Source organism: Vigna umbellata, chromosome 2, assembly GCF_029865625.1.
Source record: "Vigna umbellata cultivar VRB3 chromosome 2, Vumbellata_1.0, whole genome shotgun sequence".
Classification (NCBI taxonomy): Eukaryota; Viridiplantae; Streptophyta; class Magnoliopsida; order Fabales; family Fabaceae; genus Vigna; species Vigna umbellata.
In genome coordinates, this window is record NC_142166.1 from 6529684 (window position 1) to 6673862 (window position 144179).

General features: G+C 32.0%; 12 protein-coding genes and 3 pseudogenes across 18 annotated transcripts; 6 read left to right on the forward strand and 9 right to left on the reverse strand.

Moving 5' to 3' along the window:
• Nucleotides 1–5921: 5921 nt before the first annotated feature.
• On the reverse strand, nucleotides 5922–7870 carry LOC124834258 (protein INAPERTURATE POLLEN1 pseudogene; annotated as a pseudogene). 2 transcript variants are annotated; one of them, XR_015784047.1, is made up of 2 exons: nucleotides 7737–7870; nucleotides 5922–7096 (listed from the first exon to the last, which is right to left on the reverse strand). The product of XR_015784047.1 is annotated as a protein INAPERTURATE POLLEN1 pseudogene, transcript variant X1 (transcript). The 2 variants fall into 2 exon arrangements; XR_015784048.1 differs by having other exon boundaries at nucleotides 5922–7087; nucleotides 7737–7869.
• LOC124834256 (phosphoinositide phosphatase SAC3-like) lies at nucleotides 7269–21597 on the reverse strand. Of its 2 annotated transcripts, XR_015784046.1 has the most exons (17): nucleotides 20870–21597; nucleotides 19479–19683; nucleotides 19245–19398; nucleotides 18468–18690; nucleotides 18060–18136; nucleotides 14418–14605; nucleotides 14199–14296; nucleotides 13888–14018; nucleotides 13652–13780; nucleotides 13043–13418; nucleotides 12041–12162; nucleotides 11410–11511; nucleotides 10359–10550; nucleotides 8973–9149; nucleotides 8569–8680; nucleotides 7737–8119; nucleotides 7269–7476 (listed from the first exon to the last, which is right to left on the reverse strand). XR_015784046.1 is itself a non-coding variant. In XM_047308911.2 (16 exons), exons 1-16 carry the CDS (start codon nucleotides 20966–20968, stop codon nucleotides 8003–8005), a joined length of 2502 nt encoding a protein of 833 aa, XP_047164867.2. In that variant the 5' UTR covers nucleotides 20969–21597; the 3' UTR covers nucleotides 7339–8002. The 2 variants fall into 2 exon arrangements, 1 of the variants encoding a protein (XP_047164867.2); XM_047308911.2 differs by having other exon boundaries at nucleotides 7339–8119.
• Nucleotides 21598–26875: 5278 nt separating this feature from the next.
• LOC124834269 (GDSL lipase-like) lies at nucleotides 26876–28840 on the reverse strand. The gene is made up of 5 exons (XM_047308931.2): nucleotides 28524–28840; nucleotides 28224–28342; nucleotides 27834–28064; nucleotides 27477–27735; nucleotides 26876–27393 (listed from the first exon to the last, which is right to left on the reverse strand). The coding sequence occupies exons 1-5, from the start codon at nucleotides 28810–28812 to the stop codon at nucleotides 27089–27091; spliced, it is 1203 nt and encodes a 400-aa protein (XP_047164887.1). The 5' UTR covers nucleotides 28813–28840; the 3' UTR covers nucleotides 26876–27088.
• A 7509-nt stretch (nucleotides 28841–36349) lies between these two features.
• SMU2 (RED family protein) lies at nucleotides 36350–41264 on the forward strand. The gene is made up of 11 exons (XM_047308920.2): nucleotides 36350–36558; nucleotides 36664–36801; nucleotides 36918–36967; nucleotides 37497–37611; nucleotides 37856–37904; nucleotides 38035–38124; nucleotides 38824–38892; nucleotides 38998–39121; nucleotides 39681–40030; nucleotides 40250–40633; nucleotides 40841–41264. The coding sequence occupies exons 1-11, from the start codon at nucleotides 36509–36511 to the stop codon at nucleotides 41117–41119; spliced, it is 1698 nt and encodes a 565-aa protein (XP_047164876.1). The 5' UTR covers nucleotides 36350–36508; the 3' UTR covers nucleotides 41120–41264.
• An 8417-nt stretch (nucleotides 41265–49681) lies between these two features.
• On the forward strand, nucleotides 49682–51819 carry LOC124834278 (RING/U-box superfamily protein). Of its 2 annotated transcripts, none has more exons than XM_088106027.1 (2): nucleotides 49682–50732; nucleotides 50913–51518. In XM_088106027.1, the coding sequence occupies exons 1-2, from the start codon at nucleotides 49807–49809 to the stop codon at nucleotides 50959–50961; spliced, it is 975 nt and encodes a 324-aa protein (XP_087962153.1). In that variant the 5' UTR covers nucleotides 49682–49806; the 3' UTR covers nucleotides 50962–51518. The 2 variants fall into 2 exon arrangements, with proteins under 2 accessions (XP_087962153.1, XP_047164899.2); XM_047308943.2 differs by lacking the exon at nucleotides 50913–51518 and adding an exon at nucleotides 51525–51819 and having other exon boundaries at nucleotides 49690–50732.
• Nucleotides 51820–56143: 4324 nt separating this feature from the next.
• On the reverse strand, nucleotides 56144–63834 carry LOC124834260 (ARID/BRIGHT DNA-binding domain-containing protein). The gene is made up of 15 exons (XM_047308919.2): nucleotides 62617–63834; nucleotides 62315–62506; nucleotides 62173–62226; nucleotides 61725–61813; nucleotides 61095–61371; nucleotides 60917–60973; nucleotides 60261–60292; nucleotides 59879–60014; nucleotides 59599–59772; nucleotides 58802–59368; nucleotides 58508–58645; nucleotides 58318–58416; nucleotides 57245–57345; nucleotides 57054–57144; nucleotides 56144–56500 (listed from the first exon to the last, which is right to left on the reverse strand). The coding sequence occupies exons 1-15, from the start codon at nucleotides 62773–62775 to the stop codon at nucleotides 56405–56407; spliced, it is 2262 nt and encodes a 753-aa protein (XP_047164875.1). The 5' UTR covers nucleotides 62776–63834; the 3' UTR covers nucleotides 56144–56404.
• Nucleotides 63835–71378: 7544 nt separating this feature from the next.
• Nucleotides 71379–72838, reverse strand: LOC124834268 (E3 ubiquitin-protein ligase ATL4 pseudogene; annotated as a pseudogene).
• Nucleotides 72839–81477: 8639 nt separating this feature from the next.
• Nucleotides 81478–87628, forward strand: ATERDJ2A (DnaJ / Sec63 Brl domains-containing protein). 2 transcript variants are annotated; one of them, XM_047308909.2, is made up of 11 exons: nucleotides 81478–81619; nucleotides 82191–82416; nucleotides 82540–82635; nucleotides 82793–82913; nucleotides 83034–83140; nucleotides 83228–83445; nucleotides 83769–83946; nucleotides 84066–84185; nucleotides 84866–84952; nucleotides 85792–85902; nucleotides 86497–87628. In XM_047308909.2, exons 2-11 carry the CDS (start codon nucleotides 82231–82233, stop codon nucleotides 87328–87330), a joined length of 2058 nt encoding a protein of 685 aa, XP_047164865.1. In that variant the 5' UTR covers nucleotides 81478–81619; nucleotides 82191–82230; the 3' UTR covers nucleotides 87331–87628. The 2 variants fall into 2 exon arrangements, with proteins under 2 accessions (XP_047164865.1, XP_087962029.1); XM_088105903.1 differs by having other exon boundaries at nucleotides 81504–81646.
• A 2643-nt stretch (nucleotides 87629–90271) lies between these two features.
• LOC124834273 (uncharacterized) lies at nucleotides 90272–101316 on the forward strand. Of its 2 annotated transcripts, XR_007028472.2 has the most exons (10): nucleotides 90272–90641; nucleotides 90727–90867; nucleotides 91267–91446; nucleotides 96047–96094; nucleotides 97058–97265; nucleotides 97805–97941; nucleotides 98379–98459; nucleotides 99260–99478; nucleotides 100008–100074; nucleotides 100214–100288. XR_007028472.2 is itself a non-coding variant. In XM_047308937.2 (9 exons), the coding sequence occupies exons 1-9, from the start codon at nucleotides 90370–90372 to the stop codon at nucleotides 100511–100513; spliced, it is 1434 nt and encodes a 477-aa protein (XP_047164893.1). In that variant the 5' UTR covers nucleotides 90273–90369; the 3' UTR covers nucleotides 100514–101316. The 2 variants fall into 2 exon arrangements, 1 of the variants encoding a protein (XP_047164893.1); XM_047308937.2 differs by lacking the exon at nucleotides 99260–99478 and having other exon boundaries at nucleotides 90273–90641; nucleotides 100214–101316.
• Nucleotides 91688–92738, forward strand: LOC148203274 (uncharacterized; annotated as a pseudogene).
• Nucleotides 101317–103141: 1825 nt separating the features above from the next.
• LOC124834254 (putative F-box/kelch-repeat protein At4g22430) lies at nucleotides 103142–104474 on the forward strand. Its single transcript, XM_047308908.2, has one exon. The coding sequence runs from the start codon at nucleotides 103167–103169 to the stop codon at nucleotides 104472–104474; it is 1308 nt and encodes a 435-aa protein (XP_047164864.1). The 5' UTR covers nucleotides 103142–103166.
• Nucleotides 104475–106504: 2030 nt separating this feature from the next.
• On the reverse strand, nucleotides 106505–109952 carry LOC124834270 (Plant invertase/pectin methylesterase inhibitor superfamily). The gene is made up of 3 exons (XM_047308932.2): nucleotides 109629–109952; nucleotides 108555–109148; nucleotides 106505–107412 (listed from the first exon to the last, which is right to left on the reverse strand). The coding sequence occupies exons 1-3, from the start codon at nucleotides 109939–109941 to the stop codon at nucleotides 106724–106726; spliced, it is 1596 nt and encodes a 531-aa protein (XP_047164888.1). The 5' UTR covers nucleotides 109942–109952; the 3' UTR covers nucleotides 106505–106723.
• A 15328-nt stretch (nucleotides 109953–125280) lies between these two features.
• Nucleotides 125281–127978, reverse strand: LOC148203275 (uncharacterized). Its single transcript, XM_088107498.1, has 4 exons — nucleotides 126840–127978; nucleotides 126412–126758; nucleotides 125786–126330; nucleotides 125281–125445 (listed from the first exon to the last, which is right to left on the reverse strand). Exons 1-4 carry the CDS (start codon nucleotides 127976–127978, stop codon nucleotides 125281–125283), a joined length of 2196 nt encoding a protein of 731 aa, XP_087963624.1.
• Nucleotides 127979–131107: 3129 nt separating this feature from the next.
• LOC124848912 (putative pectinesterase/pectinesterase inhibitor 45) lies at nucleotides 131108–133402 on the reverse strand. The gene is made up of 3 exons (XM_047326737.2): nucleotides 132183–133402; nucleotides 131933–132093; nucleotides 131108–131856 (listed from the first exon to the last, which is right to left on the reverse strand). Exons 1-3 carry the CDS (start codon nucleotides 133250–133252, stop codon nucleotides 131165–131167), a joined length of 1923 nt encoding a protein of 640 aa, XP_047182693.1. The 5' UTR covers nucleotides 133253–133402; the 3' UTR covers nucleotides 131108–131164.
• Nucleotides 133403–137637: 4235 nt separating this feature from the next.
• Nucleotides 137638–139783, reverse strand: LOC124848909 (putative pectinesterase/pectinesterase inhibitor 12). The gene is made up of 2 exons (XM_047326734.2): nucleotides 138813–139783; nucleotides 137638–138530 (listed from the first exon to the last, which is right to left on the reverse strand). The coding sequence occupies exons 1-2, from the start codon at nucleotides 139735–139737 to the stop codon at nucleotides 137839–137841; spliced, it is 1617 nt and encodes a 538-aa protein (XP_047182690.1). The 5' UTR covers nucleotides 139738–139783; the 3' UTR covers nucleotides 137638–137838.
• Nucleotides 139784–144179: the final 4396 nt, after the last annotated feature.

Genomic DNA, 144179 nt, shown 5'->3' on the forward strand with positions numbered 1-144179 from the left:
ATAATCTCACATCTCTAAATTAGTGAAGTTTAGAGATAATTTAAATATTCATTCGTTTTTTTCAGGTGTTTTTTAAAAATGAAACTGTACATAGTCCTGTCTTTAAAATGAACAATACTTCGCATAAGAAGTGATTCATCTTAACCATACCACTTGATAGACTTAAAATAAGAATATTTACATCTTTTTCTTAAACTTTTTCATTTGGATTCCCTTTAAACCTGATGAGTTATATTCTTATAATGCCTAATAATTTTATATTATGCACGAGCCTTAGACCAACATTTAAATACTTTATTATTCTTTCATCTCTTATATACTCATGTTATAATCTTAATCCTATATATACGTGTAAAATATTATTACCCAGGTTGATTAAATTTTAAAATTTAAATGGTCATTTTTAAATTCTATGATATCTTTTAGGTCATTTTCATCTCTTATATACTCCTATTAACGTCTCTCTTATAACAATTCTAAACTTTTACTATACCCACTTTATATTTCTAATCCAATTTATATCATGCTTAAACGATATTGTGTCAATAATTAATCATAGTAATAGAGTTATTATATTTTATTATACGAACTAAAATATAAAAATTCAATTATAGGTATATAATATGTAAGTAATATGAGATTCAATAGAGTGTAATATAAGAGTAGTTTAATGTTGTGTTATATAATCTATCATTTTAATAAAATTATGAGATTATTTATTATATATATTGTTTTTTTATTTTCAGATATTTAAACATAATGACTCTCATTTGCTTTTTGACTCGTTAAATCATAATCAATCCTAATAAGCAGCTACATGTGAAATATCCGATCCTTATTTGATATTAAGTCCAAAAATATTAAACAAACAAAAGTTGGTACTTATTGGGAAAAAAAGTATGCTATCGCTTTCTTTCTAATAACATTAGAAAAACTTAGATAGTAATCCTTCTTAAGTGAGTAAATGCTTAAAACGATCATGATTTACTTTTAATTAAAATGTCTACGTAAATCAATTTTAAAAATATGTATTGTTTGGGTTGAATTGGTCTGAGGGTCGATCGTCATTCCTTGCTTTGTTCTCTTTTGATCTTTAATCCTCTCCGAGAATGCAATTTCACTTTGATGAGTTGTTGACTTGCAGAAGACACTCTCACGCTCAAGTCAGATATGTTTCATAAAGAGATGTCACTATTTTATTATGATAGAAAAAGATGATTGTACCTGATATCATTTGTATTATTTATAGAGTTTGTGGTAGTCAAGTCCATTGATTAGTTATTAGTATATTTTTAGGAAATCAAACCCAATAATCAATAATTAATACCGTATATTTGTAAAGCGTAAGGTAAAGGTAATTTGACCTATTAATACCTGATAATTGTTCATGAATGACCATTAACTCTGATCGGTATATTTCATATAAGCCCCCAAACCCAAGCAAGCTCTCTTTATTTGAAAGAGGTGCGAAGGGATTATTATGAGTTTTAAAAGAGGTCGCTCACATTGTATTTAGGGAGTCTATCTTCGATGCTTTAAGTCTTCATTGCTCTCTGTACCGAGCGACAAACTCTAGGAGTTCTCTTTGGATCTAAGAGCTCTCTTTGACACTTTTTCCTGTGCAAGAGATTTTCAGTCCAAAAAATATCCTTTTAAATAAAATAAAGTAAACGCTTCAATATTTTATAATTTATTTTTATAATGAAAAGACATTGGAACCTGACAAAGCTGAACCTGTTGAGTAGTTGACTAATAAGAGTTCTTTTTCGAACTTCCTACGTTGCGCAGGGATTTCTGAAGCCCTTTTTCGGACTTCCCCCGAACGGCTTCAGGCAGGAATTATTTTTCTAACTTGCTGCGCAGGGATTTCTGAAGTCATTTTTACGACTTTCCCCTGAGCGGTCTTGAGGCAGGGGTAATTTTTCTGACTTCCTGCGTTGATTTGAGGCAAGAGTCATTTTTCTAACTTCCTGCGTTGAGCGGGGATTTCTGAAGTCATTTTTCTGACTTCCCCCAAGCGGCTTGAGACAAGAGTCATTTTTCTGACTTCCTGTATTGAGCGGAGATTTTTGAAGTCATTTTTCTGACTTCCCCCGAGCGGTCTTGTGACAGAAGTCATTTTTCTGACTTCCTACCTCGAGCGGGGATTTCTGAGGTCATTTTTCTGACTTTCTCCCGACTTGAGGCAGGAGTCATTTTTCTGACTTCCTACGTTGAGCGGGGATTTCTGAAGTCATTTTTCTGACTTCCCCAAGCGGCCATTATAACCTGACACAGTTGAAGATATTTATAATTTAAAATTAAGAGTTGGTAGAACTTGAACTCTGAACCATGTGCATAATATTTTATAATTTAAAATTAAGAGTCGGTAGTACCTGACAAAGTTGAACGCATTTCTCAACCATCCTGTGCATAATATTTTATAATTTATAATTTAAAATTAAGAGTCGGTAGAACCTGACAAGGTTGAACGCAGCCTCTGAACCATCCTGTGCATAATATTTTATAATTTAAAATTAAGAGTTGGTAGAACCTGACCCGAGGTCTGAACCTTCCTGTGCATGATATTTTTACTCACAACAATATCAGTTAAACAAATATATTATAATTTATAAATTATAATGAAAAGTGGAACCTGTCAAGGATGAAAGTAGGACCGAACTTTATTGAAAGTTCTTAAAACAAAAGACATGCCTTTAGGAATTATTACGAAATTTTTTACTCTGGTTGCAAAACCTGGTGTTGATCCGAAGTAGCGATGTCGAGATCGAGCGCGCGACTGGTTCTTCGTGGCTTCATGGGGACGCCACTCGGCCCCACAGTGGGCGCTAAATTGTTTTGGTTGAATTGGTCTGAGGGTCGGCCGTCCTTCCTTGCTCTGCTCTCTTTTGATCTTCCATCCTCTCCGAGAATACAATTCACTTTAATGAGTTGTTGACCTGCAGAAGTTGACACTCAAGTCACATATGTTTTATAAAGAGAGGTCACTATTTTATTATGATAGAAAAGGATGATTGTACCTATCTCACATCAGTTGTATTATTTATAGAGTTTGTGACAGTCAAGTGGATTGATTAGCTATCAATATATTTTTAGGGAATCAAATCCAATAATCAATATAGATTTTTTTGAGATTCATACAAATGAAAATTTAATTAGAAAGCTATAAACAAAGACATTCAAGCTTTAAGAATGAATTTAAATATTTATTCGATTTTAAATAATAATTAAAGTAGTTTGATTGGTGGAAAAGATGAGATCCAGAGGCTAAAAAGTAATTGAAAAACGAAGACATGTGTGAGCGTGCATTTTAAGCAAAAAATGATAAAAGATAAAAAGAGCACAGTGAACTTAACTTGTGAAGCAAATTGTGTTAAATTGTATAATAGAGAGAATGAGTGATGGTGGTTGAGCGAGCACCAAGTGTTTGATGATTTTCCTAAACAAAATCAGTGAGTTATGTTATGAAGATGATATTGTGGGACAGAGATCTCTAATAATGGCGCTCATTGCTAGTTAGTTTAGCCAAAGCACTTTTCTTGCAATGAAAGCGTCAGCTAAATTAGTGATTCACATGCAAATTCATATGTTGAATTGAGAAATTGTATATGAGGGAGGGTGCAGTACTTAGTGATGGCTACTTTTATGTTTTTGTTTTTAGTAAGGAAAGATGAAACGTAGAATCCAATTCCTGGCGTGAGATTGCGTTTGAGATAAGTTCTTTTGAATATGATAGTTGTTTCTTCTTTTTAGCTGGTTACCATTAACTTCATACTTCACAACATCCACACAATTCTTCATTTCCATCTACGTATTTCTCAATCCCTGCAATTCCTTATATTTACATTATTTTTGGTTTCTTACAAACTTATTCCTAATATCTTTAACAAAAAAGTGTAGCAACACATTAATAATGTAATTTTTTTTAAATTCCAAATTTCTATTATAAATCTTCAGTATATTTTAAAAAAATAATATTTTTTATTAAATTAAATATATCTTTACTTCTTAAACTTAAAAAAAATAAAGTAAAGTTAGAAATTTATCTCAGTTAGTAATTTTAACACATTCTAGTTTGATTGACAGTTTAAAACACTCTTTGACATATAAAAAAATTAATATTATTGGATTTGTGATGTATAATTGAAAGAAAGCTATATCTAATTGAGTATCTTGGGTTTGGCTGAGCACAGCATCAAATTGCTGAGATGCTAAAAAATGGAAGAATTTAAGATGATGATGAGTTCCACTAATTCCACTAATTCTCCCAATCAGGGTTTCAATTTCGATCAGTTCCACGTTGTCGATTAAAGCTTTCCTTTTCATTGTTGGGATAAACCCTAATGACAGAAAGACCCAGAAAGTGTTTTATTTTGTATGTGACATTTGTGCTACAAAATAAAGATTCGACTTCTTTTGCAGGTTTTGACCAATGGGAATCGTGTAATTTGTTCCATCATCTGTGGCCTCCAAAACCCATTAATAAATGTTACAATAATGAGAGTAGAAAGTGAGTTGAAGCAATTTGGTTCGACAAAACTATTTATGTAGTTTGATAAGACCTGAATCGTTGGCAATTGTCGATGAGGAATATTTATTTGACTTTTTCTTCTGAATTTTATCTCCTTTTGGTATGCCAAAAATCATTTGCAATTTGAAAAAGTGAAAAGAGAGTTGAATCATATTTGTTGCAATGATGGGCTCTGATGAGTTTTGGGTTTCTCGTTTCCCAAAAGATAACTATTACCATCTCTTTTTCCCTCCTTTCTCCTTTTCGAATATTTTTCTTATATTAATATTCTTTTACTTAACAATATTATCATTATTCTTTATTTTAACTTTTTTATACATATAAAAATTCACTTTTATTGAAAATATTTTATTTTTTAATAGATTGTCAAATGATAATTATCGATGGGAAATAATATTTTCCCGTTTTATTCGGGTTAATCATGAGTATGTTTTCTTTTGAGTTTGAAGTTTTAAATATTTTAGTATGTCAATACCTACTAATAGTATATATATATATACATAGATGCATATAAAGCATGGCTGAGTTACCTAATATAAAGCAGGATGCAATTTTCTTTATGGATATTTTAGGCAACCCTTCGGGTGGATGAATCTTCTGTAATAAAAAACTTACCTTTTGCAGTTTAAAAAGCCTAATATAAACCATTGCTCACATGTAAAGTTATATAACAAACAAGACTGTTTCATACGTTCTCTTTTTATCAAAAGGAGTGTATAGCCGGAAAACACTGATAAACCAGATCTCATGACAAACTTGCTTTATATTTTGTAGTTTATTTTTGTTTTCTTTTATAAAACTTGATTTTGTTTGTGGTATGAAGTTGGATAAAACATAGTAACTTAATTACACCAACCTTTTGGCTAAAAAGAAAGTACACTTTGAATTTGTTTATTCATTCATTTAAGAAAAATGCTTTCCGTGGAAGTAGATGAAGAAAACATGGGGTGAGGAAGAAATTCCTTTCCATATGATCTTGTGATTTAATACTAAGATATTAATATACTAATTTAGGTCTGTAACGTCGGAATAATACCAAGTAACAGCATTTACTTTACCCAATATAAAAATATTATAATATTTTAGTAATAAGTATACGTATGTATATAATACTAGAGTTTTTTTCGTGTCGACAAACTTTTCTGTAAATTCCTTTTCAAAAAAGAAAATTAAAAAAAAATCTTTTTAAAAGAAGTTTATGAAGAAACATGTTTAAACTTTTTTCTTTTTTGGTTATTCATTCACTTATAAGCGACCTGGCGAATGCTGTGGAGATTTTTGAAATGAGGTATATGATGTTAAAATTTAAGAATTTTAATATATTGATTGACACTCTGAAGAAAAAGGAGAAAAAGTTGATTACTGAAAAAGAATTCACAAGCAATGAATACGGAAACCAATTTTAATGGATTTTAAAATTGATGTGTCCTAAAGGGGATGAGAAAGAAAAAGGGGTGATGGGAAAAAAAGGAAAAAAGTGTCCTTGAGCGTATGAAGGAATGAAATGCAGGAGGAGGAAGTTTAAGCAATTGTAAAGAAGATGAATTATAAGTATTTTATTGAATGAAGCTTAAATGGGGACGATGAAAAAAGAGGGGAAAGAAATAGATAGAGTGGAGTATGGATCAGTGAGAGGAAGTGCGAGAGTGTTTGGCGTGAGGCAAGACCTTGCACTGTTCAACGGCGTTGAGGAGGTCCTGCTCTCTGAAGCCAATGAGGAATTGGGCCAGGCCTTCAAGAAAGAGCGCCGCCTGGTACACAGTGGTCGCGCTCATTATGTCCACAAGAACGCTCCGCCTCACGCGGTTCGCATAAAGAACCACGCTCACCACCTCTTCCATATGCGCCTTAACGTCCGCGCCCACCGCCTCCTTGGCGGCGGCGATATTCTGCTCCTCCCAGCACTGGAACCAGTTCCCCACGACGCACTCCATGAAGGCGCTCTCGGCGCACTTGAGGCGGTCTGAGAGGGTGGTTACGATGTGGCGGAGGCGGCACTCGATCTGGTCCATGCACGCGGTAAGGGAGTCAGAGGAATTGCTCCATGCAAGAGCTACCTGCCATGGACGGTCAGGGAAGGGGAGGGGGAGGTGGCGGCGGGGGTTGTTTTGGTCAGTCTCGGGGCGATATTGTTGGTGAAGAAAGGAGCGGACGAGGTTGGTGAAGAGGAAGGGGTGGAGGTCGGCAAGCCAGAGGAGAGGTTTTTCGAGGGAGTTGCGCCAGTCCTGGGAGAGGAGTTGGGTGGGGTCTGTGGTGGCGGCGGCGTCTAGGGCGTGGTAGTAGGATTGGAAGTGCTGGTGGAGCATCTCCACGTGGCTGGAGAGGATGGTGGGTGACTCACCTGCGATGGAGCGGCGAAGGAGGGGAAGGAGGTTTTTCTTTAGGGTGTTGAACCACTCGAAGTAGTACTCCTTGAACGCACGCGACTGCTTCTGCCGCCCGAACACTTTCAACATCTTCTTTCTTTCTTCCTTCTTTGATCGCTCCAACGGCTACTTTTCCGCGGGACTACCCACCTAAAACTGTATCTTTTCATTTATACTTATGCGTCATACCCTACAAACACTTCAAAATTGAAATTCATGATCTTAAGACAAATTATAAAACATTGCTATATAAACACTCTCCAATATTACAACTACATAATTAAATATATTATATGACTTAACTACACGCATTACTTTTTTTCTCCTTTTCCATTTTTTCTATCAAGGTATAATGTCCACAATCATATCAGTTTAACCTGAAAAAGTGTCTTTATTCAATTTGAAGTTTACTACAATATTTAAATGCAAACACGAAATTGGTTGGAGAACCTGTTCAGAATAATTGATCAAAACTCCGTAAAATTTCATACATTAACAAATTGACAAAAAATGAAATTTAAAATGGAAAAGGGAAAATATGCAACTCCAGGCCAGAGGACACCTCGTTCCAGATCTTCACTGCAGCAGGAGATGGAAACTTAAATCACCGCTAGTATGAGAGCGGAGAGAATTATACATTACAAGAAGCGGAATTATTTAAAAGAATTAATTATTTAGCAATTCTAGAAGTGGAGCTCAGACAAACAAGTTAATATATACAAGAAATGCACCTAATATGATCATCAACTGACGAAAGAAAAATACAATGAGCTCCTGCGAGAAAAAAAGAAAGAAAAACAATTTTACAACATTTTGCTATTTACTCTGTCCTACTATACCTCAAGATTTGATTGAGAGATTGTGAGGACAGAATTAATGCTGCTGCAAATCAATACCAAGAAAGCCGGTAGGATTTCTTCCGAGAGCAGCATCTTACAGAGGAAGCTGCTCGAAAGCCTGTATATATTCTTTTTCCTTACGATGGCTTCTGTATCGCATATGTTTAGCTCACTCAAATCTCTTTCACTAGCCATCTTTTGAGCAAGCCAAGTCAATTAAATAAATTTACATTATATATAAATGCAAGGGATCCTTGTGTGAAAGTTCAATTGCAAAGTGTCTGTCCATTATTCACCCATTGTACAAAAGTATCAGGATATTCCTCTAGAACTTTGGACTGGGCATCACGGTAGGATAACTCTGACCCAGTTCGCTCTCTTCCCTGAGAATATTACAAGGAATTAGCATCTGAAATGTGAAATAAAGACCAAAGCAATTTACAAGTCAAACTCACTTTCAACTATTTCAGGACTAATTACGGACATGGAGCTATTATGATCCTAAATCAGTAATATTGTCCACCAAATATATTTCTACAATCAGATCAGACAGGGAACAACATAAATATTGATACATGTGATGTTCTTGACCTGTAATTATCGAGGAAGACCCTTCCCCAAAACATGAAACATCATGTTTATTGAGCTATCATAAAAAGAACTAAATGAAAATCAGAAGCTTGTGATAATAAACTAAGCATGTATAAGTACCACAAGAAATTTAATTTACTTCAAATTCACACAGTTGTCTGATCCATTATCTTAACGTGTCATGCATGTATCATAGTAGTATGCCCGTGCTCCATAAATACCATGTCAGAAGGGCCGGTACCTTAGTGTTTGAGTCTAAAACGCTGCTGGAGGGAGTATCTCCTCCTATAATAACTCCATTGATAACATTTTCTGAAGAATTCCCAGCAATAGAAGAATTGGCAATTGAAAACCTGCATGTACATCAATAAGCCTTACAAAAATTATTTTATTTTTGGGGATATTATACAACGTAACTTAAGTAAATCTACTTCGGAGATATGTGTGATATGCTTATGTACATCATACACCCTACACACATTCTCAATCCAAAATTGTAATTCTCAAATATATTCAACATTTACCCTTCCCCACTCTATTTTGTTGCTTCCATAACTCTCACTCCCAATAAAAAAATGTTTTAGCAAATACATATCTCTCTAGGTATCTATATAGATGCTTCACTGGAATGCGATGCAGCATTACCTTTCAAATGGCTCTTCTTCACATGAATTTCCTGAAGAAGACAGCCAATCCAGGTCAACAAAGTTGGAACTGCTGAATGAAGCCTCATGTGCAGAATGTGAAATATGTTCACCATCAAGGTACCGCTCTCTTGGTCCGTCTACAAAAAGCTGTCGACGAGGCAATGAGGGAGTGTACCTATAAAAACAAGAATAGCAAACCATTCATAAGATAACTAGATAGACATAATGAAGCAGAAAATAACTGAATGTCATCAACCGAGCAAGAAGCAAGAGGTGTTTATTTTCTATTTTCAGTTCATATGTTTTTATTATAATTACAAGCGTCACTTTTTTTATTCAATATCATTATCTAAGCTTGTAAGAATATAGTATAAACACCAACATTTACACCACTTTGAATCACAAATTTTAAAATCACAAACTAAAACCATTAGAAATGCTTGAGAATGGTAATGACCAAAAAAAAAAAAAAAAAAAAAGAAACCAAAAACACCACCAAGTTGGCAGCTTGTACTAGTACATTTATATGGTTGTTGATACAATTTAGCTTAACATTATGCAGCGTAATCTGGTCCTTTCAACATGAATACAAGAGAAAGAAAGAAAACAAGGAAAAACAGAGGCTGTCTCAAATAGAAGAACAAAATCTACCCTATCACAAAAGCATATCTGTTGACAATCTTGATTTAGGTACTTCTGTTCTCAAGAAAAAAGGTATGCTATGAGAAGACATAAAAAATATTGAAGACTGTTTATATGTTGACTGATTAATTCTGTAGTTGTCATACAACAAAGTGTAACTCATTGGAGGTGACTGGGGCGGAGGTGGGAATTGAAGTAGGATTAGGATTCTTATCAGCCGTAGGGGTCACTAAGCTCTTGATATAATATTGAATTAGACAAAAAAAAAACAGAAAAAAAGATAAGAGATACACAAATAAACTGAGCTGTTATTTCTTGGTGAGAAAGTCGTTACATTATAGGGGACCTGTTCAGTTGACAGCTGTACAAATTATAACTATCTCGTAACTAACTATTCAAGAGCAAGCAATTAAGCAATGTTCTGTTTATAATATATTCACTAGCCACATTATTTTTTTGTTGTTTTGAACAGCCACAAGCCACATTATCAAATCATCTATCTAGTATCAATATTTTCTTATCTTAGTAAGATGGATTAGTAAAGCAAAACTATAATTTTTAAGCATACTTATTCAAAACTAGATTATCCAATTGGGTAAACAGTGAGTTGATACTTGAATCTGGGATTTCACCTTATGGGAGCACCATTTGGGGTAATTTTACTGTGACTTAAATTGTCTCTTCCTACATATGGTAACTGGATTACATGTTAACAGTCACATTAATAATTACAATTACAAACCTTGAAAATGCCATGTCACTCTCAAATGTTGATATTTCAGGCAATGAGTCACAAAAATCATTGTTTCCTTCTTCTGATTGGTTCTGCAAACCTAGCTTTGAGAATTTTTCAATATTTGAATTTGAGGCTGACGTGGGTAAGGAGCTGCCATGAACGATGCTTCCATCCGAGAAACACCTTTTGACAAATGACCTAAAATTCATAATTCAGACCACATAAGCTGCATCTCCAAGAACTTAATGATATATATTCACAAAAAGCCCACAATGATTTTGTAGTGTCAAATTATATGCTATCTCTCATTTAACAAAAAAATAAAGATCATGTCACAGTGCTAATGCCCAGCCAGCAACATTCATCCAAGTTTTGAAACACTTCAACTTAAAAGATTCACCAAACCCTTCATCTACGACATATGGATTTAAAAGCTATTCCCACAAATCACCACAGCTATACTTCAAATCCTCGTAGCAAATTCTAACAGTAACTTGATAACTGTTATATACCTTCATTAGCAGACAGATTTGCATACGTGAAAATGCAAAATAGGTCAGTATTTACCATAAATCTTCAAAAATCATACTTATTGCTGCATTTGAGTTTAACAGTTAAGAGGCTTGTGTACAAAAGATTGACAAATCTCACGCCCAATCTCTTTAATATGCATTGACATGGAAACTCAGATTATGTTTTGGGCCAAATGTGCACAACAAAGATAAGATTAGTCATACACCGAGTTCTAAAAATTGTTCATGTTTTCCCTGTCGAAATTAAAAGACGTAAAAACTTAAATCATACTATATTTTTAAAACATAGTGGCAATAGCAGTTCACCATGTGAGTTGCCAAAAGCACTACTCGCATGTCAACCACACTCATTGTCAAATTTCATCTAAAAACCGATTGGAATTAAAACAAATAGAATGTGTCAAGAATTATACCTAAAGTAGGAAATTTCACAGGGACAAACTCTAAAAACCCAAGGTCTTTAATCAAGGACTAACTTACAAAAGAATGAAAAAAGGGTATTCCCATATATTAAATTCAATTACCTTGCATCATCATCCCCATGTCTCCCTATATCATAATGTTGATCTGGGCCCAAATCCCATAGAGCAGGCTTACCCACTTGTGGCTGAAAATGCCCCAGGAATCTGTGCCAAGAAAAAGAAAGACTAGTTTGCTATTATAAGACAATAATTAATTAACTAATTAATAGCACGAAAAAGACAATCTTTGCAAACAGGAATATATAATAATAGTACAATATTAAAATTATAACTAGTATAGATAATTTAAATCGGAGATAGGATAAGGTCACAATCAAGTGAAAAATATGGGAACTTCGGCAGATCCAGGATAAGATTTGTACAAGATATAAATAAGTGCAGTAATGTACGTAATGCCAGTGCAACTACCTCCACAACTCACTACAGTCAAAGGAAATTCATTTATGAGGGATACACCATGTACAACCCACAGAAAGAGACTTTGCTCAACTCTAACGTTTTTCTTCTCTACGTTTCCCAGTTATGAGAATTTGGTAGGGAGAAATAAATGGAAACTTGGGTATTATAGGCACCCAAGTTCCACATCAAACATGCTAAGTGGAGCAATAAGACAAGCTATGAATCCAACCACGAGACAATAAACAGTTAAGAAATACATGACCATGGCACATACATGTTAATTGCATTTTGCTTCTCAGCATCCATGTAAGCATTGCTGTAATATCGTTGAAGAGTCCTAAAGAACTCCTGGGATTGTGTTGCAGCTTTCCATTGTCCCCTCCTCTCAGAGAATATCTACATTGAAAGTGGAAAAGAAGTTCAAGAAAAAGACCATGCAATGAACAAATCAATTAGATTTTTCAACATGTACTTTAACCATTTAACAATGAAAAAAAAAAATCAAATAAAGCATCCAAGGAAGAAAGAAAACGTTATTGGGCTACTGTGAATTGCAGGGGTACATTAGAGAGTTAGTGAAGATAATACTTGATTGAAAACCAATAGTTCAGGTTATTATAATATACATGTCCAACAAATTATAAAGTTGTTAAAATCTCAATCATTAATTTCCAGTCAACAGCTACACTCTGGACTATGCCCAAGTTAAGGTACATCTTGCACTATATAGGAGCCAAACCCAAAATTCTGAAGATTAACCAAGTTTATAATGGAATTACCATTCTGAAAAATAAAAATTTAACTCCAATAGGGATAATGGGGTTTCCAACTTTTCATATCTTATATGATAGTGGTCATTAGTGGCAGTAACACTTCCAAGTTTGTTTATGTATTCAGAAACTGATGCAAGTACGTAATCCAAGAGATAAGTCTATTCTCAAGTCTCTATAAATGAGAAAAGCAAACAAGACTACTAATAATTGAATAACATCTAACTCAGATAACATAGCAACACATTTAGATAGGCATTATCGGCAGTAAACCACAAAAATAATCATCATTGGGCTGATTGATAGAGATTTCTCCTTTCTTATATCTATTTTTTTCCCTGCTAAAATTGTCTTGAAAAACTAAGATTAACAATGATCTTGTCTATTATAAAGTTTAAACCAATTACAAAGTTAATAAAAGCTTTATTTGAAAGAGTTTAAAGGTCAGTTCCCTAGATAAATTATAACTGCTAACTGAAGCAATTGCAAAGATCATAAGTAATCACCTTGTTGTGTGCAGCAGAACCACCATACTGATGTGCAAGAGTATCACCCATCCGCTCATAAAATCCCATCAAATCATCACTTACAGGATCATCAAGGTCAATTTTCAGGTGGTCAATAATTCCCAGAGCATGAAGCTGGTGGCCAAGAGCAGCCAACCCATATGCATATTGTGCAACATTTGTGCGATCTAAGCAGTCTATACAATTAGTTCGAAGAACCCCCCTTTGGAACATGGGTGGCTTAACAAAATGGTTTCCGTTAGCATGGTTGTCTTCTCCACTAGGTTTCCTCTCTAAATTATTACCAACTTCGTTGTCAACATCAACATGTCTCGTGGGTTGAAAGCTTCCCTTATCAATATTGTCATATGCGAAACTTAACATCAATAATATAAACAAAAGATGTCAGTGGATGAACTTAACGTCAAATATTAGTGCCTTTATTTTGGCACATGCATTAACACCTTAATAACATTTCTTAATGCTATTCACAGAAAACTTTATATCATTGTACGTTGTCGTAATACTTTCCTATAGAAATTTCACAAATACACCCAATGTTTCAAAGAAGCAGTGAATGACAACATTAGAGGAAAATGAAAAACTTACTTAATAGGTGGCCTTTCTATACATTCTTCGAGTCTAGGAGTTGGTGACACTTGGCAATATAAAAAACCTGTTAATGTCAAAGCATATGTAGCCACTTTTCCCAGAAGTAGCAAAACATTTGTTGCTTTGCTGGAAATAGAACAGATAAAAAGAACATAAAAATATATTAGCTTATTCAGAGCACAGTTCTAATTTAATTATTAAAAAGATAAAATTATAGAATAAAAGACACTAACCTCTGAAAATGTTTAAGATCCCAATGAAGAAACCTCAATCTGTTCTCCTCTGATAAATCTTTGTTAATGAAATTGATGGCATTACCAAACTCGGAACGAAGAATCGACTCGCGAGGCTTCCTCTCATGTGACTGTTGGTTTAATAGTAACAAAATCAATTACTTATGAGTCTACCAAATTAAAAAAAGACGGAAGAAATCAACACCATTCTGTAATAAAATACAAGAAAAATGCTTATTGAGGAAACTAGACAATTGATATAAAGGGAAAAATAAAATAAACTCCTTCAAAGAAGAAAAATAGAAAACTACCTTTATCAAATTCAAAATTATTATGGGATTCCCGTATCTTTTGATGAGATTTTCAAAGTGAAGTTTGGTGGCTTGATAATTCTGATCTTTCTTTGACACTGACAAAGACCAAGTGATAACATAAACAAATAGACAGTGCCTCATACATTAGGTGGAGAAGAGAAGATAAGAAAAACATAACTCGGAAAGTGCTAGTATTTAGGAAATGGTAAGGCATACATATGATATCAGGCTTAAGATTCAGACGTGAAGTTTCCTGTGACCAGAACAGGGGGATTGAACCCCGATTCTGCACAACAGAGCATATTTGGACTGGAAGACCTTCAGGAACATCCTCAAATACAATTTGCTCTGTCTCCACATCATTTGCTACTCTACCCTTGTCATTTAATCCTCGTCTCAAATACCTACATAGCAATAACCACATAAATGTAGTTGCAAGTTGCACATATAATTCCGGCAGTTATATAATATTAGAATCCTAACTAGAGTAAAGCTGGTATATTTGGTAAAATTATCTTGCACTGAATTTCTAGTAAGGAGTCTGATGGGAAAACTCAGCACTCAACCCCATTTGTAAAAAATTATAATTTTTTGTGTATTAGTGGAAAAAATTTGTATTTCATAAGATAAACAAGATTATATAATAAAGTAAGTTAATATCATGTAATGATTACATAAGGAAAAGGTTGCTCCAGAATACATTAGGTATCCATGAATATATGCAACATTTTTCCACTTAAATTTATTATCAGAGCAGTACCTTTTCAATTCAGCACTAAAATTAAACAGGCCTGAGTATTTTAGGCACTGAATCCGATAATATCTCCACAACCTTAAAGGCTCTCTGTTTTATTCTTTAAAATGAAATAATCCATTAATGAGTAACTGCAATATAATTTTTAAAATGGAAAGTGGACTACTTAATGTTTTCTTATGAGTATTTGAAATGAACAAACAAGATTGGAAAATCATTCTTTGATGTCCAGAAAATACTGCCAACTGATTGGGCAACAGGTGAAACAAACCATGATAGGGCAACTTCATCAGTCCATACTGTAATTGTGACCCTTTCCTCACATATTTGACAGTTGGTAACATTTGATCATGGACAAATTCAATGTGTAAGTTCTTGTTTTATATAAATCTTATAATATTTGAGAGTGAGCAACACGTTACAATATCATTTCAAAGAAAAGTCAACCATTTACCCCATTGGATAACACCACAACAACAAGCACATCAAGCAATTTAACAAAAATTGGGTCTTGATTCCAGTGCTAGTTAATTTGCCAATTACCCAGCAGTACCAAAGTTCAACCTTCCCTTCCTTGCATTTTTCCATCTTAATTTCATTTTGCTTTTACCCTTGTCCGATCTTCTAGTTTTAAGAGTATTCTATCAAACAGCCAAGGAGGATTGAATATACCAGATTTAGATGGGTTCTAGTTAATATGACCTGAACATAAAATGAAAAACTCTCTATTCTTTCTATATGTTAGAGAATATCACCCAGAAGTAATATATCCTAGCACCATGAAATACAATAGAGCAGGGGTATATCATTACTGAACTGGAACAGAATAATGATATTATAACAGCACTGCTATCACAGACATTGAAAATAGCCTGAATCTAATTTGAAAGAACATGTGGCAAACAGACCGTTAAACTATAGGAAAGAAAGAAACATTGAGCTGAAACAGTATGTTTGAGAAAAAACGGGTGACTTAATTTATATTGAGAAAATAGAATCAATACAATAGACAAGATTGATATTCTTTTTAATAATAAAGATTAAATATGATAATAAGTAAAAATTTCTGATTATAAATGATTTATCCCTTATTTCTATTATTATAATAACACTCCGTTGATGGAATTTTCTAAACCAGTCAGGATTTGGTTCAGAACATGATCAAAATTTAGGTGCATGGCATGAAGAATTGTAACCATGTAGAACTTATCCAACTTCTTATCTCTCCAAATAATAAACTGCTTAGAACATCTGCAATTCCTCGGCAATTGATTGGACTTTGACAATAAAAGAAGCAATGTCAAGATCCATTTGTTTAAGATATACTAGTTTATGAGAAAAGTCAAAGGTGTTGAATATCATTTGCAAAAATAATCTTGGACTTCTTAAAAAAGGAATTACAATTTTTGAATGTTGTAAAAGTTCCCCACATATTGGGTTCCAAATATAGGCACAACAAGGCACAAAGCTGAACCCATGTTCAACTTTCTCTGATGGTATTTTACTATTATCTTAGTGATCATGAAAAGCTTGATCAAAAACCCAAAACTCAACAAATTAGACCCAGATATGTAATTTTTGCCATTAAGTTTTTATGAAGAAATTGTTGTTAACTTAGAAAAGGAGTAGTAGGTCCAAAGGCCATTTTAGATAAGACAATATATAACATAGGGGTGAAAAGGGAAACCCTCAAGGTGTCCAAGAGACACTTGACATCTGTCTTGACAAGGCTTTTACAACCTACCAATAGAACCCGTATGTTATAGCATTGTTTCTCTCTCCCTAGTAGTGATGCATCTCAAATCAAATCTCATGTTTGATGGGGTGGTTCACTCTCACCTAGACCAACCCAATGTCATATCTTGGTGAAGATCTCACATTTGTTTGGGTCTATCATGTCACCCCTTATTAGACCCATATCTATTATCAGGTTCGAGATCTCTAGTACTTAGTGTGAGAAGGTGTGTTAAAAATGCCAAAATGATTAAAAGTATGGTCATACTATAGTATATAATTAAGTGTAAACCTCATCTTACCAAGATGGTTTATGAGATTGAATAGGCTTAAAGCCCCACTTTCTAAAATTGTATTATAACTTCTACAACCAAGAATTGTTGAAATTATTGTGCCACCTATTATTGGATTGTTATCAAACCACCCATAAATATCTATTTCCATACTTAAGATGTGTAGTCCTTAGCATAAGTGTGTTGAATATCCCATATCAACAAGAGATATGACCAAGTCAAATTTGTTGAGGCCTATCGTGCCACTCGCTATGAAACTTCCCTTTATTACCGCATTCGAAATGTCAATATTCGGTGCAAGAAGTTGTGTTAGAGATCTTACATCAACAATAAAAATGGTCAAATTATAATATATAAGTGAGTGCAAATATCACCTTACCTAGATGATTTGTGTTAGGCTAAAAATTCATTTTTCCAAGATATCCTTTGACCTAATGGTCATCATAGCCAAAGCAGCCCCAAGACTTCCTTCCTCAGTTGTTGGTCCATAGCATCTATAAATTTGTACAGTGCATTATGGCACACTAGAGCTTGTTTCTAGCCACTACCTTTGCAGACCTCTACCAAAGAGTTTCTGAACACACCCATCCATCATTGCTTCAGTTCATCAATCCATAGGGTCTGTTTGGTTCTCATCCTCTGAGATCTGTATCGCCAGACCCACAACAGAGTCAATATTCTTCCATTCCAATACGATTCTGGTGATTTAGTATGTTATGATCCCAAAAATACTAAAATCCAAATGAATGTAATTAGGAGAGGACCAAGGACTCGCATCAGATCACAACTTAAGCAACTTTGACTATCATGTTGCCTGCTCTCTTCATTTTTGCATTCCTAGTTATGTTAAGAAGCCTTGCAAAGAGGCTGCTGGCTTGTCAAAACTTAATCATGTAAATTTCTTTTCAAATACTAATGCCATGAAAAATTTTAGACAAGGATTCCATGAACCATTTCTTTATAATTATATTACTATACTAAAATTACAGAGTAGTGGCAACAAGTCAAAATAGGTAGAAAATACAAAAATGACCAGAGCATAAGGAACACAAACTCAATACAATGAAATTTTCATACCTAGTACCAGCATAATGGCGAGATCGTCTTGCAATGAGAGTAAGAATGAACTCCCGTCCAGATATTTCAAGTGTTTCCTAAAGAAGCCACAAAATAGACATTAGAACTTCAAGCATGAGTTGACAGAGCACAGCTACTTGATCTGAATATGAGATAATAGTACATAACCAGATACTTATGAAGGTATCTAGCCCAGAAATGAAAACTTAAGAAGGAATGTCATCTAGATGTGTTGAACACTTATACTAATACTAATAACAAGAAAATAAAGTACATTTTTCTTGCCACTTGAATGAGTCATATCAGAATGGTATTCACTTGAATGAGTCATATCAGAATGGTATTCACTTTAATGAGAAAAGCTTATCATATATTCTTGCAATGGCACTAAGAGCCACTTATAATCACCTGTTTAAAAAAGCCATATACCAGTGCAACTGTCCAAATAGTATTCTGGAGGTGATTCCTAATTCCTCGAGTCAAAAACTCATTCCAGACAAACATGTTCTCATAAAGGACGTGGCCTGTCTCACTATCACACAAATTCCTTTGAAGACTACGCATGATATAGTATGAGTAGCTAAAATAGAAATCCTTCGAAAGGTCAACTGTTAACAGGAGTTTCTTGTATCTAAAAAGTGAACGAAAAAAAAAAGTTAATACAATAGCACAAAACATTAAGAACGAAAATTTTGAGATTGTACCACAATATTTTGTCTAAATCAAAAGATGGTAGCAAATAGCAAGCATTAAGAATAATCACCTACAACTCAATTTTTTATGCAACATTTATATAGGAGCAAAAGGTAATCAAAATTGAGATCTCAATAATCCGAAGAGATGTTTATAATGAATAAAAATCTTTTCACCTTTTGACATTCTTTTTATTTAGACCAAGGAGATGAGATGCAATTTTAACCTCAAGTTTTCCACTAACTTACATATTAATTTTATATATCTTATGAACAGTAGGCAGTTAAAATAATTCAAATTGAAAAATGACACAAAGAATAAATCTGAAGCAACATTCTGTTTCAAATTAATAAAGGAGACACAGACAGATGCTAGCATACAGAAATAGTAAATATAAATGCACATATATGATGAGCATCCCCTTGGGGTAACATCCAGTTTTTTCTTTTTAACTAGAAAAGTAAAATCAACATAACATCCAAAATTAAAGACCTGTTCTCATCGATGTTAGATTGAACAGAAGGATTTTGCAGTGGAATCATCTCACTCTTTGAGACAGCATATACTGTATGACCACAGATGGCACCAATTTGCCTTCTTTTTGTGATGACCACCATGTAGTATGGCCCTAAAAATTTTATGAACCCTGGATGCAGAATAACAAATCAAGATATAAACTGATAACATGTCAAAGGTCAACTGAAAATAAACATCAGATCAACATACCAACAATTCCATAACAAGTTGTAACAAATTTCAGTCCACCTGTGGACCTATTCCCCTCATGTATACGTCTCAACAGATCAGAACATTCACTTTCTGTATATGTGGTGGAATCTTCAAGCACACTCAGCTCGGATGGATCTAGACGGTCAATCTTTAACACTTTCCAATAAGTCCTGCTGTTGTCCCTTCCTATCATGTAAAAGTTCTGTGGCACAAACAGGGAAAAAAACTTTTAAATAAAGAAACATTTGATAAACACAACTCCAAAACTATTCAATCATGAAACTCCGCATTTTCTCAAAATGTGATATCCAAAGTTTAATATACAAATTGGATTACAACAGGCGTGATAATTAAACTATGCAATAGCAAAACACATGATCTAAAGCATAAACAGGCCATAGAATACCCACTGTAAAATGAAATAGGAAGCATCACCCACAAAGAAGCTCACGTGTATACATAAAAATTACAGTCAAATTTATTTTGGAAATGTAAAAAACCATTATAATAAAGCAAGAAATTAAGATTTTGTTTGGATGAGCTTCACAAGAAGTCCATCTAAGAAAAAATGAAATTAACTTCTCCATGAACTGAAATTAATTTATGCACAAGTTAAAATAAAAATTTAGAGAAACTATACTAGAGAACTTCGATAAATTAACTCATGCATGATCTAACATTAGTTTATAGAGAAGTTAGTTTCAATTTTTCTTCTTATTTTTTTCTCTTTGAACAAGAAGATCGTCCAGATAGATCCTGAGCATATTCAATCCATGCAATTAAATACTTATGTCAAGTCTACTTCGCCAAACTAATTCTCATACTGTAAAACAGTGAACCAAGAAAAACTTTACACAAATATATCGTCGTCAACATCATACAAGAAGCCCAACACATTGGATGATAAACTAGTTTCTTGTTTCCTCCACAAACTTTTAACACTATTGTTCCAGAATCAAAACAAATAAGAGTCGCCAATAGGATAATATATCCACCGAATGCTCGAGATCCCCCTAAAACATGCATTTCATCACAGCATACGATGGTGAGCGAGAAAGAAGCGCATTGACCTTACCTCTAATACTATTAACCTTCGTATCATAGCCCATCAACTCAATTATAAGCAAAAGGAAAAACAAAATCCCACGCTTATCTTCTTCTACAATACGTCGATACATAACAAGCCAGCCAATAAGCAACAAAGAAATAAACACCTAGAACTAAAATTTAGCAAAAACAATTTTTTTCAGACGAAACAATCAATTGCGACAAAAAGAAAGGGATCTCAGCAGAATCAGAGTTCAGAGTTCAGAGCTTACTACAACGACAACCGAAAAACGGAAATTGGAAAGAGCAAGTAAAGTGCATAATAGCATACAAATACACACCGATAGCGTCTCATAGAGCCGGAACTTTTGCAAACAAATATTTGCGGGAGGAGGAGGAGGTGAAGAGTGAGAAGAAGGTTCATTCTCCGAAGATGCCATGGCTGCTCCTTCGCCCAATTATTCAGATCCCCCGAGCCTCGGGCTCAGAGGGAAACCATCAAAAACGCATGCAAAGTGTAGCCAATAAAATCACCCAACGTTCTCGCACAGCACGATCAGCACCACCTAACACGAGGAGAAACCACAAAACCACCAATGCTCCAAAACACACAACTCCATGCTCTCAAAAACCCTAGGTTGCTTCAAATACAGCATTCTCCTCCCCCCAAATTCATCGACACTCCCTCCACATTCCACCGCCTCTTCCTCCTGCACCACCGCCACCAACCACCACCTCCCCCGCCATCACCCCCGGCAACCTGCGGTACTCTCCCTCCGACGAGACTCAACCTCAGCACGAAGAATCTCCACCGCACAGATCGAAATTTCACAAAATACGGATTGCGTGTTCTTATAGCTATGAAGCAGAAGTCGAAGAGAATAAAACACGTGCGTGTTCTAAAAACGAAAACTCCAAACGCAGCGTTTAAGGACGCTAGCGCGAGATCGAAGATAAAGAAGAAGATGAAGAAAAAGAAGAAGAGATTTTGGAGGTTGAAGAAGGAAAAGTTTGGCGAGCACGGGAACGAACGGGAAGAGAAGAGAAGAAGAACGACCAACAGCTAATAATTGATTCAATTTTTGTTTATATTTATATATTATTTTATTTATATTATACTGTATTTAATTTTTGCGAAGTTGTGATTTATTGACAGCTCAGTGCTCACAGATCCAAAGAGAGAGAAGAAGCAAAGCCACACATTAAAAGGAATTAAAAATGTCAAATAAATAAGTATGAGAAGTTATTTTCGTTTTAGAATAACTATATATTGGAGTGAATTAGATGGAAGAGATTGTTTGACAATAATTGTAAGTATTATATGCGATTTTCGTATAGTCTGAAATCTGAATTGTTGTTTGTTTCAACGACCGCGGAGTAAATGTGATTGTGAACTAACGTGGCATTTAAACTTTCTTGCCCACTCCAATGGAAGAAAGTCGCATGAATGAATCTTGTGCATTACATAAATAATTTGTAAACAAACATCGACTACTGGGCTATAGTTTATTTGGGCTTTGTTTGGTGCTACTCAAAATGAGAAGTAGAAAAAAAAAACAAGAAAACTCGTTTGAAAAATAATGTTGTATATATTAAATGAATGAAAAAAAAGTAAAAAATAATGTAAAGTTTGTAAATATAAGTGATTCATTGATGAAAATAAATAGACTTAATTATAGATTTGATCTATGTATATTTTTCTATTAGTTCAATTTCATTTTTTTTATTCATTTTCGTTTAATTTAGTCTTTTTATTTTTTAAAATGGTCCAATTTGATTATTTTTATTATATTAATGTTAACGTACTATTTGAAAATAATGTATGTTAATGTTAGTGGTAGAATTTTCAATTTCTTTTAAAAAACAAAAAATTATGGTGTGTTAGATTATGATTATACCTTAGGTAGTGATGTATTACATGCCACTTGTAGTGGCAAACAATAATTATTTATTTTCAATTTAATCTTTATATTTATAGTTTCGATTTAATTTAATTTTTATATTTATAATTTTGATTAAATTTAGTTTTTCTTAAAAAAAAGAAATTTGATAATTTTTAATTTAAAATCAAGTTACTAATTAAAATTAATTATAATTTATATATACTTGTTAAAACATATTTTTTTAAAATTTATACATTAAATCATTTCACCTAGATATTCAATTATATTTTTACATAAAAAAATTCTATTTTAACTTATAATTTCTTTTAAATATTAAAAATGTAAATATAAAGTGACACAGTCACATTAAAATGGATATTTTAATATGAATATATAAGTTGTAATAGAGATTAATTATTAGTTTAGTCTCAAATTAAAAAAAAACTAAATTATTCTATTTTAAAAAATTTAATTAAATTAAATCAAAATTATAAATATGGTGACTAAATTAAATGAAAATTATAAATATGAGACTAAGTTGAAAACCACATCATATAATAATAATCGTGACATATGATGTTCTTATTATCATGTGATGATCCATGATAGCTTTTATTTAGTTTAATAGTCTATTTTGTTCACAGTTTTGTTGTATCAAATTTGTCTCTTTCGTTAAATCTAACTAAACGAAAACGTGTCATTACTTAGTTGTGTGCGTGCTGATGTGTTACTTAACTACAGAAGATAGGGTTTTTTTAATTGGAAAAATTGATTTAGGGCTGATTTGTACGAGTCAAAACTTATAAACTGTGTTCTTCTGATTCTTCAAACTAAGACCAAAATTTCTCTTTTCGAGTTAAAATTATTACCACCATAAACATAGTAGGTGACATTTTTTTGACTTATTCCTATTAAAGACAACTACAAGGAATAGACTTAAAATGTCTCAGGGTACTTTCAAAGGTTCCCACTTTTCTAGTCAATATACTAATTCTCCTCTTAATTTCTTTTATGGATAAATAGTTATAAAATAAAAATGATGTCAAAAACATACTTAATAAGATAAATACACATAATAAATACAAGTAAATAAAAGAAATGAGGTTAAAATTGCCTCACTAAATAAAATAAACAAACAAATAAATATAAATAAAAATGAGGTTTTGAACACCTCACTAAATAAACTGAATAATAAATATAAAAATGATGTGATGAAGACTTTACTAAATAAATTAAATATAAATAATGAACAAATGAAAATGAGGTTGCAAGTAGCACTAGATAAATAATAACAAAAAATAAGTAAAAATAAAGTTATAAATATCTTACAAATAAAATAATAACAATAATTAGATAAGAATAAGGTTATAAATACTTCATTAATAAATTCAAAACAATAACAATACATAAATAAAAATAAGATTATTAACACAGATAATAATAATAAATAAATAAATAAGAGGTTATAAATCTCTCACAAATAAAATAATAACAATAAACAAATAAGAATGAGATTATAAAAACCTATTAATAAAGTAAAAATAATAATAATAAATAAATAAAAATTGAGATTATCTACCTTCACTAATAAAATAATCATAAATAAATAAATAAATAAAAATGAGATTATAAAACATCTCACTAATAAAATAAAAATAACAACAATAAATAATTAAATTCAATAAATATAAAAAAATGAAATATATAAAATAAATGTATATCTTCCATTACCTTAAAATAACTTTACCAAATAAATTCTACTTCTTAAATTGAATACTTTCTCTAAACAACTTCAAAAATCTTGCTCAATAAAGATTTTCTTAGAAAAAAAAATAAAAATTAAGAAGAATAAGTAAGAAAGATTTACATATACAACTATCAAAATTCTTATGTTTTACTTCTCTTACCGTTATATTAAAAATTTATACTTTTATTATAATATTATTTTACCATTACTTTTCCTATATATTCTTATCATTTAATAGTAAAGTCATCATTCTCTATTTAAATATTTTAATATGTAATAGTAAAGTTGATGCACTGCTCGACGTAGTCACTTATTATTTAAATATTTCAATATTAATAGTAAAGTCATCATTCACTATTTTAATATTTTAATATTTATTCATGATATTTCACATTTTATTCCTATTTTAACGTGAAAACTATTCATGTATTTTCATTTTTGTTATTATGATATTTTTTCCTATTTTTATTTTTAAGATTGCTTTGATTTAACATGTTTTTGGTTGCTTAATATATTTTATTACTTGAAGTTTTATTGTCCAATTTAGTTTTATATTGTTTACCTTCTACTTGAACTAACTCTGATGAGTTATCTTTCCACTGATCATAAAGAATTACAAGTATAGTTTTTTTTTTGCCACTTTTAACTTATGTACACAAAACCTATCTAAGTCATCCGGTAATCTCCTTTGAGATTAAACACCAAATACATAATGTCTCCCTATACAGAATTTCTATAGGTTATACAAAAAGTAGTTGTTTCACAAGCTCTCAATAAATATGATAAATCTAATGGCATTCTTTGTACTATAGTTTAAACTTTAGTAGCACTTTAACTTTTTTTTTTTTTACTTTCTTTTAACGCAAAAGAATCTATGTAAAGTTTGTATGCTTATTAATAATCATTCATGAGTTGATTCTACCTAAAAAACTTTCTTTTATAAATATCATAAATTAGATCATTGAAATTTTTATATTGTAACCTATCCTTATGTTAGTATATTTTAAAAACATGTTTTTGCTTTTGGTAGACACATTTTATTGTCACACAAGGTGTTGAAGTAAGGATAAACTTTTTCTTCTAAAACTCCTCGTTTGTTTTGGCAATACCATTTTGAGCATACAGACTCAGATAATTGGTGTGTTATGTCAAAATCATCATTGGGATGAGTCCAAATTTAACGTTTTACAACTCTTAGACGTATTGTTTTAACATATCTTGTATTTGAATATATTGTGTCTAAGTTTAGAGCAATTTACACTTTCTGATTATTCAAATTTAGCACGTCTCGTACCTTCATCAAGGTTTTATGTTGTGTGTATCTTATTGTTGTCTTCATATTGCATCTCATAAGTCTTCATCTCAAAATAAAACGTATTTAGAAATTTGATGATATAGAGTCTTGGATTTAAGGGTTGGGTTTAAACTTGTGTTGCATCTTTCTTTGAATACTTCATCTTGTAATGACATGTGTCTTGCACTTCTGTCCAAGAGGTCAGTAAAAAATTCAAATTGTCAAATCCAATCATAAGTATTAAAATCCATATTATTTTAGGTCCATTTAAATGGATTTATTTCAAATCCAAATCCATATTTTCAAGTCTTAAGTCAAATCCATTTGTTTGGATTGAATATTTTTTTAAATTTTGAAAATCCAAAATCTAAGGAACATTTATGTTATTTCAAGTTACAAAATGCTAGTTGGGCTAGACCTAATTGGTTCGATTTGATCTGGGTCAAAGCCAAACAAATTCAACTCGACTCTAGATTGAATTGACCAATGTCAAACTAAATTAATCTAGATCCGAGTAGAGTCAAGTCAACTCGAACTTAGGTCCAAATGAGTCAGTCCAAGCTTGAATCTAATCTATGTGAATTAGTATGACCTAAGTAGAGGACAGTTTGTTTGGGCCCAGGTCAAGGCGAATCGACCCTTGCCTAGATCAAGTCGAGTCATCTTAGGCTCTAGTCAAACTAAATTAACAAGGGTTCAAAGTCAAGACAAATTAATCTGAAAACAAGTCAAAACAAATCAATCTAGGCCGATATTAAAAAGAATTTGTCTGAGTACAAGTCAAGACGAATCAATCTGTAATATATACAAGTAGATCTCATTTAGTTGAGTTGGATGAGTCCACATTTATTTTAGTAAGGACTGACCACATACAACTGAGTTTGCCTATGCCCAAGTCACCCCTAGTTTGTCTATGCCCAAGTCATTCCTAGTTTGATCATTATGGAGTTAATATGTCATAGTATATTATTATAAAAATATGAATGTTGTGTATTTAACATATATATTAAGATATTAAGACGTGTCTTCTCATATTATAAACCTTGTCTATGTCTTTAAAGTATTGGTGTAACAGAAGTTGTTGTTTGTTGTAACACTGGTTATTGGTTGCAAAATATAGTTAGTGAGGTTGTGATGGAAATTCTTTACCTAATCTTCATATACCGAACTCCTCTATAAATGGAGTCTTAGGAGCTGGTCCATCTCTTTGTGACTATTCTTGTACTGTGAAAGGTAACAGTCTCCTCAATACAGTTCATTGTGTAGAAATTATACTCGGCGTTGCACTTAATGTAAGAGATGTAATAACGAGGGCTAATGTAGTGATAAATAAGCCACACTTTTTAATGATAAAAAATAAGGTCCAAAGTTGGGATCATGATCGACACTTGCGCATATATTGAATTTATATTTATCACACAGATATTCAAAGTTTTATTTTAAATTGAGAATGATAATCAGTATCATTACAGTACCAGTCAAGAAATTAAAACTGATAAAGCACGGTGTTTATGACTTTTCAACGTGCTGCTGTATGATATTCAGTAGAAATTAACGTTCTTATTTCAGTTCTTCAACCATTACCTTTGAGATTGATTTAAATTTCGTTCCACTTGTGAAAAGAAAAAAAAAGAACTCAGATACTGAAAGTGTGTTGCTGGTTTTCTGGGGCATCAACTACATCAGCTATAGTGAGCGTGATCTCGTTGTTGGAGAAGAATTGCTTCAAATTGTATGGCCCTACAGAGGAGGATGGTCCATCCCATAATGCCTTGGCGAATTGCTGATGAATCTTCTGTGTTGGATGAAAAGAATCCCACCATACATGATCACCAGCATGGTCACATAAGCTGAACTCTGTATCTTTCGTAGTGTCCCCACAGGTGAAAATGCCACCGTATGGTCCACTTCCACAGCAAGCATTAACTCCATCTTTAAAACCTTCATAAAAAACAAAAATCCAACTGGTTACCAAGACTTTTTCATACTTGTTTTTGTCCATGAATTGGTTGGAAATTACATACCATAATTTGTGGGGTTATCTATTCTATCTAGAAGCCAGTCAAAGAAATTAGAGTTGCTGTACATGAACCCTTCAAGGACTTCTTTCAGGCTTGTGAGAACATTACTCAAAGCATTATTATGTGCTAGACCAAGAGCAGAAGCTGCCTCAAAGCAACCACCTTTGTCGCTTTCAGGGTTTAGAGATCTAAGAGCTGGCAAGCAACCCAAAGGAGACAAACTCAAAAACCCAAATTTTCTTGCTCCTTTCTCATATAGAATCTGTAAAAAAGAGATCAACTTGTTATGTTCTTCCTCATTAAGAAAGCCGATCAGGGTTTCATTTAGTTTGTTTAATTTAGCAAGCAAATTAGGCTTACTTGGATGGCCTGTGTCAAATTTCCAATGACCATTCCAACATATTGCTCAGGATTGTAGCTTTCTTGCATTTTGCGATCAGCCAGATAACCACCCATGTAATCGTTGCTTCCTATGCTAATGAAATAAATTGCTTCTGAGATCAATTCCTTTGCTTTCTTTTCTCCAAGCTTTTCTGATAACAAGTTCCTCACTTCTTCAAAGTGACGTAATTGTGTTTGAAAATCAATCACCTATTCACATAGCAACTTGTTTAAGAGTTCTTCATAAGTCAGGTTCACAAGTTACATATCACGGATGACAGATATAGGTTGAAAAGGTTCATGTGATGTTATTATCTCAGACAACAGTTGTGTTACATTACTATGTATCATATGGTGCCGGCAATTTACCAGTTTATTATTGGTTTCAGAAAGAACACCTGCCCCACCAGAAGCAAAGTTGACACCGTTGCTGAAATCAGCATTTGGTTGCAAAAATGGAGGAATTAGTGAAAGCTCAGCATATTCAGCTGCATCAGCACGTAATAGAAGTTAATTTAGCACACAACAAGGACAAAGTACTATGATATTTGCTTCAAAAACTACACCAAAATCATTTGTGATCTCTTTTATGGTCACTGAATTATTAACAGTGGAAAATGATAGAGTCTATATAACGGAAGTGATGCACATAAAAAAAAAGGCGCATACCTATAAAATCTACAATGACACGACCATCTGAGAATCGTCCCGTTGGTTCATGAGAAAAAGCGTTGAGTCCATATGGTTTGTAATCTGCTTTGTTCTCTGGAATAGTATCTATGAAGTTGTTGTTGCCAGAATCTACAGTGGAGTCGCCAAATATGAAAAAAGCCTTAGGTGTGGTTGTTGTACTAGTGCTAATTTCGTTATGGGATGTGCTGAAATTGAGTGAAGCTATAAACTGGATTAAGGTTATGCAAACAACAGAGAAACCCATGGGAAAATTTTTCTTTGCCATCTTCAAAACTTTTCAATTACTCACCCTTTCACGTTCCTTTTTGTGCTATTTATAAAGAGCATACTATGCTTTCAACCGCGATGCAACCGATGCAGATTCCACCAAACGTGATTAGTATTAATTTACCATATTCCGATCAAGAATTTAATTTCCAACAGAACACTTTCAGAAAACCTGTGAAAGGATAGGCAGAAAGAGCAGTGGTAAAATTATTGACTTCCACCTAATCAAGTAATTAAAATAGTATTTTTATGGTAATTCTTGACTTTCACCTATGTATAAAATTATTCTTTAATTAGTTCATTAGGTTAATAGGAATAATTTCTAATGTATATCATTAACGGTAAGAGATGCCATATTAAATAACCATTTATCACGTCAAACAAAATAAACATTATTAATACAAAAAATTAACAACCTAATTGGATTAGGTTTAACATAAAAACTTAAAACACAACCAGCATAAAAAATCATAACAATTAAAGATGAGCGAATAAAATAATAGCATATTTTGCAGTGGTAGTCCTAGAATCAATTTTTCAAAATCTAGATCCAATAAAATATATTGAATTTGTAATTCAAATCTAATTTAATTAAATAAATTAATTTTAGATTTTTTAATTTAATTGAAGTTTAATTAAATTTAGATTGAATTGACTTTGTTCATATTAAAAAAAGATCAATTTAATACATTTAACTAATATCAAATAATGGTCAAGTCGACTAAGTTGGACCTGGACTTAAGTTGATTTGTGTAGATTTCGGTGTAATTTATTTTATTTGACTTTGATCTGAATTGCATCACCTCAATATCAAATAGAGTTGACTTAAGTCAACGTATAAAAGAACTAATTTGGGTTTGTGCCGACTTGGATCAACTAGATTGACTTGGATAATGGTTAACTCCGCCCGAACTAGGACAATGCTGACTTGGCTCGATTGGGCATGTTTTGGCTTGACCCTTAGGCCTAAATCGATTTGACTTGATCTTTAGTCAAGACTGACTTGGCTCAACCTTAGGTTGAATCAACTCAACCTTATTAGCCCGAGTAGGCTCGACTCAATTTTTCATCATGATCTAACTTTAATTGATCTTTCATCTTGGGCTGACTCGTTTCGCTCTTTGACTAGAGCGAACACATTTTGACTTTCAGTCCTAACCGACTCAACTTGGTTCTTTTGCTCGACCCGACTAAACTCACATCATAGGAATTCTATCCTTCGACCTAGGCTCATGATGACTCAATTATATCCTTCGACCTAGATCAACTTGACATTTGGCTTAAGTTAACTCGCCTTGACCTTTGACGAAAGGCAAAAACATATAGACATTCAGCTTATATCGACTTATCTCAACCTTCGAGCTGTGAAGCTTCAACCTTGGCTTCCTCTACTTGACCTTTAAGTCCAGGTCGACTCGGCTAAATTCTTCAGCTCAGGCAAACTTAAATTAACCTTTTGACCTATGACTGATTTGGCTCAACCTTTGACTTAGGCCTACTTAGCTCTATCTTGACTCAACTTTTAGCTTAAGTCAACTCTACTTGACTTTCGATTCAGACTAACTTGACTCAAGTTAATATTCAATTATCTTGACTCAATTTAGACGTATCTTAATTTTAAATTTTCAAAATCTGAAAAATATTTCAATATATTTTGAACTAAAAATCCAAAAATATGAATTTAGTTTTAAAATAAATCTACTTAAATAAATTAAAAATAATATATATTTAGATTAATATAAATAAGGTTTCACAATTTGAATGTTTTGCTTACCCTGAATATTTTGGCCTTAATTTTATATGCTCATGTCGGGCTTTATTAACTTTTGTAATTAGAACAAATTCATATAAATTATGCCAGTATCTTAACGTTGAGACAATAGAATTTTGCATGAATACGACAATTCTTCAATGATCTATTATATAAACCCAACGTATATGAGACAACTTACTTTGGACACATCATTGTAATTGCCAACCAAAGTAGCCCTCGGTGATTATTACAATGAATATATATATATATATATATATATATATATATATATATATATAATATTGTTTTGAAAGAGAATAAAATGACATACCCAAGCAAGAACCATACAATATTTAGTAGTACACAAAAAAATATAGTTATCTCAACCAAAACCTTTAAATGTTTGAGTAATATTTTAACTAAACCATTTTGGTCAAGATAAGTAGGGACATTTTAATTTTACTCAAAACTTTGAGATACAACCTTGTTTGACAGATTTTCAAGAAATTAAAAAAAATATTAAGAACCACAAAAGTTAATAATTGATTTTTTATATATATATATTTACTTCCAATAGAAGATTTATTAGCTTTTGAAATAATTTAATGTGGGGTGTATGGGTGAATAAACAAGAAAAATGATTGTATATATAAATTTATAATAGTAAGATAATCATTGACATAGATGTTTGACATAGATGTTTTGCTTTTTATAACAATAAAGTTGAACCATCTCATTTTCTATTGTAAAACTTGTCAGGTAAAATTTATTATACCCCAACATTATTGTAAAATCCTAAACTTAGTAGATTTTAACTATTAACTGTAATCATATAATATGTATTTATAGTTCATATTGAATCACATTAGAAAATTTTTATTTTTACATATATAAATTTTTTTAACAAATTGAGAAGCTATATAATACAATAAAAAAATATATATATATATATACATATATATATATATATATATATATATATATATATACATATATATACACATATATATACACATATATATACATATATATACATATATATATATACACATATATATACATATATATATATACACATATATATACATATATATATATACACATATATATACATATATATATACATATATATATATACATATATATATATACATATATATATACATATATATACATATATATATATACATATATATATACATATATATATATATATACATATATATATACATTTGTTTATAAGAGAAGTCTTAAATATCCTTCTTGTATTTTCCTTTTTTTTGACATATAATATAAGATTGTGATGATTGTGTGGGTGAATAGACAGAAAAAAACACATAAAATAAGCCAGTGATAATTTAAAATTTATAACTTTTTAAATAAAAAGATAATATATTAGGCAAATTTGTAAAATAACTACATACTTTCCAAAAATACAGTCAACATCAGACACCGGGCTCATCTAGCACCAACATATACTAGTAACCACAAACATGTTTGATATTGGCATCTTAAGAGCTATAATACATTTGAGCTTCTCTTGATCTATAGAGTATGACGAGGTAAATTCAGTATCTCTTATGAGTTTGACTACTTTCAATACTCTAGTTACGAACCTTCATCGACTCTCACAATTAATCATTGTTGTCTATGTGACTTCAATCACTAAAAGAATCAATGATCCTATTGTCTGAAAACAATTGTCAAAATTTCAGCTACAACACCCTAGAACTCATTAATTTAAGTGCGCCTGATGTCCAAAAGTGGCGTCGAGTGTCCCTTAATAATTTGGCACTCTTGAGTTAATCCCCATGTACTAAACCCTTAAGTACCATAAACTTTCAGGTTCCTAAATCAAGAAGTGTCATATTACTTAACTTAAGACTCACACAGAGGTATCATCAAACAAAGTCATATCAGAATTTTCATGTATATCACAATTGAATGTAAAATTCACAAATATTCAACACAATATTGACCAAAGCAAATTCAATACCAAATCATTTAAGCATTTTAAAACCTATTGAGTCTAATTTACCAAATTTAACAAATTCTATCATATGCCAAAATCCAAGACACACTTAGCATGCATTCAAAATTTCCCCAAGACACAACTAACCAAGATGTGCACCTCACACTTCAAACCATTCAACAACATATCGATATGATATTAAAACACCAACATTGTCAAAGGGATTTATTTCATAATTTTATAACAAAGATTAAATTCCAACACAAAAAACAACCTAGTTGACACTTGCATAAACACCTAACTTTACGTACAATTTCAACCAACTCATTTTAATTAAGAAATATGTAATTCTAGGCTCAAGACCAAAATTCTCATACACAGGGCAACTATAAAATGAAAATCAATAATTAATTAAAATTAATTTTCCTCACCTTAGCCAAGGATGTTTCCCTTAAACAAAGATTTTCCTAAATCATAAAAATAAATGATCCCCTAGATAAACAATGAAAACAATTATTAAAGTTTTAAGACTATCATTAGGATTAGATAACAACAAAGAGTCATTAAGAGCAACCTTGAGTCACATTCACTCACATGCGACTCAAGACTTAAAAATACCCAAAAAGGGACAAAATAGAACTTACTTTATTTAACTTTTTGATCGCTTGATTTTGTAGAGCTTCTCTCCAGGAGCAATCCTATGGCCTTTATTCTTCAATCAGATAAAAACTAAAAACTAGAGTCAAAAATTAAGAGAGAAAGTAGAAATAACTCAAAGGAGTGGTTTATATAGAGAATGTGATTTTTATAAAAATGAACTTTCCATATTAAAAAACCTTTATATAACTTAAATTTTTAATAATAAAATCTTATAGTGTTAGTTTTCTATAAAAACCCACCACTGTTCTAAAACCATTTTTTAGATTTTCAAATTCTCTCTAGTAACAAAAATTTTTGTCCTCTAAAATTCACTCATCAAGTGGGAGATAAGAGTAATGTTATTCTCACTTTTTCTTATAACAACCATCTAGGTTCATTCAACCTACTATACTCCAACATACTCATTAGACTTAAACTCTGCCTCTGCGTTATTAGGTTTGATGCTCAACAATATAAACTAGCCAAGCCACCTCTCCCAAGCACTAGTCCTAAACATCCACTTCTAAAATTTGAATAGCCCTCTTCGTCTGACCATCAATTTTGTTGATAAGCCGAACTCATCTTTCACGAATAGGTTTTGCCAAAATTTAAAGATAATCTTGGATCTCTATCTAAAGCATTTTAATTAGTACTTCACACCACCTTACACTCTCCTTGATGTAACTTAACCAACTTGGTCACATACAACTTCTACTACATTGACAAGGATGAGAAATCAAAAGATAGTAATGTAAAATCCCAGAAAATGGTATTTCAGAAGTGATGATAGTTTAAAAATAGTGAGACTTAGTTATTTTAATATTAAATGATTTAGTTATAAATAAATTTCATTATTTCAAAACGTATCATTTTTCAAAAATCACCAAAAGCAACTTTGAGTCATATATACTCTTATAAAACTTACATGTAACTCAAAATATCTGAAAAGGAACAAAACAATAATTTACTTTATTTAATTTTATGATCATTGTATTTTTTAGAATTTCTTTTAAAAAACAAATCATCTCTAATATTCAATCATATAAATGAAGTGAAAAACTAATAGAAAAAATAGAAAGAATTAAGAAGAATGATTTCTAGAGAAAAAGATGATTTTTATAAAAATCAACTTTTCGAAATAAAAACTTTTATATAATTATTTTATTATTAAAATATTACCGCTGCTTTAAAGTATTTTTTTCACAATTATAATATTATTTTTCTTAATATAACAAAGTTTACTAAATAATTACGAGTTGCAAATATTACATGTAGTTTAATAAAAGGCTTAATAACTTATTTGGTGAAGTGTTTTTCAGTTTAGTACCCAGTTTTAAAAGTGAATAATTAGGTCTTAAAGTTGTCCAAATTGTATAAATCAAGTCTTTTATGTTAAATTGATAGAAACAGAGTTAACTCTCAGCTGATGTGACGAAGGAATCTCCACATTTTCTTTTCTCTCCTATGTTTTTCTCTCTTTTTTTTATATTTTTATTAAATATTTTTTTTCTCTCCTTCCTCCACAATCTTTACCTCCAGAATCATTAGAAAGGTAGAGAAGAGAAATTAAATGAACGGTGTTAGTTACCGAACGATGTGAGTGACCGAATGGTGTCAATAGGGATGGCAAAAAAATTTGCGCATATCCGCGAATAAAATCCGTAATGGATAGTTGGTACCCGCACATATTTGCTTCCCGCAAAAAATAAAAATTTAATTTATATTTAATTAAGTTAAATTTAATTAAAATTAACATTAATTTATATTTTATAAGGTTAAATATAACTAAAATTAAATTTTAATTTATATTTAATTTAGTATATATTATATTTTATATATTTTTTGTAATTTTATTTAAGTTTTGTTATAATATTTTATAAAAATATTTTTCTTAAAATATTTGCGGGTATCCACGGATATCCTCGGGTTTTAAAATATCCGCGGGTATTTTTTAAGCGGATATCCGTGCAGGTAACGGATCTGGTAGATGGTAAATTTTTTTTTGTCGGGTCGGGTTGAGGGTAGGCACTATCCGTGCCCGACCCGACCCCGTTGCCATCCCTAGGTGTTAGTGACCGAACGGTGTGAGTAATCGAATGGTGTGAGTGATCGAACGGTGTGAGTGACCGGATGGTGTGAGTGATTGAATGATGTAAGCTAATGACCGAACGATGTGAGTAAATATTTGAGAGTTCCAATATTTTATTAGTGTTGTTGAGAATGGTGTAAGCCAATGACCGAACAGTGTGAGTGAATATTTAAGAGTTCCAATGACCGAACGGTGTGAGTGTTGTTGATCGTTCATTCAATTTCTCTTCTCTACCTTTCTAATAATTCTGGAGATAGAGGTTAATATTTCTAGAGATAGAGGTTGTGGAGGAAGGAAAGAGAGAAAAAAAAAGTATTTAATAAAGATATAGAAAAGAGAGAAAAAGTTGGGATATTGCAAGAAAACAAAATAGAGAGAAGAAAATGTACATATTCCTTCGCTGCGTCAGTTGGGAGGTAATCCCATTTCTGCCAATTTAACCGATGAAACTTTATTTATACAATTTTAAGACCCAATGTATGAACTTTTAAAACCCTAAACTCTAAATACTAAACCCTAAATCCTAAACTTTTAAAACCGCAACTAAAAAAATAAGGACTATTAAACCTTAATAAAACATACATGGCTAAATAAATTCCTTTAAATCATCTCTTTTTTTACTGATCCAACTCTGGAGAAGATGTTAATAATAAAACTGTAATTGAACTATCAATTTTTACTCAAATATGTAGTGACAATGCATTTAAAACCATTCATAAAAAAAAGCAGTAGATTGTTTATTTTGATTAATTCAAAAAATATTTTATCTTACCTATTATTCATTATTAGTTATATATTGGTTAACTAATACCAACTAAATAATTTACCATACAACTACTACTAATATTATCATTAAACCTAAAATTTAAACATCTAAAAATCACGCTACTTTACACTATATAATAAATTAAAATATCAATGCACCTTCTTATATACCATTTGAACTTTACTTATCATTTAAAATTTTTACTGGAAAAAATAACAATATATATTGTAATTATTTTATACAATTAAAAATAACTATGAAATGAAAAAAATAAAATAAGAATCATCTTCAACTAAACTAATCTGTGCTTGATTTTCCTCGCCAAGTTCTTCTTTTTACCCTCTTCCTAATCGTCGATTCCCTAAAAAACCCTAACCACAAAACGCCCCCAATTGAAAATCCAATCTTTCATTTCAACGTTACTCTATATCACATTTCAAATTTCTCGAGCAATAGTTTCGATTGCTTCGCCAGCATGACGGCGTCCAACAAGAGAAACTACAAGGAGAAACCAATTCGCCGCAAGTAAGTGATACCCAAATTCGCATTCATGTTTTTCTTTTGATACAAACACTTGTTGATTGGACAAGGGGTTACGTAATGTTTGTGTGTAATGTCGTATTTATGCAGAGAAGAAAAACCGGAAGAACCGGAAGTGCCAAAATACAGAGATCGAGCTAAGGAGCGAAGAGAAGATCAAAATCCTGATTATGAACAAACTGAACTTGGGTTTCATGCAGTTGCTCCACCTGGTACTGTGGATCTTCGGTAAAGTTTCGTTTCGCCTTTTTTCCCAATTAAAGCACTCGAAAGGAAGATAAACAAGCTGTTTTTTGTTTTTGTTTTTTGGGATTGCTCATTAACTATGTTACGGTATTGTGTAGGTCATCTGATGCGCACAAGTTATCTATTGAGAAGAGCAAGTACCTTGGAGGTTTGTATTGTTCTATTATTTGTTTTCTTCGTCGCTCTGGTGAACTTTAAAGGTTTGAAGCCCCTTTCTGTTGTTGTGTAAAGATTGCTGCTTTCTGTAGTAGATTTTCTTTCTTGGAGGGTTTGGTATAAGCGAATTATTTTGACTTGTGCTTACTTTGAAACGTAAGCATAAGATGTATTGAAATTCAGGATTCAGTAACTTTCAATTGTGGAATTTATCCTGAACATAGATGGAAGCGATTATAAATTTCAGTATCTTAGACCTGATGTCTAGTGAACAGGTTTATAGGTCCTTCGAATTTAGAATTCCCTGTGCCACGTGCCTCCATGTTCTTTTCCTTTTTTGATGTATGTTATTTTATTCTTGTCTATGTTATGATTTTCTTGTATTATAAAGGAGTGTTTGTTTGCAAGCCTGATTGTGGAGTCATTGTATTTGTGAATGATCTTTGCTTTAGCTAAAAAAATGTGCTTATATTGGAATGTTTGTGCTAATAAATCTTGTTGCCTTTACTAATATTGGTTAGGCGATGTGGAGCACACACATTTGGTCAAAGGTTTGGATTATGCTTTGCTGAACAAAGTAAGAAGTGAGATAGAGAAGAAACCAGATGCTGGGGATGATACTGATGGGAAATCAAGGTAAGCTAGAATCAGAATTTTCAGTAATCATTCTGGGTTTATTTATATTTAACTTAAGACTATAAGATATCGTCAAGGTAGAGCATATATTCTTTGACAATCCTCACCTGAGCTAGCGTTTGGGGTTGTGGTAGACCTAACCCAATTTAAGTGGATTGTACTTCTATGGATTAAAGCATTTTTATAATTTCTTAATTTTTTTCTAATAAATTATGTTTTTAATATGCGTAGTGTTTTTCTGCAGGTCAACAAAGGAAGATCAACAAGTGTCAATTCGTACAGCAACTGCTAAGGTTCTTATGTAGACCTGTATAGAATAGGAACTGGATAATACTTCTTTAGCAATTTAAGTTCTGATATTCTAGCTGCTAGTTTATGAATTTTTGGACCCATTGGTATTAATGCCTTTAATATTTGTTTCAGTCAGTTTATCAGTGGATCGTCAAGCCTCAAACAATCAGTAAGACAAATGAAATGTTCCTCCCTGGTCGAATGACATTTATTTATAACATGGTGAGAATTTCCATTTTGCTAACAAAATTTCTGGTTTTGAGAACTCATTTAAGTTGTGCTATTGTTTGCTTGTACTCTTATATTATCCTAGAATTGGTGTGGGTGTCTAATAGCATGCCAGTGTGCTTTACTTGCGTCCCAAAAAATGAACATTCGGCAGTCCACTAATCTAATGTCTTGGAATGCCTTTTTCCCGTATGTGTGTGTATATATCTTATATGTTATGTGAGATATGAGAGAAGTGAATATTGGGTGTTGGATTTGTAAGAACAGTCAATACTTGAAATTAAACTGTGAAGATATTTTATTAAAATAGCATAATGTTATGGTTGTATTACAAATTTGATATGTTTTTCCAGTATTGTAGACTAGCCAATTTAAAATCCTCATGACAATAAGTCATGCGATGTTAACCTGTGGCTAGTACTACATGTTGGATTTGTCTTTATTTTGATTTGGATATGCTTTAATAATGCGATTCCTGAACATTATAATACCTGTAGTAAAAACTAAGAAGGGAACTGAGAGTTCTTCAGTCCACCTTAGGGATTAGCTATACTAAAATTTGGGTGATTATTTTGTTTGTAAGTTCTGGGTTAAAACTAATGTCTTTGTTCTGGTTGATCCAATCCTTGTAGATTATTCTTTTAATTCTCTGAAAACAATTTTCTGAAAAATTCTTATTTTTTAATATGGTAGGAGGGTGGATACCATCATGATATTCCAACAACCTTGCATCGTAGTAAAGCTGACTGTCCAGTGCCAGAGGTTTATGATCTTGCCGATTCCCTTTTGACATGTGCTCTTTTGCATCAGACTACTAGTCTATATATATGAACTTTGCTAGTTTAACTTTGCTCTTATGTTGCACAGGAAATGGTTACAGTTAATGTTGATGGATCCGTTCTAGATCGAATTGCTAAAATAATGTCATATCTTCGTCTTGGTTCTTCTGGGAAGATCCTAAAGAAGAAAAAGAAGGAAAAAGATGCAAAAGGTAATACTGCATTGACAGATAATTTGGGAGTCTAGGTTATTATCTTATAGATGCAAGTTGATATTGGTTCATGCAATTTTCTTTACAACAATGGTTTTGTAAGTTGGGGTGCGTTTCTATATTTTTGTTATTTAATGCAAACTATTTGTTGATTTTGTTCACAACCTTGTTTATATATGTGCATAAATATGATTTAGGTTAAAATTAAACTGTAAATTTTTCTGAGGTTTGAGTAGCACAGGTCAGTGGATGGGGGCATTCCTCGTTTGTTCTCCATGCTAAAAAAAAGACTACGCACAAAACCTTTGTTTTGCATGGAGACATCAATAGATAATTTCAAAATATCCATCAAGGCAATAACTGCACAGGAATAATGAAAATGACACTGAGAGAAAGAAAAGAAAAAAAAATCAGAACACCTGAAAATGCCTGACAAATTTTATATGATATAGATGACCAGGAAGATGATGGATGGCAACATTCATTGTATCCTTTCTTGCATGATCTTTTAAAAGTAAAAGTTAACAGGTTCCTGGAACTCTCCTTTTTTTCTGTGCAGGGAAGATTTTGGCCGTTGGTAATGGATATGACAAAGAGGATAAGCCATCAAAGGTTGAAAGTGGAGCAAAACATCAAGCTGAAAAAGAAATAATCCCACCTCCTCCGCCTCCCATAAAGAAAAATCCTCTTCATTCAAGAGAGAAACAAGGCCCAGCTGTTGCTAGGGATGATGACATTTTTCTAGGTGATGGTATTGACTATGATGTACCTGGTAAGGACTTGAGCCAAACTCCTGTCTCCGAGGACATGGAAGAGTCTCCTAGGAACAAAGAAAAACCTTCATATTTCGAAGAACCTACTTATGGTCCTGTCCCACCTTCGATGCTTCCCCAAGGGTGGCAAGAAACTGTAAGTTAGTGCTGTGTATGAGTAGGTTTGAATTGTGGGTATGCTTGGTGAAAATGATTGGAAACAAATTTCTCTGTTTCATCATTACTTAGAATTTTGTATAGACTTTGAACTATTAAGAAAATTTATTTATTGGTGCTTCCTCATTTAGCTTTGTTCCGCTTGAATTATGTTTGATGGTGTATTGAGTTTCTCTTTGATTTCACTTTGTCGTCACAGAATGGATACGATGTAATGCAAACACAAGCCTTGGCTGGCGGTTACCAAGGAGAGTGGCAAGAGTACCAGTATGCTGAACAATTGGCTTACCCAGATCAATATCTTCAACCAAATATGCAGACCTATGATGTGCAAGGAGGTGTAAATCTTCCACAAGATCCACGCTTTATGACACAAGAAGAGAAGGACCGAGGTTTGGGATCAGTGTTTAAGCGAGATGACCAGAGACTTCAACAGCTGAGGGAGAAAGATGCCCGTGAAAAAGATCCCAACTTCATTTCAGAGAGTTACTCTGAATGTTACCCAGGATATCAAGAATATAACCGTGAGATAGTGGACAGTGATGATGAAGACGACTTGTCCAAAATGGATATGGGTGGTAGGGTAAGTAACATCTGGTTCAATTGCATTTCTTTTTACATAGTTTCAAATGGTGTACAACATGCCACAACGACCATTATATACTATTTTTTTTGTGAAAAAAAAAGTTCTTGGGAAAAAATGATAAATTTGCTTGTTTTGGGTTATTGTTGTCCAGTTAGAAATGGGCCAAGTGAAAATTTACAATATTGAAATGTGTGTTCTCAACAGGCAAAGGGTCGCCTTCATAGATGGGACTTTGAAACTGAAGAGGAATGGGCAACTTACAATGAGCAGAAGGAAGCAATGCCAAAAGCTGCATTCCAGTTCGGTGTGAAGATGCAAGATGGCCGGAAGACCCGAAAGCAAAACAAGGACCAGAAGCTCAATAATGATCTGCACAAGATCAATAAGATACTTGCCAGAAAGAAGATGGAAAAGGACACAAATGGAGAGGGGGGCCACCATTATGATGATGAACCGACACCTGGAAAGAAGCTTCGAATATGAGTTCTAGTCACCATATTGTAATGTTAATAGAATGAGATGAGAATTGCGTTTATATCTCAAGATGATGGATTAGTATGATCAATTTTTCTCCTTTAATGGAAATCTTATTCATGTTTTCTATGAAAATAAATAGCAATAAGATCAACCCAATGTGTTAAATGATGTTGAGTCTAATATAAGCAAGTGTTTATTTATGGAAAATGATAGAACCTTGAAATCTTTTTCGGAGGCTTGGAAAATTTAACTCAGTATGGTGAAGTTTGACCACCCTATGATAGAGAGAAAGAGATCAGCGAGGAACATTGGGTAATCTTTGATCATTATCTACCATGTGCGAGCGTGGATCCAGCACTCCATGGTGTCGTAGATGAGTATAGAAAGCATTATTACAGGTAAACAAACCGAGTTCGTTCGCCTTTATCTTGTTCATAAGAGTGTCTCACCTTATTTTGACTCTTTTGAAAACATGTACTTCTGAGTGTTATTACTCTTCCTAAATGATTCACATTAGAGTGTTCTAAGCTTTTGAGTATATCATATCTATATAGCACGATTCAAAGGCAATCATATTGTATTTCTATTAGTTAAATATTTTACCTTTAAAGAAAAGCGGTATATTGGCTGTGTCCTACATTTTCATTGTAGTGTTTGGAATTACTAATTTTGCTCGCAAAGAAGTAATTTTAGAAGGTTAGTTTTGTTACTAAATAAAATAACAAGTTAGTTCTAGAAGTTGGGAAAAAGAGTTATTGAATAGATATTTTAAAAGTGCTTTGAAATATTTTTGCAGTTATTCAATTGAAATTGTATACCGTGTTTCCATAATAACGGATGGCCAACCTGAAAAGCAACGTGGGATGACAGTAGTCTTAAGTATAATATTTAATTAAGATTATTGGTAAGCTTTAATTACGGTAGTCTTAAGTAACATTAAGTATAACATTTAATTAAGATTATTGGTAAGCTTTACTTATTAGATGATGGATCGTGATTACGATCTTGCTAATCATAAGTTTATTTCAATTTTTATAAATAAAAGTCAAAGGTAAAAATTGTTAATTATAAGTCCATTTCAATTCTTATGAATAAAAGTCAAAAGTAAAAAGGTAGGTGATTGCATTTATTATGAATTTAGTATTTTACGGTGATTCTTATCAGTTAAATTACTAACTTGAGTGTCGGACTGTCTTTGACAGATACCCGCCTGTATGATTTAGAGTTCAGACACTAAGAAAGTGAAATGAAGTTAACCAAAAATGTTTCAAGATAACCTAGGATGACATGAAGAAAGTGTGAAGGAGTGTTTTGTAACGATTATCGACTCTACACCCAAAATATTTTGGAGTCCACCGTGGGATTGAGAGATCTAGAGGGAGACCCAATGGTGGCCACGAGAAACATAAACTTGGAGGACCTGACCGAAATGATCAGAGCGCTACAACAACATATGTTGAAAATGCAGCAATGTTACGAAGATTATCAATCCTTTGTCTAAAGGCATGTCATTAAAGAATTTTAACGATCATTTAGCGCAAATGAGACTTGGTTCCATGTTGTGACAATAATTAATTTTACTTTGATAAAACTCTTATTCAGTTTATCTCATTTTGTTGTGCAATTATTTATTTATTTTGAGAAATTTCGTTTGACCTAGAATCAACATATAGTTTATTCATTATAGTTAAGAGTTTTTTTACGAGAGACTTAATATATTGTGATACATGGAAGAATAATACTCATTTTTTTGGAAGACTTGTAACCATGATTCTTGTATTTAGTTACTACTTATATTAATTGATAATGAGTAAATGGACCAAGTGGATTGGCAATTTCCAAAATATGCAAAATAATGAGATACTCACGTTAAATCAATTATTTCTGTAAATATAGTCAATTTAGTCAATCAATTTTTAAAATTGTTGCATAAACTTTGATATTTAATCCCACAAAATTTATAACAATTTTCTATAACAATTACTTTGTGATAGACAAAACTCTATAAATTTTACAATTACTTTATGCTTTGAGTCGTCAAATATATTCCATTTTAAAAATATATTATCATCAAAACTTGTAAGAATAAGTGTTTGAAAAAAAAAACACTAAAGAATTTTCATTAGTGTGACAATAGCTAGAGATTAATCATTATTTCTTTTTTCCTCTTTATGTTTATAAAGCTTACAAATTATATATTTACTTACCTCTTTATTTTCATATTATCAAATTACCTTTCAAAACATTTAATTATTTCATGAATAAGTTTCATATTTATGAATATTCACTTATCCTTTACGTCTCTAATATCTACAGTATTAGATACAAACATAAGTTAATATAATATTTTAAATAAAATTATATGTAAGAAATATAATGATAAATTAATTTAAAAATATAATGTATTACATTTACATTTAAAGAATGAATAAGACAAAGAAAACGTGTCTTACTATTAGTTCAATGATAAGTTCATATTAAGTTAAAAACCTTGTAAAAGGGAGAATGTTCAACCATTAAATCCTACATTTGATATGTCAACGGAAATCATATATTTTTCTAAGAACATCATAACATAAATAAGGATACAATCATTAACAAGCAAAGTTTTTTTTTCTCCTAAGTGCATTATTTATATTATCCTATTAATAGAAGAATATTAATCCCTAATAACCATCAACTAAAGTCTTTCTTCCTAACTTTTAATTTTCTTTATTATGACTATAGATAAACCATTTTTTGTGATCCTGGGTTGAAATAACTATTTTTTCAGTATTTTTTGTTACACATATTTGCAAAACAAGACTCAAGTGCATTACACAAAATGTTCAATGTATTAAAGAAAATTATTATTCTTCAAAACGTGCCTGGTTTCTCACATACAATACAACTCTATTATTATTTTCAGTCTGAACCACACATTAATTATCGACTCAACTTCTATAATTGATCTGTGTTCAGCAATAAAGTCTTTATCCTTTATTGACTTAGAAACATTCATTCACTGTTATTGATTATTACGAAATTGACAAAACATATTATTTAAAAATCATTCTTCTCATCACTAACATTGATCAACATATTAATTTTACAAGACGGTTGTTAGTAAATGTACTTGGGATTATCTACTCTTTAATTTGAAAATGAATGTATTGAACTAATTTGTAATTCCTACTTAAAAGTTAATTTGCCGATTCCAACAACCATATTCATCTATGATTTTTTTGAAACATGACAAGTTCATTATGCTCTGATGGTCTTTTAAGGCAGTAGAGTACTTTTTTTGTTTATATTTGTTTCTTTACGAATAGAAAGAACTTACTTTTTTGTATCGTAGTGCAACATCATTAAATAGATGCATATAAATTTCCTTTATTTAAATTTATTTCAAGAAAATAGTTTTTTGTTTTCCTTTACCCTTTTTTTATAAGTGGATATTGGTTTACATAATGTTTTAAAATTTACGAATCCACTAAATCAGAATAAAAAAGAAAAATCTACATTTAAGATAAAGATAAATATTTATTTTCATAATATATAATGCTAAATTGGGGATTGAAAATTTATGAGTAAGAAAGAAAATTGTTTCCTACCCAATAATTATTAATTAGCCAAATATATTTTGGATTTATCTATCTTTCTTTACCCACTTGTTTTTTTCCTTTTGTGTTGAAATATGATTTGTGCCTAGTCATGTTCCTCTAAATTAAAATATTATATAGCAACCGACCTAACTTTGTCATGGGAAAAAGCAAGTCAAAAGTTGCTCCTTTTTTTCTAAGTCTTTTCTACTTTTTTTTTACATTAATTGTTGTATGCATCAATAAGCCATGATAATGAACAATTTAACATGTTCACACTTCCTTCAATTATTAGAGTGTATTTTTTCCCTGTATTATATAAGTATTTCTTAATTTAAAAAATAAGAGAAAAATACAAATGTATTTTTTGCCCGTATAAAATGTTCAAAGTTCATATTTATTTTTATAAATATTTTTTTATCTATTTCTTAGCTTCTGTAAATTGGAAGTGTCAACTTTGATATTCTTTTTTTTTTAACAATTTTTAAAATAATTAAACTAAACATTAGAGAGACGACAGTGTAGTTACCAAAAGAAAAATATGAACACTGTGAAACAACAATAAAGACACGTGTTTAAATTATCATAAAAGCTTTTATGTTCAATTAATAACAAAATATTTTGTTATATAAAATGTATATTGGAATTCTATACCATCTGTATCTTATTTATCTGAAATTTTAATTATATACTAAGTTAAAATAAAAAATAGTTATCTGCACACACAACACATGTCTTTTCCTTTCAATACTATTTATTTAAATACAAAATGACACTAAATCTAGACTAGATGGTTAAGAAACTTAATCTGTAAACCATACTCATGAACCAGTAAATCAATGAATTAATTAACTTCTATTTTAACTATGTATTAATATGTATTAAATAATAAAAATTTATTAAAAATACAAAAGATAAAATAAAGAGCTAAAAGTTTGTAGGCTGATAAATTATAAAAAAAGAAAAGAAAAAAAGAAGACAAACCATACAAATTAAGTAAACATAATAAATCAACTTACATTACAATATATCATTTATTAAAAGTTTATTTTAAAAGAATTTATTTTATATTTAAAATTATATCTGTAACAATATACAATAAGATTCTGATTTTGATAATTATATTTTAAAATTTCAATATTTAAAACTTCACTATTATTTATGTTACCTTTAAAAATAAAATAAATGGTAAAAGTAGTTTAATTTTCTATTTAAAATGATTTTATACGTCACTCTTTCATAATACGATTACCGTTTTTTTTTCTATTCCATATAAATCTATATTACCTCTTAAAATCTTATATTCATTTAAATCATACATTACATTACATATATTTTTACTCAAATAAATATATAATATCAAAACTAACGTAAATATTAAATTAATTAAAATAAAATAATAATTTTTAGTGTAACATCTCATTTTAATAGTATAAAAATATTAAAATAAAACATTTCATTGAAGATATTTATAAAACAACTTATCCAAGATATAACACATTAGTACGATCATCAAACACATAAGACGAGTAAAAATATAAAACATGTACACCTCAAACTTATAAAAAGTATGGTTCTATACCAAAAATATACTAATATGATCTATTATCGTTCCACAACTCAAACAATTGTCTCATCATTTCTTAAGAAAAACACTAAATTTGTACTTTTATATGTTTACATCAATAAGGTGATTATTGCAAAACAAAGAACACAAACACAAAATAGACCAACAAAAAAGATAGGGTAAGTTAATATACAAAAGGAACATCATATATTAATAAAACATGTTATATTTGTTGCCAAGTTCTCAAATATGTAGGATAAATATAAAATATTCACCTTAAATCAATTATTCCATAAATATGGTTCATTTAGTCAATTAATTTTTAGAATTGTTACATGAATTTTGATCCATAATCACAAAATTTGAAACAATTTATTAAAGCAATTACTCTATGACGAGCAGAGCTCTATAAATTTCAAATGTGTTTTGTGCTTTGGATCATCAAATTTGTTGTCTACTACAATATACCATACCATTAAAGTTTATAAAATGAAGGTTTGAAATTGAAAAACACACCAAATGATTCTTGTGATAGTGACAATGGTCGAAGGTTAATCCTGATTCCTTTTTTCTCATTAGTTTTACAATATCACAACGCAATGCATTCCAACTAATCATACAAATATAAACCATATAATCATATATTCTTTTAAACTCAATTATCGAGATACATATATTGATATCAAATCTAGAGAGGTTTTAACACTTGTGATGGATCCTCCCACAAGGTTAATATTATATTGTCATAAGAACTACACTATTCTTTAGACCAAAACCTTTTACCACTCTGAACCCCTCAATCATTCTTCTCTATATGAGTTGAATGGTTAGTAAAGTATCAAGATAACCTTCAACCTTAGACTCCCACACAAATAGATGGGACTTTTCCATGGAATTCCTTTCACCAAAATAAGTCACACTTTACTTCATCATTATTAACCATCATCTCATACAAAATTCATTCATCTACACAAACTGCAACTTAACAAATTTCAAACATTCATAACATCAATATATAAACATATATATACATATATACATAAACAAACCATTATGAGAACAATTTTAAAGTCACTCATTCATCGCCCAACGCCACTTATTATCGTCTAATGCCACTCAAACAGAAGAGTCCCTAGAAGAATAGCACTAAATGCCAACTAAGTGGCGGCCAACGCCAGCTTAAGCACCTAGCAAGTCAGTGGTTACCTAGCGAGAAGACCCCTAGAGTTTCCCGGATTTAATTTAATTTATGGGGCCTAATGGCACCATGTCAGTGAGCTCTCTGACTTTGGTGTCTCCTAGCAAGAAGAACCCTCGTCCAATGACAATCAACTCAAAGAAGTCATTGTTTTGGTGGCGCCCAATGTCATCTCAGTTCGTAGAAAATCTTTATTTTAGTTTGATTTGTGTAATTTGACAATGCTTGAGTTAATTCAAATTATCAAACATTTCAAAAGTCATAAAATTTGTAGTTCTTAACTCAACCAATACCGCATTACTCAAATCAAATCAAATCCCGTGAAGGCAATTTCTAAGACCAATTCATAACTCTCTTTCACAATCCAATATATAGAAATAACAATTTCACTATTCAATTATATTGTTACATGATTTATCACAATATCACAAATGCAATATAAACTAACAATTAGTGCATACCCAACCAAACAGAAATTCTAACTCAAGATTTCACAACTCTCAACTTAAATCAACAAAATAATCACGAGACAAGCATATCATCAAACTAAGATTATTAATAGATAATATTACTTTTAAAAACATACTCTAAAAATACCAAAACTGAATTGAAATATTACTTTTTGTTTTAAATTTATTATCATACTAATTTTTTGAAGGATCCGTAGTCTTGTATCAGCCTTTTAAAGAAAAAAGGGATAAAATAGTAAAATAAACACATTGTCCCCATTTTCAAATTATTAACCTTTGGATGATTGAAAATAACACCTTAGGTAATTTAATAAAAGTGTTGAAGAGCTAAGCACTATAATGAACACATTTTCTTCATAAACAAAAATTAAAAGTAATTACGACTTGCTTGTATGCTGATTGCTGTTGTTATTCTCCCACGGGTGTTTCATTTCCAATTTTACCTTAATTGTATTTATCTAACCGTGCAACAACAAAATACAATGAAAATATAACCTTTGAAATTTTATGAAATCATTTATATAGTTTATATTTTTAATTTGACAGGCAGCTTATAAATAATCGTATGCCCTGAAGTACTGCAATCCTCAAAGTATTATGTGAAGACTTTGCTGCTTTCTTTTCCTTTATTTTAAATTGTATTGCTCTGAATTATCTAAATTCTTACACTAATATTATATTTATATGCATTTCACTTTAGAAACTATTTTCATATATAAACAGTAAAAATAATATTGATTATTTTATTTATTATATATTTTAGATTGTATTATGAGATTGAATTTTATATCGGTATGTACGTAAATGATAATATATATAAATCTAGTATTGAAAAAAAAATAATACTTTTTATATTTTTTTATTGTCAAAATACATATAAAAAATCTTACTTTATATTAATTGTTATTAAAATATGTATAAAAAATTTCACTTTTATACCAAGAGCTCCAACCAATATAAAAATAAGACTTTTTTTATATATATATTCTGACGTTAGTTTTTAAAAAAATCAAATACTAATTTCATACTGGTTCAAAAATTAAAATTAGTATAAAAATTAATAGAGAAACATATGTCTTTTGCCATAGACATATGACTTTCACTAAATGTATTAATTTTCATAATTATAACCATCATAATAATAAAAAAATTAATAAAAATAATATTGTCATTGTGATGTTTTATTATGATTTAATTTCCTATAATATGTGACTCTTTCATTTTATATACAATAACATTATTTTATAATAACTTTATTATTAAAACTTAATTATTGTTAATTATTATAGTGTTAGCAATAGTTCTATTATTAATATAAAAATATTATTTAAGAATATAATTAAAATTTATTTCTGCAATTTCTTTTAATTTTAATTTTATCTTCCTAATTTTAATTTTTTTAATTATAAATAATAATTTTAATTTATTTTCAATATCATTTATATTTAAATTTATATTATGTTTATTTTCCATAATAAAACAATAATAATCTAATTTTTTTTATTAAATTTTTTTTAATCTATTATATCTCTCGCATCTTTGACAAATTTTAATTTTAAATTAATTTACACTCTATCAAATTCTTTTTTTATATGAACATACCTTAAAAGAATTAAAAAAATAAAATAGTAAGAAAATGTGGATGAAAAAGAAAGAAAAAAAGCCCAATATATGAGAGATTAATTTCACAAACACTTAAAAAAAAAAAGGTTAAGTCACATATTTGAAACATGTTTTGATATGGTTAAGAACCTAATTAGAGAGAGCCATGGATTTATAGAGAGACGTACATCCTAAGCAAGAGAAGGCAGGGAGACTCACAACTACTACTGCAGTGGAACTTCACACTCCTCTCGGCTCACTCAAATCTCCCCAAAATGTTCAATCCTCAAACCTCGCCACCGCCGCTGCCGGTCATGACTCCGCCGGCAACCCCTCTCAACCATGAAACGACGTCGCACAAGAAAAATCGCAGAACCACCGGAGTTCCCGTTCCCCTTCCTCACTCAGTGGAAGTGATTGACGTTGACGATTCCCCTGCCTCCGCCTTTTTCACGCCCATCTCCTTCCTAGGCACGATCAGGTCAAACGCTGTCTCCGTTGAGCAACGTGACTGTTTTTCCAAATCTGTCCACATCATCGACCTTTCCGACACCGAGGACGACGATGATTTACGTATCCTCAATTTCACTCCCGCAAACACTTCCTTTGGCAAAAGGAAAAAGCTCAGGGGAGAATCCTCCAACGCAGCCCCCTTCGACTGCGAAATCTGTGCTGAAACTAAAACATCCAAGGAAGCCTTCTCCATCAACGGCTGCTGCCACGTGTACTGCAACCAGTGCATCGCGCTCTATGTCGAATCGAAGCTCCAGGACAACGTGGTCAACATAGGCTGCCCTGTGCCGCGGTGCAGGGGGTTATTGGAAGCCGAAGATTGCCGTTCGATTCTCGCGCCTGAGGTTTTGGATCGGTGGGGTAAAGCGCTGTGTGAGGCGGTGATTTCTGTGGAAGAGAAGTTCTATTGTCCTTTTCCAGATTGCTCTGTGCTGTTGATTCGCGAGGAGAAGGATGAGGGTATCAAAGAATCGAATTGTCCTAACTGTGGGAGGCTGTTTTGTGCGCTGTGTAGGGTACCCTGGCACGAGGACATGCCCTGTGAGGAGTTTCAGAAACTGAACGCCGAAGAGAGGGGAAGAGAGGATGTGATGCTGAGGAACCTTGCCAAGCAAATGATGTGGAAGAGGTGTCCCGCTTGTGGGTTTTACGTCGCCAAAACCTCTGGCTGTATGTACATGAAATGCAGGTAACATAGCTTCATACAGTTTCACAAATTTATTGTATATATTGTAATGACAATAGATTTCCATTGGGAGTGTTTTTTTCAGTCATGTTTCTCTGTTTGTGCATTGCAAACTGTTATCTTTTTTTATCCTAAAACCATGCTAATCAAGACTTTTGGGTAAATTACAATGAGAATTAGCAGGTATGGCTTGGCTTCAACCACCCTCTGTCTTCTCGTTTGTATTGGGTAAATTTTGAACATCTCACTGAAAAGGACGAAATATGGCATACTCTGTCCATAGTTATTATTGGTAATTGAGAACATCCTCAAAGTGCACATTTTTTCCAGCCTTCCTGATTCATTTGTCTGTTTAATCATGTCAAAATCAGGAAAATGACTCACAATTAGGTTTTTTAAAACATATTTCATAGTTTTAAATTTTTATGTTAATGTTCTGTTAGGTGTCACATTTGGCTTTCATGTGGTTCATATTAAGAACCATGCATGACTATTGATAAGTCTGTTTTGCATTCTTTTTTTACTCTTCAACTTTACCAATAAATTATTGCTTTCTGCAGCCTCTTTACTTTTTATGTCGATTTGGCTTGACATTCTTTACGCGAGCATATCAGCTTGTAAAGGGTTAAGATTAATCATTCACATAATCTTTCTAAAGCATGAGGTTCTTACATATTATTTTAGTCTAATAATCTCTTCTACTTGCTACAGGAGAAGTGAGAGGTGGGAAATTCATTGACTGATGTCAATGTTTCAGAATACATTTATGAATTTTTGTTTAATTTTATGTTTCAGGTGTGGGAGTGCCTTCTGTTACAACTGTGGGATTCCTAACTCATCTAATCTCCATTATTGCTCCTCCTGTAGAAGATAATATTATTACGGCAGCAAGGAAGTTTCAAACGTACCATCTCATGGAAGCTAATCTAAATTCTTCTCTAATACTTCTCACCTACTGACTTCATTATATATAAATTAATATTATTATGTACAGCTTATTATTATATAACTTTTTAAAAATGTTAGAACACAATGTCCATATGTTTTCAGTGTGACTTTATGAATGCATGAGACCTATGAATCTTTGACAGCTCTAAGGTTCATTTCCTTCTATTTATTTATTGTGTCTAATTAGTTTCAATAGGGCAGAGTTTGTTTAGGATGTACATGAAAAAAAAAAATAATGAAAACATTAGTTGTTAAAAGTACCTAACAAGCTGAATATGAAGTAGTTCTTCCTTTGAATTTAAAAAATACCCAACAGAGTGATAGCTTTTGAAATAGTCTGTGTTTGGGAGATGTAATTGGATCTTTCTTCTGAGTCACAAGTATTTTTATAAATTTAATAGAATTATTTTAAAACTTCGATTGGAATTGTAATGTGTTCAAACTTACTTTATATTACCACAGATCTTTATTGGAAACATGTGAAAAGGGGAAGGAATTAATTTTGGATTTAGAACAAACAAATCCCTCCATTAATTTTGTGTAACCTACTAGTTGCATTGCTAAATAATATAACATTATGACTAAAACTAACAGTCTAGCTGTCTAGCTTTTGTTCGAAGCCAAATTTTAGTTTGATTAAAAAAATAATTTTCGACTTAGTTTGAGCAGTATTAAATGAATGTATTATTCTAATTGAATTTATTTAACTGAATGTTAGCTACTGAAGTTGGAATTTATTATTTCTGTTCATTTTTACAGTATAGGGGAGAAAGTATATATCATATACATGTTAAATAAAACATCAAATACATGATAAACTATAACAAGAAAATATTGAAAATAAAATTCTAAAACTATAGGCACATTGATGTATGAGTGAAAAAGTACTTTTCTTGGGGACTGTGAATTTTATTTCTCATCTTGAATCATAGAATTCAAGTAAATTTGTATTGTATATGGAGATGAGTGGGCTTTTACCTGTTACTCATCTAAAGATTGTAGAAAAGTAGAATCATTTGTACTTGTCCTGTCGGTTTTCAGAAAACAATTGGGACCACATTTTGAGAATTATTCGAAGAGGCACTATCTAGGGTGGAAGAACTCTGTGTGTACATTTGTTGTTTTTATGCTTTGGTTCTTTGAGAGGGTTAAGTGTAAGGTTCAATTGGCACTATCAGACAGTTCAAGGATTGTATTTTTGCTTCTTTCATGTTAAAAATATCTTGCAATTAAACGGGATTATTCTTAGTCTTAATAAATGTTGGATCTATTTAGAATTTGAAAATCACTTATAGTATCAATAATATTATATATGAAGAAATATAAATGGATATGAGATTTAAATAATGATATTATCAAGAGTTAACTTTAATACTTGAAAAATTGAAAAATATAAATTCTTACGTGTAGATCTGATAATAAATAAGAAAAGGTAGAAATATAAGTACCACAAATAAGGTTTGATAAATTTTAGGATTGTAAAAAAAAATACAAATTATTAAATAGATCAAAATAATTCAAAAAAAATCCTAACACAGAATTTCACTCATTTCATTTAAGCAAATAATACATGTGAGTAACACATCCACATGTTGGGCCTCATTATGTAAATACACCATTATTATATTAACCATCATCTTTTACAAAGTTTCATGAACCAATTTTGCTCTTGCTTTTGCCACGGATTCTCCTAAGTCTTGTATTGAGTCATGGACGTCTTTTTGATCTTGAGTATGGACTAGAGATCACTCACATTAAAAGTATTACATCATACTTATTCTGTAAATCTAGTTTGTAAGGATTATCATTTATCTTGGTCAATACTTGAAATAGACCATTCCTTCTTGCCATAAGCTTAGACTTTCTTTGTGTTGTAAATCTCTCTTTTCTGAAATGCACTCATACTCAATCACTTGGTTCAAATATAATTTTTTTCTTTCTTTGTTGGCATATTTTGCATACTCTTCTATTTTCTTCTTAATTTGGGCCTTGACTTTCTCATGTAACTTCTTGACATATTTTGCTTTATCCTACCCATACTAATCCTTATATTGAAAAATGTTAGGTAATGGTAACAAATCCAAAGGAGTTAAAGGATTAAAACTATAAACAATTTCAAATTGTGATAATTGAATACCATTATTTACAGTCTTGTTGTAAGCAAATTCAACATGTAATAAACGCATTTTCCAAGTTCTAATATTTTTCTTAATTATAGCTCTAAGAAAAGTAAAAATGATTCTATTCACCACCTAATTTTGTTCATGTGTCTGGGGATGACAAGTTGTTGAAAATGATAATTTAGTTTTAATCTTATCTGACAAAGTTCTTCAGAAGTGACTAAGAAACTTATAATCTATGTCACTCACAATACTTTAGGCAAGTCGTGCAATCTTACCATTTATTTAACAATAAGTCAACAACATGTCATACATCATCTACTTTGTTGCAAGATATAACATAAGTTATCTTAGAAAATCTATCAACCACCACAAAAATTGAATCTTTTCTTCTTTTAAGGCAAACCTAAAAAAAAGTTCATAAAAATATCAATCCAAAGATGTTTGAGATCAGGGAGTATATAAACCATATGACATATGACTTTAGATTTTTCTTTCTTACAAACAATACACTTATCATAAAATGTATGAACATCATGTTTCATATAAAGCTAATAAAAATGTTCGTGCAAGATGTCATATGTCGTTTGCACCCCAAAATGACACATTTATCTCCCGTTTTAACAAGAATTCTCTTAATTGTACCCTTAGGAATGCAAAGTCTCTTGTCCTTAAAATACCTATCATGTTTATAATATCCCTCTGATGCAGTATGAGAATGTGTATGATAGATATGAGAAATCATTATCATGTTCATATAATTCCTTAATGCACTAAAAACCAATAAATTTAGTTTTAGTAGATAGTAAAACATACGTGATAAAGCATCAACAAAAATATTGGACTTACTTCTCTTATTTTTTATGACATAGAGAAATTGTTTGAGGAACTCCACCTACTTGGAAAGAAAACTTTTATTTATTAACCTAAATAAATAAACTTTTATACATATGATGGAAAGAAAACAATTTTATTCAACAAATTTTAAAATAACAATTATTTTTAAAAGGACAGTGAACAATAATTATATTATAAAAGATAAAGTAGAAAAAAAAACAGATACAACAACTATATTATAAGAGATAAAATAGATAAAATAGGCATATGAAGTGTGTAAAAGAAATAATAATCTTCTTTTTATGAATTATATAAAAAAATGTTCTCTATATACCATTATAGATTTATTGATATTAATTAATGAAATTTTATTTGTCTATTAAAGAAAACCGTTTAATTTTAAATAAAAAATATTATTTTATATAATAAGAGGTGTCATGCACAATTATCAAGTTTATACTTTGAAATTTTTTATAAATTTATTTATTAATCTTCAAAATTTGGAATGATCCCACTTTTTATTTCTCAAACTAGAAAGAAAATAGTCCCAAATTTAGAAGTTTGAAAAACTAACTAAATAGTTAATGTATGATATTACACATTTATCCAAAATCACTTGTCAATGTTAATACTTATAGTATTTAAAAAATCTATATCTAACTTCAAAAACAACTTCTGTCAGAGACCAAATAAATTATGTGAACTGAACCTGTTAGTGTCACCATTTTAACATGTCAGCAAGTTGGTAGTATTCACCTCAATTAATATATTGTGTTAGGAAATGCTAAATCATAATTTCTTACAGCTCTTTAAAATGAATCATATTTCTTTTCTTCCTGCATTACAAAAATTTTAATTTAAAAAAATATACATTTTTTTTATAAAAACAAAAGTTTAATATATGACTATTTGATTAATATTTATCTCTGATGATAGGAATTCATTTATATATATATATATATATATATATATATATATATATATATATAGAAGATATGCATTGTAAAGAAATAGAAAGAAATAAAGTAAAAATAAAGACTATTTGATTAAAAAAAAATAAAGAATACATAGTCATGTTTAAGATTATTTATTTTAAAAATAAAGTACAATTATTTTTATTGTTATTACTATTATTTTATCATTACTACGAAGGAGTTATTTATTCTTCATCGACTTTTTTTAGACTCAATTTTTTTAGTATTTACTCATGTTCCCATGTCTTAAATTTTACTTCTTCTTTTTAATGAATCTATTTTATTCATTTTTCTTTTAATCCAGTCTGGTTTAGAATATCATGGTGATACAATCAGAACTAATTTGTTTCCTTTTTTTTCTTTTTTAGAATGAAAAATATAAAATACTTCACTGACTTAGTTTTGATAAAATCAAGAAATTATTGATGAAATATAAAAACAAATAATGACTTCATATGGATAAAGAGATTTATCTTTTATGGAAAAATTTTGTTCCATCAGTATATTGTCTCATCATAGTAAAGAAATGTGCAAATTTAAAAAATAATAATAATAATCATTGCAATGAATTCCTAACTGTTCCCAATATGTATGAAGACACTCATTCTTTCTAAGCATGGGTACCTTTGAGGAAAAAAAAAACTCTAAAGCTTTAACATAACTGAAACCATTTCAGTCCTTAGAACCTACTCTTACCAATTGAGAGACACAAGTCTGAGCATCATGTGCTCTGAGAAATCTATCTAAACACTTGTCATGTACACTTTGTTCTGGGAAAGAGACAACATTTGACCTGTTAATAACCATTTGCAGTTTTTTGAGATTTTTTACTGAACTTTAATGCACTGCAGCGTGGACAAACGTATTCCAGTCCATCGGTTTTTGCATAGTCCTGCCACATTCAATGTATACTGATCAGAAATAATGATAAACTTTGCACATCATCTTCATTCAATTATAATCTGAGACTGTACACAAAATATGCAGACAATGAATCAGATTGGATACCATCTGGTAAATGGAAATTTTTTTTACTTGAACATATTTTTTTATGGATTAAAATTTATTTGAAACTTCAATCATAAGAGTTAGTTTCTTCCAAATCAAACAAACTCAGTCAAAAGCAGTCGTGCAAACATTTGTTGCAACTTGACCTTGTATGGTCGGTGTACATGGTAAAATTTCAACCAAAGATTGAGTAGTGTAGTCTATAAAGAGCAGGTCTCCAAGCTTTAAACAATACAACCTGCTCCATTGCAATTTTTCATCCCACCCAAAAGGAGCAATAAAAACAAATATAAAACAGAAAAGACTCACCTACATCAATATGCTGTTTTAAATTGTTAAGGATCCAAAAAACTAAATGAAAAAAGTATCTTTGAAGGGCTTTTACTAGCCATGCATGTACTTGAACTTTACACACCACAGTAAAAAATTAGTAATACCTTAAATGCTCCTAGTCCCTGCCGCCGATCACAGCCAAAATGAGCCCACTCACCACATACGCCACAGTTCACCCAATCACCTGCTGCACTACTGTTGCTCCAACAAGAAAGGTAAACATAATAGTCAATAAGACAGAACTTGGTCACCTCCACATCCAAGATAGGTACAAAGAGAGAGCAGAGAGGCAAACCTGTGACACATCAAGCAGCACTCTCCATCTACATCGTCATGAGCTAATTCATATTCTAAGAGATAAGTTTCGTAATGTCTTTTGAGTGTATTGCCAACCCCCTGATAGCAAAGGAAATAATTAATGTCTCCAATAATGCATGGAATGTGGATCTAAAATATCATTCCTATGTTTCAAACCAAATAAATCAGTGTAATGCATAAAGTAAGTGTTTGTAGTACAAGGAAACTGTTATATATCCCTTTTATTCATATAGTTCTATAAACTTGACATCAAATTGTCCACAAAGCAATTTTCTTATTTTCTTATACACATTGTAAAACTGAAATAAATGCAATTCAAATTTCACTGTGCTGCAAATGGCAGGAGTCACATACTACGGTTTTTGGAAGTATGGGATTCTGTTGTGGGGTGTATAAGGTTCTGCAGTCTACAATACCTAGTTCTGTGGCATGGATCTCCTGAGTTTCTTATCAATGGCACTCACTAGTGCATGAATACAACAATTGCTGCCCATAAGTTATGGGAGAACATAAATGCAAAAGAAAAAATGAGAATAGAAATTTGAACTCCTAAAACTAGAGAAAGAGAAATCAAGTGAAAAAGGGGGTCTTTGTCATATACAGTAATGACCTAAATATTTTTTTTCTTTTAAAAGGTAGCCGATGCCGCAGTTCTCAAATAAGATAAACTGAATGAAATATATATCATATTAGAAACATTCATCTCAACCAAAACTGCAAGATTCATGATAAGGAAGGGAATGCTAAAGTTCACACCTACGGAATTTATAATACATTTCATCTAAGATAAACAACTGAATGCTTTATATTAACAAAATATACCATATCAGGAACATTCATCTAAAAAATAACTGCAAGATGCCTGATAAGGAAAGGATTTTTTAAAGGTTCATTCCTATAGAAAAATCTAAAATATACTATCACCTAGCAAGAGGGGAATGATCTGCACTTTAGTAAAACTGTAGGCCAAATTTATGAAACTGTTCATAGGCATGCAATGCAAGGAAATGTCATGTTAAAGGAAAGACAAAAGTAAATCAGGATCCTTACAGTCATTCTATTTGTCAAAGTGTGATTCCGCATCTTTGAGAAAACTTGCCCTTTCCAGTTGATACCATTTCCAACATGAAAACCTCCTCTTGAAACCACCTGAAATGCCCAAGTGTCTCAGTTACAGTTTTTGCTTTCTACACTATAATCATGTACTATACATTTAGCTTTACGTATTCAAATCTCCTACCTCCCTGTACAAGTTGAACAGGTCAAGGCGTTTTGCATTCAAAATGGCATCAGGGAACTCGGCAAGTCCACCTGGTGGAATTAGACGATTATGCCCCCGAAGGATCAAAAACTGCATTACATCCCTCAGGAAGTCCTCCTATCAGAAAATGCATCAAGGAGAAACAAGACAGAGAAACTTGGGATTTAGATTTGACATAAAATGCACTGATAATTTGATAATACAACATTTGATGTCAAAGCCAAGAAACCAATGAAAGTAGCAAAGGTCGACAAGAAAAAATGTGTAAACCACCTCTGAGCAAACTCGTATTGGAGCTCTGTCACAACCATGCTTTTTCATAGGTAGTGGGTTCAAAGAAATAATCTGGTTAGCTTGAAATGAGTTCGACACAGATTTCCTGTTTGTAACTGAAGTAGGGCCTGAAACATTATGCTTAATAGGAGCAAGCGGCTGATTTGACTTTCCATGGTCTCCGTCATATCTTGCACCCCCAGACAATCCAGAAAAAGGGAGAATCTTGTGTCTATGAGATTGAGGGATTGGCCTCATAGCAGCAAGATTTAATTTCTGTCTATGACTACCAAGATCTTCAATTCCCCGGCCACTAGGATTGATAGACTTTGAACTAGAGCATGGTTCAGATCTTTTTCGACTGGGCGGTGGAGGCTTCAGCCAACTTGGAATCGCAGAGAAAACTTGCTCGTTACGACAGTTTTCTTTCTCCTGCTTAGTACAAAAAAAAAGGAGACGCTCAGCATCATCTTTATTAAAAGATGCAACTGGCAATCCCTGAATGCTAGCAATTCCCAACATAACAAGGCTGCGGTATGACACATTGGATGCAAGCTGTCTCAGAACCTGTGCACGAATATACAAAACCATCAATCAAAACATAAGGTTTCATTATTCTAAAAGAAAAAAGAAACTATGTCCAAATTTCAGAGTAGCCAAGTCATCATATCTAAACAAACTGAAACAAAAACCTCCATCTAAACCCCTTGATTGTTTATATATAATTTTTAAGGGCCATAAATTATACTTTAGAAAGCTTTAACTGACAGAAGGAATCTTAAGAAACAAAGTTTAACCTGTGAAGCCCATGCAGGAACTCGCATACAAACTTCAAACACACTAGATCCACAGGCTACTGAGGCTGATCTTCGAGGCTCTAAGGAAGGTGATTTACTTTGTTCATGATTAGGAAATGCCTGAACAAGTTGACTCTTCTCAATGAGCTCTTTCTTAATATGATTCTCCAAAAGCTGAGCATACAAAAATAGAGGAGAGAAAAAAGTGATGGATAAGTAAAAAGGTTTTAAAGAGCATATATGAAAAAAAGTCAAACAGTGACAGCAAATTCACTCGTGCCTGATCATTAAAACAAGTGTCTGCACTACCAGAAACCAAAAGTGATATATGAGCAGTACTACATGTGGATATATCACAACGCATAGTCACTACACCACGTGAGAAAGTTCCTGCCTGCAGAGGTGGTGGTGGAGCACTATAAAATATACAACAGTGAAAGAAATTAATAAACTGAATAAGATGCTAATAAAAGACAAAAATTAAAAGCAAAACATTACTTCTAAGCTTAAGATTAGTACTCCTAAAATTAATTGAGTGCGGATGTGTTTGACACTCAAAAAAAATCCCAGACATCCAAAAAAAATCATATTTTCCACCAAACGCTAGAAGATGACGTAGAAAAACATGTATCAACTCTTAGAAGTCAGAACCTTCAAAATACCTAGTCCTGTTGTGAAGTTTGCATCCACGTATCTGAGAAACAAAAAAAATATACATCAGTAATAAAACAATTCAATGAAACACTAATAGTAACTAAAAAATAGTAAATCTCCCATTCTAGTCCCTGAGATGGTAAATCTGTCATTTTAGTGCTTAACATCACATAGTCCTCATTTAAGTTTTTTACTCTGTATAAATTCATTCGTTTTAGTCTTTTTCCATTGTCAATGGCAATTAGACTTGGTAACTTAGTTTTTGATGAGGATTACTTCGGGTTTGTTAATGATGAACCTGACCCGTGTAAGAACTAAATGGTGGTTGCTTTGATCTGAAATTATCTATGCATATCCCTTAAGTATTGTGTGGATTACATAGTCTAAACAAGGTGAAAAATGCCATAAGATTTATCTACTTTCATTGATATGCAGTATGCTTCACATGTCATATAAAACTATATTCAAAACCACATTCATTACAACATTGGTAAAGGGAAACAAGCGGAATTTCACCACAACTAAGCCTATATTAATTACTTAAATTGATTGAAGGGCCAACATGCCATGTCATATCGAATAGTAAGAAAAAATATGATCTAGCACCCAGAAAGCAATAGTAGCTAAACCAAGAAATCCAAGTAAACACACGCAACAAACTTACTTCTGTAAATAGAAGAGCATTGAGTCCATCCTCTAATGATCCCAACAAGCAAGCATCCTTTTTGGAGAGGAGGGAGTAAAAGAAATGGAATCAGTTTATAGCAGCCAAATCACATAAATAGAACTACTTGCAATAACAAACTTAATGAATATGAAATAAATAAGCTATACAGGCCTACCAATGTGCAGGGAACTCCACAAACAAGAAATCTCATGTTCACATCATCATCATATATCTTTACAGCAGATATAGTCTCAGGTGAACTTTCCTCTTCCTCTTCCTTCATGTCTGCTACACTTTGACTGGTATCAATGTTGGGAGGAACCCCAAAAATTTGTGGCCCAAACTTACCGGCACCCTTATGGCTGTTAGAAGGTAAGACATTGTTTTGTATACAGTATAGTCTAAACGATGCCAGAGCAAGCTGGAAAGCATCCCATGTATGGCTGGATGTACTACAAAACATAATATCAACCATCAGAAACACAATGTAAAGGGATACATGCATGTTATAGTGATTAGTCAAGTAATTTCTAACCAATACCAAAGTAAATAATAAAAGTAAAATAAAAAAACTGCATCCAATTGTTGGAACTTGCTACATTCTCAATACATACCAAAAAACAAAAAATCAAAACATTTTCTTGTTACCGTGTCTAATGTCTACTTCATTGGGAGAAGCCAAAATTAGTCAATGAGAAGAGTGATTACAGTCATTAAACCCATTTCTATCCAAGAAAAGACAAAAGCACAACCAGGAATTGTTATATATGTTAAGCATGACACCCAAGATGATAGACGGCCATACCTCTGTGCTACAGAGAAAAAAGAATGACGAAAATGTGAAGCTGCATACTTTGAAAAATCATTTTTCCAATAGATAGTATATGGAACTCCCTGCCAAACAAAAAACCTTTATTCAACATAAAAATCAATATATTGGATTGTCACATCTTTAACGTCCTCATTAACAATAAAGCCAGCTAGTCTAATCCAAAATTACTAGTTTCGCAATTATCAATACAAGGTATTGGATACATTAACAATAAAAGAACTTCAAATAATTAAAAATAATATGATTAATAAGCAAATTTGGGAGTACTGGTTCCATAATATACCCAATCGGCCATTTTCAGTTTTGTAGGGATAACTAGTGAATTATGAAAGTATATATTGCTTTAATCACCACTTCATTAATTACTTTAAACCGGAAAACTTCAGTTTTCATATCTAACCTGATTTAAAATAAATAATACCTTATTACGGAGTGCCTCCGCCAATTTCTCTCCCTTAGGAGTTTCCAAATAAACCTGCAAAATATCTTGGAATATTGAACATCAAACAATACACTATCTGTGTCAAACAATCAGAGAACAAAATCATACACAGAACACTCACGGTATTAGGTAATTTGGAACCAAATAATCCACACAATGCTTCTGGGGAAGACAGGTCAAAATCCTCCCATACAAGGGTCCCAATTTCTCCCCTATCTTCTAGCAGCTGACCTTGCAGGTAAACAAAATCCGGTTGCAGTTGTTCAAGAGCCCGACCGAGTTCATCGGTATTAGGTTTGATCAACAACTTGACCTAAATTCACACACAAGATTAAAATTCAACTTCAGAATATTTTGTTCTCTTCCAACCAACAGAAAACAAAATAAAACAAAAATTTGCATAAATAGAAACTAAGTGGTCACCTCAAGACTGCCAGAAGAAGCAAGCTCTGGAAAGGGATAAGGAGGATGATCCTCAGAAGCAGCACTCTGCTTCTGCTTCTGTTTAATGTCACGTGATTTACCACTAAGAACAGCAAGGAGACTACAATGTCTTGACACACCCTGAGAATGGAACATCATGTGTAACCAAACGCCTCCAAATACATATATAGAAAAAAGACACCACCACCACCACCACTTGTCACAACTAACAAAACACTACTACAACAGCTTCTACTCTCGCCACCCCAATGCCTCCTAACGGTTCTACAAGATAGCAAATCCAACCCAGAAAGAAGATAGGAATGAAGGTTTTAGCTTTGTCCCGTAGGAATTGGGAACAGCAACACAACTCTGAGATTGAAGAAAAGGGAACGACCCAGATCATAAAGAGGCGAGAATCAGCAACCCAATTGGTCAAATTCCGAACTTGGCGAAGAATTCAGGACAAAAATCCACACCCAAAATCGAATCAATGTCAATAAAGTCAAGAAAGAAAGTAAATTGGGAACCCTACAAATAAACCTCCCCAATCGCTCTATCATCCACCAAACCGAAAGCCCATTTATAAATTCAAATATTACTAAAAGTATTTAATTGGGAAAAAATATTAAATCAAAATCAAAGACCTTTTTGTGTCTCGGCACAGTCCCAAACTCTCCACACCACAACACCAATTGGGTCAGTCAAAGTAAACCATTAACTGAACAAATATTACCATTCCAATAACTATACAAACATTAAATTCGCCCCCTTTATGTACGATCCTAATTAGATTAACCTTTTGACGATTCAAATACAATAAATCCAAGGAAAATAGAATAAGGGGTCGCCAAAATGATAAAGTTTGTTATTATCATTATAAAATAAAAGGAACAGGAAATGTCTTTCACACATGATTCGATAACTTTTGAAAACGTAGGACGATAGAGATGACGATGCCAATGGCATAGGATATTATAATTACTCAAACCAACAGGATGCACAACTTGGTTTGTTTTATCTTCTGGTTCAAAGAACTGAATTATGTTATGTGCTTACACACGCGCACACGCTCTTCAAAACAACAACATCCAACCTCTGCTGCTTTCTTAATTCCTTTTCTCTTTCTCTTCCTGCTTCTTTCTCCCTCACTCACTCTCTCTCCTGATTCTCTCTCAGCTTAATCTTTATTCTCGTACTGTTGGTTGGTACTTTGACGCGGACACGACATACCAAAAAGTACAAGGAAATAATCTCGGAGGACAAAATAGACAAAAACGAAAAGTTGTTCAGTTGTTGTAAGCATTACTAATCTAAAAGCTTTTTACTCAATACGATACAAATTGAAAATTGTTGAACAATTTGTTGCAGTTAAAATAGTTGGTTCAACTAACTTGTAATAAACTGGGTACACCTTATGTGGAAAATTCTTCTTCTTACACTTCTATTTGTTGTTTTTTTCACTTTTTTAAATCAATTACTTCTGAGAAAGCTTAAAAATTGCTAAGATTTTTTTTGGTTATTCCTCAGCATCCAACAAATTTCAGTAAACTTCCATGTTTGTTATTAACAAAACAGATAAAAAGGATTTAAGAATAGACAAGGCAGAAGCTCTACCCAAATGTGTGTTTGAATACATAATATTTGGATGTGTTACGGGATGCATTTGAAGGAGTGAAAATGAATAGATTTAAAGAGAAAGTAAAATTATTTTAATTGAGAGAAAGATGACGAGAAATAAAAAAAAAAGTTATTAAATTTTATGAATGATTTGATACATATGATAAATAAAATCTTTTTTATAAAATTAATTATTTAGATATATATTTTAAATTAATTATTAAATATTACATTATATGTATTATTGTAATATTATTTATTATATTATAAATCTGAAATAAATGTTTTATCCAAATCTTAAAATAAAAAAAATATTAAAAGCATCAAAATTTTTATTAATATAATTTAAGTATTTAGTATATTAGAATAAAGAATAAATATTTTATTATATTTTATTCAATTTTAATTAGTTTTATTTATTTGTTTAATTAATTATGATAGTTTTTAAATACAAATTATTATAAAAATTAAGAAAGCAACTTTCCTGCTTTTCTTCGCATATAACAGCGGAAAGATGACTGTTTTTTTTTTCCTTTTTTGCAATTTAATGTATCGTCTTTCGAAAAATCATCGCATTTTTTTGTTTCTTCACCTTTCCTCTCTGATCCGAAAACTTTCTTAATAGTCAATTGGCCTGAACTTAAATATTTAAGTTTAGGTTTAATTGCTTCCTTTGTCCCAGTTTGGTTGAATTGTGTCAAATTCATCCTCATTTTTAAAAAAGTTTCATTGTCGTCCTCACGTGTATAAAAGTGTCAATTGAATCCAAACATAGAAAAAATTTGTGTCAAAGTAGTCATTTTTCCTATATCTCTGTGTCTTCCTTTCATATGTCACTTCTCTGGAGCTATGAAAAGCCTTAAATTGGATAAGGTAAAATGAATATCTGTACTTGATTGTATGAAAGGAAGACACAGATATATAGGAAAAATGACTACTTTGACACAAATTTTTTCTATGTTTGGATTCAATTGACACTTTTACACCACGTGAGGACGACAATGAAACTTTTACACCACGTGAGGATGACAATGAAACTTTTTTAAAAATGAGGATGAATTTGACACAATTCAACCAAACTGGGGACAAAGGAAGCAATTAAACCTTAAGTTTATCCTCTTTGTGTGATGATATATTCTCAAATTATAACCTTTTGAAAATTACTTGTTAAAATGTTAGTAATTGATTTGAATGTAATTATTATTATTATTAGTTTTTTTTGTAATGATCATTGAGACGAATCAATATTAATAAAACATGAGTCTTAACACACACAATTAACGTTATCTTTAATTCAAAATTTTAAGAAGATAAATTTATGGTTTTTCATTTTTACATGATGTATTTTTACATTATGTTTAACTTTTTCATTTTTTTCATTAGTGAGATTTAGAATCATTTGGATTTTCAATAATTTCTCTCTCATGTGTTAGTTTCTTCACATTGGTATTTTTCTCTTTAAGTTAATCAAGAATATTTCTTCTTATATTGTCGTTCGTTTTAATGGATTATGTTTAGTGGAGTTTTCATTAATAAGATTTTTAATGTAATGATTTGTTTGAGTCGATGACCAAAATTAACCATCAATTTTGATATCACTACTAATCTTTTAAAAGGATCATCGATAAGAGTCAACATAAGACACGAGCACAATCCTTAAAAGAATATTAACACCATGTTCAACCAAAAAATCTTAAACAAATAGATTTATAAGTCCAAAATTGCCTCAAGAATAAAACAAATAGAATATTCAGCTTCTAAGAGGAAAGGCCTAAAAAAATTAGTACCAATATCTCTTTATTAAATTATTTATAGAATCCTGTTTAAGAAAAAATACCTCAAAAAATTTTAGTATTAATATACCTCTATTAAATTAATTATAAAATTATTTTTAAGAAAAAAAATGTCAAATGTTTTTAATACTAATATATCTCTGTTAAATTAACTGTAAGTTTATGTTTGAGAATAAAATTTAATTAAATTATTATTCTATTTGATCCTTTAAGTTTCAAGAAAACTTATATTAATGAGAGATTTTAGTAGATTAGATTTCACGGTTTTTTTTTTATTAAGGATTTTTTACTTTAAAAAGTTTTAATGTTTATTTTATCATCTTAATTTAATGCATCTCATTATTCCGTGTATTATTTAAATATGAAAGAATTAATATTGCTTTGAGTTATTTACTATTTTTATTATCTTTTCAACAATTATTCTTATCATTAATAAAGTTCGAAGAGAATTAATTATTTTTTAAGAGATTTTGAAATAATTAAAAATAGATTTGAAAATAAAATTTATAAAAATATTATAGAATATTACTGATGTGACAGATAAAAAAATAATTTAATTAGTATAAATTAAAGATTACTAAAACGTACTTAATAATAAAAGTAACATGATAATTATTAATAATATATATAATTGTAAAAGTTATTATAAGAAAAAAAATTAAATGAAAAAAAATTAAATGAAAAAAAATTGTATTTAAATAAACAGAAATGGAGTTGCCATTAGAATTGGAGTTGTCATTAGAATAGAATAAAGAAGCTTGGAATTGATTAGGCCTACCATTGAAATCGAATAAAAAAGCTTGGAATCGATTACACCTATTTTGGAACCAAATACGACATGTTTGTAACCAAATACGACTTCTTTATGATTTTTCTATATAAGGTGGAACTAATTCCTTCTCCCTTGAAATTGAATACGAGTTGGGTCTTCGTCTTCAATCTCTAGCTCCACTGGTTTAGAATTCAATGTCTTCAACCTCCACCACTTCCATTGCTTCAATGCAGGCCCATGGTTGCATCATCTGTCCTCATACACCAAACAACCTTGGTGTCATTTCCACCATGTTGCATGTCCTTTTTTACCTCATTTGATAGTTGAGGGGTAATATTAGTTTTTCACAAATCTCTTTTCCTCAGCGAACGAAGATTAAACAACCATTACATGTCGCAAATGTTTCCCTTTCCCTTTTCGTAAATTTGTTGAAACGAACAACAATATCCACTCTAATTCGTCTTCACATGTTCTCTTCAACATTGACATCTTTTTTTAAAGCAGCATAAATGTTATACAATACGAATCAACTAAATCAACCTGCATTTTCTTTTTACAACGGACCAACCGACTCACTTTTGATGAATGAAATGTAAAGCATACCAAAACACATAGTATTTGTACGGATGACTTACTAAAAAACAATTATCTATTAAACTTATTTTAGAGAGAGAAAAAAAGCTAGCTTTTAATACCCCATATTCTTTAGACTCTAAGATATGTAAGGCTAAAAAGATAATGAAACAAAAAATACTGAAAGAACTTGTTGACCACTAAAAAATAAAAACCTAACCATTAATCATCACGGTTCAAGTTCAAAATTTAAAATCTCCTTATTTCCCAGCTAAACCCCATTGTTAATGTATTAGTTCAAAGAGAATAGGAACTTAAAAAAAAAACCTTTAAGATTGAGGGCTCGAAATTTCTTTTACTCAATTTTTGGAAGAACTTTTCAAAGACAGAAGGAATGAAAGTTAGACTTGTGAAATTTGAAGAGAGAAGAATGAAGAAATGGAAAAAGAAAGACAGAGTGTCCTTTTCTTTTCTTTTTTTGTTGAAGGAATAATTAAAGATTTCTAGTAGCACCCCCTCAATTGTTTCTAAACTCACACCTTCACTCTCATTGTTTTTAGGGTGTTGCTCCCTCCATCCCCACACATCTCTTCCTCCACCTCCCCTTTACTATTTTGCCCCTTCCTCCACCTTTCCTTTACTATTTTGCCCCTTAGTAAAATTTTATTTTTAAAATTGTTGTTTTTTAATTTTATTCATTTATAACATATTTCACTGATAACCTACGTAGTTTCTTGTATGAGTAAAATATTTTTCTACAAAGCTTGGTGATCGTGAAAAGAATTATCAAACAATCTTCTTCTTGTTCTCGGTGCAGTACGTGGTGCAGTGCGTTTATGGTGTAGTGCCCTTGTCGTGGTTCCTCTCCAGGTACGTAGTCATAATCCTTCCAATAATCCTAAACCCTAAATCCTTCCCATACTTCCAATAATCCTTTTAATATCCAAGCCTATAATCCTTGCATGAGCCGCAAAACGTAGTAAAATAAAAACGAAACGTAAAAGGAACACTGCCTATGGATGGATGACATCCTTCAACGGATGTCAACATCCGTTTAAGGCAAAACGGATGTCGACATCCGTTTAAGGCAAAACGGATGTCGACATCCGTTTTGCCTTCAACGGATGTTGACATCCGTTGAAGGATGTCATCCGTCCAGAGGCAGTGTTCCTTTTACGTTTCGTTTTTATTTTATTTGTTTATTTTATTTACAGTAATTTATATTTAAATTTATAATTTTAAATGTTATATATGGTTAGTTTTTAAACGTAATAATTTTGTTAAAATATGAATTTGTTATAGGTGGAGAAGAAGCTTAACGGAAGAGAGAAAGGTAAACGAAAATGGAAGAGAGAAGAGGTGCAGAGGGAAGTAAATCAGAAGTTTTAAATAAATTAAAATATTAAAATAATAAAAATAAAAAATTTTAACTTTTGAGGATATAATTGTCATTTTAGAAGGATATAATTGGCATTTTAGAAAATTGGGGAGGTGGAGGAAGAGACGTGTGGGGGTGGAGGGAGTAACACCCTTGTTTTTATTATTCTATTTTTCAGCCCATCCACTCGATGCCCATAAATTTGTTTACTATCTATTATCAATTAATAAATTAAAACTTAAAGATAAATTAAATTTAATTATGAAATATAAATTGATATGGCACACTTATACCATATATTAAAACATAGAAGCAAATCCTGATATGAGGAGGTTTGATTACTTTGATAGAAAAAAGAATGTTGTGATCAATATAATTTGTGGTACAGGTATTTAATAATTTTGAAATATTACGAAATATAAATACACTTCCTTATTTTATGAAATATGTATTTTGGTGTTTAAAATAAACTATAAACGCTAATGACGATAATAAAATGATTTTCAAAATTAGTTATTACTTATTAGTCACCTTGACCTTAGAAATTGAAATGGAATGAAAAATGTTCTCGAGTGGTTTGTTCATAGTTGCTCACCTATTCCTTTACACTAAAATAAACTAAAGTTTAAAATATATTGATTCCATGAGATGAAAATGCAATTTTCTTGAAATGAGAAAAAAGAGTTATCGTTTGGTAGCATATAGTACACACATTAAAGAATAAAAAGAAAATCACTTTTGTGATAATTAGATTCTTATAATTAAAAAAAAGTTTAATCATTTTCAAGGTCTTTTTAATTAGGTCTTTATTCGTGTAAAATTGATTTAATTGCACTCTTGTCGTCAATTTCAGTGCGTTTTTAAGTTATTTTAAGTTTTAAAAAACTAAAATTTAATTAAAATAAAACATGTTATGCTAAATTAAATATTATTTAGGAATTTGTTTGCACAGAATCAAGTAATGAAAGTAGGGTTTGAGTGAATTATTTCTTTTCATTCCAAATTGGGGTTCATTCAATCAAATTAGTTGTTCATCAATAATATTAGGGTTTCGTTGGAGGAAGCAGATTTGCGGCGTGATTAAAGGAAACGCGATTTGCTCTGATTTGCTCTGAGTCTCGCACATGCTTACGCCGCCACCCAAATTGCAAACCAGACCTACAACCACAAATCGTCATCTTTGTGTCTTCACCTACAAATCCAGAAAAATCCTCAATCACAAACATCAAACCCAAACTGTCGTCGCTGTGAACCCTAATTGCGTCTCACAAACCAAATTCGTGTCCTCCATCATCTTTAAGCACCCAAATCGCGGTTCAAAACCTACAATCAGAAAACACAGCCCAGTTCACGAGTTCATCTTCTCCGCGAGTCGAACCTATAACACGCAATAGGGAAAACCATCATCAGAACACGAACACCATTGCGTTGCCATGTGCCGTCGCACATGAAAGGGGTGAAACCTATATGCGTTAGCAATTGTGAAGAGAGAAAAGGCACAGGAACAAATTTTTCCCAATTCGAAAGCCCTAATTTTTGGGTGAGAGAGGGATTTTCGCAACCCAGACACCTACTTTGCAGAAGAACAATTTGGAACACTTCAAGCACCCTTTTTAATTAAATATTTTCGCAAATTAGGGGTTTAATGAAATCCCAGTTTTTTTTTCATTTCAAAATTACAAAACCCACTCACTAACACTCTCAATGTGTCACATGATTCAGATTTGCAAAGTCACCATCAATGTATCACATGGTTCAGATTTGTAAAGTCAGGCCACATGACTGTAATCTTAAAGTTGTTTACTGAAATTGAAGACAAGAGTGTAATTAAATCAGTTTTACAAAAATAAGAATCTAATTAAGACAACAAATAATAAAAAAACATATTTAAAATGTATCTCCATGAACATAGAACTCCAAAATAATTAAACCTTAAAGAGAAAAAAGGACAAAACTTTTACAATCTATTATCGTCACAATTGGTTTGTTTTTCAAATAAATTCAAAATTTATTGGTATAATTCATATTTTATTAGATATATGAAGTCTAAATTGTAAATGTGATGGTAAGAGTATTATGTTTTTTCTATTTAAAAATTAACTGCAACCTAATTGTGATAATTTATAAAAGGTTATCCGAAGGAAAACATTGAAGCTAATATAATATGATACAGTAAGTTTTTCCCAATTAAAAATTGATCTGCAAGTTATTTGTGATAACTGATAAAATAGGTTTTACAAAGAAAAACGTTGAAGCTAATATAACGCTATATAAGTTTTAAAAGTAAATGTTCATAATTTGCCTTGATAGATAAAATAATTTATTCATTAATTTTTAAAGTAACCGATTTCAAAGTTATTTAACATGACGTGTGAACGTTATATTAAAATATTGGTATATTAATTTATTTTATTATATTAGAAATTAAAAATAATATTTATTTAGTATAAAATAAAATAAAAAATAAACACAAAAACAAAAATCAAAATTTAAGCCCATCAAATTTTAAAAGCAGAGAATTTGCTAGGATTAGTTTTCTGCAACATAAAGCAGTATGCATAGTATCTCTCACTCAGCGACGCCTCCGGTTTTGCGGTGTAAAGTAAAAACAATAGAAACAACGAAGAAGAAAGGAAAAGAATAATTGCAATTTCAGTGATTTTATACCTTCATGTGCTCCGGGAAATGCTATTCATGCAACGAAGATGAATGCATATATCCTGCAACAGTGAATCAAATTAAACTTTTATAAAATTCTGAATCTGCACTAATTATTCCGTTAATTTACATCTCAAACCGCCGAGAGCCATCGAAACATTTCACCAATTTCATCCCCCAAACGGTTGGCTTCAGCATCGTAATCTCCACCCTCAACGACGTCGCTTCGGCGACTACTCCCAGTGAAGAACCTTCCAGAACTTCGAAACGACATCGTATTCGAAAGACGATCAACGTAATCCTTCAACCAGCCACTACTATTGTTACTTCCTCCACGCCCTACCTCAGCAGCCAAGCTCGGCAGAGAATCTGCCGCAGCCTCCACCGTAGCGCCGTCATGTTTCTCGCCAGAAACGCTTCTCTGGATAGCATAACCGAACGCAACCTCAATCTCAACCTCAGCCGCAGCCTCCTCGTCGATTAAATACTCGAACGCACCAACGGAATAGGACCTCACGCGCGTTTCCTCGTCGGCCGCCGCTCCACGGCGGTCGCTGCTGCTGATGTTCCCTATCTCAAGCCGAAAGCTCTCGCCGCCGGCGACGGACGACGAGCGGAAGACCTTGGCGAGGTCAGACTCCGACGCGCTGACGGCGGATCGGCAGAGCGGACACGTGAGGTTCGATTGGAGCCACGTGTCGATGCATTCAGCGTGGAAAGCGTGGCAGCATAGAGGTAACAAACGGAGAAGGTCGTGTTGCTCGAACTTCGATAAGCACACAGCGCAGTCCTCGCCGCCACCGGATGAGGCGGAGCGTCTCGTCACGGAGGAGAAGGAGAACGCCGGTAGAGAGCCGAGGATGGAAGGCGAAGCGGTGTCCGACGATATCGGATTCCCGGACGAGAATAATGAAGCGGATGAGGGAGAGATACGACGGAGGAAACGGTTACGGTAACGGAGAAGGAAATAAACAGCCAGCGAAACGGTAACGGCGAGGATGACGAGCGTTAGCGCGAGGAGAGTGATGTGTGATGGCGATGATAGGTGGTTGTTTGGTGGAGAAGTAGTGTGTGTGTATCCGACGACGTTAAGAGAAGAAACGGAATTGGAAGAAGCCATTGAGTGTTGCAGTTTGTGAGGAGGGACAATATTGGTGGCATGTGATGTGTTTCTGTTACGTGTTTGGTTTTGTTTGTGTTGTGGAGAGTAACGCAGAGAGAGAGAGAGAGAGAGAAAGAGGAGGTGTTGGTTGTGGTTGTAGTGGTAAAGTTGGTGAAGGGTGATGGCATTGGTGTGTGTGTTGTGGTTTGTGAGCAGGTTGTTTAAGAGGTTTGTGTTGTATTGGAGGCTTGGAGTCTTTGTCCTTTTCCCCAAAGTGGCCACATCCTATATTTGCTCATTTCCTTCTACCATATCATTGTTCCTATTTTCTTACTTTTTCTTCACTTTTTCCCCGCAGTTTGTTGTAACATTTAAAGCTTTTTATATCATTCATTAAAACATTAAATTGTGCTTAGTTAAAAAGCTATACAGTGAAGTGCCTCTAAATGTTCATGTTTTTTTTTCGTGGTTGAAATTAATCTGTTGCATAGAAACAGTAATTGTGCGTGATATTGCAATATTATATATATATATATATATATAGAATAAAACTTAAACTTCCTTGGTACTTCTTCTAATCAAGTTATTATATTCGAGGTTAAATATAAGGTACAATTACGATTAAGACTAATATATGTATTACTATAACAAATAAATATACAATAATATTTCCTGAGTTTTTTTTCAGATTATAATTTTTCACTTTTCTTTTTTAGTGTTATAATGATTTCTTTTTTATGAGATAAGTATAAAGTTTGTGAAATTTAAGAAAACATATATAACATCCTGTTTAATAATATAAAATTATTAAATAAAATATTATAAAATTTATCATACAAAGCAAATAGTCAAAATATATATAGTATTTTACAGTTATCTTGAAACAATAATTATAATAAGAGAATGTATATATATTGAAACCAAACATAACTAAAATCTTTCAAAAGATTATATATAAAGAAGTTAATGTTGTTTAAAGCTTTTTAAAAACTCTTATACACAAAAATCACGAAAACTATACAACACTTTCACCACCTTTTTTTAAGAAGCGCATCATCATTTCCTTTTCCATTTGTTCATACTAAAAGAGACAAACAAACACACAAAATGGTAAGTTAATGTACAAAAAAGTTATCTAACATCAAATAAGTCATATTATAAATACAATTTAAGTATAAATAGACACAATATAAGGATATGCACACAAGTAAGATTATTCTAACCTCAATTATTCATATATATACATTGACATCGGATTCACTAGAGACGTACAATTTTGGTGGCTCTACTTCTCTGTAAAGCCATTGCCAATATGTTTCACCACACAAGGTTAATTTTGCACTTTAAGCCAAACAAAGCCCATAAACCAAGCTTCCTGCTACTTTTCACCACATAACACATTTTACTCTATTTGAATGTGAATAATTATTAGAATGTAAGATAATACATTATTACTTGAAATCATACATCAATGTATACACTAAATGAATTCATTAGTGCATAAACGACCTTTAACGTCACCTCTTAGACGTCGGATTACATAATATCCAACATAAAAAATTGACCGGTGGCATTTTCGTAAATAAGTTGGCCATGTAGACGTCAGTTAGTAGGGGGCCCGACATCTAGAATATTATAGACGTCGGTCCCCCACCTACCCGATGTCTATATTCCTGACAGGTAGGTGAAAAGTCATTTTTTTTCGCCATATAAACGTCTGATCCTGCCATCTCCGACATCTATAATATTATAGACGTCGACCCCCTTGTAACATACGTCTATATGACTGATAGGGTAGGTGACTTTTGGGTATGCATGTGTTATTGACTTTTGCGTATGCATGTTATTGGTTTTTGCGTATGCATGTTTTTGGCTTTTGGGTATGCATGTGTTATTGACTTTTGAATATGCATGTGATAAAGTTTAGTTGTGTTATTATAATTGGCATGTTAGATTATAAGTATCAAGTCATTGAGTGAAACTTAGTTTCCGTTTGAAATTTAACACAAACGATTAATCTTTTAATCGTTTGTATTAAATTTTGAATTGTCCGATTATACAGTTTAGAAAAATTATTTTTCATAATTTGTTATAACATGTACGTTGGAGTTTATGGATAAGATTGATAAAATTTCGGTTCAGTATTTGTGTTGTTCTCTGGATACATATTTGATTGTGGTCATCCTTGACTACTCTCATTTCATGTATTTCAAAGACCAATGCGAAATGTTGCCGAAATCTTATCAAATTTATTATGTAGACTTCTTTGCATGTGTCTTAGCAATTTATGAAAAATATTTTTTCTGAATGGGTAGGGCATAACCTTGTGAGAGTTAAAAAATTGAAACTGATGAAGTATGTTACGAACATAATATGGATCGAAGCTGGATAAATGAACGTTGCATCAGTGAAGAATATGAGAAGGGTGTTTCGGTGTTCTTGCAATATGTTCAACAAAATGCAAAGTCTGTGAACGGGACATATTTTTGTCCTCGTATTCGTTGTCTTAATCAAATACGGCAAAACTTAGGCAATGTGTGTGACCACCTATTCATGTTCGGCATAATGAGAACTTATACCATTTGGACTTGACATGGAGAAGTACTGGACCAACCTACCACGTCACGAGGAACGAATTATGTGGAAGAATGGGTGAGTGATCATTTAAAGGACTGATAACTTTTTCGTAAGTATACCAAATCGTTCAAGTAATACAGTGAATTAAGTTAAGAGTATCGTTCTCCCAAGGGAATTTGAGTCACGTTATTCAACTAAAATTATTTATCAAGATCAATTACTGATGATAACATTTGTGATTTCAATTTGGAAATTAGCATGACATTAACAACGTAAAAAAAATTAAGATTGAAAAATACGATAAAAGATCACTGGAATTGGTCTTTGACTAGCATTACAGTAAAATCCTGGACAACATACATTCTATGTTCAAGCATTTAGATAAGAGTATCTTGGTTTAATTCCTTAAAACAAGTTCTAAAATTATCTATTGAATTATTAATTCCTTAATTAATTCAGCAAATAATTTTGCATTAGATTCAGATGTTGAGAATGACCAAAAGCATAAAAGTTATTCCTAGCGTAGTTACTTTTAGTTTCTTTTCTTACGTTTCTGGTTCTAAAAATACTTCCCAGTACAAAAGAACTTTTAAAGAGAATTATACTTCCGTATAATCAAAAGCAAGTCAAAAAAAGAACAAGAACAAAAACATATATTGCACAGGAAATTTACATTAATGTGTCATCATACAACCAATTCCAATGAACAAAAAATTTAGCCTATCCTAGACATCTCAAACGTACTCTTTACAGCAATTCCTTGCAGAAAGTGAAGTCTTGACGTCTTGAAAGGTCTCTTGATCGTCTTCTGAGTTCTCCGGTATTTTTCTCGCTTTGTTCATGTGTCAGAAGATCGTTTCTGCCTTTCTGTCACATCTTTTTAAGCCACTTAACTTAATTAATTCGCTCAGCGCACAAGTGTGTGTGCTGTGCGAATTTCCTTTAACTGCTGCACTTCAACTGATGTTATTCGCTCAGCGCACAGGTACTGGTGCGCTATGCGAATTTCCTTTTTCTAGCTGTGCGAATTTTGGCTTGCGCTTTGCGAGAATTGGCTAACAGAGTTGGAAGAGCTAATTTGTATGATTCTCTTATAAATGATTCAGAGCAACTGTTGTTCCCAGGATGCTCGAACTTTACACATTTGTCTGCAACATTGAAGTTGTTTAGTTTAAAAGCAAGGAATGAATGGATTGATAAAAGTTTCACAGAGTTGTTGGAGTTGTTGAAGGAGATGCTTCCAGAAAATAATACTCTACCTATTCGTAAATAGTTCAAGTTTTGTATCCAAAGGTAGTAAGTCTCGAGGTCAACTAGTTCAAGTTTTGTATCCAAGGGTAGTAAGTCATTTATAGTTCTAATTCATTTTCTATGTTATTGAATTATCTAAATTCTTGACTATTTAGTTTGTCATTTTAGTGTAACAAGCAGCTAGATTCATGGGAATGTGGCTTCTATGTCATGTCTTGGATAAGACCATCATTCGAGCTGTCATTACAGATGACTGGAATGGGTTAGTGATGCATACCTTCAATACATTACAAATCAAATTCATCTTTGAACATATATGAAACCATAATGAATCTTTCTTCATTTAGCAGCGCTTCAAGTACATCTCCTATACCAGAGGACACAATTAGGCAGATAAGGCAGGAGTAAACAACTTATCTTCTGCAAAGATGGAGCTAGGAACACTTATATTTGTTGTTGAACATTATTAGGTTTATTTTAAGTTTATATTTTGATAATTTTGGTATTGTATTATTTTTTATATTAAGTAGAACTTTCTTTAGTTGAAACGCGTATATATATATATATATATATATATATATATATATATATATATATATATATTATAGTATATACTATTATGGGACAATTTTCTGTTTTTTAGGTGTGATTTTATTGTAAAAATAAATTAATTTAAAAAAAAAATCTAGTAGACGTCTGTTAATGCCATGTCTGACGTTTATAGACGTTTGTCAGTGCACACAGACGTCCAATGAGTTACATGGGACAAAACGTTCCAGGGCAATAGACGTCGGATATCTATACATCCGACGTTTATATAGACGTCGGGTATACCCTTATCCGACGTCTATATAGACGTCGGTTATACCCAGTCCGACGTTTGATTAACGTCACCCACAAAGACGTCGGATCTGGATCTGATGTTAAAAGGCCAAAATAACAGACGTCTAAAGCCCTTTCTGCACTAGTGATGCCATCATAAAATCTTTCCATGATATTCTTAAAATTATGCTAAGCACATATAAATGTCAGCATTGAATCTCTCTGCGAGATTCTTGGAATTACACCAAACACATACATTCTCAGATCCAATAACAAGCCCATAACAATGCTTTCTCATAAAATATATTAACATTAAAGCCATGAACATGAATATTATCATAACCACCAAAGTAGCTAAAGAGAAAAATAGAAAAAATAGTGAAATTGCCTCGGCAGTGGCGTTCAATGCCAAAGCATTCAAAAATTAGTGTTTAGTGGCACCATGTTAGCGCTCAATGTCAGAGCATTCACAAAACTAGCACTTAGCATTCACAAAATTGTGTTGAAATCTTTTTTAATAACATGCAATTACACAATCTTCATGAGAAAATATTAAATTCCTTTTGCTTTCAACTTTTCTCCTCTTTTTTTTTATCAAAATCAAAATACTACCCACCTCACAAAGAAGAACTCCCCTACATAGACCATAAAATTTTTTTAAACAAATAAAGATAAAAGTAAGATTTTATTTAATGAAAAGTATAAAATATGCAAAATAAAAATCACCACTCATTATCATAGTCAAAGTGTTACTCAAATTGTCATTACACCTTTAAAAATACTAGGTTAAGAGATAAACTCTCCCTATATATAATATTTCCCTTTTTGATAAAAACAAATATTTTTAAAATAAATGGTTTCCCTAAATCTAAGATCCCAAAATCTAAGAGACTCCCTATATTTAAGAGTGATTTTAAATATTAAAGAAGATAAGAGTTTGTCTTACATATAATTTTCTTAATTGATAATTTAGTTTGTCTTATGCTAACTCTTTCAATTTCTGCAGTAAAAATATCATGTTTTGTAATGAAAATTATCAAAATAAGTTTGTGAAATAAAATATAAAATAAATTATCTGTAAACAATATGATTATTTACATTAAAAAAATAAATAGCTTAAATTTTTAGTTTTTATTCAATTATTAATGATAAGAACCATCTTTTATATATAGGTGATTTCATTTATAACTATAATAAATTATATGCTCACTTTTGTTGTATAAGTGACAATAATGAAATATATAAATTTTTAGTGTATTATATATGTAGTTTTTGGTGTTTGGGTTTCTCATGGTGTGATGTTGTTCGTGACATTGTAAATTAGGACTTTTATAGCAAGAGAAAGAAAGTGTAATAGAAGAAAATGAAAAGAAGAGGTTTTGTCTTTGGTGTTTGGATCTGATCTGGTGTAATGCACTATCAAATTGTAAATTAAGACTTTTCTTGTAAATTAAGATCATGCAAAAAAAAAAATTCATGCTTAAGTTAGTAATTTGGTTAGAGTTTCTGAAATCAAATTTTAATTAATGTAAAAAGTGAAAATAAATTATTATTAATGTCATATTTATAGTGTTTTGACTCAGTTAATCAAGTATTCAAATATATCGACCACACTTTTCTGGATCCATCATCCAAAAAAGGGTGTTACTCCCTCCACCACCCCAAGTGCTTCTGCACCTCTCCACTATTTTCTTTTATTCCAAAAATACTCTATACACATTCTCACTATTTTCTTTTATTCCAAAAATATCCTACACCTCCCCACTATACAATCTTTCTCTTTCTCTCTCTGCATTAATGGAGCATTCATATGACTTAGATTTAATGTATTTTTAGTGGATTTTATTGTGCCACGTCAATTTTAATATATTTTTTACTACTTTTTTTGTGTAATGTAGGAGTTTATTACACTATTATTTTTTTAATTAATATTTTATTTTGTTGTTGAAAAAATATATACTCTTGTTAGGAAGGAATTGTTTTTTATTCTTATAATTCAACCTTTTTACAACTTTTAAATTCTTTTATCACTTTTATTACAGTGAAATAGTCTTATAAAACTTATTTTTTTAATTAATGTTTTATGGATTAAATATATTTTTTATTTTCAAATTATTATAAAAGATTATGTTCGTTTATAAATTATTATATTTTTACAATTTATGAAAAATAATATAAAATATTTTGTCAACTCATCAATCTTTAGAATAAAAATTTATTGATAAAAAACAACATTAATTAAAAACATCAATTCAATAAATAAATATATATATATATATATATATATATATATATATATATTATTATGTGTGTTTTTTTTTCTCTTTAAATTCTCAAATAGGTTTCAACCTTTAAAAAGAAAACATAATAACTCTATAATATTAAATTGATAAAATTTTGATATAACAAAAGTGTATATAATTATCTTACAAAATGATCTTATGCATCATGAACGTAAACCATACTACTGATAAAGAGTTGACAAGAGCTGCTGCGTTGTAGAGAAGCAGAGAGAGAGAGAAAAAAACTAATGCCATTTTCGTATATTTAACCGAAGAAACTTGATTGAGACAAATTAAGTATGAACCAAATTGACACTTTTTTAAAAGGTTGGACCAACTTGTCACACTGCAACGAAACTAAGAACGAAACTAAGAACAAATAAAACTATTAAACCTTATTTATATTATCAAATTATTTTAAAATAAAATATTCAGTTTCATTACTTTAAACACCTATTTATTTTAATACTCTATTTGTGTAAGTTATTAGAAATGGTGTTTTTTTAAAATATAATTTAAATTAAATTTACATAAATAGAATTTAATTGTGTTTATATTAAAACATATACTCATTAAGTGTAGAATTAGATACTAATGATACAATAAATTTAATAAATAATAAATTTTGTTAAGGAACATTTTAAATAATTATCGTATTATTTAAAAAGTAAATTTAAATCTAATTAAATTTTAGAAAATTGATTTAAGTAGCGAAACTTGCTTTCATTTATATATTTTATTATAACCGATTCATAGTCAATGTAAACTTTTCAAAATAAGAGTTACATATAGAACATAAAAGTGAGAAGTAACTTATAAGAAAACAATTTTTTTTTATTTATATTGCTCATTTTTTTTTTCTTAATGTAAGAGCTCTAGTAAACATATTTTTATGATTTTAAAGTGAAAAATAATGTATAAAAGAAAACCATATTATTTCATAAACAATGCTTTTATTTATATTCTTCATTTTTTTGTAAGAGCTCGTGTAAACAAATTTTTATGATTTTGAGATTAAAAGAAAATTACTTGTGAGAAAGTTATTTCTAGATTATCTTATTTCTCTCATTTAATATTTTTAATTGTAGATTCTACTATAATTTTTGTCCTTAAATGTAATGTATTTATTCGTAATATTTTAACAAATAATAAAAACTGGTCTTCCAAAATGCAGTTGCTGTTTTAGTCATTTAAAAATAATACACATTAGTTAATCCTCGTCTATTCCAAATATAAAATATTATACTGTTATTTTTTATTTTTAGTTATTTATGTATATAAATTCTTATTATTCACACACATATAAGAATTTAATGAAAGCATATATTTCATTTGAACAATAAAATTTGGTTGGCAACGAAGAGATACACAAATAATCTTCTCTTTTTAAATAAATTGTGATCATAAAATATGCAAATTATCTTATTGGATTAAGTAGTAAGTTCAGAACAAATTTAGTTTTTTTATTCAATTTCTATTAAAATTTTTTAAATTTTGTATATTTTTTAATTAAATTTTAAATTTATTATTAATTTTTTCCTTAAATAAGTAGAAAATAACAATACACAATTTAAATTTTAATTCTATACTAAATTTGTCTATTTTTAATTAAACTTTTACTAAACCGTTTAAAATGTTTATATTTTTATTAAACAACATTGTTTTTTTATAACATTATTGACTTAATTTTTAATTTAATATTTAATTAAAAAACAAAGTATATATTTTTATAAAATAATTAGAACTTTAAATATTTATTATTATGTGTGCTTTGATTAAATTTTCTTTTAAAAGAAAAAAATAATTATATTTTTTTCGAAGAGTAATTTTACATATTTTAAGACAGGCTTAAGCATACAATTATATTTATTTAAAAATAAGTGTACCCCTTGGAACATTATCGAGTAAATGAGATTGCAAAGACAGAAAAATAAGATTTTATTTTTTAATTTATTTTTTAATTTATTTTTTACACACTAAAATCAAGAATTCATTAATTTCATATGGACTAAAATAATACTTAAGGCGTAAAATTATGTAATTGTCCTCTGTGTTTGTGTGTTGGCTGGGATCTCATCTCCTTCACTCCTGTGTTCTCAGGTCCCATCTCTTCCAATTTCCCTCCCCCCATCGAAGTTGACCTTTCATTCCACCATTTCGAATCCCAAGACTCAGGTCTCCCTCTTCTCTTTCTGCATGTCTGTGCGTTTTCGATCTCTATCATTTCATATGGATTGCTTTCCTTGTTGTTTCGATTCGATCTCTTAATTTCCTCAATTAAACCTCTCCATATCATAATTTGTCGGTAATTAGGTTTATGAAGATTTTGAAACTGCGCATTTTCACTTTCTGCTATCTGTGACTGCCTGAAACTTATACTTTATTAGTCTTCAACTGAAATTGAAGCTGCTTTGCGTTTTGTGTGTGTGTGTGTGTGTGAGGAAAGGGGAATTAGTTTTTACTTTTCTGTTTCTATTCAAATTTGATGATTAGTGCGTTTTCTTTAGCACATCTAATTCTTTTAGAGTCCTTTATGTAGAATCCGGATTGGGTTTCTCACGAGTGGCATTCATTGATAATCGCGATTTTTTAGAATTCCGTCTGGTTTCCTGTCCACAGTAAACGATGTTGAAACCATTTTGTGTGGGTTCTGATTCTTGAGTTTATGTGCTTGTTATTTCTTTTCCTGATGAAAGACTGTGTCTGAAGATTGGGTTGTGAGTAATGACGAGAAATTTCTTTTCAGGTCTGGTAACTATCGAGGTTATTGGGTGTAGAAGGGAACTATGGCAGCTTCAGAGGAGAATAGTGCACTGTTCCCAATATTCATTTTGACAATAATGGCCATTCCTATAGTGCCATACACAATAACAAAGTTGTGCCGAGCTGCCTCTAAGAAATCAAAGAGCATACACTGTCAGTGCTCTGAATGCTCGCGGTCGGGCAAGTACCATAAATCAATATTCAAGAGGGTCAGATCATGTTTATTTCATTGTCTTAGATGATTGCTTAGTTATTTGTGGTATTTAATCTAACTCTGGTATTATGTCTTGTTTCTCCTTCTTAGTGGTGCTCTTTTCCCTTTGATTTTGCAGATTTCGAATGTGTCAACCTGTAGTAATATGACATTATTACTGCTTTGGGTGATTATGATTATTCTGGTTTATTACATAAAGACCATGAGCCGTGAGGTAAACAATAAATAGGTTAAAATGAATTTAGCTATTCCACTGCATGTGATTTTAGATTAGTATCGAGGGATCTTGTATTTGTGGTGTAACATTTTACTCATTGGTTAAGTGTTCCAATGGTCCACATTTTGAAATTTTCACGGTAAATTTTGTGCAGATCGAAGTTTTCGACCCATTTAGTATTCTAGGGTTAGAGCCTGGAGCGGCAGAGTCTGAAATAAAGAAAAAGTATAGGAGACTTTCAATTCAATACCATCCAGATAAAAATCCGGATCCAGGTTGAAGGTGTTTCAATTGTTTATTTTTGTGTTGTTGCATTCCAAACTCTGATGTTTGCTGGGATGCAGGCTTTCTTCAATTACCCATGTAACTGATATATTTTGATCCTTTTCATTTAGAGGCACACAAGTACTTTGTTGAGTACATTGCCAAGGCTTATCAAGCTCTTACAGATCCAATAGCTCGTGAAAATTATGAAAAATATGGCCATCCTGATGGCCGACAGGTAAAAACACAAGGTTATGGTAAAATGCTAAGACGCTTTTATCTTTTTGTTTTACACTGTTGAAATATACATGATATTTTATTGCAGGGATTTCAAATGGGTATAGCTCTTCCACAATTCCTGCTAAATATTGATGGGGCATCTGGGGGAATACTTCTGCTTTGGATTGTTGGTGTGTGCATTCTCTTGCCACTGGTTATTGCTGTTGTTTATCTCTCCAGATCGTCAAAGTATACTGGCAACTATGTGATGCATCAAACACTTTCCACTTACTATTACCTCATGAAGCCTTCCTTGGCCCCCAGGTTTGTACATTTTTTTTCTGTTAAACTCTGTCGGTCTTCATTTTGATGTATGTTTATCTATTTCTTTATATACTTAAATTAAATTGAAGTTCAATTAGAAATATCACCAGTGTTAGTTTGCAAAAGGATGTTTATGTAAAATAAATAAGATTTTAAAACCCCTTTCCATTTCATACTGAACTTACAAGATTAAATTGTGCTGCAATGTTGATGGAACATTGGGATTTAAAATATTACTTATCTGAGATTTAAAATAAAACAGTTGGCTTATTTTATTTAACCCATTCTAAACTTTAAAGTTTATTATGTGTGACGTTGTACAGCAAAGTCATGGATGTTTTCATCAAAGCTGCCGAATATATGGAAATTCCAGTTCGTAGGACTGATGATGAACCTCTTCAGAAGCTTTTGTTGTTGGTAAGAAGTGAGTTGAATCTTGACCTCAAGAACATCAAGCAGGAACAGGCTAAGTTTTGGAAGCAGCATCCTGCTCTAGTTAAGGTATCTTCTTGTATGGCTAAGCTTATTGAAGCTTTCCATTTTTTTCTCTCCTTCTGGGAGCGCAAGTGTCCTATTCTGGTCTTTCATTATGAGCCAACATCTTTTCCATTTTCTTTCAGACAGAGCTGTTAGTTCAAGCTCAGTTGACCCGTGAATTTGCATCCTTGTCTCCATCTTTACAAAGTGATTTTCGAAGAATTTTAGAAACAGCACCTCGCCTTCTTGAAGAATTAATGAAGGTCTGGCATATTATTTCACCTTACTTATCGAAGTATACTTTACACTGTTAACTTTTAGTAGGGGAATATTCTCTTTCCCTTTTGGTAGAAGCAAAATAAGTTGTATCTAAACATCTTAATCAAACATGTGGAAAATTTTCAGCTTACCTCCCTTATAAGTGAACTGGAAAAAGGTTATATTGTAAAAGGGAACTGATTAGAGCTAATAAATAATTTCATGAGCTGTGTGGTTTTTGTTATTGATGAATAATGTAAAGAATAATGCTACATATGACATCATATTAGCAAAATCAGTCATGAATGTCTTGGCATCACTTTCTTGGAAAATATCTGAAAACCTAATTAAATGAAAAGATACAGACCATATGTTATTTCTCTTAAGCTATTATTTTGTGTTTTTAAAAATAGTTTTGGTAGCTTTTTTTGTTTTCCTTATGCTACTGCAAAGAAGGTATAGAAGTAGAGTAACGGGTTACTGAGATTTACAGTACCAAATCTAGATCATACCTATCATGAAAATGTGCTTATTATATATACTGGTTGGTCGTTGTAATATTTAGTTTTTGCTTGTGATGAATCTCTTGTATGATGTATATGATATCCCTCTTTCTGGATTTTAGTCATGAGTCTGTGATATTTGTATTTCTGTACACTCTTAATGCTCTACTATTTTTTAAAAGATGGCAGTTATACCCCGAAATGCTCAGGGCCATGGTTGGCTGAGGCCTGCAATTGGTGTTGTTGAACTTTCTCAATCTATCATCCAGGTGATGAATCTAATTCGAATTTTCCATATGCAGTTATTTTCTCCAATTGCATCTCCTGATATGTTCAGTTTTGAAAAATCATGTTTAACATTTACAGAATACTCTCACAATACTGAATACTTTGGGATAGTATTCATTTTATTCTTTATCGTCATTTGTTTGTAAGTTGAGTTGTAATTGTTTGTCATGTTTCTATCCCATGCTTGTTTATAAATGACCTTGAAATGATATAACTTCGGCCACCCCTACACTTCTATCATATAAGGAGAAAAGGAAATACTATTTAACTTAGTTAAAGTGACAGAAAACCACTTTCTAGTATTTGTATATAATGTATTTCACATTTTCTTTTTTGCCTCTTTTAGAATATGGGAGAAATATCTCAATATCTTGCACACACGTTAAGAGGACATGTACATATTTTCTATTTGTCACACCTGGCTAATAAGATTTTTTTTTGGTAAATGCATTTAAGATGTGCCTGAGCTTGTTGAGTAAACCAAAAGTCTTTTTAATTTTTTCCTCCAGCATCTTTTGGTTCTTATGTAGATGTTTCTTGGTGTAACGTCATCTCTTCAAGAACAACACAATTCGGTTATGCTACACAAATTTGCACATATAGATATGGTCTCAGTGTAGTTTGAAAGGATGTCTTATTGGTATAATTTTATTTTATATGGAAATTTGCGGCTCATTGTTTTTCATGTTTGTTTTTCTTGTCTTGTAATAGCCAAGCATTTTAACTGAATATATCATCAATTAATATTTGTTTTCGTTGCTTTTATGTAAAACAATATTTATAGGATGTGCTTTTTCATGATTTATGATCTCCTATGCAGGCTGTTCCTCTCAGCGCTAGAAAATCTACTGGTGGATCACCTGAAGGCATTGCACCGTTTCTGCAGTTGCCACACGTTAGTGAGACTATTATTAAGAAGGTGGCCCGCAAGGTATGTCAAGATTATTCCTAATCTTGCCAACCAATTCTAAATGATTTTTTACTCATACTTTCATGGTTTAAAGATATTGAACATTGGCCTGAGTTAAGATATCAACAAACCTTTTTATACACATTTGTCCTGGGGATCTAACTGTAGCTAATTAGCTCCTTGCTTGATCCAATTTAATACAAGTTTTTTCGTGTCAATGCCAAGTGCTCTCTAGATTGACAAATGGATAGTATTCAAATGAATTAAGTTTACAAAAAAAGAACACGTTAGTGAAATGGTGATTAGTCTTTATTGAGAACTTGAGTAAAGAGTAAATCTTGATATTTTATTTTTAGATGTTTTATAAAATTGAAAATGAAACCATTTACTTTAATTTAGTGTAACTACTTCAGCTAGATGACAGGAAACCTTTACATCCAATTTTGAAATGGGGCAATATTATTGGATTGGATCCTTCTTTAGTGGCTGAATTACTAATTTGGATTAATGAGTTATCTTTTTTTTTTTTTTTAAATGCATGGATATCTCTGGTGTGCACAATTAGCCCGAAGTTGTGTATACTGTATAGTGACTTGAGAATTTTCTTGAATGCAGAAGGTGAGAACATTTCAGGAACTTCATGACATGGACTCTCAGGAGCGAGCTGACCTGCTTATTCAAACAGGTGGCTTATCTTCTGCTGAAGTGCAAGACATTGAGACTGTACTGGACATGATGCCTTCCTTGACACTTGAGGTAACTTGTGAGACCGAAGGTGAAGAGGGTATACAAGAGGGTGACATTGTGACAATCCATGCTTGGATAAATGTTAAAAGGGGAAATGGCCTGATTGGTGCTCTTCCACACGCCCCATACTACCCATTTCAGAAAGAAGAAAATTACTGGTTTTTGCTTGCAGATTCTATTTCAAATAATGTATGGTTTTCTCAGAAGGTTAGTTTCATGGATGAAGCTGCTGCTCTAACTGCTGCATCTAAGGCAATTGAAGAATCTATGGAGGGGTCAGGAGCAAATGTGAAGGAGACAAGTAGGGCAGTTGCAGAAGCAGTTGAGAAGGTGAAAGGGGGCTCTAGATTGGTATTGGGCAAGTTTCAGGCCCCTTCAGAGGGTAACTACAGTTTGACTTGCTATTGTTTGTGTGATTCTTGGTTGGGCTGTGACAGAAGGACAAATTTGAAGCTCAAAATTTTGAAACGGACTCGGGCTGGCACCAGGGGTGCTGTTTTGGCCGATGAAGGACCTATCACGGAGGATGGAGTTGAGGAGGATGAGGACAATGAGGATGGAGAGTATGATGATGACTATGAGAGTGAGTACAGCGAAGATGAAGAAGATGATCAAAACACAAAAAATAAGCATCAAGCTGCCAATGGCACCGTTAATAAACATGGTCAAGGTGCAGAAAGTTCAGGCTCTGATGAAGAATGATAAGTCTTTTCCTAACTCGATAGAACCATAATTTTCTTCTTTTTTCCCTCTTGGATGGTAGAACTATATCAACTGTAGAAGTTATAGTCTGCATTGTTCATTTTGTTTATCGGTTGGACTGCGTTGATGCTTGGACTTCTGTCGTATTTTAGTTCAGCTGATATCATCGTGATTAAATTGTCATATCATCTGAAAATTTCGAGTATGGTAAACCAGAGTAAGGATATAATTTTGTTTTTACAAGTGTAAAACTTCTATTAAATGTTTTATCGAGAAATTTTGGTTGACAGTGTCTTAATTACTATTTGGCTGGCAATATGGTTGTTTTGTTATTGCTTTTAGATTGGTAAAACACGATAAGGGGTATTATTAACCAAAAACCAATGATTCTTTTTAAAAAGCTTCTTGGAGGCAGGAGTGTTTGTTTTTAAACTCTCATTTTTTTTTGGTCTTGATAACAAAGTGAAACTTATTCTCAAAGAGCTTACAAAATTGAAAAAAAAAAAGAGATTTTGTTTAAAGCCAGTCTCTTTATTATGCTTATAATAAAAAGAAGTAAAAGGTGAAGGAAAAAACCTATTGACATTACAAAGTAATGCAGAATGTGGGATTATACATTTGATTCTCTTCTAGTAATTTCTTGAGTAAAAATTTGTTATTCTAAAAGATGCTGGTAAGAATGATTTCGATGTTATAAAAGATAATTTTAATTTAAATAAAACTGCATCTAGAATAAGATAGATGGTGTTTTAAATATAATTGTTTCCTGTAAAGGATATACGTGGAGAAAGATGTGAAGGTAGAAGTTAGAGGGTAAGAAATGTTGTGTTTGGTTTGTGGAAGAGCTGTAATTAGTATCAACAATGATAATCGATTCTCTCAACTATAATATAAGTAGGATGGTCGCTAGGTTGGCCTAACATGGATTGGTGAAGGAACAAAGCAGCAAGACTCTCCTACCACTCTCATTAATAAAGTTTCATGGAATTAGTTGAAATCAACAATTTCAACTATGTCTAAAAGTTATACGAACAAAATTAAATTAACACAACCTAACAAAATAAAAATTAAATCACTTACATTCAGGCTGCTGATTTCTTACTTTAATATTTTAATATTAATTAGCCTATTAAGGTCAACTTTTTTGTGATTTGCAATAAAAATCTACCTTTTAATAAATATGAATATTAATAAAAAGTATAATACAATATATATATATATATTATATATATATATATATATATATATATATATATATATAAGTTTTTAAAGTTATATAATAAACTTTAAATACTCTTAATCATTTAAATGAAAATGATGATATTAGAACGAAAATGAAATGAATATATATATTTATTTTTGTTTTGTATTTAATTTAAAAAATTAAATATTATTTATATTTATATTTATATTTATATTTCTATTTCTATTTAGTCAATATAATTTATTTTTATCAAAGTAAAGATAAATTCAAACAATACCTAAAAAAGATAAATTTATTTGTGATAAAAAATCTCAATCCATCGACAAGGAGAGGTATTATTAACTAAGGATGGAATTAAATTCAGCTCCTCTGGCCACTTTGAGTATTTGGATATTTTTGTATCTTAACAGCTAACAACATGTGCGATGACAACAGTGTTTTAGTTTATACAAATACATTTAATAACACATTTAAGTGATGTCGATAACTACTTGGAATTAGGCACTCAATAAAACCATATTAAATACACAACTTCAATTTCTTTCTTAATTATGTTACTGACGTCGTCGGTTTAATATTAAAAATAATATACTTTAGCTATAAACAATTATTATTAACTTTTGTACATTTATATTACTATTCAATTTTAACATCAGCAATTAATTTGATAGTAAATCAGATACTATTTTATCATTAAATTGTATATTATGGATTCATATTTTTCAATTTTTTAAAAACTAAACTGGCAACTTATGTTTTATCTTAAATACATATCCAGACACTTCTTCCAAAGACAAGTAAACACGTATTAAATTCATACTAGTAAACAAGATAGACGATTTAAACACTTTTCTTAACACAAACGATGCTAAATTTGTTGAACATTTTATTTTACTGTCTTATTACTTATTTAATTAGCCTTATTCATGATTTTAATTTTTTTAACTAATACTAAAGTTTAATGAATTTGAATGATCAAAATTATCAATAAATTAAAAATTATTGATAAACTTACTATACGTTTAAACTTGTTGGATGATCGTAATCGTATTTTGTTAATGCAAATTTTATTTTTCATGGTGAAAATTTAATTATACTTTTCTATATAACTTTTAAGTTACTTATTATTAGACTAAACAAATTTATAATACTTAAATTTTTTTTATACCTATAAAGACTTTTAGAAGAGATAAATATGAAAATAAAATTATTTATATGCTAAAATTTTCTTATACATAAGCTAATTTATAAAAACTATCTTACATAATATTTTAAAAATTTCATATTTAACCTGTGTATGAATTGGCTTTATTTTATTTTTATTGAGAACACACACTTAGTCTATTTATGCATTTTATGTCGCATATTATCTCGTTTTCTCTGTCGATGTAAAAACGTTGATATTTATTTAAATATAAATATGTTAAAATGGACTAATATTTATATTTATTAAGGTCAATTCTAAAATTTTCATTCTAAATATAATTTTATAAATAATTATACGTACAATAAAAAATTAAACTGTTGTTCTTACATTTTGAATAATTTATCGAAACAAAATATTGAAAAATAGTAAAAGCTAAATTTTAAATATTTCAAATTCTTAAAAATTTTAAAACTTGGAAATCCATGTAAATTTTGAGCATAAAACCAAGCAGGAATTTGCAACATGGGTAGCTGTGGGAGCCATACACGTGTAATAGATTGCGCCACCCTATAAATTTCATTTACTCTCTCATCCCTGCTCTCCCCTCTTTGATATTAACTCTCATCCATGCTCTCTACTCTTTGAAATTAATTCCCCCCATACTCATTCCCACGCTGCTTCACTTTCAATGTCGCCGTCTTCCGCCGACCACGGCGGAGATCACCCCTGCTCCCGGCAAGAAATCAACGGCTTCTCCAATGACCACACCGAAGTGGCCACTCCTTGCACGGCGTCGTCGACGCTCGGCTACATCGTCGACGCGGTCCCTGCAAACGAGCGGGAGAAGCTCCGGAGAATCCTAGTCGCTTCCGCAAAGGGTTTCTCGATCGGCGCCGGCATCAAGGGTGGCCTCGCTATCTTCGCGATCTTGGCTCGGTTGACGCGGAAAAAGCCGCCAAGGTGAGAAAAACAAAAAAAGAGAAAGTAATAAATAACAGCTTTCTCTCAAGCGCTTTATCGGTAACTGTGCTATTCTTTCGTTCAGGAAGGGGATTGTGGTGACGAACAGCGATGCAATTGTCGAGGCTCTGAAGGAAACATTGAGATACGGTCTTTTCCTTGGAACCTTCGCCGGAACGTTCGTGTCCACCGACGAGGTTATCGGTGCTCTCGCTGGTCACCGTAGGCATGCTCTCTTTCTTTCTCACTTAAATGCGTGTAGCATTCTTTCGATGTAGGTCTGTGTAGAACTGATTCAAAACTTCAAAACTCGGTGATACAAATGTTGCATGTTACTGGTTGGTGATTGTGATTTGAGTCACGTAATTGAATTAAGCTCCGTTTGGATAAAGTTTCAAATAAGCACTGACGTATGGTAGTTAGAATCAATTTATCCTACTTTTGTACTTTGGTAAGTTATATCAGAGAACTGTTATGAAAGTTGAAGTGCATGAGTTGATTTTAATTTATGGAAAAAAAGTTCTATTCGTTTATTTTCCCTCTATTTTAAGCTCTTTAAAGCAGGGTCTTTTGTTTGATTTTCTGGAGTGGAAGTGGTGGTGATTGGGTTTTTGTTGTGGTTCAGGACTGCGAAGTGGAGGGCTCTGGTAGCAGGGGCGGTGGCCGGGTCTTCGATGCTTCTTACAGGGTTAGAAGATCAGCACACGAGTTTGGCGATTTACATTCTCATGCGTGCTGCTGTCTTGGCGTCTCGTTGTGGGATTAAGAGCAAACGGTTTGGAAAAATTTGTAAGCCTCTCACGTGGAAGCTGTTAAGTCTGCAACGGTTATTCTTATTTGTTTCTGTTTAGTTTCTCAACTCCTATTATTTAGGAAGAATAAGTCAATTAGTTCCTTGATTTTAGGGATCACATCTAGGCATGTAAATGTGGTTTATGTCAGTTTTATTTTACTGTAACGACTATATATAGTCGTATAAACTTTGCTAATAAATGAGAGTGAACATTTCCAGTTCTTCTTCTAAATCTTAGAGTCTCTCTGTTTAAGATTTCACATTTGGTATCAGAGCTGTAAGGGGACTGATAATCCAAGGACCGAGAGCACCAAACAAGAGAGGCAGAGTGTTGAATATCTGTGATTACTTCAAAATGACAACTCCTGAACAATTCGTCCAACCTTCTATCCCAAGGTTTGATGGACATTATGATTTTTGGTCCATGACGATGGAAAATTTTCTTCGGAGCAAGGAGCTCTGGAGCTTGGTGGAGGATGGTATTCCAACACCTGTTCTTAGTACAGGACCCAACAGTGAGACCCAGCAGAAAATGCTTCAGGAGGCTAAACTTAAAGATTTGAGAGTGAAAATTTTCTCTTTCAATCTATTGATCGCTCAATTTTGGAGACTATCCTTGACAAAAGCACATCCAAATCCATTTGGACATCTATGCGTCAGAAATATCAAGGCTCTACACGGGTGAAGCGTGCACAACTTCAAGCACTACGAAGAGAATTTGAATTACTCACCATGAAAGATGGGGAGAAAGTAGACAGCTTTTTGGTCGCATTATGACTGTGGTGAGTAAAATGCGATCGAATGGCGAGGTAATGGAGTCCAGCACTGTGGTGAGTAAGATCTTGCGCTCACTCACCCCAAAATTCAGTTATGTAGTCTGTGCAATTGAAGAATCAAATGATACAAGCATTTTGTCTATTGATGAGCTGCATGGGAGTCTCCTTGTACATGAGCAGCGGATGCAAGGATCGCAGGAAGAGGAGCAGGTGTTAAAGGCAACACATGAGGAAGCTTCAAGTAGAAACAATCATGATGATCGCCCTCAAAGAGGAAGAGGCAGGGGTACATTCAGAGGTGGTCGTGGCAGAGGGAGAGGTCGACAATCATTCAATAGAGCCACTGTTGAATGCTTTAAGTGTCACAAATTGGGACACTTTCAATACGAGTGTCCAGATTGGGACAAGAAGGCAAATTATGTAGAAATAGATGATGAAGAGGAAGAGCTCTTATTAATGGCACATGAGGAGGACTCCCAAAATGTAGAAGACAATGGTACTTTGATTCTGGCTGCAGCAACCACATGACAGGCAATAAATTGTGGTTTGTAAATTTGGAGGAAGAGTCCAGCAGAACTGTGAAGCTTGGGAATGATATGCACATGAAAGTAGTAGCTAAGGGGAGTATTCGAATGCAAATTAATGGCATTTCTCAGGTCTTGACTGATGTATACTACATTCCCGAGTTGAAAAACAACTTACTCAGCTTAGGACAATTGCAAGAAAAAGGTCTAACCATTTTGATTTCAGATGGCACATGCAAAGTGTTTCATGCCACAAGAGGATTGATTATGCAAACTAATATGAGTGGAAACAGGATGTTTTATGTGACAGCTTCCTTAGTGTCAAAACAACCAGTATGCTTGCAAACAAAAACAGTCTCAGAAAAAGAAGCTTTCCTGTGGCACTGCAGATTTGGACATCTTAATTATAAGGCATTGAATATGTTGGCCTGCAAAGGGATGGTGGTTGGACTGCCAACGTTGGAGTTTCAAGTAAATTCATGTTCTACATGTTTAATTGGGAAACAGTCCAGAAATTCGTTTCCTAGTCAAAGCACCTGGAGAGCATCTAGACAACTTCAGCTGATTCACTCAGACATTTGTGGTCCTATCCATCCAACTTCACATAGTGGTAAGCGCTATTTTTTGACCTTCATTGATGATTTTACTCGTAAGACTTGGGTGTATTTTTTACATGAAAAATCAGAAGCTTTTGATATGTTTAAAAAGTTTAAAGCTCGTGTTGAGTCGGAGTTAGGTACGCGTATATCTTGTCTCAGGACAGATAGAGGAGGTGAATTCCTGTCCAACACCTTTGACGAGTTTTGTCACTCACAAGGCATACGTCGACAACTGACCACCTCCTACACTCCCCAACAGAATGGTGTCGCTGAACGGAAAAATAGAACAATTATGAACGCTGTGCGAGCTGTATTGTCTGGAAAACAGGTTCCCAAAATGTTTTGGCCGGATGCTGTGAAGTGGTGTGTGCACATTCAGAATCGGAGCCCAACTGCAGCAGTAGAAAATACGACTCCAGAGGAGGCCTGGAGCGGTGTGAAGCCTGTGGTGGAATATTTTAAAATTTTTGGCTGCCTTGCACATGTGCATATACCAAATCAGAAGCGGACTAAATTGGATGACAAAAGCAGACCATGCATTTTCTTGGGAGTCAGTGATGAATCAAAGGCTTGGAAGTTATATGATCCAATTTCCAAATCCATTATTATCAGTAGAGATGTGGTGTTTGCGGAAGAAAAAGGTTGGAACTGGAGTACTTTAGAGACAACGACACAACAACTTGATCTTCACTATGAAGATGCCGATGGTAGGAATGAGGTAGAAGACAACACTGAGACTGGTGCAGAGGTTGAGATTGGTGCAGAGGTTGAGACTGGTGCAGAGGTTGAGATTGGTACAGAGAGTAGTATTTCATCTGCTCCAGGGAGGGGTGTCCGTACAAGGAGACGACCAAGATGGTTAGAAGACTATGAAACTGGTCTTCCCGAAGAAGATTGCTTCAATGCAATGATAGATAGTGATCCAGTTACCTTCACAGAGGCTGTGGTTAGTAAACATTGGAGAGAGGCTATGACAAGTGAAATGGAGGCAATAGAACAGAATCACACATGGGAACTCACTGTATTACCTCACGGAGTTACACCTATTGGAGTTAAATGGGTGTTTAAGACAAAACTGAACGCAAAGGGACAAGTGGAGAAATACAAAGCAAGGCTTGTCGCTAAAGGTTATGCACAGCGACATGGTATTGATTATACTGAAGTGTTTGCACCAGTGGCTCGGCTTGACACAGTTCGAGTAATTTTGGCTACAGCTGCTCAATATAGCTGGGAAGTGTTTCAATTGGATGTGAAGAGTGCTTTCCTACATGGGGAGCTTAAGGAAAATGTCTATGTTCTGCAACCAGAAGGTTTTGTGAAGAAAGGACAAGAGGAAAAAGTTTATCGGCTCAAGAAAGCATTATATGGTCTTAAACAGGCACCCGGGCCTGGTACAATAAGATTGAAGCTTACTTCACCCAGGAACAATTTGAAAAATGCTCTAGTGAACACACATTGTTCACTAAGTCACAAGACAACAAAATCCTAATAGTTAGTCTCTATGTGGATGACTTAATATTCACTGGTAATGATAGATTCATGTGTGAGCAGTTTAAACATTCTATGATGCAGCAATTTGCTATGACTGATTTGGGTAGGATGAGCCATTTTCTTGGCATTGAAGTTCAGCAAAACTCCAATGGCATATTTATCTGCCAAAGGAGATATGCACGGGAGGTACTGTCAAGATTTGGAATGCTGGATAGCAACGCAGTAAAAAATCCAATGGTGCTAGGAACAAAACTGTCAATAGAAACAGAAGGAATGAAAGTTGACGAAACTCTATATAAGCAACTAGTTGGCAGCTTGATGTATTTAACTGTTACAAGGCCTGATTTGATGTATACAGTAAGTTTGATTAGCAGATTTATGACCAGTCCCACCTCAACACATTGGCTTGCTGCAAAAAGAATTTTAAGGTACGTGAAAGGCACAACAAATTTTGGGATTTGGTACAGAAAAGAGAGTGGTGATCCAAAATTACTAGCCTTCACGGACAGTGATTATGCGGGTGATTTAGCTGATCGACGGAGCACATCTGGTTTTATATTTATGATGGGTACAGGAGCGGTGTCTTGGGCTTCAAAAAAACAAACTGTGGTAGCATTGTCTACAACAGAGGCTGAATACATGGCAGCAGCCCTCTGTGCTTGCCAATGTATTTGGCTTAGAAGAATACTCAAGCAGATTGGAATTAAAGATGAATCTGGGATTAAAATTATGTGTGATAACAGTTCTGCTATACAACTATCCAAACATCCGGTATTTCATCGAAAGAGCAAACATATTGATGTGAGATTTCATTTTCTTCGGGATTTAGTTAATAATGGGGAAGTGCAACTCAGTTTTTGTAACTCTCAGGATCAACTTGCAGATATCATGACAAACCACTAAAGCTGGAGCAGTTTGAGAAGTTGAGAAACTTGCTTGGTGTAACTAGTATAGATGCATTGGTTTAAGGGAGGGAATGTTAAGTCTGCAACGGTTATTCTTATTTGTTTCTGTTTAGTTTCTCAACTCCTATTATTTAGGAAGAATAAGTCAATTAGTTCCTTGATTTTAGGGATCACATCTAGGCATGTAAATGTGGTTTATGTCAGTTTTATTTTACTGTAACGACTATATATAGTCGTATAAACTTTGCTAATAAATGAGAGTGAACATTTCCAGTTCTTCTTCTAAATCTTAGAGTCTCTCTGTTTAAGATTTCACAGAAGCACGGTGACATTTTCCTCATGTGTCTCTCCTCCTCGCAGATATTGTATGTGATCATGTTAATTACCCTTTCTCTATCTTTTTTGGTTAGTTAATTTTTGCCGAGGAAATTGTTCTGATATTACTTTTATGAAATGACTATCCCTGTTTATTCTTTTTTTAGCTTAGTGTCACTTTTGAGTACGCTATTTAGTCTTTCAAATTTTATGGCCTAGTTTTGTGATTTCTGTAACATAGTCTGTGTTTGACTTGATGACTTAAACACATTTTAAGGTCGCTGGATTGTGTGGATGGATCCAAGGTGTTTTGTTCATTTCATGGGTAAAGCATGTATGAACTTAAGTCCAAGTGTGATGCATTACTCTTATTATATAAAAATGGTTATATGCACACTCCGCCAAATCCTGATCCTGTCCGAGTAACTAATTTGTATAATGTGAGGGGCTGAATAGTTGACCCAGTGGGCTCTCGCTATATATGGACTTTGATTTTAATGCTAAAAAAGTTTGTGACTAGTAATCAGTTTTGGTAATCAGTTTTGCGACTAGATATCCATGCTTTGTGCTGAGAGAGACTGAAGGTCCGGGGTTACCTTGTATAGTTGTCTTACAATTGGATATATATGTGCACAATGTTTGTTACAGACCATATAATACACGTGCTCCTATAATAGTCTGGTAAATATAATGTTATTCGACAAATAGGAAGGAAATAATGAAAGGAACTGAATAATTCATACTGATGAACCTGTTACCCACCCACCTTAAAATTCCCCTCGATAACCCTTGAGATTTATGTCATGTAGATGATGCATTAATTTTGATATTGTAAGAAAACTTTGGATGCCACTTAAATTGATGTGAATGAAGATGTCTCATTTTATAGCTACAATCCTTGATAGTTTCTTTTCTGAGCTATGCTTCTGGAAATTAGACTCTTTGTATCCCTCTTGCCCTCTCCTTACTTTTGTGTTCTAATAATGAATAATAATGTGAAATTTTGGTTTCAGGTCTGCTTATATATTAAAGCAAGACAGTTTACCAGCTTCATATAAATCCTTTCTCAATAAGCATGGTGGAAAGGATCCAGTTATCTTACAAGGTGTAAAAGATATAGCGAGTGGCAAGCCTTTCACTAATTTGGGTGCAATTGAGAAATACTACAAGAACATGGGTGTCGATGTGAAATTAAAACCAGATATGAAAGTCCCATGCTCGGTATGAAATACTGAATACTGTGATTTTTCCTTTTTTTTTTCTCTATCTATAGTTTTAATTAGCCTGCAGCAAATAAATAAAGAAAACTTAGTTTTTGAGCATTATGTTCATGATGAAATTTGTAGTTGAATTTGATTGCACCTTAACTGTAATTTAAATTTTTTCATTGAAATTGAATAGTAGGAATTCTGGTTCTTATGACAAATGCTAACTCATTTAATTTGTGAATACAAAGTGAACTGGATTTAATAAATGTCTTCCCCTTGCCGAAAATATATAATTTTTATTTTCTCTTCTCTTCTAGGCCCTATAAAAAATGCACATTGAGTTTAATGTGACTAAATATATTGATTTTTTTCTTCTGGGTTGTGTTCAACTTTACCTTTCTGTCACCTGATGCGCTATATTGAGTCATGCATTCTGTAATCTCACTTTGAACCATGTCATCTAGATCTGTTCAAAATTTAATTGTTAGCCAGGATAGAAATTGTGATTTCTTGTCTCTTCTTCTGGCATTTAAAATCAACGATATTTTGCAGATTGTACATGGGAATCAAACATGCACTGGACATATCTTCACTTTTCTCCTTCAAGCTTACCAAAGAGCACTACCTGTTTATCTTCCAGTTTATTTGATACCTGCACTTATTGTTCATAGAAAAGGACTTTTAAAAAGGTGATGATCTAAAAGGAATACATTGCAACCGATTTACTCTTCACCTGATTCTAGGCGTTACTTTTACAAAACATGTTATATCAGGATTAAATTTCTGAGAGCTATAAGTTTTATTGTAGATAGTAGCTTTTTGAAGTGAGTATATTATCAGTAGCATATATGCTATTTTTTTTTTCATGAAAACGGAGTGCTAGCAACACCCTTCATAATTGGTTGAAATATATTGAAAACTACAAAATCAGGATAGAGAGGCATTAAATGAGAAGAAATGTGTGACTTCCAATAAATTTTAGTCAATAATGGTAGTTCAAAAGAGGGTGTTGTCTATATTGCCACAATATAAAGAATATTGTGACTTCCAATAAATTTTATTAAAGATCATACTATGTCACGTAGTTATACAGATTTGCTCTTATTCCCATTATTAAAATGTGCAGGCCTAGCACAATATTAACCAAGGGTCTTCTGGGCACAGCGAGATCAAGCTTGTTTCTGTCTGTGTATTGCGCTTCTGCTTGGTAAGCATCAGAAAGTTTGTTCTAGCACTACTCTATTGTTACTGGTTGTCTTACTACTAAATTTGCTAGTTGAGTTTGACATTTCCAATCATGTTGAAAATGAAATAACATGCTTTCCGTGTGGGATATAAGTAGAACTTTCAGATTGGGTTTGGCCTCGATGGACAGACCTGAAAAGCCCAGAAAATGGGTTAGTCCAGTTTGTGGCCTAAATTAAATCGGACCATAGTTTTGCCAGTCCATAGGCTTATGGTCCAGCCTGTTTTCTAAAATAATAATTATACTTTAAAAAAATGAATATATTATAGTAAGATATTAAAAAATTCTATTAAAACATGTACTTTAGTTACAATTTATATTTATATATCAAATTATTATATCTAAATTAAAATTAATTTCATTAATATTACCTAGATTTTAAAAATACATATTTTATTTTTAATTTGTTTATGTTGAACTATTTTTCTAACTTTTTAAATGGGCCATAATGGTCCGTTGGCCTGACATAACTCCAGTTTGAACCTAAATATCGCAGTCCATTTAGAATATGGGCCGGGCAGGGCAAAGTGTTTTTCCACCTCTAGATATGAGGGTCAAGATGCTCGCATAAAAGTTTTAGTTGAATTGCTCAAGTTTATTTTAAACACAATTACTGATAAATAAAAGGATCTGTATGTAGTTCTGATAAAACAAACAGATTCAGCTGGATAATTGTGAAACAGATACCCGTATCTAATTAAAATGAAAGTTTTTCCATTGATTTTATTGAGAAGATTTTCTATCATTGTTTTATACACCAGCCCCAACACTCACATGGGCTTGCTGTGCACTAGTCCCAGGCAAACACTTCAATGCTGGTGTCACCACCCGTGCTGCTCGGTTGCAGTTGAGAGACGTGGTGGAAGGCTTTGATACTAGATGATAAGAATCTTGAGGAAATCACACTACAAAAGCAAGCTGCGGTTGTAGTAGAAGAGCCCAAAGCTTTATGAACCACATTAGAATCCCATATGTCCAATGTGAGACTCAAATTCCGTACCTTGCAATTGGATCTTAACTCTTTCTGTTTCTTTCTCAACTGGTTCATGATTGATACCATGTTATGAACCATCTAATCACCTATCGATTTGCTGATAGCCCAGCATTAAGTGTATATTTCTAATATGGTTAAAATACTTCTTATAGTAAGATTTCAACAAGCTTCCTTCCTTAAAAAAGCTTTTAGGGTTCGTTTCTAATATGTTATGAAATCCTCTATAATCAAGTGGTCTAAAATGTTCATCCTTGTTGCTATATCTCTAATAAAAAGTTGAATTTCAGCGAAGGTAAATGGGTCTCTGTATCATCTACGAGTCAAACAATCAGGTCTTTGTATTATTCATGATTCTGTAGTACATAGCTCATGCTTTTGCATTAGATGGCGCATGAGATATGCATTTACTAGCCTTATCTTTTTCTTATTCTTCTTTGTTTGGGCTCATTATTTACTTAAACAACATGGATTTCATAAACGTAAAACTGACATGTACAAATGACTCTGTTCTTCAGGATGTGGACATGCTTTCTTTTCAGGATTTTCAAAAGATGTAACATTCCAATGGTGGCCATGGGAACGGTATGTTACTAACTGCATCCATTTTTTTATTATTATTGATTGAAGTTATTTCTAATTGTATTATTTCTTGGAAACGGTATTTAATTTCAATTGCATTAGCAATTTATTTGTCAAAGTTGAAATTTGCATACTCGTGCAGTTTCCAACTGGCCTTGCATTGGCCATTGAGAAGGAAAGCAGGCGAATGGAAATATCATTATACTGCCTTGCCCGGGCGATTGAGAGTTTCTTTACATGTGTAGCTGATGCAGGATATCTGCCACAATCAAGAAGGATCAAGAGGGCTGATGTGGTGGTTTTCAGCTTGTCAACAGCCATCATAATGCATTGTTATGCAGAGGAGAGGGAAGTGTTTAAATCCAAATACTTGAATGTCCTTGATTGGGTATTTGGGGTACCTCCTCCTCCATGTGAAACCCCGAGATGCAAAGGTAGGTAGGTGAAAGTGCTAGTCCAACAGGGTTTTTTATCTTGAAAAATCTCCGACTTGATTTTGCCTTCAAAATTTCACTGGTGGTCTACAACCTTAATTGTGATCCAGTAAATCCACGTTCTAACGCATTATTTACAACACACTGTTTATTATTGGGTATAATTCATGTGTTCCTGAATAATAAATGAAACTCTTTAAATTAGGGAAGACCCATATCATTTATCGGAACTCATGTGATTTTTACTCAATAATAATGTATTGAAAAGAGTGTGTTAGAAAGTATTTTCTTCATACCAAAGTAAGTGACGTTAATTTAGTAATTTTTTCTACCAGTCACGATTTAGGATTTTAATAAACATTTAATATTTTATTCTATTTTCCCCTTATAAATTATTAATATGGAAATAGTCTTTATCACAGAATAAATTATAAATTGTAAGGATAAATTAGGAAATTTGCTCAACTTATTTATTTATTAGTTTTCTTAATATTTTTAGAACACCTTATACGTCACTTATTTTGAGAAGAAGGGAGTATATTGATTATTTGTGTTTAGTTGGTGGGTTCAATTGGATCCTTGTCATTCAGAAGGTACTTGTTGTAGGGAATGCTTTATTTTGGTTATTGACATGCTATTGGCTGGTTAAAGTTTCTCACATTTTGTATTGAGTTGAGAAGTATAAAGGATTATTTATTTGAAGCAGTGGAGGGTGGCAACATAGGTGTGGGCTCAGGTCCTTTCCTTTCTCATGTATATATGGATTTTCTATATCTTTTTCAAGTATAATGGTATACTTTAGATTCAAATATACTTTTGCTTCTTATGATTTGTATTTTTTGGCATTTTGTCAAGTACTTTTATTTTAAAACAGTAAATTCTTTTATAAATTTACAAGTCAGTATATAACTTTTTCCTGTAAACGACGTAAGGTGAATTTGGGATTGGTAGGATTCCAAATTTTCTGCGTTCTCTCTGTATACCACATCATGGCCCCATAATACTTACACTTTCACTTTCAAGATGGATCACCCAACTGTTTAATTATGAGTATGAATACTTCTATGTTGTCACACTTCCTTAACAAATATTGTAAGTATCCAACTCAATTTCTCCCATCATGATGAGATAATCATCATGTAACAAATTATACATGATTTTCTTATTATAAGAACTAAGCTTTTAAATAACTATGTAATTCATTCACTTCTGAGATACAGTCGTTGCCAGTTCTTGAAATCGTAAATAATAGATAGATCCAAGATTGACAAATAAATAAATTTTATTCTTTATCAAACTTGTACTATTTCATTCATCGGGTGGTTGGCGACAACTAGATAAAGGTTTGGTATCGTGAGAGACATTGTTATGAATCTGTCTATATATTCGTATTCTTAAAGATGGTCGTTTCCCCCCTAATTTACACTGTCTAGGGACATAATTCTACAATGACTAACAACGTTATTTGAAAAAAAATGTTGATTTTAGGTGTTCGTTCGGGTTGGCCTATCCCTCATATTTTAATGCTTAGGCACTTCCACTTAGAAGGAAGAATGACAACCATAATCTCGCGAGTTAAAGAATGGTCTTTGACGGTAACTTTGCGTGGGAGGGTAGTTTGCCAAACTTCCATAATGTGGGAATAGTAGTTAGTTGTTTGGATTCTTTTTCTTTTGTCAATGAACATCTGTGTTGTTGCATGACAAACTCAGTTGGTTATTACTGTAAGGTTATCAGAGAAGGGAAAGAATTGTAGATATACATGTAGAGAAGAGAAAGCAAAAGTAATTGATTAATTGGAATTAGGATTCAATGACATGTTTCAAGTATTGAGGACTGCGTTTCGTCGATCGTTTCCAATATTTCCAATATGTCTAGTTGGTTACGTTGCTTCTGGAGGTCGTTTTGTTGTTGTTATGTGAGTTCAGTGTTGTTATTGGACAAGAACTTGGTCTCTAGCCAGTTGTTGAATGATCTCTTCACTCAACTACTAAATGACTACAATTTCATTCTGTACTGTTTCATCCTTCTTTTAAATTAGATTCTTCGTATATATTTTGAAATTGTTCACTGTCTTTGAAAGCTCTATCTCATCATTTGATAAACAAGAGATTTATTCTAACTTAAGAATCATAAATATGAGTGGTTGTGACAAATTCAGCCAAGGTCCATGGTGAGTAAATGTTGTTACGAAAACCAAGAATGAGTTGCTCTTCAAAATTAGTAATCCTACTCCAATTTTAACAATTTAATCCCTTATATAACAATGGTTATTATAAAGGTACATTTTTTATATATATATTTTCACAACAAAGATACCTAGAGTACTTGTCCGTGAAGTGAGAACCTCAAGCAATATATTTTTCTTCACACGTAAATCTCTGATACCAAACACAAGCATCCAAGACAACGTGCATAAATCTACACATAATCTAAAAAAGGTTTTTAAATCCATCGTTTTCCGAGATAATTAGGCAAATCTAATTCTAAAACCACCTTTTCAAAACCACCATTTCTCCTGTAAATTAGCACCATAAACAATTTTGGCTGAAGGGACCGTAACAAAATTAGATAACTTTATTGTCTCAAAATTTCCAAATCTATATCATCAATCAATTTAGCTCTTCTCATCTTCTTCCCTCAAGATCAGCCACGATATCCATGGCTGCTACCAAACCCAATACCACCATCCACAATCTCTTCGACGATTCCCTCACCGAAATCTTCTGCAAACTCCCATGCAAATCCCTTTTCTCATGCAAGAGCGTTTCAAAGCATTGGCTCACACTCATTTCCAATCCCAATTTCCATTCCGTATACCTCACTCACCAACACACCCTCTTCCATAAAATCCAATCCCGAGGAGAAGACCCTGATCAACCCAGTTTCATTCTAAAGCCATACAATGCCCTCGTCATAGCACCAAATTTACCCTCTCTTCAACTTGGCTCTCTCGAAAACCACCTCTCTCTAACCTCCCTAGGCTCAGATTTCGAACCGGCTAACATTGTACCACAACTACGGTCTGTGTTAAAGTTTGTTTTTGCATGTTCCAACGGTTTACTCGTATATGGAAACCCTCGTCCACGTCACAAATGCGTATACCACGTACGTAACCCACTTACAAAGGATTCATTGAAACTCCCTTGTGCTCCAACTCTCTGTGACCACGCTGGGGTTCTCGTTGGTTTCATGTGTGACCCTTATTACTGTCTTGCAAAAGAGAACTCCGGCGTATCTATTGTTCCCACTTCTGAACGCAGGTTCAGGGTGGTTCGCATCCCTGCGTTCAGCGACACGAGGGTTGCGTTTGATGTTGAGGTTTTCTCTTCCGAGACAGGGAAATGGAAGCGGTTTGTGGTGTCGTGTCCACAGGGGTTTGCGTGTGGATTTTTTCTGACTTCATCGAGCGTTGAGCACGAAGGGAAGTTGTACTTCATGGGTGGAGGGAGGGTCCTCGTGTATGACCCTTATGATGATGAGTGTGTGGCTTCTGTGATTGAACTTCCCCGTGGCTTTGGCGAAGCGTACAGAGGGTGCCTTGGGGTTTCTTGTGGAAAGTTGCAGTTATCTGAGTTCCCTATCTCTCCCTCCAGTGCCTTTGAAGCTTACAGTGGGAGGGTTTGGGAGTTGGAATATTGTGGGATGGAAGAAGAAAGAAGATGGAAACTGGTGCATGAGTTTTGTCTCCCTGAGATTATTGGGCCAATGTTTCAAGAGTTGAAAGCCTTGGAGGTTGAATATGTGAGGGGTTGCAGTAGGATTCTGGCTTTTCATCCCTATGTTAAGGACAGTGTGTTTCTGAAGTTTGGTGATAACATCATTTGCTGCAATTTGTTAACTCGTAGGTTTAGAGTTTGCAAATACGGTGGTCTCTCCTTGCTGTTTTATCCGGTGATCCCAGTTCTGCTCCCTTGGTGGCCAACTCCGATTCCTTCATCCCCCTCTTTGGTTGATCCTTCTGTCTAGCTTTTTCTTTGGAGATGACACTGCGTTTGGAACTTGTATATTATGATGTTCTTCTTCATTGAGACGAAAAGTGTAACTTTAGATTCACAAAAATCTTGTGTTTTTATGTAAATAAAGAACTAGAGTTATTACCATGTTTTGCTTTCTTCAAATGTCATTGTTAACTTGTTAAATTCTTCTGAATTAGATTTAATATAATTATATATTGACAGTTTCTTTTCAAAATACCACTGCTAATCACTTCCTTCATTGACAGCGGAAACATATATATATATATATATATCTAAGTTGAGAAATTAGACAATTATGTTTGAAAAATGTTCTTTTAACAACTTTTTTCTGTGAAGAAATCACACTTACATTTAACACAATTAGATTTTTTTATTAAAGGATAAACTTTTTAAATAAAAACATGACATTTAAGGCGATTAAAAAAAATTATTGGTATGGATAATAATAAATAACATAAATAAGTTTTAAAAATTTATTATTTTTATTTTAATATTAATGAAAGGAGTTGTTAAATAATTGCATCTTTAGAAATGACGTACAAATATCTTAGGTTTAATTTTAAGTAGTCTTTTCCATTTCTGTAATGTAATAACCAATCATTAAGGATTATGATATGTTTTGATTTTAAGTAGTCTTTTCTATTTCCGTAATGTAATAATCATTAAGAATTATGATAGGTTAACAATTAAAAGTCAACAATTTTTTTACAATGAACGTGTAAAAAATATATTAATCCATTTTAAATATTTTTTAAAAAACTATTTCAAATACACCAATCAAAAGCTGTCACCTGACAATTGTCAAAATATTGTCATGGCAAAGTTGGTGAAGAAACGTTTTCTAATTATTTAATGTATCCAAACGACCTTTTTTTTTAGTTGTGAAATCCTTAAACTGTGTATGAGTTCTCAAGATGTTAAAATAGGGATTGCCACAACAACTTGGTAGAATGCTTAGTTTTGAGAACATACAAGAACCTAAAAATGGTGAAGTGGTCAAATTCATGTTACCAAGATCCTATAACTCTTGATAGAAGGAAGAAACAAAGACCACAAGTTGGGAACATATAAGGTACAACCACCAATGTCTGCAGTTACATTCGAAAAAAAAATGCAATTGCACAGTTCCCATTCATGATCAAATCAGAATAGAAAACAAGAAATAATTTGGCACTCCAACCTTATGTTAAAAAAATCTTAATTTGGTTTGGTGAGTGTTCTTTTTCAACTCTTCTTTTTCATAATTATTATTTTGAATTGGGCCTCTATTCCTACAATTAGTGTTTGGGCTGCTTTCGATTTGGTTCTTGGGCCATCTGCGATCCAATCTCTGGAAATTCTTATGTGATCAATTAGTGTGCACCAATTGATGTGATATTCTTAAATGTGAAGCGGCAAAAAGAAAAATTATAGAAGAGATGAAGTAATCACCATACGTGACTTATTCAAATTTATAGTAGGTCAGTTGCTTAAATTTGTAACCGTTAATAAAATATATGTTTAGAGTATTTAAAGAAAAAAATTATGCTTCATGACAGTGGGTTCTGACTTGAGAAAAAAAATATCACAATAATTTTTAATTTAAAAATTTCAATTACAAAGTGGTCTTGAGTGTGAATATGTAACTGATAATACATATGATATTCTCTTTAACTTATTTTAGTATAAGAAAAGCTACTGAAAGTGTATACAGTAAAATGATGACCAGAATTATTCTAAGTTTGATTATGAAAAGTCATTATAACAAAAAGAGCAAGAGTTTATAACACTTTGGTCATGTCGTTTTCATTAACATATGCACTTTTTGTATAACTTTATATAAGATTTAACGAAATTGAAAAAGTCAATTAATTATACCCCACCAGAAGGGAAAAATGTTAGCTATAATCGAGTGACAGTCAATTGTAGTAATTGAAAGACAATGAGTTGTAGCTAACAAAAGGGTTCGTGTCGATCTTGCATTAAAATCTATGTTTTTTCTTTTCATAAAATTAATAACTAAATTTACCCACAGGAATATGCTGAGAAAACATAATCATATTTAACAAAAGTATATGAATAAACACAAACACATGTTTTCCTTCTTTGTACATAAGTGGGATCAATATTAATCACATGAAAGATGATTACACATCACCATCATCATCATCATCTTCTTCTTCTTCTTCTTCTTAATGATGCTACTGCTACTATTCATCAACATCATCATCATCTTCTTCTAAATGCTGTTCTGCTGAGTTAATTAAGCCCTGAAATGAAATTAACTCCACTGGAGGGAATCCACGAGTTTCCAGCAATAAAATTAGCAACACTGAATTTGGCAGCATCCTCAGCCTTAAGAACATGAAAACCCTGCCACTGCACCCTCCCTGCGGTTCCGGCACCACCTCCTTCATTGCCATACTCCGCGAAATACAAACTCTTCAACACGGAGCTTCCGTACCCAGGCCACGCCACCCACCCTTTCGCCGCAATCACATCGTCGATTGTACTCTGCATCACCACCGATCTCGAATACTCCTTCCAGGGCCTCCCCAGAAACGAACTGCGCGACTGCGTAAAGTCCGAGGTCGGCAATATGCTGCACTTGTGAACGGAGAACCCGGTGTTCTGGCCGGGGTCAGTTCGGCCGTTGGCCAGAATGGCGTTGTAGCTGGAGCCGCGAGGGCGGCGGAGGAGGAGGTTGCAGCGCTGGAAGACGGCGGCGGCGTTGCCGAAGATGAAGTCGATCGTGCCGTAAATGTCGCATTCTGCGTAGAACTGGCGGAGGGCGAGGGCGTAGAGGGTGTCTTGGTACCCTGATATGCTGCACCGGTAGAGGACGGCATGGTCGGAGGCTATGCTCAGAGCCACCGCTTGTTCGCCTCCTGGGCCAGCGTTGTTCTGGAATCCGATGTCGCGTGCCATAAAGCCATCGCCGGTGATTGCTGCGATTCATAATCATTCATTATTTGAGTCTTCTTTTTAATCTGTGTACTTATACTTAGGTTTGTAATCTTTGGGATAATCTTAAGCATAAATGAAGACAGGGTTAAAGGAATTGTTATTGTTACATCGTATTAATCCAAACATCATTGGAAATCCAAGCAGTAAATTCTAATGCACTTTTTCTCTATTATTAAATGTTCATGACTTAACTGTAGAGCATAAAGTTTACTATTGATGAAGGTTTTGGCATCTTAGTAATGAATGCAGAACAATGAAACGGATGCTTCGTCTATTTCCTAGGCCCCTATGTTCTAACTAATCATTCTATAATCACTCTTACACTTTTTTATGCAGAATTTGAACACTTTATGTAAAGCCAACGTCAACCAGCACTTTAAGATTCTTGTGAAGAATTTGAACAAATAAATTTAATACTTATAATTTTAAGGTGGTTGAACTTTACATGTATAATATATTTGTAGATTTTTTATTTTTACCTTGAGTTTATGAAAGTATTGTGTGTATATAAGTTCTATATGATGTTTTAATCATTTATAGTAAATAAGAGCAAACTTAAACTAAAGCTTTGTATCAAAATTACTTGCCTACGTTACACATTACACAGAGAAACACACTACGAGGTTATCAGTTGTCTAGAGCAATAAGCACTACTAAATCAATCATATATTTGTATCAAATTGTATATTGTTATATCAAATTAGCTGTTAATTAAAGCTAACAACATCTCAGAAGAAGGCAAAATTATTAAAATGATGATATAGATATACTACAATATATATTAGTCATTTATTTGTACCAAAGATTTTTTTTTCTATTGCTAAGTTTCACATGATCTTACAAATTACAAAACTTATTAAAGCAATAATGCAAAAACACTCCTCCATTATTAACACACACTCATTATTTTTCGTAGTCTATAATATTATAGTTTTTCTCTTATATTTCTTTATTATTGTTTAGGTGTCCCCACCAGTTTCTAAATTATTATATGCCCAACACAGCCCAAATTCAATTTTTAAGGAAAGTTTACTGTTATAAATCTAGTAGGAAGTAATTGGTAATGTATCTTGGTATGAAAAAAATGAGAGTTAGAGAGAGGGGATGGATAAAGAGAACTCACTAAACGTGGCTGAGTCGGTTAAGGAAGAACCCTCGGCAACATTGTCATCTCCAACAATAAGAGTAGAGGATTTTCCATCTCCAATTAAGGTGATTCCATCCTTGCTGGTGCGAATCTTCTCTTTGTAAACCCCTTCCTTCACATAAATCACAAACCTGTTCCCTGAAGCTGCCTTAATGGCTTCAGAAACTGTCTTGTAATCTCCTGAACCATCTTGTGCAACTATGGCATTTGCTTTTATGGTGCCTCCTTGAAGCAGCTTACGTCCTTTGGCTGATACCCACTTGGGAAATTCATGTTCCTCTTTGTTAGTTTCATCTTTCTGGCTACCTTTTTTGCTCACATGGTTAACAAGTGCTAATGAGTTGCTTCCCAGTTGAGAAAGATAGTGCATTTTGTCTGACATTCTTTGCATAAGGCCTCCTGGAGAGATTGTGGTGTGTGCATCTGCATAGTCTTTACAAGTTTGTTGGAAAGTTATGGAAGCACTTAGCCATGTTTGAATGTCATTGTTGTTTCTTGTAGGGTATTTCAGTGCTCTCAGGGATTGATCTAACCTTTTCAATGACATGCCGATAAGCTCTTCACAGTAATCTGTGTGTATGATCACAACGAAGAATTAAAAGGCATAACACAATCAATTTCCATTTATCAGTATTCGCATGAATGTGTTTGTTTTGTTCCATTTGGGTTGAGTGTATTGTCAAATAGAATAATTCGTGAATAATGCATGCAATGGAGAATTTTCAGAATCATTTGTGTTCATGAACATTGTCTTAAATGCTCACAATTGTGGTCACAGCTTTTCATATCACCACAACCACATATATATGTGACGGTATATCGATCAGACATTTTTCATACTATAAACAATTACGAAAAACGTTAACCACAATTCTGATTTATGTCCATGATTACCATATCAAACGTGAATGACGACAAAATTAATGAGTTTAATCAAATACAATTTTCTCGTTACCATAGATTTCAAAGATGCACGTACGACATTAAATTGATCTGAAATTCGTAAAAACTGTTTTCTCAGATGAAAATACATAAAAAGATATCAGTTACCTGCGACGACAGAATGGGCTCCATCTTCATCATCAGTCTTGTATTCAGCAAAATATGAACTTGGCAAGTTAGTTTCTAAAATGGTTTTGTTGACAAGAGCCAAAATGTTATGATGAACACTTTGATTAGATGAACCAAATTGCATCAAGGTTTGAGCACATAGATCGGGATATCTAGTAAGACTGCACTGATTCTGAGCATCAGAAGTGGTGATCCACGACAGTGCACTGCCTAATACTGAAAGGGTTACCACAAATTGCTGTGTTCTCACTCTCAGATGAAGAAAAGGACAACAATGGCTAATTTTATCCATAACACTGATTAAGGAATGCCCCTTATTTGATATATTTGAGAGGAAGAAGTTATCTATTTATAGTGAGAGGATGGAAGTGTAGAACTGTAGTAGCTTCTCATAATTTTACATTAAATAAATAAATAAAATTTGACTTTGAATTCTGTAAAAGATAACAAATAACTTATACTATAATGATTTAATTCTTTTTATACTTAATATAGTATAATAATTTAATTGAAATATATTGTAAATGTTTTGTAGACATGCAACAATCATATAATTAAGGATTGTTAAATTTTATGATAATTATATATAGAATGAATTTTAATTAATATAAATGTTTATGTTGATATTGCATTAAAATTAATCTTGTTATACATTTTCATGGTTTTTTTCAATAGGATTTATAATGTTAAAGGGGATGGCATGGTTTTGGTTTGGATGTCTATTAGGGTTGTCAATTATGGTGGACTAATGGACCTAAACAATTAAGGTTGGTCTAATGCAGCCTGTAATTAATTATTTAAGAAGTATTAGAAATAATTTATTTAAAGATGTGAAAATGATGGTTCTTTTTGGAACACGGTTTTAAAAATGTTGATAAAAATCAATAAATAATTATTTCTTTAAAAATATTATTTATCCAATCATTCAAACTAAATTATTAAAAGTGTTACTTTAATTTATATTTCATTCATTTTGTAATTGCAGCTTGAAAAGTATTAAATATTTATTGACTAAAATTAAAAAAATAATTTAAATTAATTTATATAAAAATCAAGCAACCTAATTCAGTCAACAAAATAAAGTGTGAGTTATCTTAAACTATTTTAAAATATTATCAATTTTTATATATAAAAAACATCAAAAACTCACATTAGTACTTAAACTAGGTAAATATAAAACGAGCTTTACTAAAATTTATAATAAAAACATAAACATCCATATATGCAAAATTAATTTTTTACAAATATTTTTTTTTTTAAATTTCTCGATCAATTAATTACATAGATGTTTATTAACAAATTCTACAATAAAGTTTTGTACATATATGGCTACTTCGTTATGAAAATATAAAGCAATAACATCGTATTCACGTCTTATTTATTTATATTTGGAGAATTAGGTATCACTGACAATCAATGAAAGATAAATTTTTAATATTAAAAAGTGTATGGTAATAAATAATAAATAATAAATAGAGAGAAAGTATAACAATAATTTTCTGAACAAAAAATTTACAATAGTAAAGTAATTGTGTGTGTTATACATTTTTCTAATAAATTTTGAAATGTACAAATAAACAAATTGTTCTTGAAATAATTGAAATTAAAAGAAAAGTATATATAACTTATAATTGAATATATAATATAAAATTTATATTTGAATTCTGATTATTAATGAAAGAAAAAGCTCACTATCTCAGTTGATAAACATCCCATACTCATAATACAATGCGAATTGCTTTTTATCTATAAAATAAGCCATTTAAAAGCTTTATAGGCAAGAAAATGACACATCTTTATGTTGTCCATTCCATTGCTTTCTTTCTGCTATTTTTAATAGCTAAGGGACCCTCATTATCCACTTTTCACCAATCTAAATAGATAACTGTATAGCTGTCGGTGTATCTTTCACACTTTCCTCACGCTGCTATACGTACCGCCAGTACTGTATGGAGCAAACAAGGGAAACGATAATACTACAATTTCACTTTTAGGATAATGTTTTTTTTAACATAGCAATTTAATCACAGAGAAAAAGAAGAGGAAAATTGTTACATTCCACAAAAATACACTTCAAAACTATATAATAAAATAATCACATTTAATAATATTATAGCTCAATCTTACATTAATAAAAAAATATGCTTATGGTCGAACGACCTTACAGAAATAACTAAAAACTTAAATTATACAAGATAAGCAATTCTGACCGAACAGTTTACAAAAGTCCACACCAGACGGTCATACAAAAGAACAGGGAAAAGGTGATTGAACGATCACCTTACTATCAAACTATACTAGTGACCGAACGGTTTTATTGTTCGGTCTTAACTTCTACCTCGACTAAGTTTTCTTCTTCCCGCGCTTCTTCCAGCAGCTCGTCTCCTTCTACTCACATCCACATGGATGATCATTGCAACAGAAAGATAATTGAACGTACAAAACAGACAAGACAAAAAGACATAGGGTAAGCTTTTGTAATTCAATTCATGTATAAATATATATTTCACACAATCAACCAAACAAGATAATTCATCACTCGTTCATGCAAAGCCTAATACTAGATTAACTGTCCGGGCTGTATGAATTCTGTGTAGCTACGACGTTCGTGCATCCGGGTGATGTAGTAACTGGGATACCCTCAACAGCTACCACCCGATGTTAGTCTTATCTGTCCAAATTAACCATAAGGACTAGGACCTCCTGCCGTTTTCACACATGACTTACCCTCTCTACGTAAGGACGAGTAATCACAGAACATCAAGATGAACAGCCAGTTTAGCATGCCCACCTTCATACTTTACAATAATAGAATAACATAGCAATTTAATCACAGAGAAAAAGAAGAGGGAAATGCGATCAGGTTTGTGGGGTTTCTATGCTTCAAAATTCATTATATATAGTAACAAATACAAATATTCAATGTTATTATTTCATAAAAAGAAACACCACATTCCAACATAAAATAGTTCTAAAGTAATACATAGATAGATAGAGGAACCGAGTACCATGAAAGACTACCATACCTAGTTTTATGGTGGAAGTAATTCACTGCAATGTTTGGATATTGGCTGTCATTAAATAGTTTCATATGTGTGCTTAGTTTAATAATTTTATATTCTTATAATCCTAAACTTTAATCTCTTTGGATTTGTAGATAGTATTCAATTTTACCCATGCAATTTTCTACGTTCACTTCCCTATCCCTGAATAACTCCTTTTTGAATTTTTTTTAACTTACATCACATCTTGGTTTGAAATTTTCGAAAAAAGAAATAGAAAAAGGAGGGCAGCGAGTATGGATATAATCTCTTGTTGATTTAATAAATAAATAAATAATGTCAGAATTAAATAAGAGTATGAAGATGATAGGGCATACGATTATTTAAAGGATGAAAAAAACTTGTTTGTACTTAAAAATTTTACACCAATTAAAACTTGTGAATGCATAATCAATTCTTGTATTTTGTTTAAAATGACTAAAATATCCGGCATATATTTGGGTAAGAGTTGTTTCTACTGCTATGTATATTTTGAATAACTGTCCAACAAAAAGTGTTTATGATAAAACATCAGAATAAGCTTGGAGTGGAAGGAGACCCTCAATTCGATACCTCACACTTTTTGGATGTATAACATATCTTCATCTATCAACTAAGACAAAAGCTTGATGACAATCCATGACAAAGAAAGTAGTTATTTGCAAAGACATGACATTTAGTGAAGAAAGAATTGATAAAACTATGCAATTTAAAATATTTTGTTAGCTATAAAACTTTATATATTTTTAATAGGTAAAATAAAGAAGTAAAATGTCACGATAAAATAACAATGACATCATTTAATTTAAAGAAAATTAAATAATACAAATTCAATTAAAGGGTATAAAATTTTTAAATATCTAATAAATACAATTTAATAAAATCTCAATTAAAAATAAATAAATTTATAAATGACTTGAAATAATAATTCATAATAATCTAATTATTTCCGACCATTAACTAGGTTTGCGGTTCGTTAATGCAATCCATGTTTTCTTTTTATTGTATGTGGGTCTGTTTTGTCTTGTAGGTTACGAAGTACCTATTATGCAATATTAAAATTGGAGTACCTATTATGCAATATTCTTTTTAATGATAACTGTTTCGTTAACTGCAATTACTTATAATTGTTGAATACTAAAGTGATAAAGGCATCACATCACATCAGTTTTTCTGTACACTTGAAAATTTTGTCAATTTGATTAATTAAAGAAATGTTTTTGCTTACAAACGTGAGAACGAGGCTAACTTTTCTTACGTGGCCAAATAATGTAGATTTTCAAAGACAAAAAACAATCTCATTAAATTTAAGATAATGAAGTTGTGAATTTTTTATACTAAAGGATAATATATTCATATTACATCTAAAATTCAGACAATTTTTATAGTATATTCTTATATTATATATACTAATTTTTATGATTTCAATAAAAAATATATATTAGCAAAAAGTTAAGAAAAAAAATCCATAATTTGACGTGGGTTTTTTCTATTAATAGACATTAATTAACATGGTATAAATGTAACATTAATTGATGTATGTTAAAACACAACAAATATTACCCAAAAGATGTTAAAAGCCTTTTTATGTTAGTGTTTTCCAAAAACCAAACTAACATTTTGATATTAATTATAACATATGGTATAACTCAATTATTACTATTAGTAATCAAAAACCAAAGTTTCATTACTAATCCATGGTCTATCAAATCTCAATGTCAACCAAAAATCAATATAATCCAAGTAAGAAATTAAATTTGGTTTAACTCTTGAAAGTTGTTTGTTTTTCAAGTAACAATAATCCAAAATAGAGAAAAGGATTGAAAAAAAATTCCTGAAAACTCTAAACCATCCACCATCAATTAAACCAATGGAGTACTTATCAAGAATGAGATGAAACAATAAAAAGAATCTCAAGCATTTTAACATATGAAACCGTATCATCTTCATAGATCAACCCAAAGAGAAAAAAAAAATTAGAATAAAGTAGACAGTTACAATAAAACAAATAATGATTGAATTTAATTGATTTATTCAAGACCATCTAATAGTAGAATATATGTTAAATAAAAGGATAAAAATTAATTGTCAGCTTACTGAGATATGTATGCATAGTAAAGTTTAGTATGGATTTACAAGAGAATAGAAAAAGTTTTAGAAAATTAGAAAAAAAATGTTTGTGTGCATGTAGTAATTAAGAAGTGTATACAAAGTTATACAGACATACATGTGCTAGAAAACCATAGTAATGATAAGTAGTGATCACAATAATGTTGATTAATTTGGTTAATTAATAGATTGAAAAAGAGGATCTGAAAGCGAGACCGTATATTCCCACTTAAGAACAAAATCATTGAGTCTCACTATGGTTTAGGTCATGCTCTTGATGTTGGCTAATGCAGAAAGTGATCGAAAAAAAGTGCAAGTGATCATTAAAAGAGGGTTTTAGTGGAATATCCTCCATTACCATACCTCACACTAGGTGTGCTTGTAGGGCCAAAAGGCGTCTCCTCCACAACATTTTATGGATTTAATAAAATAAATACAATATGTAATGCTTCAAAAATTTCTTCTTCTTTTATATATGTGTGTTTTGTTTTTAAAATAGCAGCAATTAATATGAAGAGATGATTTTAAATTATTGGAAGTTTAATGTATATAATGTTGAGAATTCAAGTGTGAGTCCAAATCTCAGAAATGAGAAAGTAAAGCACTATATAAAGGTGAAAGACCCATTAATCCATTATCTTAAGGTTTTGGGTAAAGTGTGATGTCAATCTCTTATATGGTTGGCTCAGATATCATTGATGTTTGTGTTTCTCCGGTGATATGATTGATTCAAATGTCATTGATATTTGTGTCTCCTCGGTGAACCTCCTATTCGATAGACCTAATATATGAGTAGTTAAGTATAGATGTAGGGATGATGTGTTTTGACATAGCTAAACGTAAGTGATGTATCTTACTAATAATTAAGTGGAGGAGGTAGAAAGTTATTGTATGGTTGTAAGTTTTTTACATATAACTTGTATGACAGGATAAGAAGGAAAGGATATAGTGCATTCAAAGTAAGGAACTAGAATATGGATGCAGTGCCAGTGACAGTTGAAAGACAACATAGTGGTGGGAGACAACGACAGAAAGATTCATTTACAACTACTTTAACTTGAGCTGAGAAATAAGAGGCTCTGGTTATCTTTCAATAATCAAGAGATATATGTTTTGAGGAATTCCCTTCGTCTATTACCATTTTATAGATCAAGGATTCTAAAACCATGGTCTAAAAATAGGAATAAGTCATGATTTTTTTTATTGTTGATAATATACTAAATTTTATTTGCCTTTAACCTAATTTGTATAGTAATTATTTTTTTTAAGCAACACACTAAAAAATTAGATAGTTATAAATAATGATTATTTAAATGTGAATAGTTTAGATCATATGTTTTAAAATTATGGATAGTTTAAATCACATATTTAAAAGTGTAGATAGCTTAGATCATGTATTTAAAATTATAAGTAATTTAACTTCAAATATTTCAAATTACCATGTACAATACTAATTAAATGGTTGGGACTATCAATTGTCCCGTGACAGAGGTCATGTGGGTCATCTCACAGTCGTGACGTTTGAGGTTTTACAATTTTAAGCGAAAAGAATTACAACCTCACTATTAACTATAAGTTTTAGCCTAGTAGTAAACCTTTGATCCTAGAACCAGTGTCACAAGTTCAATTCTTCTTTCAAGTTCAATTCTTAGTAAAGCAATTGTTCAAGGAGGAGTGGAGAAAAAAAACTGACACCTATTCAAATTGAAAAAGGTTTGTCTTTGGTTTTAACCGAAAACCTATATACGTTCTCAATCATTTCAAAAAATTTATTCAATTTTTAAAGACTTCATTTCTCTGAAACCCTAGGCATGTTAGACAATGTTGGAAGTTTCACATCGACTAGAGATAATGTCAATTCATAATTTATAAGTGGGTGTAAACCTCATCTTACAAACTGGTTTTGTGAGGTTGAGTTAGGCTTAAATCCACTTTCTAATATGGTATCAGAGTCATGGTTAGAGCATATCCTAACTAAGTACAAACCAGTTTTGTAGTTTTGAGTTAGACTTAAACTCATTTTCTAATAGACAAAGTTAAAAAAAGTGTATTTTTTTACACTAGTGGTCAAATCACGGTTGAAAAACTATGGCCAAACTGATTCTAAACTTAAGACCACAATTCTCTTATTCTAGACAACATTTTTAAGTTGTTGTCTAAACATGGTGTATTTTTTAGTTAGAAATTTTTAGATTCTTTATTAATAAGATTTTGTAGGGGGAGATGTAATGACAATTTTCTCTTATTTTAGTTTGTTCTTAACATTTTTTGCATAGGTCAGGACAACACAATTTTTCATTTAATTAAATTTGTTTTGCTAATAAAAAAAAATGTGGTGAAATCCTTCTATAGCCTCTTATATTTGTTTAATGTTTTACATTAAATTTATAATATTTTATATAGTTTGTATTGCTTTTATCATAAAAACTTGTTTTTTCCTATTCACATTTGATATCAAGGTTTAATGAGATAAAACATACGTATTGTTTGATATGAAGTCACTTTTAAGTATTTTATATTTGTTATTCTTGCCTTACAATAGATTTGTTTGTAAAAAGCTCTTAGAAAGAATATACTTTATCAATATTTTTTTTTCTAAATAAAATAATGCTTAATAAAGGTTTTACAAGAAAATATTAACCTGTTTCTATTGTTAAATATACCATAGATGATTTAGATGATTTATTGATTTTTTATTCTGTCCAACTCGTTATCATCTTTAATCTTAACATCTAATATTTTATATTTTTAATATACTTATAATCTTTTATAGGTTTATCTTGCTTTTATCTAATCTTCATACTTAAAATGAACGTAATTGAATCAATCAAAACTTAAAATCATAAATTACATTGAATGTGTGTGTGAGAGTGCGTAATGAACTTATGAACCTTATGAAAGTTGAAAAGTTCAACTATATATATGATTCTATTTAAGGTGTCACAATAAATAATTATAAATATAGTGTCTTTATTTGTAATAATACTTCCTTTTTATTCTAGTTTATTTCTTAGTTCTTAGATACTTGTTCAATTATTTAGAATTCAAAATCTCTGTTTGATGTTTACTTCTGATTTGCTACACGAATAAATCTGTTTATGGTCCCATTTTCTGCTGCAGCATTTACATTTGAAGTAATAATACGAACACACTTCATTGATCCTCTTAAATCCTTTATTTGTTCGTACAAATTATCAAACAACAACTAAATTTTATTATACTTGTCACGAAAAGGCTTTGATGACTCTTATCTTTTTGTCTGCTTTAGGTTGAAATAGTCACTATCAAATTAATATTTATTACTTTTGATTTCGAAGTCTTACGTTAGAAAAAAATATATTCATGTATATAATTCATAAATATATTATCTCTTTAGAACAAAGTTTTATTTTCAGCTTTCCATCATTCACAGATATGTCGCTGTTTCTTGAAAAAAAACATAGAAATTATTAAAAATATTTATTTTGGATGGAAATAAAAATGTAAAAATCAGAGCTAGTATATAGTCTAGGGACTGGTGTGAAAAATTTTTAAAATCAAAATTTAGAAAAAGAAAAAGAAAAAGAAAACTTGGAAAATATTAGGTTGCCCTTAGCAAGAGTTTTAACCCTTATTTTAGTTCACTGCCTTATGTATTTATGGTTCGTGATCGCCTATAAAGTTTTAACATTCTATTGATAATCAATTTTATCATTGTAAATTAAGAATTAGGAATAACGACGGAACCGAATAAGGCACTTATCTCGTATCCATCTCCAAAGAAAAATTTTCATTTTATATTCATGTTCAAATTTAAAGGATATAAATTTTTTTATCACCCATACTTACTTTCTTCTTATTTTAATATTAATTAATTAATTTTTATAAAATTATAAAAAATAAAAAACATAATATTATTAAATATTTCATATTAAAAAAGTATTATTATTTCTTCCATATCAAATATTTAGGAAAAAATTATAATGTATACATTTCAAGTTTGAATACCAAATAAAATTTCATTACATTTAATAAATTTGTAAACATTAATAAATCAAATTTGGTAAAATTTAAAATAATTTTAAAAAATTACAAAAAGAGAGCATATATTCAAATTTAAAAATATTTTAAATGTTTTTTATTTTCATTCTTTCAATTTTAATGGAATCTCTGTTTTCATATACTAAAAAAATTATAATAAACTACTTCAATAAAATCAGATAAAGAACAAAAATTGAAGTAATAATAATTTAAATTCAACTTAGATATTTCATCTTTTCAATTGATGATAATAAAAGAAATTAATAGACAATGACATTAAATTATATATCATATTATAATAGACAATTTCTTTTTATAGAATTAGACTTTTGATAATGAGTTAGAAAATAAAAAAAGTTATATAAAAAATATCAAAACATCATTTTACATGATAAAAATAAGCAACAAATAAAATTATTAAAAAGAAGTAAAAATAATTAAATTATCTTGTAAATGAATGGTTTATGCTATTGAACACTAAAATTGAAAGTTAAACATTTAAGATAAAATATCTTGAAATAAGGATAAAATATTGTGAAATAAATATTTAGGATAAAACATGAAAAATAAATAAACAATAAATAAAGATATTAAAAAAGAGTAAAAATATTCAAATATTAGACCTAAAAATATGTAATTTACATACCTAATTTGAGCTTGCATAAAGGTTCTAATAAGATAGAAAATATATTGAAAATGTAAATTTTGATTTCTTGATACACCCAACAATAAAAAAAATATAAAAAAAAGTGTGTAACTTAAAAAAAGTTATAAAACTAAAGACTAAAAAAATAATATATATATATATATATATATATATATATATATATATATATATATATATATATATATATATATATATATATATATATATTTCCATTCTCATATCTAATCGAAAACATCAGATATTATCCATACTACTTCTACCTAGTAAATGAAAACATCAGGTATTATCCATATTACTTCTACCTAGTAAATGTTCAATCTCAACCCTTCCATCAACTTTTATTTTTTTTACAACCCATATCTTTGACAATTTTGATATGAGAATAATCTTCAATTGGGTTGACAAAACTTCATGAATTGACCAAACAAGAATCTATTTTCGTTATTCACAGTACCATTATGATATTGTTTATCATGCAAAATAAGAAAACATTACATTAAACATTTTATTTTAATTATAAATAAAATTTAAAACATAAATAATACAAATAATATAAACAATTTAAACCTAAATTGGTAAATAAAACATAATTTACTAAATCAAATGTCAATCCTTGATGAGAACGCAAAAAACTTACAACATTAATAAGTATATCAAATCTTATAAGTAATAAAGTGTATAAGTTAAAATATATTTTTTTTTCATAGAAACTCGAATTGTTTAGTAAAATTATGATTATTTACTAATTTAGATTAAAAATTTTAAAATAATAAAAGGAACAAACTTTTCATAAGACAAATTCTAAATTAGAAAGCAGTTAAATGGTGAAATTAACAAATGCAATAGAGATTTTACTGGGATTGGATTTCATGTTCTAATTCAATTTTGAAAACAGAAAACAATATACTTTATTCTAGCATTTACACCATTATTTAACAAGTACTAATGTTTTAAAGACAAGTCTAAATTTATTAATAAAAATCCTAATGTCTTAGATATTTTATTAATAGTCCGGGTTTGGATGTTAAATAGAATGAATAATGATGAACTCTATGTCTATATTCACAATCAATTAGTTGTTATATCTTAGTCTAGATTCTAGTATCGTGTCTAATTATTACATACCCACAAATATGCAATCAATCAACTCATGAAGTTAAAATCGAGAATAGAACACAATAGTAATGAAAAATAAATATGTTAAATAATAAAAATCACAAAAAGTTAAGATATATTACGTCAAACTGAACACTAAAAAATGATAACGATAAATGTCTTTAACATCTAGAATCAGTCTTTTCCTTCTCTCCTTTTAAATCAAGTTCTCTCTCCTAGAAGGGAAGTTTTATTCCCCAAAGAGGAATTTTTTTTTTTTTATTTTGTGAGCCTTCTCTTTAAAGACTTAAGATTTGTAACTGAAATAACAAATTTTATGAATAATTTTTTTGCTGATAATTGAATTATTTAATTATGTTGATAAATCTTATTGAATCTCTGACATTTCTAATTTTGTGCAAAATATAATTCAAATACTTATTTTTGTGAATTTATTAAATAAAAATTTAATTATCTAAAAAAAATAATAATAAAATATCAGTAAAAGATAAAAAATATAATAATGCTAATTATCAACTACACGTTTTGTTTTTGATTTTGAAGGACATGTTGAGTTTGGATTTGGCTTGTCTTTTATTGGTCATAATCATTTCAAAGCACTGAGTACATGCTAGACTCTGTATATAGAAATACCACTTGGATGGTTTTCATGAGAACATCTGTTCCTAATGTAGATGGAAGAATAAAGTATATACATAGTATATAAATGAGTTAGAGCATCCAAAATGTTTTTACTAAGAATAAATTCATTCTTTGTTTATATAAAATAAAAACATTATACATAAATATTTGACGCTCATATAAAATTTATCCAAGACAAATTATTGAAGAACAAACTTTTAGTGATTATTCTTAATTTGCACTAAGGTTGGGAAACATGAGTATCTACAAAATATTTTTTTCAGTATATCACACGTGTTGTCGAAGATTTTTTGGAACGTTATGATGCAGCATTGTCATCGTACAAGCTTCGAGAATAAGTGGCCCAAAAGGGTACGTGTAAGTATTAGCTAGTATGAAGGTAGAAACCTACAAACATTGTTGGCTAAATTGCATATCTTTGTTACTTTCAGCATTATCATAAAGGGACTTGTCTCTCTAATGTTTCATGTCCATTATTGCCTTTGTGTTTTCCTTCATTTCGTTGCCTTTTACATCAATCCAGAAATCTCTTTACAATACCAGTGTAAGGATTTAACATCACATAGATATTGGGCCATTCTACTTTGGACTATTTTACAATGGGCGTTGCTCCCTCCACCCCCACATGCTTCTCCCTCCACCTCCCCAATTTTATATAATTCCAATTATGTCCTAACCCAATTTTATATAATTCCAATTATGTCCTAAAGTTAAATTTTTTTACTTTTTTTATTTTAATATTTTAATTAATTTAAATTTACTTTTTCCTAAAGCTACCAACCTTTCATTTTCATCTCTCACTTCTCACTTCCCACTTCCGTAACTCTCCCTCACTTCCGTAAGCTCTCTCTGACTTCTCACTTCCGTCTCCAACTTCTCCATTTTTTTCCATTTGTTTCTCCATTTGTTTCTCCATTTCTTCTTTTTTTTCGTTTTTGTAGAAGATCGTTTGGTGTGGAGCAACACTGGTGCGGAGGAAACGAGCAGATCTGCGTCCCAGGTTGGTCTTTCACCCCGTGCTTTGTCGACGATGTTACTGTGCAGGAAAGGCTGAAACGGATGTGGGACATCCGTTTGCCTTCGACGGATGTCCCACTTCCGTTGACGGATGTGGGATATCCGTTGAAGGCCAATCGGATACCCCACATCCGTTTCGGCTCTGCTGAATTTTTTTTACTTTTTTAATTGTTTTTAAATTATTATAACTGAAATATATATTTATATATTTGATATATTTATTGTTAAATGTTTTTAAATTTTCTTTTGACTTAGATTATTATTTGAATATTTTATAAATTTTTTTATTTGTAGTTTGTAAATAAATTGATTAAGAATTAGATACGAAAATTTTTATATATTTAAATTATTTTTATTTCTTAAAATAAATATTATCAATTTAATTTATTTAATATTAGTAAATTTGTATTTGTATTTATTTTATTTATAGTAAATTTGTATTTGTAATAATAATTAATTTAATAATAATTAAATGGAAATGTATTTAAATATATTATTTTAATTAATTAGCTAATTGTTTCTTTTATTTAATTTTTGTTGTAAGTTAATAAATTAATTATTATTAGTTTAATTTATTTTGAATTGCATTTTTTATAGTTTATTAATGATATTTGAAACAATAATTTATTTTAATTTTTGAAATTAAATAAACAAATTATTGTTAGAAATGGCAAGAACACGTGGTGCATCTTTTAATTCTCGAGGTGAGAGTTCTCGAGGAGAGAGTTCGTCGCAGGGCGAAGCTCGGAGAAGACCTACCGTTTCTGCTCGTAGAAGTCGGGCAGCTCCTATCCAGCATGACCCCATAGCTGAGGAGCGAGCCGTTGAGGAACAAACATATGAGGCGTATGAGACTCATGGAGAGGAGCATGCAGATGTTCATGACATACAAGAGGATGTCGCTGGATTTCCTGGAGGTCCACACGATCATTCATTGCTGACGCACTATGTTCAGCATGTAGCTTATGCTATTTCCCAAGGCCGGGTGAGTGCAAAAATAAAATTTATTTTATTATTTTTTTAATAGAAAATTTATTTTATTATTTTTTTAATAGAAAATTTATTAAATATTGATGTGTAGGATCGAGGGGACACACTGAAGTTGATCTCCCACGGAAAAAAAGTAAATAAGTTAGGACCATGCCACGAGGGAATTCAAGACATTGTGTTGAATTCCAGTTTGATGCCTCTTACAGGTATTTGTTATGATTACGTTGATAAGGGGTTACTCCTCGGATTCATAGAGAGGTGGCATTTTGAGACCAGTAGTTTCCATCTCCCTATAGGGGAGATGTCGATTACTCTTGATGACGTCTCGACATTACTTCACCTGCCCGTGATGGGACAAATGTGTGATTTGGAGGAGTTGGAGTTTGAGGAGGCTCGTACAGCCCTTGTGCAACTGCTCGGCGTTGATGGTGGCACAGCAGGTGCTGAGATGGAGGACGCACGTGGTCCGAAAGTCAGACTTAGCTGGCTTAGAGAGATATATGTTCAGAGGTGTGAGTCGCAGCATTGGGACTATGCTGCTAGAGCATATTTGTTGCATCTAGTAGGATGTACGATTTTTGCAAATAAGAGTGCCAGTTCTATACGCGTGTCTTACTTATTGTTATTTAGAGACGTACACGCGTGTGGCAGATATGCCTGGGGTGTTGCTGCACTCGCCTATTTGTACGAGCAGCTCGGAGATGCAAGTCTCGCGTCCACGAAGCAGATGGCTGGATATTTGACTCTATTTCAGGTACAGTTATAACTTTGACATTTATTTCATGTATTTATTTCCATGTTCGAACATGGATGTAATTTAATTGAATGATTATTTTTTTAGAGTTGGATATACGAACATTTCCCTGGCTTGGGGAGGAGGCGGTTGGTGACTTCTTACGATGATACCACACCACGTGCCATGAGGTGGCAGAGCCCTAGACAGAGTTCCACTCTCGCAGAGATTCGGTCACAGTTGGATGCGCTGACATACAGTGGAGTTGTATGGCATCCGTATGAGGGGCATCGAGACATTCGGCCATTCTTCGGCATCTGTATGTATTCTGGATGGATTCGGATTGGTGACACCCTTTGGCGTCATTTGCCTGAGCGTGTGCTGAGGCAATTTGGGTTTCAGCAAGACATTCCACGATCACCGACTACGATTCCAGATGCAGATGTAGTGGCCATTGATCATATGTGGTTGCACTTCAGAGCTCACGTTGTGAGTAATGTCAGACATGCAGCATCCCCTTCTGACTGTGTTGATGGGTACATTCAGTGGTTCAGAAGGGTTTCGCATCCTTATATTATTGTTGCTGCAGATGACGCGCGACCGGCTTTTGCACCTAGACAACGCCCCGATGTTCCACGGGAGACACGACCCCATCGTAGATCGTCTCCACCTTCACCATCTGGCGCCCTGGTATATTATTTTTCATTGCTTATATTATTAAATTTTGATCACCTTGTTTATTTAATTGTTTGATATAATTATAATGCAGGCTAGATTTAGGCGAATGGCGAGAATGTTACAGTCCTTGATATCGTGTCGTCATGTCACCGAGGGTACTGTTGCACATCAGGTGTCAGTGGACCTGCTTCAGATTGCTAATGAAGGCATCGACGAATATTCCACGCCTAGGAGAGAGCAGAGGCATGTGCGTGGTAGACGGTCGACGTCTAATTGATAGGACTTTATATTTCCTTTATCTGATTATGTATTACAGAACTTTATATTATCTTTGTATTTGTAATAGACATTTATAATTTCTTATAATTTCAATGTTTTCATTTTGGGTTACATGTTCTTTTATATTGGTTATATAGATGATCAAATATTTATATGTTTAAGTGGAAAAAAAAAAGAACTTAATTAACAACGAGTAATATAAATATGATCATATATAAATAAATACTACATAAATATCACGAATAATAAAAATATAATTATCATGAATACTGACAATAAGTACTTAAATAACAAAATATAATAGTGTATTTCTACATATCTTCATACATAATATAAATATCATGAATCACCTAAGTCAACATAAGATGTTGTTATGTCCATCAATTGTTCAAATGCGTGCATCCTACTAGTATAAATAGATGACCACGCTCGTGCCTCAGGATAACAGTGGGTTGAGGACATGATATTCACCGTGGGCAACGGACAACCTTCTTGTAGCTTAACCTACATTATACAAATAACAAAATATAATTGAGTGATAAGTAATTTTAAAATAAATTCATAACAAAATGCACTTACCTGCACAAAATGACATCCATGAACATGTCCTATACAAATTAAGCGATGTTGAGTGATATCAGAAGGTGGTGTGGAACGTAGTGGAAAGATAGTATAATTTTGAGAGTATGACAAACACACTAAGATAACGTTATATCGGTTAGCAATTGCATAACCAATGTCTGGTAATGTCATCTACTTGCTCGTGTTAGCCTGTTACGAATAAAAGTTGTTAGAAAAAACCCTTTGTGCAATAAAGAAACTACATAAAACGGGAAACACTTACCGCAGACAGTGACTGCACCAACAAAGAGGACCTCAGTTCTTCTAGTCTATCATAGCCTCCTACTAGGCTTGCATATTCATCACGCCATGCACTCAGTTCTTTGTACAACTCATTCCTCACAACGGGCCATGAATCTTCTCCGAGTCCCAACAACGCAGCAATGCATCTATACCCACAGTGACCATCAGCCACAACATCAACAACGTCCACAATGAAGGGGTGAGTAGTAGAATGAAACTGGTCTATCATTGGAACTCTCCTTTTCTTCATTGCTTTTGGCTTTGATTGTAATTTACTTCTCACAGATGAAGATTCTATGGTTGAATGAAAGGCGTCCACATACTCAAAATATGATGGATCCCGCGTAGTAGACCTTTCACTTCGTTTAACTTTACTTTTTTGTGCACCCTTTGTCTTGACTTTATGTAATGGAGGGACCATTGATGTCAATGTAGGACAAACAATTTCAAGTAACTTCTGCTTGATGGTGACTTTACCGCCAATGTCAACCTCATTGAATCGTTCTTCTACTTGTTTCAACTCATCTTTAATGGATAACTAAGGCTTAGTTTCATTTAATTCAACATTTGAGAAATGCAATCTTCGCCACATGATATGAAATTCACCTATAGGGATCATCCTAGGATCATATCGTGCTAATTCACATGCACATGGGACACCAAATGTACGTCTCAATACGCATCCACACTTTGAGGAGTCCAATCCTATCTGCTGCACTATTTTCAATTCCTTAGCAATGAGATCCAATGCATATCGAGACACACGCCCAATAAGTTCTCTATATATGTAGCCTTTAAAATAGTCACTCCTGAGCAACAAACTACTTTCAAATGACGCCTTAATCTTGTTGTGTTGTAAGATAATGACGTTATGAATACTATCCCAACAAGAACACAAATCACCCATACTATTGCCCAGAACTTTCTTCAGGCTCCAATGAGCAGATTCAGCCCTGAAACAAAAAAAAAACTTCAACAAGTACAAATAAATATTTATCTACAAAACAAATAAATAAAATAACATTACAACATACCTATTTGTGGTTGTGTTCCCTAAATGCATTACTTTGTTCGTCCAGAACTTTACAAAGTATGTGCTGTACGGAATAATCCAATTCTGATTAACATATTCAAAGAACAAAGGCCATGATCTGCTTGCGTATTCAAAACCATTCACATACTCAGCAAACAAGCTTTCATCAGCACAATCCATCACATTTTCCCATGCATCCATCAACACTTCCCAAACCTCAGTAGAATGAACTAACATTTTGCATTTAGCTTTAACATTTTTAAGGATGTGGAACCGACATAACATCTGATATGACTCAGGGAATACACTTGATATGGCATTCATCAAAGCCAAGTCTCGGTCAGTCACAATAACTTTAGGACCACCCTCAGATGTTAAAAATAAACCTTTCAGCTTTTCCAAAGCCCATGTGAAATTACTCTGCCTTTCAGTAGACAAGAAAGCAAATGCTGCTGAGAAGGTTAACCCTGTAGACGTCATACCCACAATCTCAAGCAACGGAAGTCTATATCTATTTGTTTTATATGTGGAATCCATCATAAATACAACATTAAATGAGTTTAACAATTTCACCGCATCAGGATGTGTCCAAAACAAGTCAGTAACAACCTTTGAATCATCAACACACCTACTCCAGTGAATGTACTTATCCCGATCCAACAACATCATAAGTTGTTGTAGTTCAGTTCTGGACCCTCTTAATGATCGTTTATACGCATGCCTTGCGTTGTAGATTTGTTTAATCGTTGTCACATTTCGATCATTATTTTGTTTGAGTGTTAATAAAATATTTGCAGGTGTAACTTTACTCTTTGTCATATCAACCAGTAATGACTTCTCACTCGTATTTAACCTGCCAGCATAAGGGTGACCCACTAAAGTTTCAGCCAACTCATGGTTGTGATGTCCACACATCACCTTCAACACCCATCCGGCCCCATCTGAACATGGTTTACCCTTTAATCTAAACGGACATTCACATTTACGAGTGCCGTATACACTAGCCACTGCATCAGCTTTGTATTTCCTATATTTTCCCCCTCTTTCACATCCAAGCTTGACATACGTTTTTCTTCCCCGTACACCAGTAGCTATGTCAGATCTTACTATTACCACAACAAATCCTAAATCAAAAGCCATCCCTCTTACCCATTGAATTAAGTGCTCCCGTGAATGAAATATTTCATTTGTTGTAAATCTATTTGTTAAATCTCTCTCTACAACTTTGCTAATTGATGAAGACAAATCAGATTTCAAACTACAACCAATCTGAGAATCCATATGAAGATATTCATTCATTTTTAATAATAATCACCTACAAAATTATAATGACCCTTATTAACATAATTAATAATTAATCAAACAAATATAAAAATATTAATATAATTAAATTATATATTTGATATAAATAGAGTAATAAATAATTTTTTTATATAATTATCAAATTATTAAAGAATTAAAGATACAAAAATCATCTATAACAAATTCATATTTTAACAAAATTATTACGTTTAAAAACTAACCATATATAACATTTAAAATTATAAATTTAAATATAAGTTACTGTAAATAAAATAAACAAATAAAATAAAAACGAAACGTAAAAGGAAACTGTTTCTGGACGGATGACATCCTTCAACGGATGTCAACATCCGTTGAAGGCAAAACGGATGTCGACATCCGTTTCGCCTTCAACGGATGTTGACATCCGTTGAAGGATGTCATCCGTCCAGATGTTCCTTTTACGTTTCGGTTTTATTTTACTCCTCATGCAAAGATTACAGGCTTGGATATTAAAAAGATTATTGGAAGTATGGGAAAGGTTTAGGGTTTGGGATTATAGGAAGTATTATGACTACGTACCTGGAGAGGAATCACAATAAGAACACTACACCATAAACGCACTGCACCACGTACTGCACCGAGAACAAGAGGAAGATTACTTGATAATTCTTTTCACGATCACCAAGCTTTGCAGAAAAATATTTTACTCATACAAGGAACTACGTAGGTTATCACTGAAATATGTTATAAATGAATAAAATTAAAAAACAATAATTTTTAAAATAAAATGTTACCGAGGGGCAAAACAGTAAAGGAAAAGTAGAGGAAGGGGCAAAAAAGTAAAGGGGAGGTGGAGGAAGAGATGCGTGGGGGTGGAGGGAGCAACTCCCTTTTACAATATATGTTAGGGTTATAGTTAAATATTACTAATTGAAACCTACATTACACCTTAGGTTCTGTGAAATAGTTCAAACTTTTATTAGTTAAATATATAATTTTATTAGTTTTCTGGATCCCATAAATTTCATGTTTGTTGAAAATAGATTTTATTCAAATACCAATCAAGGGTGAATTGGTTTTTCAATTTTTTTTTTAAAACAAATTTTACAATCTTATTAATCAATTTTAAACTATTAATATAAAAAAATAGAGAAAGAAAAATAAAAGAGCACATAAATTTATAAGGGTACGATTCAAAAAATCTATTTCTAATTTTTTACTAATAACTTGGACTAGAAGAATTTTACTGTCATATAAAGTTTATACGATTACTGTTGCACCTAAAGAATCCTAAACTCTAAGATACAAAGAACTTGATAAACCTATCAAGAATAATATCCTATTACAAAGCCACACACAATTACACAAAAGCAATGATATACCTAGTGGCAAGATTAACAAAATGGAATTATAATAAAGAGAAGAAAAAAATAATAAAGAATACACCTCATGTGTTGATTTTACAAATGACACCTATGTCAAGACTCCTTTTAAACACTATGATTAAAATTTTCATGAATATAAAAATCTCCAATAAAATGCTCGTAACTCTAATTCACACTTTTTTTTATCTTTTGATATGAAAAAAAATTACTTCTCAAAGAGAAGGAATCACATCTTTTTATAGAAAACTGTTTTCCGGTGTAATTAATTTATTAACTTAATTGATTAACTAAAGAAACAAATTATTTTTTAAGATTAATCAAAATTTATTATTGTATTTATGTAATGGATTAATAAGATAGTTTTTGTAACTTTTCTTTTAAGTTTGATTCATTTAACACTCAAACTAAGTCTAATTGATTAAAACGAGAGATTAAATTAATTTTATAAATATTCTAACTTAGCTTTATAGTCACGCATACACATATCCTATTAAGATATACCTATTTTAAACCATTCTTTTCATATCAACATCATAAAAAATAATAATTGGATTTTTTGATATAGTAATAATAATGTTTTCCAAAATAGTTTTGAATCATTGTTTATTTTTAAAATGAAATACACTTAAACATATCAGCTATATAATTTAAAGTAACATATAAGATAAACGTCTAATTATTATAATTGATGATAAAATTATTTTTACCATTTTTAAATTTGTCACCGTTGGAATCTAGGAAACTGCCTATTAATAAACCCAATCATTTCAGCTGGTACCTCATGTTGGTTTTGTAAAACGTAATGTTGATGCATCTTTTGGAGGCAACAATAATGCAGAAAATGGGTATGCCTTTTTTTTTTTCTATCAGCAAATATATATATATATATATAGATAGATAGATAGATAAAACAAACGATACCAAATATAGTTTTATAGTCCATCAGTCATAATTGAAAATAATTAGATCTATTTCTCGTGTATAGTTACAGTATATTGGTTGCATAAAGTGGGAGAAATATAAGGCAAATCCATGTTCTTGCTACTATAACTATCTAATGCTAGTCTTACTTTTGTATGATATAATTTCATGTATTCAATTCTTTTATTAATTAATTGGCCTCAGTTTGTAAAGGAAAGTTTTTGGTAAGTATATAAAATTAGTTAAAGTAATTTATGAGTATATTAATATTTTTTAGTTCATATATTTGATGGGAAAATGATAAAAGAATAATAACAATGTTCGGAACTTAGGTATTTACGTTCTATATATAGGATTAAGTTGGGAATCTCAACACTTTTTTATACCTTTGGATAGTATTTACGTTCTACTTATAGGATTTAAAAAATATAGCATATAAGTGACATTTTTATTCCAACAAGTAGTGAGTTTGTTTATACTTTGTTTTTTTAAGTTATATTTCAATAAAATAACCAAGTTTCTGATTAATTTTATATATTTGACTTATTTTTAAAATAATCAGTTTCCTGTGTTTGATTAAGTGAATTTAAAAAAAAAAGTTTTTTATTTTAGACGCAGTTAATTACTTTTAAGTTTAATGAAAGTTATCCGATATGAAAAATTAGATGCTAAATATAGATCAGGTGAAGAGTTTGCAATAGAAGGTAAATATTGATGATTGAAGAGAATAAACGGTTTAAGAGTACAAGCCCAGTTGAGCAGGGACTCCTGTACCATTGATCCATGCCCCTTGCAAGAAAGCCTCAACCGTGTACCTGGTAGCCTCATCCCTATCAATGACTTTGCGGTTAGGCCAATTCACCCTAGCGCTGGTGCTGGCACCTACTCCATTGTTGTTGAACTCACCATAGTACAGCGTTTTGAGTGCAAAGTCCCCTTCCCATGGAAGCCACCCATCTGGGTGAATCAAGTCTTCTATTTGAGTCTCCATGATGATGGTTCTTGAGTACTCCTTCCAGGGCCTTCCGAGGTAGTTCCTCACTGTCCCCTTCAACGGGACCAAGTCATCAGCAGCTTTGATCACACACTTCTGCAGAACGAACCCAGTGTTTTCTTGCCTGTCTAGTCTCCCCTGTGCAGTCACTATGTTCTGCTGGTTTTCAAGGGGCTTTTTCACCATTATCGTGCAGTTTTGAAACACTGCTGACGCGTCCCCGAAGATGAAGTCGATGGTGCCGGTGATGGTGCAGTCGCGGTAGAACTGTCTGTGGGTTTGGGCGTAGAGAGTGTCTTGGTAACCATCAAAGACACAGTTGAAAAACATTGCTTGATCGGCTTGCACTCTTGCAGCCACTGCTTGATGCTTCTCTGCTCCTGCAGTGTTTCTGAATTGCATCTCTTTTCCCAAGAATCCATCTCCCAGTACCACTGCAATGTGCATGTCAAATTGTTGTTTAGCAACATATCCTTCAAGAAATTCAAGGATTTTCGAGTTTTCTCTTACCGAATGATGCAGTTTGGAAAGTTCTGACTCCATCAACGAAATTTTTGTTCCCAGTAATGATACTCTTGTCACCTCCGTCACCGTACATGGTTAGGTTTACCATTTTCCTTGTCACTGTCACGGTCTCATCGTAAATTCCAGCTTTAACATAAACCACGTACCTGCCATGCATTAAAAGTAAATGCTTTGCACGAGCATCCACAGATAACAGATATTTCCTTAAAATAATCGAAAGAGAAAAGATTGGTACCTTCCCTCGTATGGTGTCTGGATGGCAGCCAAGGCTTCAGAGATGGTTTTGAAGTCTCCGCTTCCATCTTGTGCGACGGTGACATTGGGTGTGGGTTTCTCATCTGATCCTTTGAACTCAGAAGGGCCAGCCCAAGCAGGGATAGGCAATGTCGGAAGTGGATCATCCAAGGAAGGCATTGGGACCGGAGCCGCACCAGGAGCGGAACCAGGAGCAGGAGCAGAACCTGCAGGGGCAACACCAGGAGCAGAACCAGAAGAAGCAGAAGAACCGGAACCAAAAGAAGCAGAAGAACCGGAAGCAGAAGCAGGGGCAGGTGCATCTTTATCGTTGGTTTCCCATGGAAGGTGAATGTTCCCAGCTCCTTGGAAGATCGAAAAGAACGAAGCAAACTGCGACATAACGGCAAGGGCATTGCTCACAAGCTCCCTTGACTCGGCGAATAGCTTCGTGAAGTCTTCCCTCATCTTTCCTTCGGGAATCCCGTCGATGCAGGTTTGCTCGTAGTTCATAACAGCGCTGAGCCAGTTGTTGATTTCTGAAGCTTTCGTGGAGAGTACTTTGGCATCGTTTTCTCCGACCTCGTCGATCGAACGTCTCAGCTCATCCTTGGCGTCATCGAACATCTCCTTGCAATCACTGTACGCGCCTTTCTCCTGTGCCGACGCGAACTCCATTTTCGTGGTTTCGTTGAAGGCTTTGTTCATCTCGTTCTCGGCAAGGATAAAGGAGACCTTGAGCAGGTCCTTGGGCTCCGTCAGCTTCGGGTCCTTCTCCAGAGCCTCACCGAGGGTTTTCTTGCATTTCTCTTTGTACTCCGCGGAGCTGCAGATCATTTCTACCAGCCTGGAGCTTTGGTCCACGTGTGGCCTCGCGGAGGCGTCTTGTATTGGGGTTGCGGTTTTTGTGGAGGAACCACCGGTTCTCTGGACAACCACGAATGTGGCGGCGCCAACCACGCATGCAAGAAGAACGGCGGAAACAACGCTGATTAAGATCTTCTTCCTGAGCTTGAGTCTGTTCTCGTTTCTTCGGCGCTCAGTGATTTGCTCGAAATCCTGGAAGGCCATTGTGGTTGGGTGGGTAGTTAGTGTCTAAGGCAGAGGGGACTCTGCCCTAGACTCAAGGGACAGTGGATATGGCGAAGGAGAAAAGAGAACCGTTTAGGGGGCGTTGCTTTATTGTTCGTTTCTTCCCCCTTTGCTTTCTTGCATCAGCTTCCCCGAATTTATACTCTTCCTGCATGCATGTACGTCCAGACCAGAGATTTTTTCGTTTTTCTCTTCTATTTTTGGAAGTTCTTCATATGGTTCATAGATTAATGCGGTGATGAGTCCGGCGAATTACTCTCTTCTGTTGCCACTTTCACCAGCTTTGCATGAAAATAGAACAACAGACATGGTTACAACACAAAGAAAAGGTTATTTATAAACACCAAATAACACATATATTGTAAACCAAAATAAATTTATAGACATCTACTTATATTTTACAATTTTCTCTAATTTGCTTTTCAATTTTACTTTTATTTTTATTCTGTATAGCGGTTCATAATTTTGGTTTTTTAATTTCTTTTTATATAATTTTGATCCTTTTAATTATTCATAATTTGGTTAATTTTCAATTTTTTTAAAGAAAATTGAGTTAGTATCGAATTACATTTTGTAGACACAAATTGTTCAACATTCAAGAATTAAAATTGTGTAAAATTTTGACAACCAAAATTACAAAAAAATTAAGGTAAAATGAAAATACAGTAACCACAATTTTAAATTTTATGAGATATAAGAATCAAAATTAAAATTGAGTTGGTATTACATATATGAGAATAAAAAATTATAAATATTTATTACGTGTTAAATAAAGGTGCTATTTGTAATGAATAATTGTATAATAACTTTGTTAGTTTGGACTTTATAATTCATTCTTCTTCCCAAGTCATTTTAAAGTATAAGGTTTGAAATAATGCTTATTAAAATTTGCATGTCTCAAAAGACATTAATATTTATCCTCTGAAACAAAAATTTATTTTTAAATATTTTAAGTAAAATCGTGCTCAACACGAATATAGTGGTTTGTTGGTTTTATTTTTTATTGTATGTATGATTCCAATAACATTCTCTCCTAAGTTTGAAACAACGTCCGACGAAAATAATTAAAAAATATAAAAACTTTACACCCATAAATTTAAGCACGATTTTCAAAATAAATTTTAAAAATTTATAAATTAAAAGTGAGCTTATTAGTATGCCTCTAATATATATTAAAATTGAAAAAAAAAATTGTAAACTTGTGCACACGACTTTAATCAAATAAGTCAACAAAATAAAAACAATTAATGAAAGGGTACTTTAATGGACGACTTCAAACCGGATTATTTGTTGAAGACAAAGTCTTGTTAAAATGATATCCATTTTTGTAAATTTGATAATGACTTTCTTTCATTAAGTTGCTTACTGGTGAAGACGGATAAAGGATGTAACGGTGAAAAGTGTGGGAGGAGATGGAGGCGATTCAGAAACACAACCTTTCAGCATGCAGAATTGCTATGCCACTTTCACCAAAATTTGTGCTTTATCATCATGAGAACCCAAAGATTCATGCAGGTTTTGTGATCCAACAATGATATTTTCACCCACATGGGATAAGAAAAAATATGGATCAAAACATCATTGTAGATGGATGCATAACAAGTGTTTGATTTTGCTTAAACATGATTTTAGCTAATAATAATATACAAAACACCAAAATTATAAAAAAAAAAAAAACATAAACACTGTTTACCATTGTATCACGTCACACTATCACATTCCCAAAAGTTTTCCAAAATATGTTCATGTCTTCCATATATGTTTTTTTGAAAGACATTTCCTAATATGGATATTTTGGAAAATCATTTTGAAAGAAATTTTATGAGTTTCTAAAAGTTCTTTTCAAAATTTCCATTATGACAAGTTTATTCTGAAATACATTCAGGAAATTTTATTCTGAAAATCATGTTCTAGAAATTTTGTTCCAGAAATTCCAGAAACTTTGTTTTTGAAAACTTTTGAAATATGTAATTGTAATAAAGTCACTTTTCCAAAAGGTAAAATGGTTATTTTGAAAGTATGAGATTTTGACGAAGAAATTGAGGAGGTGCAACAATTGTAACTGTAGATATAATTTTTGTCCTGCAAACAAAAGGATACTAATTAATAATAAAGTGTCAGTATAAAGACAAATAGGCTTTGAAATGAAGATTTTATGGAATTTGTAGATGAAAAAGAAAAAATCAAGAATAAAAAATAGAAAAACTTTCTTTTAACAAATGACAATATTTTAACAATTGTCTAAGTGACAGCTTTTCACTGCCGCATTTAAAATATTTTTTAAACAAATATTTAAAATGAACTAATAAATTTTTTACATGTAATTAATATTAAAATGTTGTTAACTTTTAATTTTTTAAATAGTTATTATTGACTGACTTTTTGACATGCCACGGTACTTATTCATAATTCCAAGTGCAGTTAAGGTTCCTATATCTCTAATAACTTTAGAAAAATTTGTTTTTGAAGTTAACTATATAAAAAGAAGAGGATTTACACTGTTGTACCAGAAAAACTTAAAACAAATGAAGTTAGTGTCGAGAGAGGAGGAGAGGAGTGTAGGAAGAAAAAAAAATGTATATTTCATCTGAATTCAGTTAAAAAGGAACGAATGACTTCTTAGTTATTTTTTTTTAAATGAAAATATTATTTCTAAAAGGAATAGAGTTGTAAATAAAAAAAAAAATGAGATGGAGGACGATGTTAATGAGGTGTAGAGAACCTCTCTTAAAAATATCAAATCTCCGGAAACTTGGGAGTAACGTTAAGAATACACTAACTTTATATTAAAACTAGACATAAAATAAGTGATAAAACCTGAGATGAAATAGTAAAAACATAAAATAAGTGATAAGACCTGATGATCTTGAGCAACAATATTTCTCCAAATGTAAAAGATGATTTTTCAATAACTCTTTCTTCGAAACATAGCTTATAAAACTTTCACAAGTATTGATAAAGAGAGTTCTAAAACAATTGTATAATGCCTGCCTTTTAAACAAGTTTGAAAAAGTATTCTTGTTGTGGACTAAGATAATAAATTATATTTAATTACAATAAATTATTGTGTAAGCTCTATGTAGCACATATACTACTAATACAGACACGAAGACACTAAAAACAATATGAACATGGACATTGTGACATATGTATATAGTTTTTAGGACACAATATTAATGACAATAATGCTGAAATGAATTCAAACTATCTAAAGTCCAAAAAAGTGAAAAGGATCTACGTCAATTATAATATTTCGTTCACTTTTTTTATTATCATAATTGGAAAAGATTATTTGAGATTCATCTAAGACAAATTATAAACTTAAAAAGCTTATATGCTGGGAAAATATGATGGCAAAATAAATAAAATTATTGTAATAATACATATGCAATCTAAATATCTTGATTGCATAAAATATGCTCCTTATTTTCATAAATATAATATAAACTTGCACACTAAGTTTGAGTTCATAAAGCATCATGGCATATCCTTACTAATATTGTGTTGAAGGTAGACATTTTAAAATGATCCAAAACAACATTTTTTTTTTTAAATTGCACACTTCACCGGTGAATGTAATACGTGTGTCACACTATATGATACGTATCAAACATAGAAACACAACATTGATGAAGTGTGTCCAAGCATCATAGTATAACTCATACACTATTTTAAAATAAGATAATCAACTATGTTCATGTCTAATAATTATATGTGAGACTTAACGTTTCAAAATTACCACAACACAGTCGATTAATAGACTATTTAGAAACCAAGATAAAATCAAGATTTGACTCAACAAATATAATCGATTATAAACTTATATTAATGATTACTATACTAAAAGAAAAATAGAAAACCATTTTTCTAAATTAACTCAATATTACATTAAGAATTGATAATTTGTTTTACAATTAACATTTTATATCAAATTGAAAACACAATGATTATCAAAATACAATTAGTAACAAGCTATACGGACACACAGAAACACAATACGAACATAGACAATGCGACATATATAATTTACAACAACAAAATTGTATGCCGTGTCATTATATATATTGACCTTACCATTATCTTGAAATGTTGGATAAAATTGTTTTTTTTTTCTCATAAATGAAAAAAGAAAGTAGTATACACTGGTCCTTTTCTTCCCATATTTTTAGAAGTTTTTTTCATTTTTTTTCTAAATGTGTTTATTGATTTCCATTTTGTAAAATAAAACTCTATTATTTCCAAAATTGATTAGTGCTTAATGAATATATGTTGTCAATTCCCCCCAATAATCTCATTCTTTTATCATTTCTTCTGCATAAGCCTTTTGGCACTCAACATAATGGTATCTGTTTAAAATAGTCTTTATCTAATTGAAGATATTTGAATATAATGAGGAGAGAAGGTAATGTATACAAAAGATTTCAATGAGTTTAACAACTTCATACTTCAATTTCTAAATAATAAGCGAACCCAGTAAATAACAGTTTCACACAGGCCATGAGGCAGAGGAAAGTAACAATCATAAGAAACTTAACCATTAACAAAATAACACCATCCAAATTTGCTCAAAGCCCGTTATCATAAGGTAACAAAGTAGTATCAAGCCAATCATCTGCATTGATGAACTGCGAAACTGTGAAATCATATGCATCGTCATAATCCATCAAATGGTAGCCTAACCATCGTACACGATTATCTGTGGTGGAACCGGGTCCATAGTTTTCATATTCTCCATAGTACAATGTGTCCGATCTTTTGTTATCATTATTCCATTCTATCCAACCCTTTGGGTCAATGAAGTCACCAATGAAGGACTCAAGGTAAACGGTGCGAGAATATTTCCCCCATGGCCTCCCAAGGTAGCTCTTGAAACTGCTAGAGTTGGAATACAGATCAGAGGTAGCTATGATTGAGCAGTTCTGGATTGAGATGCCGGTGTCCTCATCAGGGCTATCTCTGGATTGTGCGGTGATAACAGTGAATTGCCCAGGCAAGGGCTTTCTGGATATGATGTTACAATCTTGTAGAATCACTTCTGCATTTCCAAATATGAAGTCTATGGTCCCAGAAATGTCACACTCTCTGTAAAATTGTCTAGAGGAGTGAACATATAAAGTGTCTTGGTAGCCATTAATTGCACACCTGTAAAATGCCGTGAAGTGTGCATTTACCCTCAAGGCCACTGCTTGGTCCTTCTCTGGCCCTGCACTGTTCTCAATTGCAATATCACGAGCAATAAAACCATCACCAGAAACCGCTGGAAAACACACCACAACATTGTCATGTGATTCCCATTTTGGTCACATTAAATAGGGAAAAACTATGGTATAGTTTAATTTAAAATGGTTTCTACCAATCTCAATTAAACACTCAACTTTTGTTTTATCTAATCTAGTGATACTTTATCCTAAATTAACTTTCAAAAATTATGACTCATTAATTGTTTGTTGTGTCACTTCTCTACTTCGTGCCAAGAGGTAACCAGTGCATGAGAAGTCATTAATTGCAGAAAAATCACAAACGGGTAGAAAGGGTTCACCTAGAGTTGCAGATCTGAAAGTGGTCCAGCGATCACCAACGCTTCTGTTACCAGTTATGACAGTGACATCACTTCCATCGCCTCTCAGCACAATGTTGGTTTTATAAATTGGGATTTCCACGTTTTCCTCATAAATCCCTTCTTTGACATAGATCACTGTCCTATCCATGCTGTTATTTGGAGCAAAGTTGATGGCTTCAGTGATGGTGCTAAAGTCCCCACTTCCATCTGCAGACACAACTAGCACTTCATTTGGGTTATACTCTTCCATATCTTTAAAAGTTCCTTGCTTTCGGCTCGATAACCACTTTGGAGCATTCATCAAAGGGTGGTCATTCTTCTGGTCACCGGGAGTCCCCGTCTCAGGCTTCGGTAGCATAGAAAGAGAGTTACTGACATGCTTGTAAGTGTTGATCACAGATTTCACCAGCGCTGGCTTCATGGTGCCAGAAGCAGAATCCAGGCCTTCCAAGCATGTGTTCTTGTTGGTGACAGCTGCACTGAGGTAGGCTCTTGCATCAACTATGCTCATGGAGTTGGAGGAACGGATCGCTGATAGTGATCTTTTCAAAGAAACCAATGTGGATTGGTGGAGTTCTCGGCAGTCCTGAATTGCTCCTCTTTGCTTCTCTATGATGTTTGAGTGTCCAACATTGTGGAAGATATTGGTGAGCTTTGTGGTTTCAGATATTGCTACTTGCAGGGACTGAAGGAGGTAGCTGTTAACGTTCGGACTTATGTTTATTGAGATGGATGGCTTCAATGAATTGAAACAAACTTCTGGATATGGGGTGGTTATGCAGAAAGATCTTAAGGAAGAGAGATTGGACTGATGTGTTGTGGAAGCATAGGAGTTGACAGCAAAAGTGTGTGAGTAGAAGCTTACAAGGAGAAGAAAGAAGAGTTTATGAGATGAATGAGCCATGAAAAATAAGGAGAAAGTGATAGAAAGATGAAGATGATGAATAAGGAAAAAGTAAAAGAGAGATGAAAGTGTTTGATATATTTGATCACTTAAATAAGGAAAAAAGTGATGGGGACACTGATTAGAATCTAAATAACAATAGTTTTGAACTAATGCATTATTGGAAATTCTGTGAATTGTGACTAGATAACAATAAATAAAATCAGTAATAAACTGATAAATTTTGTGATAATATTAAAATATATTTAAGGATAAAATGGAAGTGATTATATTTAAAATTTATTTGACATATACAATTTATTTTGAATTTCTTTAATTTTAGAAATTAACGTGAACGTGCTTGTGGGTGACCGTGAGTGATGGAATGATATATGGCAATCCGGAAAGCTGCTTCGAAGACTGGATCACCCCACTAGCTGGGTTTGCACCGAATTTTTTAAAAATAGAACAAAATAAAAACATTCAAAAGTAACAAATCGAAATTGAAAAAATATTATAATAGCGTAATTAAAAATATGTTTTATGACTATGTGCAGATCAATTTTTAATTGAAATCTATCATATTGGTTTTCGAAAGTTAATGAATTTTTAATCGAATTTTCAAAAGTCAATTAAAAATTTGATGGATTTTAAAATTCGTAAAATCTTTAACTAATTTTCAAATACCCCATATTGTTCGGGTAACAATTCTCAAAACTTAATTCTTTATTTTGTATAGTACTCTTATAAGGTTTCATTTTTCTTTCAATTATTTAAATAATTTTATTATTTAAAAATAATCAAATTATTAATAACTGTACCAATCAAGAAATAACTTCTCACGGTCTCTTTAAGATCAAACAATTTCATAGAACTAGTAGTCTCGGAAGTTTTCTTATTTTCTTTATTAGCATTTGATGACAGTTGTCTTCTAAAACACCACTAATGTGGTAACCACAGTATAATTTCCGTTGTTACTTTGTGTGTTATCATTGTAATTTTTGCCAAAATTTGCATTGCTTGTAAATCAGGTTTATCTCATGTTGTTTGGGTTGGACCATGAGTTTAGAAAGTGTGAGGAGAGGAAAAAGAAGGGGCAGGCGAGTCAATGCGGACATTAGTGTAGAATTGGCCTTTAACGTCATCTCGTAGATGTCGAAACACAAAATAATCAACGTAAATTATTGACCGGTAATATTTTTATAAATAAGTGGATATATAGACGTCGGTTAGAAGGGTTCCCGACGTCTATAATATTTAGACGTCGAAGTCCCACCTAACCGACATCTATATGCCTGACAGGTAGGTGAAAAGTCATTTTTTTCACTTTAGAGACGTCCAATCCCGCCACTCCGATGTCTATATTCGATTATACACCTCAGTGCCCCTCCTAACGGACGTGTATATGTTTGACAGGTAGATGAAAAGTTATTTTGTTCTGCCATACAGAGGTCGGATCCCGCCATCCGACGTCTAAATGACCTGACAGGGTAGGTGAAAAGTTGTTTTGGACGTCATATTAGTGAGGAACCCGACGTCTGGCCAGAATAGATGTCGGTTCCCTGGGTGTCCGACGTCTTGTTTGCTGTTAAATTAGACATCGAACCCATAGTTACGAGCACTTCATCATCTTTTTTCTCGCCTTTTCTCTCTCGCGCATTGCATTTCCGGGTGAGTTTTTGTCTCTTTTGAATTGTTTAAACGTACTTTTATTATGATTAAATTAGTCTTTGATTGATTATCTTCCATTTGAACCGATTAAAATGAGTTTTTTTTTTTGTGTTTTGGTGCAGTTTTCTCGTGTCTTTGGGTAGCCTAGTACCACATTCTCCCTTTGCTAGTTTCCTCGTAAGAAAAACTTGCATCTTTTGGATGTCTTACAACGTTTCAACCAAAAACCGAACTTCGGTCCTTGCCTAGTTCTCAAGTCACCGTTCGTTTTCATTGTCGGTTGGAATGGAACTAGACAATGACCCAGATTCGATTTTCGGTTGAAATGCCATAAGAGATCCAAAAGACGCAACCTTTTCAATGGCGAAACTAGCAAAGGAAGAAGGTGCTACTACGCTACCCAAAGACATGAGTAGACGTCGATTAATGCAATGTTCGATATCTATGGAGCCTTTAAACGTCGGTTAATGCATAAATCGACATCTATAAAGACGTTGGACTTCATAGAATTTGACGTCTGACTAATATCACCTACAAAGATGTCGATTTTGAAACTGACGTTAAAAAGCCAAAATACCATACCTTAAATGCCCTTCGTGTAATGGGAGGAAGACATTAATTAATAAATTGCACGTTTACTAGATAAAGAAACCGAACAAAGTGTAAAATATAAATAATCATTTGCACGATTTGACCAATAAAAAAAGGGTTTGTCTTTTTGTGTATTATAAATTTAGATATAAGCTTGTGAATATAAGAATAAGTTAAAAGAACGAAGAATAAAGTTATAAGAATAAATATATCCATTGTATATATAAAATTTATACTGAAGGAGTATGATTTCGTATAAAATTGTAAAATCATTTCTCAATAAGTAAGAGCTAAGAGAGAAAGATGTATAAATTATTGTAAATCTTCTTAAACGTGTTGACTGTACTAATAAAGTAACTCCATTCCCCCTTCCATGAATATCATATGAATCCTGATTTATGATTTAATTTAACATAAGGTAAAATCTTAAGACAAACAAAATATAAGTTGAGACATATAACTCCATGATTCTTGCCTTAATTCTCGATGGTTTGTTTCAGGTGTTATATTTGTTTAACATCCATAGCACAAAGGTCTTGTTTTCTCCATTGGCGTATTGATCATGCATATGTGCTCCTATTTTCCACAGAAAAAACAAGTCGTTTTGAGGTGTAAAAGATTCGATATTATCTGTATAATTACAAACCACACCAGCCAATTTGCTTAACTTTACGATGACAAGGACTGATTCCACTCTGCTATCTGATTGATGATATATATAAAAAGAATAAATATAAACTTCATTAATAAGATACAGAGAACATGAAATATATATTTTCTTGATGTAATTTTTACATGTTAAAAAAATAAAAGTAAAGTCTTCTTATAAATTTAGAATGACTGTTTCATTTTAAAATTAAAAAAGAAAAATATGATCAAGAGTAACAGTTTATAAATTTTTCTTCTGATTTTCTCTTTGATAAAATTTATAAAAAAAGTTTTTTTCTTGTTTTCATTGGTTACTATACAAGGGAGTTACTTCAGTCTCCCTTGAAAAATAAGAATTTGGGTGTTCATCTTGGTGTATCCAACAAAACATGTCAAATATGTCAGAAATATGTTATATTGAACCGTCACGCATGGATATAGTGAAATTCATTACTATTTTTTTTAATGAAAATCAACAAGAGCTATTTCCACTTTGATTTGGCCATGACTTATATTAGGATGATAGAATGTCCTCGTCTATTGACTTATTTCACAGAGCAGGAAAGAAGATGTTTTTATAATGTATTTATGGAGATTTAGCATTACTCCTCTCAATTGCTGGATTGCATTTGGTTTCAAAGCAAGCTTCGATCTTTTTAATTAATAGAAGGATTGGCATATGATTCATGAATGAAAAATAGGCTATACACATTAGGTAATGAAAAAAATAAGAATCAAAGCTTAGTGGTGTATTTGATTGTTAGTTCGGGAAATATTAATAAAATTTTTGTTCTACGAATAATCGAAGTCTATTTTTCTGTCTAAAGTTAAATATTTAGAAAAGTTACATCTAACCACAATATTTTTAGACTCCCGTTGTTGTGAATCTTTCGTTTTCGGGCCTTCTCTTCTCTCTCGATATCTCTTATTGTTTTCTCTTCTTGATTTCTCTTTCTTATTTTCTTTCTTCATTCACAAGTTTTCATCTTCATTTTTAAAGTCGTTAAAGTTCATTATCTTTGTTTTTTTTTCATCATATGTTCACTATTTTAAAAATTCTAATGCTTAGGTGTTTTTTGTAAGGTCCTGGAAACTATATGGGCTATTGAGCCTTATTTTCTGAGGCAGCCAGACCCAAAGGGCCAAAGGCACCATGACCTTAGAAGGAGTTCCTTCATTTTCCCAAGCTCTGAACAATTTCCAGTCACTCTTTCTTTCTCTAAACTCAGTTTCATTTTCCTCCTCCTTGCTCTATCTTCTCTTTACCCTAACATTCATTTGAACCATTGAAATTTCAAATAGGTAGTGTGCTTTTATTCACGGAGTTGAGAGCTTCCTTTTCATCCGATTGAAATTCTGATTTGGACGGGTAAGTCAATTTCTCCACTCTTCTTGATCCTAGGGCTTGTTACTTTACTGGTTGTATGCAATTAGCGGTGCTCCATTTTTTATTCTCTGTCTATTCTAGCTCTAAGAGTTGTTTTCATCACCATCTAGGTGGTTGTAGGGCATTGTTGGATTCTCACTGTGAGGGGCACGGTTAGGGCACTCTA

Excerpts from the sequence above, each read along its gene's own strand:
- LOC124834256 (XM_047308911.2), bottom strand. The coding sequence starts at position 20,968 with ATGGCATCTTCGGAGAATGAACCTTCTTCTCACTCTTCACCTCCTCCT. Across the intron at positions 19,399-19,478 it reads AACTTGTTATGGAATTGTTG|GGTTCATAAAATTTTTAGGG; the intron begins GTATGTTGATCT and ends TTCTGCATCCAG. Across the intron at positions 13,419-13,651 it reads ATAGAAAGGCCACCTATTAA|TTTCGCATATGACAATATTG; the intron begins GTAAGTTTTTCA and ends ATTGATGTTAAG.
- ATERDJ2A (XM_047308909.2), top strand. The coding sequence starts at position 82,231 with ATGGCAGCTTCAGAGGAGAATAGTGCACTGTTCCCAATATTCATTTTG. Across the intron at positions 82,417-82,539 it reads ATAAATCAATATTCAAGAGG|ATTTCGAATGTGTCAACCTG; the intron begins GTCAGATCATGT and ends TTGATTTTGCAG. Across the intron at positions 83,446-83,768 it reads AAGCCTTCCTTGGCCCCCAG|CAAAGTCATGGATGTTTTCA; the intron begins GTTTGTACATTT and ends GACGTTGTACAG.
- LOC148203275 (XM_088107498.1), bottom strand. The coding sequence starts at position 127,978 with ATGGCTTTTGATTTAGGATTTGTTGTGGTAATAGTAAGATCTGACATA. Across the intron at positions 126,331-126,411 it reads TCCTAGGATGATCCCTATAG|ATGAGTTGAAACAAGTAGAA; the intron begins GTGAATTTCATA and ends TATCCATTAAAG. Across the intron at positions 125,446-125,785 it reads TGGTGCAGTCACTGTCTGCG|GTTAAGCTACAAGAAGGTTG; the intron begins GTAAGTGTTTCC and ends TGTATAATGTAG.
- SMU2 (XM_047308920.2), top strand. The coding sequence starts at position 36,509 with ATGACGGCGTCCAACAAGAGAAACTACAAGGAGAAACCAATTCGCCGC. Across the intron at positions 40,031-40,249 it reads CCCAAGGGTGGCAAGAAACT|AATGGATACGATGTAATGCA; the intron begins GTAAGTTAGTGC and ends TTGTCGTCACAG. Across the intron at positions 40,634-40,840 it reads AAATGGATATGGGTGGTAGG|GCAAAGGGTCGCCTTCATAG; the intron begins GTAAGTAACATC and ends TGTTCTCAACAG.
- LOC124834273 (XM_047308937.2), top strand. The coding sequence starts at position 90,370 with ATGTCGCCGTCTTCCGCCGACCACGGCGGAGATCACCCCTGCTCCCGG. Across the intron at positions 90,868-91,266 it reads GCTCTCGCTGGTCACCGTAG|GACTGCGAAGTGGAGGGCTC; the intron begins GCATGCTCTCTT and ends GTTGTGGTTCAG. Across the intron at positions 97,266-97,804 it reads ATATGAAAGTCCCATGCTCG|ATTGTACATGGGAATCAAAC; the intron begins GTATGAAATACT and ends GATATTTTGCAG.
- LOC124834269 (XM_047308931.2), bottom strand. The coding sequence starts at position 28,812 with ATGGCAAAGAAAAATTTTCCCATGGGTTTCTCTGTTGTTTGCATAACC. Across the intron at positions 28,065-28,223 it reads CTGAAACCAATAATAAACTG|GTGATTGATTTTCAAACACA; the intron begins GTAAATTGCCGG and ends CTATGTGAATAG. Across the intron at positions 27,394-27,476 it reads AGATAACCCCACAAATTATG|GTTTTAAAGATGGAGTTAAT; the intron begins GTATGTAATTTC and ends TTTTTTATGAAG.
- LOC124834270 (XM_047308932.2), bottom strand. The coding sequence starts at position 109,941 with ATGGATAAAATTAGCCATTGTTGTCCTTTTCTTCATCTGAGAGTGAGA. Across the intron at positions 109,149-109,628 it reads AGCCCATTCTGTCGTCGCAG|ATTACTGTGAAGAGCTTATC; the intron begins GTAACTGATATC and ends TCATACACACAG. Across the intron at positions 107,413-108,554 it reads AACCGACTCAGCCACGTTTA|CAATCACCGGCGATGGCTTT; the intron begins GTGAGTTCTCTT and ends TATGAATCGCAG.
- LOC124834254 (XM_047308908.2), top strand. The coding sequence starts at position 103,167 with ATGGCTGCTACCAAACCCAATACCACCATCCACAATCTCTTCGACGAT.
- LOC124834278 (XM_047308943.2), top strand. The coding sequence starts at position 49,807 with ATGTTCAATCCTCAAACCTCGCCACCGCCGCTGCCGGTCATGACTCCG. Across the intron at positions 50,733-51,524 it reads TGTATGTACATGAAATGCAG|GTGTGGGAGTGCCTTCTGTT; the intron begins GTAACATAGCTT and ends TTTATGTTTCAG.
- LOC124834260 (XM_047308919.2), bottom strand. The coding sequence starts at position 62,775 with ATGATGTTCCATTCTCAGGGTGTGTCAAGACATTGTAGTCTCCTTGCT. Across the intron at positions 62,227-62,314 it reads GTTCCAAATTACCTAATACC|GTTTATTTGGAAACTCCTAA; the intron begins GTGAGTGTTCTG and ends GATATTTTGCAG. Across the intron at positions 61,814-62,172 it reads CGGAGGCACTCCGTAATAAG|GGAGTTCCATATACTATCTA; the intron begins GTATTATTTATT and ends TTTGTTTGGCAG.
- LOC124848912 (XM_047326737.2), bottom strand. The coding sequence starts at position 133,252 with ATGGCCTTCCAGGATTTCGAGCAAATCACTGAGCGCCGAAGAAACGAG. Across the intron at positions 132,094-132,182 it reads CAGACACCATACGAGGGAAG|GTACGTGGTTTATGTTAAAG; the intron begins GTACCAATCTTT and ends AATGCATGGCAG. Across the intron at positions 131,857-131,932 it reads TTTCCAAACTGCATCATTCG|TGGTACTGGGAGATGGATTC; the intron begins GTAAGAGAAAAC and ends TGCACATTGCAG.
- LOC124848909 (XM_047326734.2), bottom strand. The coding sequence starts at position 139,737 with ATGGCTCATTCATCTCATAAACTCTTCTTTCTTCTCCTTGTAAGCTTC. Across the intron at positions 138,531-138,812 it reads TTTCAGATCTGCAACTCTAG|CGGTTTCTGGTGATGGTTTT; the intron begins GTGAACCCTTTC and ends TGTGTTTTCCAG.